Genomic DNA, 144,179 nt, shown 5'->3' with positions numbered 1-144,179 from the left:
TATTTAAAATAGTTAGAAATGTGTCACTGAAGTATGTTACAGCCTGGTTGACTTGGAGATGATGGAGTGGTGTCCAGTTACATTTAATGAGCATGTCTAAGAATGCTTCATTGGAGAAGTTTTTGGTATTTCGTACAACTTTGTAAACTATGGTTCTGGGTGGGTTGAGTTGATGACTGATTAAGTAGATAGGTTATATGGTCACTTAAATTATTTGGAAGGCTTCCTGAGAGGTAGTTGTGGGTAGTACTGTTAATAAGTGACCAGTCTAAGATAGATTCCCTTTTGCTATGTTTATCTGCTCGAGTGGGAAATTGGATAGTTTGGGAGAAACCATGTAGATTTATGAAGGTGGAGGGGTTATCATCAGTGCAAGTGTTCCAGTCTAAGTGGAAGTCTCCTGTGATAATGGTTTTGTGGATGTAGGTTGAGGCTGTCCAGGCTATGAGTATTGTTGGGAGGTATGTAAGTGGCAATTATGGTAATATTTTTCTTTGGGTTGATTCCGAGCTGCGTTACTAGGACTTCAAAGTTCCTATTATAAGGGTATTTGATGGCTAGGTAATCTATGCTTAGGTTATCTTTGTAGATGATTGCAACCCTGCCATCCTGTCTAATCTGTGTACGTAATAACCTTGTAGAGTATGTCTGGGTCGATTTATATGGGGTTTTAGCCAAGTTTCTGTTGCTATAAGAATGTCTGGTAAGTATTGTGCAATGACTGCATGAAAGACTGTGATTTTGTTAACTAAGATTCATGTTACAAATGATAAGGTCTGAAGTTCTAATATGAGGAAGGGGTGGAATGGTAGGGATGATGGTGTGTTGTGCAGTATGTGGCCCAAGATTGGGGTATATATAACCACTATAGAGAATCTGTGATAATATACATGCATGTTTGTGTGACAGTTTGGAGAGTACGTGAAGATGTTAGCTGAAGTGGCTAGTGGCACTGCTGACTACTATATGTTTGAAGTGGAAGTATGCAATAGGTGTGTGATTGTAGAGTTGGAAGGAGATGGCAGTGTAGGACAGTGAGGATTGGACAGTATTAGTATAATATAGTGTGGGGCTATGGGCATGTTGGATTTCTAGGTGAGTGTAGGATGTTAGTATGCAGATAGCAGTAGGGTATAGAGTGTGGGCAGGAGAAAGAGCATGGTGTGTATTCTTTGTTTTGGAATGTTAGGTTAGCTTGATGGTATGATAAAGAAGATGTAGGGACAGAGGGCTGTTGGTGTAGTGTGGTGGGAGTAGAGTGATTAAGGACAGTTGCATTGAGTTGTGGGTGGGAGGAGTGTTACAAATAGTGTGTTGGTTAATTGAGGTGTGACTGCTGGATGGAGGAGGATTGCTGATTGGGAGAAGTTAGGGGTAGTGGTTAGTGTTTGTACAAGTCTAGGTGATCCAGGGATGGGGGGAATGGGGGTAGGGTAGGGGAATAGAGAAGTAGGAGAAGTGGAAACCTTGGTGCTGTAAGGTAAGTGAAAGAGGAGAAAGCAAGGAAGAAGTAGAGGCAGAAAGGTAGGAATGTAACCAGATATTTGCAGGAACAGTACTTTTTATGGCCTTGGTGTGTGAGTAAATCAACAAAGGAAGGCAAGAAGGCAAATCTGTTTGGGGACAAAATACACCAAGTAAATGATACTAGCCTTACTTTGTCTGGTATAATGGATAGACACTTTCCTGTCATCTCTGTTTCTAGACTGGTGGATATGGGCATCCTGAGGCAGTGCAGTAAGTGCCTCATTTTCGCTGACAACCATTTAATTTTAGAACAGACAAATAGTGTGTGAGAGATGCAGATACACATTGTCATTGGAAGCAAAACTCACAGACACACACACACACACACACACACACACACACACACACACACACACACACACACACGAAAAATGCAAACCAGGCTGTCAGCATTACAAACCCATAGACCCACATATATGGAGGTACTCACTTGTAATCTACCCAAACCTCCAAGACCTCATAAAAGCATCTCTAAGTGGCCTCGTGTACACTCAGAAAAGACAGCACCTCACACAACACATAACTCTGAAAATCATAGTAGCCCTGGTTCCAAGCCCATAAGACAACACACCACAGAGACAAACATTCTAGTTATTGAGGATTCCAATGTGAGACATATCGATGCCCCCCTTACCAGACTAAACAAGGAGAAGATCACAGTGAGCTGTTTGTCTGAAACCAGGACCCACCAGGTCATGCATGCACTTAGGTCTTTAAACCACAAGTACCAGTATGATACTGTCATAGTCCATGTGGGCATAAATTATCTAAATAAACTATATGAAGAGAGATGGGATGGAGTTCTCTGAATGTGTCCCAGGTGGGTATGAACCTAGCCTTCAGTTGCATCCTACCTTCACTAATGATGATACCACAGTACCAGCAAAAAATGATTGATTTCAACAACTTACTTAGTTTCTGGTGTCAAAACAAGGAGATCCAATATCTGTCAGCTTGGGGAGACATGATTGACAAACCATGATGTTTTGCCAGAGATGATTTGCACTTGTCACCACTTGGCTTCTGGATACTGGCAAAAACTTTATCTACCCCCATAGTGCCTTTTTAGCTCATGCCAAGTTGTTAAACTCTCCAACATAACAAAAGTCACCCACGACTACCTAATGGTACTGCTGCTCAGTGCTAGGAGTTTAAATAAAAAAACTGCACTCCCTGGAAGCACTCCTCACCCTGGAGAATGCAGACATATGTGCAGTCACAGAAATATGGTTCAGAACCATGGAAAGCACTCCAGCTATCCCCCTCAACTCAGGATAAAACAAAAGAAGGAGATGTCTCAGTATTCATAAAGGACAAGTATGCTGCTAGACTGGTCCAGAAACATGACTGGCTTGAGCTGCTGCATACCCAACTAACCAGAGGTGCAACCCCCTATCATATCCTTGCTAGATACAGATCCCCTAACATGAGTCTGGAAAACCACACCTCCTACTTAAACCTACTGGAATCTCTTAACATTCAGCCTAACACCATACTTATGGGTGACTTCAGCAACCCCAACAGAGAAACACAAAAGGCACGCAAGTACGGCAAGGTGCATTGACTGAACCAATTGAAGCATAAACAAAAAAATTGTCCAGCACCAAAGGAGGTTAGAAGAATATTCAATCCTTTATTGTGGCAACTCCAAAGTAATAAGCAAACTGGTTTCTGCAATGGTAATACCTTCTTCAGTGCTATAACACACAAAAAATGATTATTCATTTAAATAGTAAAACACATAAGAGTCATCTTCCTATTGTTTCATACCAAATTTAACCAAGCTCATTAAGGCCAGGCTTAAACAAAGCACCCAGCCTAATAATCCAACTATATTCTTTTTTATTCAAAATGGTATGCCATCCTACTTTACACATCTTATTGCCCAGGACTTTATCTATTAGAGTAAATTTAAACCGGGCAGTGGTGTGGGTCATAGTATGCTTAAATAATAAATTGGACATTCTTTTATTTCTAATGCCACTGAGGTGTTCAGTTATACGGGACCTCAGTGGCCGAGATGTTTGTCCTACATAAAAAGTGGAACAAAAACAGGTTGCTAAATATATGACCCAGTCACTGCTACAATTCCCAAAGGACTGGATATAATATATCTTAGAGGTATTACTGCTGGTGAATTCTTTGTTCTTCAAAACATATGCACAGGCAGAACAGTGACCACAAGGAATACTACTACCAGTTTGTCACCAAATAGTGTGACCTGCTATGTACTGGAAGGGGGCATATGTTTGTAATGGATAAAATAAGAATTGAGTGTGGGACCTCTGCGATATGAAAATAACAAGATCGCAGAAGTCCCACACTCAATTCTTATTTTACCATTGTCGAAACTGGTTTGCTTATTACTTTGGATTTGCCACAATAAAGGATTGAATATTCTTCTAACCTCCTTTGGTGCTGGACAGTTTCTGTGTTTGACTTCAACTACTCCTCCATGAACTAGAAAATGTTTACGACTGATAATTGACTTGCTTAGATGTTTTTGGACTTCAACACAAACACCCTGGAGAAGCTAGTTAGCTCCCCTACCAGAGGTACAAATATCTTAGACCTAGTACTAACAAACAAGGGGAATGTTGTTCCTTCCTGTGCATTAACTCCTCCCTGGTAGGATGTGACCACAAAATGATCTCCTTTAGTATTAAAACTAACCTAGAAGCTCCATCAAACTTCAAACCTCTTAAGAACTTTGCTATGGCCAACTACCTCAAACTAAGTGACAGCGTATTAAACTTCTAAGCCCCTCTGAACCCAGATGACACTGAGGCCTACTCTGAGCTGTACACAAAAGCACTGTACCACATTCATAGATGCATAAGTGAGGCAATACCTGTCTGAATCAAACCTATGATTACTGGCAAAAATAAATCACCCTGGTGGACTCCTAGCATAAATAGGTTATTCAACAAAAGGAAAAATATCTTCTCCAAAGCCAAGAAGGAACAGACAAAACAGTGCCAAAAGACACTCGCCATGATAAACAAGCAAATTAGAGAGCTTGTCAAATCTGCTGATGCAAACTATGAGGCAAAGATAGCCTCCCAGGTGAAAGATTACCATAAGGCTTTTTTTAACTATGTTCGTAACCTCAGGGGAAACATTCAGCAATGTGTCGAGTTAATCATGAATGGCAGCACTTAAACTCAGCCTGAAACTACAGGACACCTGCAGGCTGACAAGTTCAGTTCAAATGTCTCCCTCTTATCACCTTCTGCCACACCCAAAGAAATACTTGCAACCATCCCCCTACCAGTCTTTGCGAGGGAACAGATCCTTATTGCGCTCACCAAAGCCAAAATCACAGACTCCATGGTTCCCAAAAATGTACCAGGATGCTTCTTCCATAGCTTAAAACAGAATTTATCAGGGCCACTAGAAACCCTCTTTTACCACAACCTCTGGATGGACTTTGCCCCAGAGGAATGGAGGACTGTAATAGTCATCCCTCTGCACAAGGGGGGGGATCCATCAACTGACCCAGGGAACTACAAACCCACAAGCTGTCCAGTCTTATCTGCAAGGCTATGGAGAGAATTATTATGGACCTGATCAATAATGACATAGGAATTCTCTAAACACTGGACAAGATGTAATTTGGCTTTGTCAAGGGGAGGTCTTGCCTGCTTAATCTGGTGGACTTCTTCGAGAAAATCACCATGGCCATGGCTGAGGGTAAAACACCACTTCTCTAGACATGGCCAAAGCTTTTGACACAATCCCCCACTCAGGGATCATAGATAAACTTACTGAGTTAGGCCTAGACCCCTACCTCCTCAGGTGGATAGCAAGCTGGCTCACTGACCAGACACTTGTTGTCTAGATAGGTGAATCCAAGTTCGATAAGAAATCTGTTAATAGCAGTGTCCCACAGGGCTCAGTTTTGGGACCCTCCTGTTTGGTAAATATTTCTCTGAATTTTGTCAAAGACTGTAAGCTGGGAGCAATCACTGAATCACCAAATGATGTTGACATCCTTCAAACAGACCGAAAATGACAAATGACTGGTGCCAAAACCATAGTCTGAGACTAAATGCTAAAAAATACATAATCATACCCTTCTATGAATCCGATATCCCTGCAAATTATAATATTGATAGCAAACCCCTAAAAGTAGGCCCAGTAGTGAGGGACCTTGGAACACAGATAGTAACCTAAACTTTGATTACCAGGTAGCTACGGTAGTGAATAAATCCTTCTGTGTGGCTCAACTTATAAGTAAAGGGATGGCATCAAAATCAAAGGAAGTCATAGTACCATTGTACTCCACCCTCATCAGGCCCATAATCAAGTGCAATACTCCCTTCTGCATGTATCTAACCAGGCACACCCAACTGGAGCAGCCCCAGAGGTTTCACATTAAAAAATACAAAGTATAAGACACATATCTTATGCAGACTGACTAAAGGCCCTATACCTTTACTCCATCTCTTATTGTTTATTGACAGGTGACTTATGCCTGACCTACAGGCATTCTCTGATCCAGCCTTGATGAAAATGTTACGTATTCACAAGAAAAATTATACAATGGTTACATGTTCCATGGACCTGAACCTTATTTGTGACTCAAACAGAGTTTGCTAGAGAGAGAGAAATTCATATCCCAAAGTCTACTTCATCTATGGAACACACTTGTCATCTTCGTAAAACATAGCCTGTCCCTCACTCTCTTCAAAAAGAATTTGGATAAATGGATGGGGAATCATAAATTCCCTCACAGGGTACTGCCCATGTCCCTTATGGACAGAGTCGGTCTGTAAAATGACTCAGGGCTCCAACACCCAAAGACCCCCTACCCTGATACTACCCCATCCCGTATCTGGGGAATTAAGATATAGTATTGTCATGTACTGGGTATTTTTGGCTAGGCTTGTAAAGGCCCTCGTGCCGTTAGCCCAGTAATCATCTCTGAACCTATGAATCCACGGATCTTTAAAAAGTAATCACTGAACTTCTGTGTTGCATCATCATCATCACAAGAATCTTAAAAAAATGTTTTCTTTCTCAGATACATCAGTTGTGATTTCTTGCTGCCCAGAAGTTTATCTATAGGGCTTCAATTTTATGTTGCATCTTTTTTAGCAATGTGCAAACAAATCTGATGTAAGGTATATAATGCTAGCATTTGTATAATGGCAGTACTGTGTAACTCACTTTTGTATTTCACTGTTTTCAGAATCTAGTTCATTTATTATTCTAACATATTTGCTTTTCAGTTTGCAAAATTGTATCACATTGTAAAATGATCCATATTCTCAAAACATATTTTATCTGAGGAATTTGTGGTTGCAATTTTGCATGCAAAGTTTTCCAGCACATTTAACACCACAGGGTATTTTTGGAGATCTTTTAAATTCACTGACTCGTGGAACAAGCATATTCTTAAGAAATAAAGTCTTCTTACGGTTTGGAGGTTTTGATAAAATACAGAAAAAATAGGGTACTTTTCATGTATTCATACTTACATCAGCAGCCATATTGAAGTGTTTTAAAGTCCATTTTAATACCTCCTTGTGAGAGACCACTCTGTTTTATTTTTCTGTCATACTTTATTAGTGTTGTGTTTTTTTTTATTCTGAACAAATTTTAATCACTACTTTGTCAAAATGGATACCAATATCCTTAGTGTCCCATTTCTTGAGGGGGAATGCTCAGTTCTGGACAAAAGACTGTCCTTTTCCATATTAGTAGAATTAAGAGCAGTCCCTTTGCACTTCATATATTTTCCAGTGCTTAGTCTGTATCCATCTCTGATCTCTTGATTGACTTTATGATCATATTCTAATGTGACCCTAAGATGCTTAAACGCCTACATGTAAGGTAGCTATAACCCCTTACCTTCAGACCATGATGCACTCTGTTTTCCAGGAGAAAACTATGATGTCTAATTTGGAGGTGCTGATTTTCATCCCAGTCACTTCAATCTGAAAAAAATGAATCACTCTAATGTAGAACACAAAGACTTGAGGTTAATATGACAATAATTATCTGAATGTTATTTGTTCCCTGTACTTGAGATTGACAGTTGTCTTCATGCTTGGTGTCAAGTCAGATGCATTAAAGATAGGTACAGGACTCTGTAAAGGGGTGTCTTTTCCACCCTTCTTGTTTGTGATTTATATGGATAAGATATAAAGGTACAGCCACTGAGTTTCAGAACTTCATCACATTTGCAAATGTTGGCATTTTATGAACAAACATAAGTTTCTATGCTTTTATAATCATTTTTTAAGAACCAACACAACCACGATACTGTTTCACATCACATAAAAACAAGACACTGATCTGTGCAATGCCATTACTTTATTTACAGAAAAAAATAGGCACTTTTGTTATGTCCATTATTCAGAACTTCATCAATAGTATCCCTTAGTTCCCCTATTTTTTTATAGGGGAGCGGCAGCAAAATCATACACTTATCAATCAATCATAAAGATATAAATAACATTCCATATCTCTGTCAAAGGAAAGAAAACACTATTAAAACCAGTATAATAATCATTTTAAGTTAATAATGAACCCTCAGAAATTGTGAATTACTAATGATATAACAAAAAAGAAGATTCTGTTGCTAAGTCCATGTAAACATTAACCCTTATAATACAAACAGTGAATATATAAAATTCACAAAAATAAGAAAAATACCTAAAAGCAAAAAAATTAAGTTTAGTGTATTCACAGTAACTACATTTGGTAATAAGTCAAATTAAACTATAAAGCACGCTGGATACATAGATAAAAACCTCAAGGTGTTAACATTGCACAATCTGTGTGCCGTCATATTCAGAATACTACTTATAGACATTATATCATTAATAGCCAGGCAACAGTTGCATTTAAGAGAATTTGCCAATACAATTCTCTTTGCCCTTAGTCTCCCATTATCCACCCCTTACTTTAGGGGTAACCTTTTCCAGCACAAAAAAGCAAACTTCCTAAAATCACTACGTTCTTTGGAATGTCTACATAATGCATTTGCCCTATTGCCCCTCTTGATTGCTTAGAAATGTTAGCAAATCCTTACCTCCAAAGGCCCCTCAATTTTACCCACACAGAAAAAAAGGGCATGAGGCACATAACACTATGTACACCACACCTTTTGTATTGCAATTATTATCAGTAGCAGAGATGAGCTTAGTATGCCCTGTGATGGTAATGTGGGAACCGACATAAATAAATAAATCTGCATTGCTTACAGGCCCCACATTTCCTCATTTCAATATTTCTTATACAATGTTCCCTTCTAGAAATGATCATCTCAAAAGTAGATTTCAAATTAATACTGTTCTTAAACATAAACTTTGGGTTCACACCCAATTTGCCTATAAAATTGAAGGCTCCAAATACATTGTTCCAATTATTAAAACATCAACTTTTTAGAACCTTGCCTTCTATGTTATACTGCAGAAGCATTACTTTAGTAAAATCATAGTTGTTGTTTTTGCTATTACAAACCTCAGTATCACCCTGCCAAAATAGTGGCTTATATTTTGTAACCCTTTCATCTTTAACCTGAGTAGATCAAGTAATCATTAGAGATGATCATACTTAGCCTTATTATTTTCCCCTTGACCAGGTTTCTTTTCTGCCAAGGAGGATGCTGGGTATCATAATGCAGATAACTGTTGGAATATGTCTCCTTTCTATAAATATTTGAATCATATTTCCCTTCAGCCATTGTCCAAATAATGAATAGATCAGTAGTATTCCTAATGTATTCAATAAAAGATACTAACACATCCTCACTGTCCTGCCATATAGTAAATATGTCATCCAAAAATCTCACATACATTTTATTGGAAGACCAAAACGATGAGGAAAAAACAAAATGTTTCTCCCAGTACCATAAAACTAAATTGGCAAAAAAGTGGTACCAATGATATCCCCATGGCAACACCCTTTGGTTGTTTGTAATATTCACCCTCATAAAACACAAAGTCATTTTTTAAAACTTTTTCCATATATTGTGTGATAATGTCAATATCTGCATTTATTTTTTATATTATATTATACTATGTTATATTATTAGTAATTTTTTAGATTTTATGTTTTAGTTTCTTCAGTCACAATGTAAATATTATTGTTCCTCATAAAATTATGGCTGATTATACAAAGCTGCAGATTTGTAACACAAAAGTGAGAAGCAGTAGTCAAGCAGCTGTGAGCTGAGGTAGGTGAATTCCAAATGAGAGAAAAATCACTTAATAAGGATATTAAAGGCAACTGAGTTTCTCTGTAATATTATTTTCCAGGTACTAGGAAATGCAAGGATGAAAGGAAAAGGAGAAAAGAAAAAAGGAGAGGAAGGGAAAGCAAAAGGAAAGAGGAGATTAAAAACAATTTAAGATGTTTGACAGAATGATACTATTTTAAAAATGCAAATAGGTTAATTTATTAAGGTTAGGTTAATGGGTCATATGGCAAAGATCAGATGGATATTTGGTATAGTTCATTTATAAATAAAGAAATCACAGCAAATAGCAAGCACATTGATTAAATATGTGTATATATAATGCAATGGCCAAAAGAGGATTAGAAAAAGTGACAACTAGAATAGAGTATGAAGATGAGAAAAATCCTTTACAATACTTACCTAAAACATTGTGTTCACAAAGATAAATCTAGAAGTAAATATTTTACAGACTATTTACAAACTCTTAATACATTTACAGGATACATGGGCAAAGATAAGGAAAAGATTAATTTATAAGTTATGCTAAATATATAGCACTAGCAAAAAATATAAATGATTTGGGAGAGCAAGAGTTGGATCTATAACACTGGTAAAAATAAAAGAAATAAAGTCAATGACTAAGGACAAAAAATATTTTGAGTTAAAGATCAGCAGAAAATTATCATATTAGTAAGTCTATATCTATCTATCTATCTATATATATATATATATATATATATATATATATATATATATATATATATATATATATATATATATATATATATATATATGTATGTCTAAGTAGGATAAACAGGCAAAGTAGAAATGGAAAATACACAGAATAATCATAGGAAATCTGAATGTGAGAAGTGAACAATGCCAAAATTGTTCAAATTACATAGAGAAAAGAAAAACAATTCTTCAGATAATAAAAAACATAAATAAAGTAGTTTTAGAATTGCTGAAAAAACAAATTCATGCCTAATGGTGATATGGGAAAGAGTTCAAAATATAAATATTTTGTACATATTTAATTGGATATGTTCAGTAGTGGACTGTTTTACTGCAGAGAAAAAAAGAAGGTAAAATAGGCCACATTAAATACAGATTTAGAACAGGGAGTGGCCACTATCTGACTGAAACAAAAATAAAGGGGAAGAAGAAGTAAACCTGAAAAATTAACATAGAGCAGAGAGTAAATGAGAGAGCAATAACAACTGGTTAAAACTGAACATGGTAGGTAATAAGGTAATCACAAAACTAGTATAATATAATATATTATTATATAATACTATGACTAATTAAGAAATAGAAAACAGAATAATAAAATTAATAAAATCAATTTTAAAAAGAATCATTGTAGAAAGGAGATGATCTTGAATCCATGATATGATAACAAATGTCTAAATAAGTGGAAAGATATGAGACAGAGATATAGACTTTGATTAAAATTAAGGCACAAAGGATATTGTAAGAAAGTTGCAAGATAATTAAGATTAGACACTTATGAAATAACTTAATAAAACAACAACAATATTTTGTGGTAAAGTACCAAGAAGTGTTAGTAGTGTTTAGAAAAATGAAGACTTGAATATTTTTTTGGAAATTAATAAAAAAGATTGGTATTTGGGTAGTTGAGAACAATGGTGCAAATTATTAAAGGTAAAAATATTACAATTATGGAGAAATAAGGAAATTTACATTCTGTGTATATTATGTTCAATGGATATGCCTGGGCTTAATATGCTCTAAATACATATAGAACAGTCAAAAATATAAGGGAGTAATGCATAGTACCTGTGACGCCCCTGCACTGCCCCAGTAATTAAATAGCCTCAATCCTCACCACTAACACCAGTGATGGATGTGCACATTGGGAGGATAACAAATACACACACACACACAGTAAAGTACAATTTCCCTTAAGAAGACACACAGATCACAGTCAGTCTCGGGCTGGTTTCTCTCTCTCTTTCCAGATCCCATATAAGAGTCCCCACTGGCACAGCTATAGGGTTAATATCTCAGCTGAGTGGTCAAGCCAAAACCTCCAGCACCCTCTCTGTCCAACCAGTGCTTCATGCCTCTGCCCAAGCTGATGACACACATACACTTTGAGATTTAATTTATATACAAACATACAGACACTCCTGGGGAAGGCTGGCACAGGTTTACTGGTTATGCCCCCTTCTTCCCAGACTATAAGGTAGTAAACACCACCACCAGCCAGCTCTTTATCAGCTACTATAAGGCCCTTCCCATTCTATTGTACAATCTTACTATTATCCAAATGGTGAGTGTGACCAAACTAAGGCTATTCAAGACTGGCCTGTACAGTATCACCGAATACATGCAAATACTTTAAGAGCTTAAATATCTCAAAACAAACCAGCCACAATTAAAATGTTTAAATATATTTAATAATAAAATAACAAGACAATACTCAATAACTCAATACAGTGACAGAGTTCTTAATCACATGAAATATTTTAAAACAACATTGCAAGACAGTCTCACATTAATTCAGGAAACATCTAGACTGATCTTACTATATTCCTATCTATCTCTAAGAGAAACTATGTTCTAAATAACTTAGTTAGAGAGCTAGGGAAATACAAGTGCTGAATGGATGTTTTCAGATCCAAGACAAAATACAAAATGACCTGACTCACTCTCTGAGATAGTTTTTAAATTACTATCAAACATTTCTGCTGGGTTTTCTCAGATTACATCATTCTTGTCGCCTCTGCCTTTAGTTTCCAGGCAAACAGAAACTTAAAAGTTAGCACCCCCTGTGTTAAAAATACTTGTATGTTAGAAGCTTGCCTGGAACTGGAAGTTGTAAAACAGTTACACACTTTTACCTTTGAAACCTGTAATTATTTCTGTTTCCAGACAATAGAAAGAATTTCTAGCTGGAGACATTTTGTCTTCTAGCTGTGGTAAACACAATCGTAAAACTCTTTACTTGTCAACTTATTTTCTTAGAGTTTTGCAAATTAACTCTGTTCTTTTCCAGTAGGGTACACTATGGTTACATTCTTGAAGCTCAGTACATAACATACAGTTTTCTTACATTTGTAGGACAATAAATCATATTATTATTCATAAATGACATAGAATTATTTACAAAGTTCTAGCTAGCTGGGCTGGCAGCCTTCACAACCCCCCCCCCGAGAACTCAAGCTAGGTTTTCAAATGCTTGAGAAGGTTGAGCCTATCTGGGAATATGTTACCCCATTCCCTGTCTTGAGAGCCAACTGCATTGGCATTGCTAAACCTACTGCAGTGCTGCACTGTCATATCATATGCTTGCAATCCTAGGCTCCACCTTAGTAACTTGTCATTTTGCTGGCTGGCTCGATGTAGCCATGTTAAGGGATTGTGGTCTGTAACTACAGTGAATTTCCTGCCATGCAGATAAGGCTGAAGTTTCTGCAGTGCCCACACTATGGTCAGACACTCCTTTTCTACAGCTGCATAGCATTCCTCCCTGGGTTTGAGCCTACAACTGAAATAAACCACTGGGTGCTCTTCTCCCTCTGAAGAAATCTGGCTAAGTACAGCTCCCATCCCATGGTTGGAAGCATCCACCTGCACAACAAATTTGTTGCTGTAATCTGGACTGGCTAACATAGGGGGTCCTCCTAAAGCTCCTTTAAGCTTCTGGAATTCCTTCTCACATGCTGGGATCAACACTACCTTATCTGGCTTGTTTTTGTTTGTCAGGTCTGTGAGGGGAACAGCTGTGGTACTATAACTGGGGACACACTTTCTGTAGTACCCTGCTGTCCATAAAATGCCCTCATCTGCTTTTTGGTAGCAGGTGCAGGCCATGCTTGAGTGGCTACCACTTTGGCCAGTTCTGGACTAATCTTATCACTCACCACTCTATGTCCCAGGTAAGGGACCTCTGCCATACCCACCTGACATTTGCTTGGCTTAATGGTCAACCCTGCCTTCTGTAGTCTGCTCAGCACCTTCATGACATGCTGAAGGTGCTCTTGCCAGGAATGGCTGTAGATGTCAATATCATCTAGGTAAGGATGAGCAAAATCTCCTGCTCCTGCTAGGATATGATTTACCAGCCTCTGGAAAGTTGCTGGGGCATTTTACATCCCAAAGGGCATCATTGTGAACTCATACAAGCCAAATGGAGTCACAAAGGCTGACTTCTCTCTGGCACTGGGAGTCAAGGAAACTTGCCAGTAACCCTTGGTAAGATCAGTACTGGTGAGATATTTAGTGCCACCCAGCTGCTTTAGGGCTTCATCTGTCCTAGGCATGGGGTAAGCATCTGACTCTGTGTAACTATTTAATTTCCTGTAATCCACACAGAACCTGGTGCTGCCATCCTTCTTTGGTACCAGCACCGCTGGGGAGGCCAAGGGATTGCTGGACTCCTGAATTACCCCTAGTTCCAATATTTCCTGTATCTCCTCCTTCAGAGTCTGTTTGACTCTCTCAGGCACCATATAAGAGGCCTGCCTAATAGGCCTTTGGGGTCCTGTATCCACATGTTGCTGCACCAGGTGGGTGCACCCTGGTTTCCCAGTGAACATGTCCCCAAACACCTGTAACACTGCTCGGATTTATTAAACTTTGGTAGGAAATAGATGCTGGGACTTTGCTTACCCCTTCCACTGAGGTGTCAGTTTGAGCCTCACTGAGAAGATCAGTCACCAGATCTCCCTCAGACTCCTCATGCAATCCACTGCAAATACTCAGCACAAGGGCCTCCATATCATGGTAAGGTTTCATCATATTAACATGGTACAATTTGTGCCCATGCCTCCTGCATGGCAGTTCTATCATGTAGTTAACATCATTGACCTTCCTAACCACCTTGTAGGGTCTCTCCCAAGCTGCCTGCAGCTTGTTGTGTCTGACAGGAATGAAAACTATTATCTGCTGCCCTACAGCATACTCTCTACCTTGAGCATTCCTATCATACTAGACCTTTTTCTGCTGTTGGGCTTCTACCAGGTTCTTCTGGGCCAAGCTCATGAGTTCCCTGAGCCTTGTCCTGAGGTTTAGGACATATGCCACAACAGACTCCTAGTGGGAATCACACTCACCCTCCCACTCATCTCGAATTAACTCTAGAGGTCCCCTCACCCTATACCCATACAGCAATGCAAAGGGTGAAAAACCTGTGGATTTCTGGGGTACCTCTCTATAAGCAAACAACAGATGGGACAAATATTTGTCCCAGTCCCTCTTAAACTGGTCTGCAAATGCTCATAGGATGGACCTGATTGTAGAGTTTAATCTGTCAACAATGCCACTAGTCTGGGGATGGTATTGGGTGGTCCTTAGGTGCTCACCCCACAGTACTTCCACAGACAAGTCATCAAGTCTGACATGAAATTGGCACCTCTGTCAGTCAGTATTTCTTTTGGGAAACCTACCCTGCTGAAAATCTCTGGCTAAGCATTTGCCATATTTTCTGCCTCAATGGAGGATAGAGCCATTGCCTCAGGGTATCTGGTAGCATAATCTACTACCACTAGGATATACTTTTTCCCTGTGGAATTGGGGTACTCAGAGGCCCCACAATATCCATAGCTTCCCCCGGAAATGGCTGCTCAGTCACAGGCAAAGGCATCAATGGAGCTTTCACCTTGTCTCCTGCCTTGCCTACCTTTTGGCACTGCTCACAGGTCCTGCAGCACCCTGTTACATCTCTGGAAATCCCAGGCCAATAGAAGTTCTGCATAATATGTCTCATTGTACGTTTTATGCTCATATGACCTGCAAAGGTAATATCATGGGCTATGGCTAGAAGTGCCAGATGTTAGACTCTAGGTACTACCAACTGTTGTATTCTCTCACCCTCTAGCCCTCCCTCAGGGGTCCACTCCCTATACAGTAACTCTTTGTCCCAGTATACAGAATTTCCCCTTCCCTTGAGAATAAGGTGCCTCACTAGCTTCCTGTCTCAGGCCTTGTAATGTAGGGTCTGAGAGATGAGCCTCTCTCAACTCTCTCTTTGTAACCCTTCCCAGCTCCCCTTCCACAGGAAGTCTGGCATTCTCTGACAGCAGTGCTTCTGTATCAGCCTGGGTACTACTACTCACCTCTGCCCTTGCAGTTACTTAGCCCAGGGGAACATCAGTACCCACAAACAGCTGTGGCTCACCTTCAGTCTTATTGCTACAGGGTAGCTCCCTCCCTCAAGTAACCACCTCACCAGTCCTGACTGCTAGTGTGCTACCAGACCTACTTACTTGTCTTCAAGCCTGACTGCATGAACACATGGTACTGCATTACCAAAATCATTCCCTATCAGGACATCTGCAGGGTGGTAGTTGGGTACCCTTGTTGTCTCAAGACAACCTACTGTTGGCATTTTGTCATTCCCACTTACTGGCTCTCCCACCTTTTGTTCCCCACCTTGCCTCTGTGGACATCTATATGCTACATGGCCCCACTGGTTGCATTTAAAACATTTTAGCCTAGGTCCTAGACGTGTACCTGACTACTGTCTTTCCCTGCTACTGGCATATTCTGTTGTAGCAGTCTGGGCTTCCCACCATGGGTTCCCTTAGACTCATGAGCAGCACTGGGGTCCCTTTCCTGTGCAGGGATGCCCTGCTTGCTAGGTATACATCACCCTTCTTCCCCAACCCATCTACTGAAAGGCATTATCTATCAGCTAACCAGATTCTCATGTCCTCAGGCAAAGTGCTAAGGGCTTGTTCCCTCACAAAAGGTCTGCCAGCCCTTCAAAAGTGGTGACCTGACATCCACTTACCCACCTATGAAAATAAGTGCTTAGTTCAGCAACATATTCACACAAACTTTCATCTGCCTTGTGTCTTTGCTCACAAAACTTTTTCCTATATGCTTCAGGTGTTAACTTTACCATGGAGTAGGGGGTGGCCATGAACTGTACCCAGAGTAATTGGTCAATGAAGCTATCAAAATTATCCCCCTCTGTAAATTGTGGAAGAAATTTACTGACCTTTGTTGCTTCTGGGGTTCAGTTACTCCCTTCCCCATTACCTCCATGACTCTGGTGAAGAGTCACCATCTCCTTTTCATGTTGCCTCTGCCCCTCCTCCTCAGCTTCCAGGCATAGCAGTTTCTCATTTTCCTCAGTCTCTAGACACCTCAGTCTCTCTGCTACATCTATTTCCAAATACTTGGCCTCTAGCTCAAGTGTTTTTAACTCCAGATTAATTTTAAGTCCTCTGTGGAAAGGTTAAGCTGTCCATTCTCTGAGAGTTGTACATCCCCACAGCCAGTCTGATTGTCCTCTTGGTTGTTATTCTCTGATGTAACTGTGACTAAAGAGGCAATTATGTCTGCCTTAGTCAGGTTGACATGCATCAGTCCTTTAGCCGGGCACATCTCAGCCAACTGGCTCGTTGTCAGTTTGCCATACTCCTCTGCTGACATGCTTGCCTGCTCTCCCTGACTAACTAAGCTAACAAAAACAAATAAAACAGCTGTGATATGAACTCTGACTGTTCACTGCATGGCTGATTAAGAGTACAAGCACCTTCAGTGATCACTGTACACAAGCTACAGGAATTCAATATCCACACCAGTATAAGCCAGTTAATATGTGATGTGGCAATCTCACCACTATTAACCAATTAATATTTGATGTGGATATCCCACCACTGCCACCAATTAATATGTGATGCCCCTGCACTTGCCCAGTAATCAAGGAGCCTCAGTCCTCACCACTAGCACCAGTGAGGGACGTGCACATTGGGAGGATGATAAGTACACACACACATAGTAAAATACAATTTCCCTTAAGAGCACACAGAGATCACAGTCAGTCTGGAATTGATTTCTCTCTCTCTTTATAGATCCCCAGTAAGACTTCCCACTGGCACAGCTGTAGGGATAAGATCTCAGCTGAGTGGTCAAGCCAAAACCTCCAACACCCTCTCTGTCCAACCAGTGCTTCGTGTCCCTGCCCAAGCAGCTGACACACACACACACACACACACACACACACACACACACACACACACACACACACACACACACACACACACACACACACACACACTCTCTCAATTTGAGATTTGATTTACATACAAACACACAGACGCTTCTGGGGAAGGCTGGCGCAGGTTTTGTAGCTATGCCCCCTTCCACCTAGACTATAAGGTAGAAATCAATGCCACCAACCAGCTCTGTATCAGCTACTATAAGGCCCTTCCCAAAGGGTGACCAATTCTGCTGTGCAATGTTACTATTATCTAAATGGTAAGTGTGATAAAACTAAGGCTATTCAAGAGTGGCCTGTACAGTATCACCAAATACATGCAAGTACTCTGAGAGCTTGAATATCTCTAAACAAACCAGCCATGATTAAAATGTTTAAATATGTTTAATAATAAATAATAGAAGAACAAGACAATACTCGGTAAATCAATACAGTGACAGAGTTCAGAATCACAGGAAATATTTTAAAAACCATCGCAGGACAGTCTCACATAAATGCAGAAAACATCTAGACTTTTTTTATTGTTGTGTCTTTCAGCTTTTCTTGGTTAGGGGTCGCCACAGCAGAACTCCGGTCCGCTAATGATTGACAGTAGATTTTTATGCGCCGAGATGCCAGCTCTGACGCACAACCTTCAACAAAGGTATGCCCATTCACACATGTCTCCACACAGAAGACGCTCTAGCTGAGAATCGAACAGGACAGCGTCGTACTGTGAGACAACAATGCTACCACAGCATCTTACTATATTCCTCTCTATCTCTAAGAGAAACTATGTTCTAAATAACTTACTTACATAGCCAGGCAAATACAAGTGCTGAATGGATGTTTTCAGACCCAAGACAAAATACAAAATGACTTGACTCACTCTCTGAGATGGTTCTTCAATTACTATCAAACATTCCTGCTGGGTTATCTCAGATTACATCATTCTTGTCACCTCTGCCTTTAATTTCCAGGCTAACAGAAACTTAAAGGTTAGCACCCCTGTGTCAAAAATACTCATCTGTTAGAAGCTTGCCTGGAACTCTGGAACTGGAAGTCGTAAAACAGTTACACACTTTTACATTTGAAACCTGTAATTATTTCTGTTTCCAGACAATAGAAAGAATGTCTAGCTGCAAACATTATGTCTTCTAGCTGTGGTAAACACAATTGTAAAACTCTTATCAACTTATTTTCTTAGAGTTTTGTAAGTTAACACTGTTCTTTTCCAGTAGGGTACACTGTGGTTACATTCTTGAAGCTCAGCACATAACATACAGTTTTCTTACATTTGTAGGCCAGGCATACAAATCATATTACTATTCACAAATGACATAGAAATATTTACAAAATTCTAGCTAGTTGGGCTGGCAGCCTTCACAGTACCTACCAGTCTCAATAAACCAAACAGCATCCTTGATGGTATAAGAAGACTGTTGTGCCTTCCTAGAACATTGCTAAGCAGCATCAGCATGCAGTCACTGTATAATGTGGTTGTTGTTCCAACAAATGCATAGTTGTGCACAAACTATCTGTCAAAGTGCTTTCCTAGTATAGCAACACATGGTGACAACCTCTTTGCCTACCTCATACAGAGGCACAAAAGAGCTACTGCCAATGGGGACTCCATCAACAATAGATCCCTGAATTTGCATACCATACAAATGATGTCTTGTCTGGTATCATGGCAAATGATTCAGAAGCATTGTGATTTACCCACTGCTGGTGCAGAAATGCTTCATGCTACTTCTCTGTCCTCACATGTCAGAACAGCTGTCAACATCAGAATAAAGCCATCTGGTAATGTAGAATTATATTATTCTACAGCTGACTGGCACCAGCACAGGAAAAGGTTTTAAAAAATCACTCCCCAAGCTTCCAAGAATCAAGACTAGAAAGCCATGCCAGCACTCCATTAACATAGCTTTACCATACTCACATAATTCAATGACTCGCTAGACTTCAGACTCCCACTGTTTCTATGTCTGAGCATCCAGGTATAAATATAATAATTGTTGACTCCATTTTCAGGCACACTAACTCACTAACATGTACTAGACTGTACCAATACAGGCTGACAAATGTCATTTTGATGTTAGGATCCATGATGTTACATAAGTTCCCTACAGTCCTTCATATAGGACAAATATGACTATGACCTGGTGGTGGTTCATGTAGGAGTGAATAATCTGACAGGATTGACACAGAAAGACATGCAAAGAGACATATTTGAGCTAGTTGTGCATCTGTCAAATGCAGTTATGACTCTGGCATTGAGTAGAATCACCCTTAGAATGATACCTAGATACACAGAGAAGATAATTGACTTTAACAATTGCATAAACACCTGGTGTCTCTGTATGGCTATCCAGTATAACCAACAGCCCTACTTACTCACCAAGGATGATTCTACATACTGGTCAAAATGCGTGCTGCCTTGCTATGCTATTTTTTTGGTAAAGTCCACCTGTTGAGCATTCCCACATGGCAAAAAGGCTTGCAGTAAATCTGAATCCAGAAAACATCAAGGCTGCTCTCCTCAGTGTCAATAGTCTTGATTAATTGCCAGATCTTGTGGCAGTCCTGGAATTCAAATATAGCCATATCTGGGTTGTAACAGAAACTTAGTTTAATTGTATATACAACACTCTCTCGTTACCAGTTTTCAGCACATAAAACACATTTATACTTACTGGAAACTATGTGGGGTATCAATATTTGTCAGAGACCCATTTGTCAATAGTCAGATTCTCCATGACACACAAATAGAACACACTGAACATCAGACTACCTTAAACATGAAAATTGTCAATTCATAGCTTGTTTTTTAATTTCTCCAAATATTTAGGATTTGTAATACTGAAATAGGAACAAACACCATTCTTAAGACAGGCTACAGTTAAAGTCCACAAAATCAGTGTTGCTTCAGTCTTCATTTTGTTTTCCAAGAGTGCTCTTCTCAGCACCCAAAAGGTACTCAGAATGGACTCCTTTTATTGATAGAGTTACCAGTACTGGTAACATATTTAAATATGCTTGGAAATTAATTTTATTAATATAATTTCTTAATTTTGATTTACTACTATTGAAAATATATGGGTGTTTTTATTCCACATTGCTCTACTTTCTGCTTGCATAGCCTGCTATTATTCTATAATGGTATGTCTCTCAATACACAGGACACTATAGTCACTAGATCTAAATATGTCTGTAATTAATATGTTGGGCCTCAAAACACCCCTGGGCGGATGCTATTTTAAATAAATATGCTGTAAGAGTAAGTGTTATCACAGTCCAAATGTTCCTGTTACTAATAAAATAAATAAATGATCCAAAATAGAAGTACAGGAGTAAACCAAAGCTGGCAACAAAAATCAGCATAAATCCAGCAGTCACTGAGGCATATTCAAGCAACAAAAAAAAATGCTAGTTCAAACAATGACTGAATCCATGCCAAAGACAAGTAAAATCCAAGCTGTTTTATTGGTAAGCACTTTCACCCTGCAAGAGCTTTGTCAAACCCTAAGAAACAAACACTAAATAAAATCAAGTCACATTTTATAAGGAAATAGGGCTGAACATCACTTCCTATTCCTTTTCAGTATGCAAAAATAATACATGTATATAAAAAATGTATATAAAAAACTATATATATAAACAATATATATATATATATATATATATATATATATATATATATATATAAAAATAAAAATACACATCTGTGTATAAAAGCAAATATAAAACATTTTGTTAACATTCTGAAATATGCATGTTTATCTCACGGTAAGTCTCCTATTCTTAAGAACAGGTTTCAACGGAATTTTGTCATTCAAACTTGGTCTCCGGTCTGCTCTAAGTCTGATAATCCGTTTTAATTCCAGTGTTTCAGTGTAATTGCATATATCCCCTCCCCTAATACTGGGTTCATTGATCTGTATAACTAAGAATACAAATGAATGTGTATTATCACTGTCTATAATGTGTTTAGAAAGTGCACTTCGTGGAGACAGTGTGCAGATGTGATAAAGGTGTTCCCTTACCCTATCTCGTAGGCGTCTGTCTGTCTTGCCTACGTAGAATGCTTGACAGGCAGTGCACTTGGCTAATTAAATGACATGTGATTGTGTATTGCAATTAGCACTGAGTTGAAACCTGAAACAATAGGAAGTAACTGGGTGAATAAACTGGGAACTGGTGTCTACAAATTTGCAAAAATTACAACAATTACATGGAACAGTACCCACAATATTGTTCAAACACTCAGGCTGTGTAGATAGGCGAGGGTAACAAAGTAATCTATGTAGGTTAGACTTGTTCCTATATCTAAAATAAGGCTCCTCACCAACAATGTATTTGAGTTGTGAATCAAGCAAAAGTAGATTCCAATTCTTGTTCAAAACCTCTCTTATACTGTTTATATCTTGTGTATAACTAACAGAAAGTCTAACTGGTGTATTTCTAACTTCAGGACATATATCAGGGACATTCTCCACTGGATATGGTTGTGAGAAACATGGTCTAGCAATACCATTCCTCAGCTCCAAAACACCTTCAAAGTGGGAGGTGATCTCATCTGGCCTATATGCTCTTTGTAAAAGCCTGTTGTTTAAGTTTGACAACTCTTGTAAGAAGCTATCATAGTTTGGATTCATCCTGGATGCTCTTATCACCTGTCCTCTTATCAAGTTCTTATAAACGTAATTGGGGTACATACTTTCCTGATGTAATAGGGAGTTCCTATAGCATGTTTTTCTAAAGACTCCAGTACTGAGCATCTCATTTGGCGGTCTGTCAACAAAAACATCCAAAAAAGTAATGCAACTAATCGAACTTTCAATAGAAAAGTTAAAAAAAAATGGTTAGACTGTTAATCTCTTTATGGAAGTCATCCAGGGCTTTGTCTGTACCAGTCCACAGGAGGAAAAGATCATCAACAAAACGTGCATAAAAAACAACATGTTTCTTGAAACTATCTAGGACAAACAGCTTATTACGTTCCCAGTCCAGCATGACAAGATTGGCGTAGCTATTGGCACATGAAGTGCCCATAGCCACGCCATCCTTCTGAATATAGGCTACCTCATTAAAAAGAAAGATGTTATTTTCCAGAACAATTTCCAACAAGGCATCAAATAAATCTTTCATAGCTGGACTATAGGCTTCGCAACTCTGTAAACATCTCATAACACTCTCAACACCTTCAGAGTTAGGTATCATAGTAAAAAGGGACTGTACATCCAGGGTAACCATTTTATATTACATGTCTAATGGTAGATCTACAGCCTTGGAGTATAAGTCCAGTAACAAATGTTTCATGTCTTTGAAAATATGTGTAGATTAATTCACCAAGGGTCTTAGGTGTTTCTCAAGGTAGATGGATAAGGGCTCCGTTGCCCAACCTCTTCCTGCCACTATTGGTCTCATTGGTGGGTCTCGGGGATTTTTATTTACTTTGGGGAGGCCTTGGATGACTGGAATCAAGGGATCGATCACATGTAAAAAATTAAACAGATTTTCATCTATAACTTCATTGAGTAATAAATCTTGCAACATATATGATATGTTACGGACTTTAATCCAGACTTCATTCAAACTAATTATTTCATAAAAATCGCAGTCACTTAACACGAGAGTCATTTTTTGTAAATAATCAACACTATTAAGCACCACTATGGGTCCACCCTTATCAGCTGGTCTGATAATAAGGTTCTTATAATCCCTTAGATTATTCAAAACTGTTTTCAATCTGGGGGTTAAATTCCCATAACACTTCTTCTTCCTGTTATTCTGATCTAGGGTGTGCAAATCATCCTCTACCATTTTAGTAAAGGCATCTAGTAGGGGATGTAATACTGGTACATAAGTAGTAGGTTTTTTTTAAAATCTTATTATGCAGAGTGTCCTTAGAGGAAATACCACAGTCCAGTTTAAGCTGGACATTCCGACTAAACAACCTCACATCTACAATAGTGTCTGTGATATGACTCCTAACTGAAGGTATAAAAGATAGACCCCTGTTAAGAATCTCTATTTCGTCCGCAGATAACACCCTGTCTGAAAGATTCCAAACTAATGTCTCGGGACTTTGTCCCACATCTTCTTCAGTGTTTGTCCCATAAATTCTCCTCCTGAGGCTTTCCTTTTCTGCCTGCCCCGACTCATGGATCTGTTCCTCCCTCCTCTGTGTTGTTGTTCTATGGGGAAAGGGGTAAACCCGTGTACAGCCACCAAAGAGGGCTCCTTCCTTCTAACCGAAGGAACTGGGAGTGGTTGTGAGGTGGCATTGGGTTGAAGTGTGGGTATCGTCTGTACTGAAGTGGTGGGTTATGTGTTTCCAAGTATATCACTAGTACAGTCAATGTGTTCTTGTAAATCATTATCTATATTCACACTACCTACTATCTGTGTGCTTTGGCACGGATTCAGTCATTGTTTGAACTAGCATTTTTTCTGCTGCTTGAATAAGCCTCAGTGACTGCTGGATTTATACTGATTTTTGTTGCCAGCCTTGGTTTGCTCCCGTACTTCTCTTTTGGATCATTTAAATAAATAACACATGCCTTGTTGGGCATTGCTTGCATATCAGCCATATAATACTCTGGGTCTTAAGTACTTTCTGTCTTAATATGTCTGTATATTTCTTTTAGATCAAACAGGTCTTCTGTTAGATTTCTGTTTCATGTGATTTCTACTACTTTATAATCTTAACTTGATTGTCAACCAATTGTTTTGATGAAGATTCTAAAATTTTACTTAGTGGTATATCTTTAGTAAAAGGTATCATGCTCTGACTGTTGTATAACTGCCTTAGGCTTTATTAAATGAGCATTTTGGGGCATTGCCTGTATCAGAGTCTCACTGCTAAATCATTGACTTCTCAGTTGGTCTATCACCACTGTTGAAGTTTATTGCCTTTCTGCCTCATTAGTTTTGTTTTTCAGTACTTTTCAGATTTGTGTTATTATCTTTTTCTTTGTAAAATTGACCATGCCCTGCTGTCTTTGTCAATGTCCCCGGGTATCTTTGAAAATGCAGGATGATATTAGTTCAGTACAGCTTTATTTTATGCATAAATAGTGCATCATAGTAGATCTCATTTTCTTTACTGATTCCATGTTGCTGCTTTATGAATTTTGAAAACCTTTGTTTTTTTGGTTCTTTATTTGGTAGCACTTCCTCCACTGCATCTTTTTTTAGATGGTCCAATGTTTCTTTATGTAGGTATCGTTTTGTTCTGATCCACTCTGTTAATGATCTTACTTTTTGTTTTTTTTTTTTTGCTTCTAACAGTTTTCTAGTGCAAGTGATTTTCATTCCTCTAACTTCTTTGTTCTTGCTACCTAGTCTCTGTGCAGAAATTATGGGCTTGTTGCATAAAAATAAACCATGCATAATCTCTTCCTCCTCAACTATCTATTATCTCCATGCCTGTTACTTAACATTCATCATTTTTTGCCCTGTTACTTTCATCTGTCATGGAGGGAATTACTCACAGCATGGCCTAACCCTACAGTAGGAGTGTTTCTGTTTTCAGAGGATTTTGTATTTTCTCATTTTCCAGTCCTGTCACCAGTGCCAATGCAAGGAATGGACCTTTTTTTATCCTGGGATATGTGCACCAGTCTTTTTTTTTTTCCTTAATATGTATTTTTCTATGCTGTATACTATACAAACAATTATGATAACATTGTCTGTGTGTGTATGTGTGTGAGTGTATGTATATGTGTGTATATATATATGTGTGTGTGTGTGTGTGTGTGTGTGTGTGTGTGTGTGTGTGTGTATATATATATATATATATATATATATGTGTGTGTGTGTGTGTGTGTATATAAATAAATAAATAAATATATATATATATATATATATATATATATACATAGGATCACTACATAATCTTTAACTTTTGAAATACTGAATTTCAAAAGCTCGTGACTATATAGCCAAAACCCAGAATACTGAAAGACCAGAAGCGCGAAATTCAAAATCCCGATATTCGGAGATATTGAATTAGCACTTCTGGTGTTGCGGTTCAGGTACGTATGTGTGTGTAAGTGTGTTTGTGAGGGGCTTTAGTGTGCGTCAGTGTGTGTTGTGACTGTGATGTGTGTGTTTGAGGGACTGTAACATGTGGGTGTGAGTTTGCCTTGTGTGTTTGTGCAATCTCAGAGTTAGAATATTAAAGTAGGGGGGGTGTGGGGGGGTGCAGCCCCCCTGCTTATTTGTAGTGTAGGATAATATGTTTGATTGTGGGAGGAAGCTGTGTGTATGTGTGTGCTGTATGTGTGTTCTACATTTGGGATTTACAAATTTGCACTTGTGTATTTTTGGTTTTTAGGGGTTTCGGCTATATAGTCTCAAGCTTTTGAAATTTGGTATTTCAAAAGTTCGAGATTATGTAGTGATCCCATATATATATATATATATATATATATATATATATATATGAAATCAGTATTGTCTTGGTGATGTTTTATAATAACAGAGGCTACCACATGAAGATACACCAAGGTTTAAAGATGAATTCAATTCTAACAATCTTTTTCTCCTTTTCTTGCTGATTTGATCTGTGCATTAGGACCATCATTTTTTCATAAGGGCACGTATCTCTCCATTTGGTCATCTTCCATGCCCCAGGATATTGCAAAATATTTCTAAATCTGCTTATAGGTTCATAGGTATACACTAGGCTAATGACCACTAGGGCCTTTATAAGTCTAACTGTGCAAACCCAACCAGTTTGTGTCCCTATGCATCATGGGCATTTATTAGGAGGGGGTATGTTAGAATATTTCTATATGTTATGTAGGGGGTACGTTCATTTGGATATTACTGTCTGGTATCTTTTTGATGAATAATTTCAACTGTCAATTAACTGGAGCACCTACACCGCAAAGGCTGGGTATGCCCAAAGATTCCTAGACTTAGTAAATGCTAACGTCCTTGTACAAATTTGCTAACCAACCAATAGGTGTCTAACTGTTCTTGCCCTCATCTTCACTACTGTTTGCATCTACGTGAACTTCTTTTATAGTATCCTCTTCTCTTGTCAAATTCATAGAGTCCTGTCTTTCAAAATATCTAAACCTACTACAATAAATGCCTCTGAATTCAAGAAATTTAAGAAAAACAAAGCTATTAAAACTATAAGATGAGTTCTCAAAATTGAACTGCAGTTCTTCCAGCCCCAAATGTAACTTCAGCTGTCAGTTACATCAATGACTTTACTCCCATCTAACAAACAGCATAAATCATGTGCTTCCAGTTAGAAACAAATACACTGGAGCACTTAAAAATAAATCATCCTGGTGGAATGGCAGCATTAATAAGCAGTGTAATGAAGGAAAATAAAAACTAATTGAGGCCTGAAATAAATCAAAATCTGCCTACACTAAAGCGTAATGAGAAAGATCAGCAAAACTCTGGAAGCTATCATAAGGAAGATCAAAGTTGAGCATGAATTAAAATTAGAATCCAAAGCCAAGGATAGTCATAGAACCTTCTTTAGTTACATCTGATAATTAAGAAATAGCACTCAGCAATTATCAGTATTAATTCTTAATGATATTGTCTACCTCATACCTAAAAGATATTGTTGATGTATTTACACATACAGTTAGCATAGACTTCACCAGAAACCAGGTATACCACCAAGGCCTTCAGATATGGTGATTTTAATTTTAGAGAGTACAACTAGGATATTTTCCATAATTATCTTGGGGTAGAAGAGACTCAGGAATTCATGGAAGTTCCATAAATTCCTAAGTCTCTTCTACCCCCAAGATAATTATGGAACATGTCCTAGCTGTACTCTGTAAAAGTAAAATCACCACTTCTGTACTGTACAGTGGTATGCCTGTTTGCGTAGTCAGCAATGCAAATTAGGTTTGCAAAGGGAAGGGGGAAACGGCTAGGTCAGAAGTTGAACACCCCCTGGATAGATGCATGCACAGATGTGCTGACCCTCCACATTCCTAGTTTTGTGACCATCCCCAGCACCACCAGATTAAGTCTTGAGGAAGGGGTAAGCAGCTGTTGGACCCAACTTGCATAGCTACAGGGGTGCTGGGCCAGTACAATGAAGAGACAGTGGTGGGGAGAAAAAAACAATGCTAATGCCACATACAAACCCTTCTTAAAATTATTCAGCTTAAGGGTAGTCATTGGGTATGTTCCTAAAGTCTGGATAACAAACTATCTGACAATTAAAGTTGAAAGTGTTGCCTCAAAAAGTAAAAAGTGATGAAAAAGGTGATGAATGGCATTCCTTGGGGCTCAGTAAAGATACACTTTATGTTAAGAATCCATTTCTTGGATCTCTAAATTGCTGACCCAGATATATGTCTAACTTAATGTACCAATGACTGCAAATTGGGTGTAGTCATTCACTCATCATCCAGTACCATGTTAGTACAGAAAGGCTAAGCCATATAGATCAGTGGTGTATTAGAAATGGGCTTAAATTAAATACAAAGAAATGCAGCACTGCCATTTGGTGTAAACCAATATCAGTATCTGCTTACAAGCATAAACAGAACCCCTCGTGAAACTAATATGGTTGCCAGAGATCATGGCACCTTCTGTCAGAGTTAATAACTAAGGATATCTCATCCACATCAAAAGAAGTTTTCATCCCTCTGTTTTTAGACCTGATAATGTAAATTACTGAAAATTAATATCACTTGTAGTATGTCTCTATCCAAACACATCACACAGCTAGGGAGACCCTAGAGGTTTCCAACTAAAAAGATCAGTAGACTAAACCCTTTAGCTACCAATACAGGATTGAAATGTTATACCTATACTCTGTTGCTTATAGATTTCTACACAGTGATTTATACCTAGCATTCAGTGATATGAAGTACCCAGCCCTCTCTGATCTCCTGGACCTCCTACAAACAAATGGATCCATAAACAACCAAGCCAAATGTTCAAATGAGCAATACTAAGTGTAGGGAATGCTCATTAAATATCCACAAAGAGGTGGTATCAGCCCACAAGTGTTGCTTTTTTATATTCTTTTACTGTACTGCTTTTTCTTCTCTTATTAACACTATAATATGCTGTGGATGATTGCATGTTATGTCTGTATTCAAACTGTAACAGCACGTGCATTTTTGTAAGCCATTTGCTCTAATATTCCTTTAAAGCATTGCAGTTTACTTATCTGTACTCTATATTTATGTTGCAGTACTCCACACTATATTACCTGTATAACTGCATATTAGTCACTTTTGTGCCTGGATTTATGCTCTAGGTTAGTTACCGCTGGTTGCATACTTTTCAGTGTTACATACTGCCTCTCTTTACCTGTAGATACTTGTTGCTTGTTGTTAGGCAAATTAAGGCATGTAATAGATTTTAAGCTGTTAACAAAGATGTTTAGTAGATTTTTAGCTTTTTAACCTAGCTACAGTTAGATTACTCATATCATCTTGCTTAGTTGATTTACCACTGTATTTGATTTTGTAAATTATTGTACATTTTCTCTTTTACTTCATTGCAATTGTCAGATATCTCTTCCTGTCTACTTTTATTCCCCTCTCTTCAACAAACTGTCTTCTTTTCTTTCCATAACAGTTCCTGTCATACTGCACCACGTGTCATCCCAGCTGCTTGGATTTTACCATAGAATAAATGAATGTCACATCTCTGGAACCATTTATTTAATAACTGCATGTAGTGTATGTCATAATAGATTCATCAGTCTCTTTAAATTTAATATGTTCACATTTTTAAACTAGTGGTGTGCACACTACTTGGACCCATTGAGTTAGGCTCCCCTTTTCCTGTTGCCATAATTTATTCCTCTTTCTTTTAATGTGGTTACTTTAATAAAGCAGTCCCCTGTAAAAGTTTAACCACCCCTACTTACTCCCATCATATTTAATTTATGTGAAAAAATGTTTAACAACTAAGGGCACTAATGCACTGACCTGGACATTCCATAGCAGCTGGTTGTTTTCTGGTGACACTGCCTGGTCTGCTTCATGACTCAATTTGCTCGGGCTCACTCCGCTTCCCTACCCTATCCTCAATCCCACCCACCCCCACTAGTCCTAAACGTATACCTCTTAGCCGCACCTTCAATTCCAAATCACCAGTCATCACCTCATTAGATTACCTGTCCTTCTAACCCCTCCCCGTACACCACCACCTTCCTGACCCCACCCTCTTAACAGTCTCTACACATTCCATGTTAACTTTTTTTCTAATAACTTACCCACAATACTCCCTCTTACTTTTTCTTATACAAAACTCAACAATCACTCTATCTACACTAGCTCTTATTACACCTTACTCCCACTAATTACACTTACACTACTTAATATACATATTTTCCTATTTCTCTTTGCATTAACACAATTCACAACTATTAACCCTATCTCTGTTCCCTCTAAACCCACAAAAGGTACCTCATCCCTCCCATACCACTCAAACTGCTACTCTCATATATCTTCCACCCTCTTTCCTAACACCAACTACTTTTCTCCAAATGAAAAATACTATCTGTAACATTACATGCATTCATCAACAGAATATACCATGGCAGACAACCCCAAAAAAGACCAACAGCCTCCCTTTTATACACCCAGACTTTCAAATATACTCCTCAGTGGTGATATTCAACCTAGGTCTGACTTTAGCTAATGTTCTCCATCAACCCAATGCAGGCCCCACTTCAGCTAATATTCTCTATCAACCCAACTGCCAAAAATCTCTCCATTTAGTCACACTTAACTTCCAAAGTATTCAAAACAAAATCACTGACTTCCAAGCATGGACATCCCACATCCAACCAGACATTATTACCAGCACTGAAATCTGGCTCAAACTAAACATAAAAGATTCTGAATTCCTTCCACCAGGTTTCAACGTTATATGGCTAGATAGGCAGCACAAGAAGGGAGGTGAGATTGCACTCCTGTTTCCAAAAGCTTACCATATAACTCTTTCACCAATAACATACTCCACTTTTCTTCTGCAGAAATTATAATCTCATTCCTAAAAATAGATAATACCAAAAAACTAAGTATTGTAGTGCTTTACATTACTCCTGGCAATAGTAGCAATAGTATACCCATTATGGAAGATATCCTGTTCTGGATCTCCAGCACAATCAATAATGAAACCATTATATTAGGAGATGTTAATATTAATTGGTCACATTTCTGTGCCAAATTCCCATCCTTTAACATTAACTTATTTAACTGTACTTAATTCATTTCATCCCCAACTAGGTTCAATAAAAGCAATGCTGATGGCTCTGTCCTAGACTGGATATTTGTCTGTGACCCAGATATAATCTCCTCGGCAGTAACTCTCCCAAATGCTCTAAGTGATCATCTCCCTGCTTATGTAGTCAGAATATCCCAGTCCCTTCAAAAAGATTTTCACTACAGACTAATACAGAATTTGACAAACTTTAATACACAAACATTCACCAACTTATTGAAACAGATGAACTGGAAAAGCCTGAAGACCATTCCCCTAGATGATGCAGTCAACTACTTTAACACCACCTTTCTAGAAATTCTTAACAAACTTGCACCCCTTCAGTCTAAAAGAATCAAATATAACTATGCCCCTTAGTTGTCCAAATCATTAAAACTATTAAAGCAAAATAGAGAGAAAATCTGGGAACATTGGCAAGAAACTAAAATCAATCTGACCTTCAGAATTTATGGTAACTCCACAATCTAGCTAAAAAAAAAACAGGTTGCCAAAGACAAAAAAGAATACTACCTGAAATTCTAATCCAACAATAAGTACAACCCCCAAAAATTCTGGACCATCATTAGCTCACTTCTAAACCCTGGATCTGAAAATAATCCTACTCTAATAAAAGACATCCCAATATAGCCAGTCTCTAATGCACACTTTATTAAAACCATATCTAACTTCTGACTCATTCTGCACCACCTTTCCGAAATCTACCCCAACCCATCTCACCCATCACTCCCCATGATGATGTCTATGCACACATCTCTATCCAAGGTGAGGGACATTTATACAACAGAGTGATGCGTGAGATGGGTTGGGGTAGATTTTGGAGCTGTGGTACAGAATGAGTCGGAGTGGAGTTGTCCTGATTCCTTTTTGTCTGCAAAAATAAAATAAAAAAGAACTTATTCAAAGCATTTTTGTGTGTGGGGGTGGGGGGGGTTGGCTCATCTCAAAGAAAAGGAAAATACACTTAGTCCACTCTCTTATGTAGTGAGATTTCAGAAGTAGTACATTTATGGGGAGGGGGATGGGCCAAACCTCCACAGTGGGGATAGAGGGGGGACATAGCCATAATGAAAAAAATAGGCATGTAACATTGTGGGTCTTTAACTATCCTATAACTGTGTAATGGGTGATAAAGTAATCAGTGATATTTCATAGTTGGCAGCAGGTAAGTCATGGGGTTCCTTTGGAGTGAAAAACACTCGATCAGTTAAGTTATAGTTAAACAAAATCATTAGCCCTTATTCTGCGTAAAACACTGCGTGGTTGTGGTATTCCTGAACAGTTCTAATCTATGGAAGTAATAATGTCAGGATGAACTAAACACAATTTTGACCATACTTAGCTTCATCACAATTGTTTAACCCCTCATATTCATAGATTAATTCTGAAAATACTGGGACATCATCATTTTTTGCATGCTTTGATTTTCCTGATTATTTTCAGCATTAAGATCTGGGGATGGACATTTTGCCTGCAGCGTGGGTTCTAACATATCAGTTTGATGTCAGAGAGCTGTAGCTTTCACAATGACACAACCTGCACAGAGAAAGTATGTACTCATGGGTCTATATCAGTTCATTGAAAACTAACTTAAACGAATGGCCATTCATTGAACATAAATCAGCGAATGGCCATTCATTAAACATTCACATCAGCGAACGTTTTGCCAGGGTGGTGAGTTATTTGGCCAGCGTTTGGAAATTTTTTTTCCCCCACTGTAGTGTGATCTTGGAGTTGGTATATATAAGTGGGGGGCATAACCCCCCAACTTGGTGGGTTAGATATACTGCAATGTGTGTGATGGTAGGTATGTTGGCTAAGTAACTCACTGCCCTGGGAAACACGTTCGCTGATGTGAACATTTGATCAACAGCCGTTCGCTGATTTATGTTTGATGAATGGCCATTTGATGAAGCTAGTTTTCGATAAAGTAATATAGACCCAGTATTCATAGTACACTGCTGCTTCTCTCGAAAATGAGGAAAGGTTGTGGGAATAGTCAAACTCACTTTACAGACCTGAATGCCACTGAGGAGAATAAATATGAGTGCTGGAGTATCATCACACACACTACTAATGCTTTCACTACCCTGCTGGCTCCCTGGAAAATGAGACAAGGTGCAGAGGGTATAATCATACATACCATGCATGCTCTGACAGGCCTGGTAATACTACAGAGAATGAGACAAGCTGCAGAGGGTATAATCACACATACCATGCATGCTCTGACAGGCCTGGTAATACTACAGAGAATGAGACAAGGTGCAGAGGGTATAATCCCACATACCATGCATGCTCTGACAGGCCTGCTAATACTACAGAGAATGAGACAAGGTGCAGAGGGTATAATCACACATACCATGCATGCTCTGACAGGCCTGCTAATACTACAGGGAATGAGAGAAGGTGCAGAGGGTATAATCCCACATACCATGCATGCTCTGACAGGCCTGCTAATACTACAGAGAATGAGACAAGGTGCAGAGGGTATAATCACACATACCATGCATGCTCTGACAGGCCTGGTAATACTACAGAGAATGAGACAAGGTGCAGAGGGTATAATCCCACATACCATGCATGCTCTGACAGGCCTGCTAATACTACAGAGAATGAGACAAGGTGCAGAGGGTATAATCCCACATACCATGCATGCTCTGACAGGCCTGGTAATACTACAGAGAATGAGACAAGGTGCAGAGGGTATAATCCCACATACCATGCATGCTCTGACAGGCCTGCTAATACTACAGAGAATGAGACAAGGTGCAGAGGGTATAATCCCACATACCATGCATGCTTTGACAGGCCTGCTAATACTACAGAGAATGAGACAAGGTGCAGAGGGTATAATCACACATACCATGCATGCTCTGACAGGCCTGCTAATACTACAGAGAATGAGACAAGGTGCAGAGGGTATAATCACACATACCATGCATGCTCTGACAGGCCTGCTAATACTACAGAGAATGAGACAAGGTGCAGAGGGTATAATCACACATACCATGCATGCTCTGACAGGCCTGGTAATACTACAGAGAATGAGACAAGGTGCAGAGGGTATAATCCCACATACCATGCATGCTCTGACAGGCCTGCTAATACTACAGAGAATGAGACAAGGTGCAGAGGGTATAATCCCACATACCATGCATGCTCTGACAGGCCTGGTAATACTACAGAGAATGAGACAAGGTGCAGAGGGTATAAGGAATATGAATATGAATGAATGAATGCATTTAATATACAGTCAGTATATTCTGATGTGCTGCTCAAAGACTAAAATAAAGGCAACAGTTCACAACATTTGCCTCACTGCATTGATGTTCTGTCTTCTAAAATGTAAGAAACTCTTCCTGACTGATGAATAAAAAGAATAATATTTAACATTTTACTTTAATTCTCTTAAAAGTTAATAGAAAAACAGGTTTTGCTTCAGTATGTGTTTTATGAACAATAAGTATGAAATTCTAATGTCTGGCATTATTGGCTGATGTAAGTTTACCATATAACAAAGAATGTTATGAGGGACAAAACCAAAATATTAAGTAAAATCAGGGAGTTTCTATAAAATCAGTGACAGCTGAGGGGGTGTGCATCATGCCAGTTTTACTGTTCCCAGGCATATTTAAATATTACAAATGCATATTTGAAAAATGCTGAAAAAATGACTGCTATGAACAACACTGTATTCACAAGTCTGTGATACTGACGGTTTAACTTTTTCACGCCTGTCTGATTCTGGAATAAAATAAAGTTTATGAGTCATTTTTAAACTATCCATTTTCTGTAATACACTGCACCATTTACCATGTAATCCCCCCACACACGCACTTTCATTGGACAACTAGAAATTTATGTCTTTACATAAGAATTTAAGAAAAAAATTGTAGCACGCTGGATATATGTAAGTAAGCAAATATACACAGTTCAACACATTGAGTCATTCTTTTCATTTGATGATTGAAATCACCACTACTGAAAATTAGGAAATGGAGCGTTAATGATCTATATTATATTTTAACACACTGGCTGTCCTAGAAAGGTGCTTGGTATGACATCTGGACAGAGGAAGGATGACAAGGAGACATGGTGGTGGAATGAGGAAGTACAGGAGAGTATACAGAGAAAGAGATTGGCAAAGAAGAAGTGGGATTGTCAGAGAGATGAAGAAAGTAGACAGGAGTATAAGGAGATGACGTGCATGGCAAAGAGAGAGGTGGTGAAGGCTAAGGATGAGGCATATGAAAAATTGTATGAAAGGTTGGACTCTAAGTAGGGAGAAAAGGACTTGTACCAATTGGCTAGACAGAGGGACCGAGCTAGTAAAGATGTGCAGCAGATAAAGATGATAAAGGATAATGAGGGAAACATACTCACAAGCGAGGAGAGTGTGTTGAGGAGATGGAAAGAGTACTTTGAGGGGTTGATGAATGAAGAGAATGAGAGGGAGAGAAGGTTGGATGATGTGGGGATAGTGAATCATGAAGTGCAGTGGATTAGCAAGGAGGAAGTAAAGTTAGCTATGAAGAAGATGAAGAATGGAAAGGCTGTTGGTCCAGATGACATACCTGTGGAAGCATGGAGGTGTTTAGGTGAAATGGCAGTGGAGTTTTTAACCAGATTATTTAATGACATTTTGGAAATTGAGAGGATGCCTGAGAAATGGAGAAAAAGTGTTGTGGTACTGATTTTTAAGAATAAGAGTGATGTGCAGAGCTATAGTAACTACAGAAGGATTAAATTGATCAGTCACAGCATGAAGTTATGGGAAAGAGTAGTGGAAGCTAGGTTAAGAAGGGATGTGATGATTAATGATCAGCAGTATGGTTTCATGCCAGGAAAGAGCACTACAGATGTGATGTTTGCTCTGAGAGTGTTGATGGAGAAGTACAGAGAAGGTCAGAAGGAGTTGCATTGTGATTTTGTAGACTTAGAGAAAGCATATGACAGGGTGCCTAGAGAGGAGTTGTGATATTGTATGAGGAAGTTGGGAGTGTCAGAGAAGTATATAAGAGTGGTACAGGATATGTACGAGGGTAGTGTGACAGTGGTGAGGTCTGCGGTGGGAGTGATGGATATGTTTAAGGTGGAGGTGGGATTACATCAAGGATTAGCTCTGAGCCCTTTCTTATTTGCAATGGTGATGGACAGGTTGACAGACGAGATCAGACAGGAGTCCCCATGGACTATGATGTTTGCAGATGACATTGTGATCTGTAGTGAGAGTAGGGAACAGGTGCAAGAGAGCCTGGAGAGATGGAGATATGCTCTAGAGAGAAGAGGAATGAAGATGAGCAGGACTAAGAATATATGTGTGGGAATGAGCGGGAGGATAGAGGAATGGTGAGGATGCAAGGAGTAGAGGTGGCAAAGGTGGATGAGTTTAAATACTTGGAATCAGTAGTTCACAGTAATGGTGAGTGTGGAAGAGAGATGAAGAAGAGAGTACAGGCAGGATGGAGTGGGGTGGAAAAGAGTGTCAGGAGTGATTTGTGACAGACTAGTACCAGTAAGAGTGAAAGTGAAGGTCTACAAGAGGGTAATGAGACCAGCTACGTTATATGGGTTGGAGACAGTGGCATTGACAAAAAGGCAGGAGTCAGAGCTGGATGTGGCAGAGTTAAAGATGTTAAGATTTACACTGTGTGTGACAAGGATGGACAGAATTAGGAATAAGTATATTAGAGGGTCAGCCCAGGTTGGAAGGTTTGGAGATAAAGCCAGAGAGGAAAGATTACATTGGTTTGGACATGTGCTGAGGAGGGATGCTGAGTATATTGGGAAAAAGATGCTAAGGATGAAGCTACCAGTTAAAAGGAAAAGAGGAAGGCCTAAGATAAGGTTTATTGATGTGGTGAGAGAGGACATGCAGGTAGTTGGTGTGACAGAGCATGATGCAGAGGACAGGAAGAAATGGAAACAGATGATCCACTGTGGCGACCCCTAACGGGAACAGCCGAAAGATGATGATGGTTGTCTTATTAATTTAAATTATAAAAGCAGCCATAGTATATAATAAATGCAGAAGGTGAAAGCATACCTGTTGCAGTAGGTTGGTACAGCGTCCAAGCAGAGTGCTCCTTTCCTGTTTGAAATAAGGATAAAATATGTTGGAGCTCATTATTGTGTGGCACAGACTGAAGAAAAAGATTATATAGTAATTAAATTATATAGTAAGTTAAATACTAAAATTCAATTGAATACAGCATGTAAGTATTATAAACAACTATGATAAAAGCTGCAAAGATCTTTCAGCCATGTTATATTTAATAATCAAACCCTCTTTTTATAACATAATACCCCCTGCCTTTCAATAATTTTTGGTTTCATTTAATAATAATAATAATAATAATAATAATAATAATAATAATAATAATAATATTTATAATAGCAGTTTAAAGGCAATAACATAACAGTTAACTGTTGCTGAAATCTGGCTGGCTGACTGGTTAAGGGTTTTGCCTGCCATAAAAAATAGCTATTTTGAAGTATAGTGCAAGGCAGAGGTTGGCTACAGTGTGTTATCAGTAGCAAATTTCCTTCTCAGAATTTCTGACATGGTAAAGACTGTTATGAAGAAATGTAATAGGTTCATAGATTAGTATTAAGCTAGCTGCCCTTGCGAGCTGTTTTAAGCTTAGCAGACTCAAACCTTGCACCTTGTGTTTGTAAGGCAAACACCTTAACCATTAGGCCACCCTCCCAACCCTCTAATACAGTTTCCCTCTCAGCCCTTCATATGTTAGACAAGGGTCCACGGTCAGAGGTGGATGATCATGTTATTGACTGTGAGTGACAGCCATCGGTGAAGCAGAATATCAACATGTAGTGTGCAGCTAGGAAATGCAAGGCATAGCAAGAGCTTACAAAATGAAGGAAACAGTCAAAGCTGCAGAAATACAGGCTGGCAAAATGTGAAGCATGCCTTCCATTTTACATCACCTTGTACCCCTTACATCCCTGAACATTCATTTTAGTTTGAGCAGTTTCCATGTCTTAGTTTTTGTAGCTGCATGCTGCATGTGTGACACTCCCCTTTTTGTGTTGCCTTCTTGACAACTGTCATTCTGTAGACTGTGTTCAAAGAGGTGATTGTTGGCAGTAGTCTGGAGGGAGTGTTTGCTTTATGATCCTGAATATGTACACTTAACATTAGTACGTATATTTTAAACAGTGTCCAACGAAACACAATTAATGGGATGGACATTCCGCTGGTAAAAATGGCAAAATATAAAACAAAGAAACCAACGGAATAAAACACAGTCCTGGTGCACCAGGACTGTATTTTATTCCGTTGGTTTCTTTGTTTTATATTTATATTTTATATTATAAGCAATATTTGCAACCAGATTTTTTGCTTCTTGTATTTTTCTTGATCCAAGAAAAGTAATGTAATTAACTATGATTTCTGCATTTTACATTTTATTTTCTTTCTCTGAAGACAGGTGTTTAGTATTGTTAGTGCAAATTGCAGTGTACATTTCTTTCATTGTACAAAGTACTACACATATCTTTAAATGCCATGGAAAAAAATTAACACCAGGAGATATACTTAAGCTGCGACCATCACATACAAAGTTTTAATTGCTAGTTGCATTATTGTGCCATGAACATGCCACATTCACTTTGCATCTCAGCAGCCTGATAAGGAGGAAACTTCATCTTTTTTGCTCATTTGTTTAGGATCCCATGCACAACTGCACAACATAAATTAGACAAATTGCACAGTCATGCCTAGACATGCTTTTTATAAGCTACAATAAAAATGGAGAGCTACATTCTCAAGCAAAAAAACATCATGCATAATTTATGTACTGTATGTGTGGATCTAGTCTGCATCTGTAGTCAAGTCTGAATAATCACTCCTGGAGGTGGTAGCCCCTTCAGGAACTGCGTATCATAGCAAATCACATCAGACTTTTTTTTATGAACTTTGAAGGCTTGCATCGGAGGAAGGCAAGTTGCACAAAGGTTAATAGAGTTGGGAGGTGGGAAATGGATATGTTATTAGTAAATACCACTTGCAGCTTTTGACAGTTAGATGTAATCTGCTTATGGGGCCAATATATCAGTAGTAGGCAAAAGCAAAGCTTCAAATGTTTAGTGCTAGACTAGTAACAAGTGTGCTTACAGAATGAAATCTGATAATGATGAAGCCTGGGATATAGCAGATTATGTGGTAAGTCAAGGCAGCAAACATCAGCTATGAAAGTTCAAATATTGATGACGTCAAGCTGATTAAACAATAATTATTATAGAAGTGCTTTATAATAGGCAAACCTCTCAATGTTTTATCTCCAGAATTAGTGAGAAAGCTATATTAGGGACACTTTTTTTTAAAATACTAGTACTTATAAATGTAATAGTAAGAAAGGATATGAATTCCCATGTATGTAGCACTAGTACTGATAACTGTGTGTGTGTGTGTGTGCATGCATACTAGGCTCCTATGTATGCAGCACCATACATCTGCTTACGTATACACACACACACACACACACACACACACACACACACACACACACACACACACACACACACACACACACACACACATTAAAAAGATGTTCAGCTGTCCAAAACAGAATACCTGACTTAATCTCTTCAGAATGCAGCATTATCTTATTTAAGATAACATTCATATTAGCTATTGGCTAATTCTTGGTTTGATTACAATTGGGATATTTTAGCTCTACATTACTCTGAAGTTATCAGCTGTACCTAGGCAGATATCAGGATAACATTTTGAGGAGGACTGGTACAGTACTACAGAATAAATCTACAAATTTTAGTGAATAGAAAAGCCAGATAAGCAAACACAGAGATACCAGCTAAGCAGAGATATGTGATCCAAGACAAGAGGTTATAGGTTACAAAATTAATAAATTATACAAGAGTTGCAAGTTTTATATTTATCGGGTGGACAAAACTGCACAGAATAACAATGTAGCGTACTATTAATAACAATGCAATGCAGAGACAGCATGCTAGCTCTTTTACTTGAGAAAGGGCCACAAAGGACAGTTTCCCAGGAAAAAAAAATAGTATGTTTTCTGAAGTAAAAGAATTCTACAAATGTATTGAATGTCAGTATTTACTGATTGTAATCCAACACCTTTTCTGAAAAAAGTTCAAATTTTTGAAGAGACAGAGGAGAATTTTGACCCAATATTAGGGGTGTCCTTCAAAATTAGGTACATTTGGTAAGTATGCCAATACAATATTGAGTAAAACTCAGTTTCTGAAGAGAAGCAGATTTAAAGAATAAGAACTTGTAAATAACAAATTTATAGAAAGAACAAATATTTTCAGCAGATGTCATTGAAAAGCTTATAGTATGTGTGGATGACCTCTGCTTCTAGCAACTGAGCTGTTTATAGGCCATGCAGGAAGAGTTTGTCAGTGCAGAAGACACAATGAAAACACATTTAATTTAGCATGTATTATTAACTTAACCAGTACAGTAGTATCACAAGTTCTCTTTCTAGTAGAGTCCCTTTGGAAAGGAGGGACCATAATGATAATGGATTCACACTAGACAAAAAAGTGGAAGGGTTTATGAACAGCAAATATCACTGCTCTTTAAGTTGCAAACACTTGAAAGGAATGTCTTCATCTTAATATCAGATGTCACTGCACTAGTCTCCAGTTGCCATTGTTTGCTGTTTCACAGGTGGTTGCCATGTGCTAACTCCATAGTGCCATGGACACACATAGCTTTTACAGTCGTCTTTATACCTCCATCTGAATTAGTCAAGACAGCTTGGGAGTTGTAGAAATATAGAAGGAAAAATTAAAAAAAAACAGTTCTCTTAAATAGCCTACAAAGGCTGAGTTGTAGTAGTGAAAATAAATAGCTGAATGCATATGTACATGCATACATACACAGAAACAATTCCCTTAAGTATTCTCTTACAAAATAGCAGAACATGTGGGTAATCAGTGAACTAAGAAATATCAGTACTATGCTTTGCACCTTTTGATCTGTGTATTAATGCTGTGCATGTTAAACACTCTCGCGTAGAAAACCAACGGCTTTGTGCTACTACTTCAAATGAAACCCGCTAACAGAGTAGCAAGGAGCGTCACAGGGACATGAAATAAAGTTGCCACAGTATTATGGCCAGGTGGTGTAAAACAAGATACCATAAATCATTCATCCATTGTCATGCTTTGCTAGAATTATTTTATTATTATAGCTGCAATAGTATTTATTTATTTTTCTTTATAGTGTTATGAAATCATGCCTTTGTAGTAGTTTCTTCCTGAGATTTGACCACAATGTGACATATTTTATTTTCTGTTTTGTATTGCATTTCCAAGACTGGGGATATAAACTAATAATGGGTATATCAGTACAGCATTAGCTTTGCCTTAGGTTGTCCTTCATTAACATCCATTTGCCTGAGAAGTTTACAAATGGTGATAAATGTAATTAAGCAGGCAGCACTGTAGATACACTGACATGAAGATAATTGACTAGTGCATTACGAGTCTCATCATGGTGAAGCCATCACATGTGGATTGGGGTATCATGTTCAGCTTGATCTTTACAAATTCCGATGACATCCTTCTTGCTCATCCTTTCCATAACTTTGACTTGGTTGAAATTCAGTTCTTCTCAGCATAAAGATCTTTTTGTTCCATTGCAGTTATTTAGCTACAAAAAGCCTTCAGTCACACTGCAGATAAGTTTTTCCCCATAAAACAGACCCCTACTCTTTGATGAATAAAGACCATATGTGTCTAGCACAATTTCACCTCTGCACTGAGGTCACCTAAAAGGCACTGAATAAGAACTTGGAGCTCATCAGTGAAACACTTCCCTTCATAACACACCACTGTTTATAGAATGCTACACCATCCTCATTTTGTTCTCTTTGTGTCATATAAATCGACTTTACACTGCTCAGACAAATTACAATGGCAGGATTTTCTGTCAGCACCATTATCCTTCCTTAACCCGCGGTAGTGTGCTGCGGTAGCATTGTCGCCTCACAGCAAGATGTTGTCGCGTTCGATTCTCAGCTAGAGTGTCTTCTGTGTGGAGGCATGCATGAATGGGCGTGTCTTCATTGAAGGTTGTGCGTCATGGCTGGTAACTCGGCACATAAAAATCCACGACCAAACATTAGCGGACCGGAGTTCCACTGTGGCGACCCCTAACCCGGGATAAGCCGAAAGACACAACAACAACTATTATCCTTCCTTAAACTGTTTTTCCTTTGAACACGGACTACATTACCAGACTCTACTACCGGAAAAAGATTGTCTTACTACACCTACCTAATCCCATTCCTCTCAGACCAGCCCTTTGATAAGCAATCTTATTTTTAAGTCTTTTTCCAATCTATCGCTTATTACTGAGTTTTTGACTGAAAAGATAACCTTCCAAGCCCACACTACTACGTTTTGTAATGACATCCTTGTACCTTTCTTTTGCACCTTAATCTTGATTACAGGATTGATATTTACTCAGCAAACAGTTTTCAAGCTTTGGTCTATGCAATGCCTCTCTGTTTTGCAGGGTGATGTATGTGGTGATTTTTTTTCAAATTATAAATGTTCTGCTTTATCCATCTAGTTCAGCATGAGCTATCTGTACTATGAGTGTGTTTAAAATAATGTCCCTTTTATCTGTTGTTTGTTCTCCAGCCTTTGTTAGACCATAGTACTCCTCTTCTGAATAAAACAAAACCATCTATACATACACACACACGCACACACACATATATATATATATATATATATATATATATATATGTGTGCGTGTGTGTGTTGATATTTCAGTATAAAATCCATGACAGAAGTCCAAGATTTCTACACAAATTGATTCACAAAAATAGGACCAACAAAAAATTACAGTGAACATCAAAACTTGTTTTTATACCATTAAATTATTTTTGCAAGTGGTCAGTTGCTGGTTACATTTTCCATAGCAAGCAAGGGAACATGATTTTCTTCTACTATCATGAAAAAAAAATTACAACCCTGCAGAAAATGTCAAAAACTAAATCTGTACTAGAATAGTATAAATTAACATGGTAACCATCTTAAGAGAATTGATAAGCCAGATATCTTATCAAGTCTTAAACGAATTAACAAGACAAACCCTTTGATACATTTAAGATGACTGATAACTAAGAGTTATGAATGCTTTAGAAGAAAGAATTAGGTGGATGGTACAATATGAGTGTTAGGATGAGCTTTGTTATGTGAAGGATGGTGTAACCCTTGGATAGCCAATCAGTTAAGATGCGAGTATAAACAGTACTGAAATTCTAAGAACAGTCAAAGAGGTGAGTAAAAGGCATAACTATAACTAAAGGCATTGAGATCATGAAATAACATTTGCCTGGAACATGGAATACTAGGACCCCCAGAGAGCACTGCATCATGGAAATTAGGCTGACTATAGAATATTTGTGTTGTTGTCTGCCCTTTGCCAGCTGTCTTGCCATGTCTTTTATGCAGTGCAGTTTAGGAAACTTCTCTTTTGAACATTTCATAATTCTATTGAGTATAGTTTGCCTTTGCGAGTATAAATAATATAAAAAGATGAATTCATTTGGACACGCAGTTAATTATCTACTTTGTTAATGTGTTATACTGGTTTGTCATTTATTATAACCACTGGCTGGAAGAAATGTTTGCATGTCTTTGCTGTGGGTTGTGTATCTGCAAAGAAGGTACAGCTGGTTCACACCTACTAATGTGAAGTCCTATCTCATACAGCTATTTTACACCCATTAAGGTGAAGTCATGTCTCATCTGCAAGTTGGGATATTTCTCTCACACTTGTTGTTTTGCAGCAAACAAGGTAAATGTCAAATTCACTTCTGCTCTTAACACATCAACCTCGCTTAGCATTTACCAATGTTAAGGTGAGAAAAGTTAGCCATTACTGGGGGCTGTAAGATGATGCAAATCAAGCAAACCATTCTTGTTATGCTGTATTTTGCTGGGTCTTAGTCAGTTTTAAATTTTGTTTCCACCTTACATTATCCATCTTAATGTTTCTTTCAGTATTTTTCCTTCTTACTTACTTACAGTAATTTTCAATGCACATGTCCTTATTGAATGCCAATCTAATTTTTACTACATTTAAATAATGTCTGTAATGAAATTACTCATGCAGTGAAAATGGGTCTATATTACATATCTGAACATTTAAATGTTCGAAACGCTAAAGATCGACCTTTAGCAATCGAACATTTAAATGTTTGAATATGTAATAAAACAATAAAAAAAAAGAAAAAGGAAAGGGTTTAAGCAGGGGGCAAGCCCCCCAGCACCCCCACACCCCCTGCTACTTAAATATACCAACTCCGAGATCGGACTTCAGTGCACTACAGTGCGGACATGGGAAATTTCCCATTCCCTACACTGTAGCGTGATCTTGGAGTTGGTATATTTAAGTAGCGAGGTGTGTGTGTGTGTGTGTGTGTGTGTGGGGGGGTGCAGAGTCGCTTGCCCCCCTGTTTACACCCTTTAGTTTTTTGTTTCCTTTTTTTTTTAATTTTTATTCATATTCGAACATTTAAATGTTCAATCGCTAAAGGTTGATCTTTAGCGATTTGAACATTTAAATGTTCGGATATGTAATATAGACCCGTGAAAACATATTAAATTTTGTACTTTATCTAGATATGGGGTGCATTTACACATCAAGTTTTGTATGTTTTATGTATCTAACATCCTCTATATCTAAGCTAAGCCAATTTGTTCTGGTCCAGGTTCTGGTGGAAAAGGGTTCTTTGGCCAGCTCACCTACCCTGATAATATATGACCAATTAAAAAATAAAAATACTAAAAATAAAATAAATGCAACAGACATCATGACTGGTAGATGTTTATAGAGAGCTATCTTGTGTGCTTCTGTGTTTATGCATCTGTATACCACCCCCTGTAATGGAATGAATTATTTAAGGTCATTGTATCACAGCATTTAATGCAGTTGCATGTATTCAGCACATCCTTCTTGCCTGATGTTGCCTATAAGATGGTTATAATGAATTAGCTGGTGGTGCAGCTGATGCAGCAAAATAGGGGAAAATCCAAGAAGATCTGTTGAGGTGTACAGCTCAGTGTAATTTTATTTAAGGAACGAGTAGCATTACACTTTCCAGTATTATCAAAATCAGTTTTGCTTAGATAACTGATTGACATTTGTGGACTAGATATAGTTCATAAAGACTCATACACTCTTTATTAGGAGTAACCTGAGAGAAGGTGGTAGCAACTTTAGTATCTCAAATATAGAGCAAACGCATTCAAAGGTGCTATAACTGTATCTCCTATGAAATGAAACAGCTCAGTTATTAGCTAAAGACAGTAATATGGCAGTGCTGTGTGATAACTGTTATTACTGCTTGTTATTCTGATGTATGGCGGCAGGTGGAATAAAAACTCATTTAAATTTCTGTGAGTGATGTTTATTGCAAGAAGACAACATCTCACAGCCATCTGGTGATCACATGACAGGAACATGGATACTCAATTCAAAAACTGACTACCCATGAGATTTGTATTTAAGCAGGAAGCTACAAATAGGGTACTGGAGTGATAATGATCTTTCACAGACCTAAGCATATGGTATGTTATCTGCCAGCTGATTGTGAAAGGTCACCATTAGTTAATTACAATAGGGCAGAATCTGAAAGAGGACCAAGGACTTTTGCTGACGTCATCTGCAATGCTGACAAATTTAGGAAATTCTGTATATATATGCTGAGCTAATCCAAAAAGGCTAAACTGTAGGCTGGGAAGAAATGTTGACTATCTTGCTTTAGTGAATGAAGTTGTTTTTCTGTGTAATTAGATGAATAACAGATGCATTTGTGCAGTGCAGGTATGTTACATATGTGGTGTATCAGGCGTACTACCCAGATTGGAGTGCCCATGCATAAGCTATGCAGATTTGGTATACTGCTTAACTTTCTCAACCATTTACTTCAGAAAGTAACTGAAAATATATTAAAATATATGTGGTGTTGTGCTAGTTGGGTGATTTTGCTGGACAAACTTAAAACAAAATAGGTGAGATACGGGTAACTTGGTTGTGCCATTCAGAGGTGTGTGCACCACAAATTTTGAACATTGCTTGCACAGCTGGGTAATGGTCAAATGGGACCCTAGGAAAGGGTAATGGATCAGGACCCCCCCACACACACACATGCAGCCATTCCAGTGTCCAATTACTTGGCTATTTCTCCCTAGTAACCATAAACACTGTGCAAACCCGTTAGTGTGTTTACTATTTTCCTCTTTATTTCCACAATGATTACATATATTTGGATTTAATTTAAAAAATTTATTTCAAATGTTATAGCATAACAACTGATAGACATTTGCTAAACAAAATAATATAGTCTCACAATGAAAATAGTTCACATGAACAGTAAACCTCTCTGCCCATATTCACTGAAATGGCATTGAAACCCACATTCAAACAAAATACATTTTGCCCAGTGACAGTTTGTTTACCTTTGGACTCTTTTCAAACCATAGACCCCTTGCACACATTTGTAGGACCATACATACATGAATGTATTCTTTAATTCACCTTCCTGACTGTATTAAATTATATTCCTTGTATAATACAGCACCACTTTTTAAAGTGTGTTTTAAATTTGTAGTTTTGAACATTTTCCCAGTGTGCAATTAAACAAAATGTATGATCCCATAATAACAAAACTGCCCATTTCAGAACATTTCAACCATAAAGGCAGGCCACTCAAACTTTTGTCATTACCAGTATAAGTCAATATGCACAATCACTGTGGAAGTAAAAGTCACCTGAATAATTCCACGTTACAGAGATCTGTAACTAACGAATAGGCTGCTGCTGGCAAACAACTTTATATTTCAGTGCTTCATCTCCACATTCAGTGCCTTAAATAATAAATTGCCTATGTAATATTAAAAAATGATAAGCTGATAACATTGCAATAGGGAATGGTTGGCAAACAAACAGCAAGTTCATAGATACTAGGTATCTCATCCAAAGAACACACTCAGGACTGCAGCACCCTCACCCCCTTAAAGTACAACACAGTATCAGCAATCCATCTACATGGTCTGGGAGTAAAACCCACAGCCTTTTGCATCAAGAGAAAGTATGTAACCTATTGCACTACTAACACTGCTTCCAAGTTCTCTAGTACAAACAGTGATGACCATTTGCTAAACAAAACAGTTCCACATTGAAAATAGACTTAGCATGAGCAGCAGTAAACTCCTCTTTCCTTGAAGCAAAGAATTCAGTGAAAACGCACCGAAGCTCACAATTCCTTAAATATGCACTGAATCTCACAATTGCTTGAAAATGCACTAAAACTCATAATTACTTGAAAGTATACTGAAACTCATAATCTGGTAGTTTGTGCAGAGGATTCAGGCTCATCTCCTATGACCAAGGAAAAGGGTTTGAGCCTGAGTAAATTAACTAACCTGCCATCCCTAACTAGGACATCACACACACACACACACACACACACACACACACACACACACACACACACACACACACACACACACACACACACCTTTCTGTACACTTAGCCTATCAGAGTTGAATTCTGCACAAGCAAGACAGAAGGGGCTGTTCCTCAGGGAAGGAAAAGTTAAACTCTGCATTTGTGATGCAGAGTATGTCCTTAAAGAAGAAATGTAAGTTTTTTTTTTCAAATTAAAATAAAATGTTATAGCACCCAGTGGTCGACTGGGGTGCCTTCTGTGTGGAGTCTGCATGTCCTCCCTGTGGTCACATGGGTTTCCTCCGGGTGCTCCGGTTTCCTCCCACATCCCAAAGACATGCTGTAGGTGGATTGGACACTCTAAATTGGCCCTAGGCATGAGTGCGTGCGTGTGTGTGTGCCTTCCGTGGAAGGTTGGGTTGCCGGGCTGGCAACTCGACACTGTAAAACTCTACTACCAATCATGCGCAGACAGGTGATCCACTGTGGTGACCCCTAACTGGTAAAAGCTGAAAGAAGAAGAAGAAGTTATAGCACCCAGTGGCCAGCCAGCAGGCCCTAGGCATCTGCCTAGGTTGCCTAGAGCTGGATCCAGCTCTGTTTGCTTGTGTTGCATTGCTTGTCTGAGCCTGCTGCCAGTTAAGGTTTTCCTCCTACTGTTGGGTGAAGCCTTTGTGGGAACTAATACACCATGGGTTGGACTGCAATGGCAAAGCATTGCTTGAGTCAGTAGGAAAATGAATTTCTTCTTCCTTGGAATGCAACTTCATCTCCTTTTGAAAGTGTGTGTGTGTATCTATCTGTGGATATATATATATATATATATGCATGGGTGTACTGAAATTAAACAAAGCACCCAAATATTGATGTTCAGAGTCAACACCAAAACATCGACTTACCATTGACACACTACTACGAATGTGCTGACCAGCAATCTCTGTGCATGCAAAACTTCAGTTAAAAATTGTTTAATAAAACATTGTTTCTTGCAGGGGGTCAACTTCTTTGCACTCCCCCCACTGCACCACCCACTCTCCCTGCTAATTATATATATTAAATCCAAGACTGCACACTGTCAGGGAAAGGGCATATTTCCTATCCAGGGAATTGTGCAATCTCACACAGCTGTTGACCATGTGTAGTCAACTAATTTTTGTCTGCTAAACAGACGTCAAACAATGAAAGGGTTGACAAATTTCAGTGTCCCCCATAAATATATATATATATATATATATGTATGTATAGTGTGTGTGTCACATTATATATCATATCATATCTCTCAAATGTCCAGGGTTTTGTCTCATATTTTTTGTCCATTCTTCTTAAAATTTATGGATTGAGGACTGAAGTCACTAAATAATGATAGACATATACATTTCAGACTTCATACTCTTCAGAAAATGCATGCTAATACAAAACCTGTTGTTCTATCATCTTTCTATGTTTATAAGAGCAATATTTAAAAATTGTCCCTATTTTTGGGCTTTGCCTACAGTTGTTTTTTGGCTTTGTTCATATTTCTTCTGCTAAGAGGTTGTATGTGTGTGTGCGTGCATGTGTGTCTATGTATAGATACAGAGAGTAAAATAAAAAAAAAAAAGATTTGCAGCTAGGGTTATGGACAAGTGGGATTTTTGGTAACAAGGAAACTGAGAACTAACAGGCCTGCACAGGGTATTAGAACTCTGGACTGGTGTCTCTTTTCCCTCTTTACCATTATTCATATTCTGAAGTAAGAAGCTAGTTAAACTAATATAGCTTGCACATTAAATACATTCTTAGGCTGGTCCATTGGGGCAGCATTATGATGCCTGCCTATGACACTGAGAACTTAGCTGTATAAACAAGCTTGAAAAAACTTGGCTTTGGATCAGAAGGTTATAGGTTCTATTCCAACAACCAATTGGACTCATTTTCCAGTAATGACACCGCAGTACAGCATAAGTGGGAAGCTACACTCCTGAGTGTGCTGTCCAGCAATTGAGAATTAAACTGAGGTTCCATCTGGTTGAGCTGGTGGTAGCTCAGGTGGATGTAAAAGATTCCTTGGTACCCATTGAAGAGTGTAGGGGTCCTTTATTTAACACAACATAAAAAATATTAGTCACACATTTATAACATGTACACATTTACAGGCATAATTTTACTATTTTCTTTGTTCTTATAACATCTTCATTGTTATTCTTCTTTAATTGACCCCGACTCTTTCTCCTACAACCATTATTTCACTGTTTGCAAAATATCTCCCAAAATTCATTCCCACTAAACCAAATTTCATTCAGTCTTTCATTACAAATAACACATATTACATAAAATAAATTATCTACCCTTCTCACATATTAGCAGTAGTACAAGAAAATAGAGGGCACCACAGCATAGAAAAAGTGCACAAACATTTTATTATAAAAAGATTAGCACTTTCATGTCTTACTGACACTTCTTCAGATCATATAAAATACAATATTAAAACACGCATTTAAATGTCATACGATAAATACAAAATAACCAGTAGGAACTTCAGAAAACATCAAGCAACTAATCAAAACACTTGGAGAGTGCACTTGCTTTAAGGTACAATACAACCCATATCCCCTATCTAGTGACAATAGAACCAATAGAAACACTTTAGAAAATATATGATAACCAATCAAATGACTTAAAAAAAACAACTAATAGAGGCTTTAGAAAATATCAGATAACCAACTAAATCACTTTAAAAGTGCTGGGGATTTAAGATACAGTTTTAAAGAAACCACCTCATACAATTCATGTCCCCTGTCTGCTTTCAATAAAAGCAATAAGGACACTTAAAGAACTCAGATGTCCCATTAAATCACTTAAAAAAAAAATAGTGTGCTTTAAGGTATGGTTTCAGGAAAACTGCTTCATTCAATCCAAACCACCTGTCTGCTTGCAATAAAATGATCCATCATAACTCTGTAAGTTTAGTGTGGTTAATTAAATACCCTGGTCTCATACCTTCAGTAAGTTGTTGCAAGACTAAAAAATAAATGTGTGTTGCACCAAATGTTTTAACATGTTTAGCAAGGGCATTCCTGTCATCTAATCTCATGATATTGTAGCAGGAGCGGCCTTAGGTCAACTGGTGCCCTAGAAAAAAGGGCTCCATCGTACCCCCCCACCACTCCACCTGTTGCCCCCCATCCTGGTCTACCTACACCAAATAAATACTGGAAAAGCACCCCTGCTAGAGTGGCACCCTAGGCGGCCACCTAGTTGGCCTATGCCTAAGGCCGGCTATGTATTGTAGCTATGTTCACAGGTCTGCTCTAAAAAAGAGTGGTTCATTTTACCTACGTAGAATGACATACATATTTTACAGAAAGCTAAATACACCAAGTTATGACTAGAGCAATCAGCAAACAAACTGAGCCTATACTCTCTACCTGTATCTGGATGTGTAAATGAATTATTTTTGGCCACGTTTACAAAAATTGTAGGACCTACATGCAAAAGTACCAATTTGTTGGTTTACACTTGTGTTTCCATTATTAAAATCCTTATAGCACAACATCCATTTCAACAACTTTTTATTTTAAAGCAAAATCTCGGTTTTGGTCCAACTACATCAAGTATCTTATCATCTAAAGTTAATATTCATGACACAAGTATGAGACTAATAATTTATCTTTTAATTACAATTTTAGATGTATTTAAGATGCAACAGTTTCAACTGTAACACAGTCATCAAGGGGTTAATTAATGTTCTGTCTCGGTGTTGCTTAGCTAGCTGCCTCTCTTTGCTTACCCAATCAGAGTGTTTTTTATATGTATATAAATGGCTGTCTTACATTTTAATGGCGTCTAATGAAGTTAACACTTGTTTAACGAAAGTGCTCACATTTTATTTGTTTTTCTTGTGGATTTTTATCATTAAATACACCTTTGGTTTATCATCACCTGAGTGATTTGTGCCTGTGAAACTCTGCCTGCCAGCATTTTTATTTATTTAGTTTGTTTTGCTGCTTCTGTTTTTTTGTTTGTTCATGGCTTCTGGCACACCAACAGCTAACAAAGAGCATGAAGGAAACAACACGGAGATTGGACAGCTTACTGCTCTTATTCTAGAACTAACCCAGAGGATGGCTCAGCTGTATGAACATGTGGGACTGAATAGTGCCACCTCTGCTCTTGCACACTCGAAAAAGCATGGGGAGGCTAGCGGGCATGCTACTAACTTTCATAATACACCTTTATGCCTCATTTCCAATTCACAGCAAAGTGAATTGAGGCAGGAAGGCACAACGCATCTGCGCATGGCAGGAATGAGTTTTTCTGACAACAGGAGCTCTCAGAATGCTGCAGAAAGAAATGGACTAACAGAAACTCTTAAGGACATTCCTCAGTTGGAGGAGTGGTTGTGGAATGGAGTTTCATTTAACAGAAGCATCAAACACAATAGCCCTTCCTTTGAAGGTAAGCTGACAGATTTTTATGTTAAATGATCATGATGCAAGAAACTCCAACTGGAAAACACCTACCTAAGGGAATGCACTAGACTTAAAGTGGTTCTCAAAGGTTTAAGGGTCTGGCACTTTCCTACTGATTTACAGCATGACTCTGTTTTGTACACTGAATTAGTTAACTTATTTGATAAATGTGGGCTCGACCTTTGAGAACAGTGAAATGGAACTGTTATTCAAAGACCTTGCAATTCTAGACTCTGCCATCCATGAGGTTCATGAGTATAGCAACATGAAATTTGAACATTACAGGATTTACACTAGCACTGACCAGCACATAACGAAACTGAAAGCTGGTAAACTGAACAAGCTGGACAGGGATGTTCAGGGTTATGCTAATGGTATGGCCTTCTCTAAACCTCCTGGTTCATACAAAAAATTTAAAGCCCCACGAGGGGAAAGTAATAAGCAATTACCACACCCTCCTGAAGTAACTGGCAATGATGAATGTAGGTTTGAAGAGACTGACAATGTGATTTTAAACTATGATGCTGAATTCCCAGAACTCAGGAGAAGTGAAAGAATTAGGAACAAAAGCCATTACAACAATAGGCAGCAACCACAGGGCGGCTACCAACCACAGGTTTTTCAGGGGGCCAGGCCAAAGAACAGGAACTGGAGAGCTTAGCATCTCCACCAGTGCTTTCTGGTCATCATGTTAATGTTAGTGACTCCTTCATTAATGTAAGCACCCCAACACCAATGGACTCTGTTCAAAAAGCAGATATCTATACAGTGGTTTTTAACCACCAAAAAGACTTTTCAGTACACAATTATTCTACTTTATGTTTAAATGAAACTTCAGCTGACTTATTGTCTAAGGGAATGTCTTTTGTACCTGGTAAGAGATTTAATGTTGTAGACACTATGTTAAATCTGAAACTTTATTTAAGAAAGTTGAATTTGACCTTACTACATGGTACTAGATCCCAAACTAATGTCAGTGAAGGCAGCATTTTTAAGATCAGTTCTACCTACAACCCCCCTTTGCATCTGAAACTAGCAATGTATGAAAAAGTTTGTGAACTAGATCTATATAATTTAAATAAGAACAAATACAGGCCACCTCAAACACTTCACAACATGAACCAAAGTGAACATGATTGTTTATTGGAACTGCAAGAACATGACGTCAGGGTTATTAAACCTGACAAAGGGGGAGGGGTTGTAATCATGGACTCTCCCACATACAGTGACAAAATGTTGGCTATGTTAGACACAGGAAATTACATGGAAGTGTCCCTTGATGAATTAAATGCAGCATATAGGAAAATCTACAGCCAACTGACTGACATATTTCTAGAAAGAAGAATCAACCTTTCCTTGCATAACTATCTTAACATCATTACGCCAAGGATACCAGTGTTCTTTGGTATTCCCAAGATCCACAAGAACCTATCAAATCCACCTATGAGGCCCTTAGTGGATGGAAGACCCTCCATTACCACTGCTTGCATCCAATTTTTAGACCATGAGCTGAAGAAAATATTGCGTAATGAAAGCCAAATTTGTAAAGACTCCTGGACTTTTTTAGAATAAGTGAACAAAACCAGGTATGATGCAAGTGACATCATGGTCACTATAGATGTAAAAGACCTGTACATGGTCATCCCACAAGAAATTGGTATCGAGTGGGTGGGTGACCTACTGTTGTTATACAAAGTTAACCAGGAGAAAATTAATCTAATTTTGGAATTATTAGAAATTGTTTTAAGAAACAACTATTTCTCCTTTAATGGCAGGTACTTTTTGCAGACCATAGGAGTGGCAATGGGTTCAATTTGTGGTGGGGCATTCGCGAATATGGTAATGGCATATTGGGAAAGAAATTACGTATTTCAGTCTCAGTACTACTCTAAGGTCAAACTGTATTATAGATACCAAGATGATATCAGCTTGATATGGAATAGGTCGCTGGTTGTTTTGGAAGAGATTTTGAGATACCTTACCACCACCACTACATTCCTGCAGTTCACTTGGGTGATTAACCTGGATTATATGAATTACCTTGATGTCCACTTATACAAAGACATACATAATGAAAAGTATGCTACTAGGATCCAAAGGAAAGAGACCTAATCAAACTCGTTCCTGCATTACACTAGCTCCCACCCCAAGCATCAAAAAAGGTCGGTAGTTAAAGGTCAATTAGTTCGAGCAGCCCGTATGATCTCCAGAGAAGAAGATTTTCTTATTGAATTGCGACAACTTAAAATCTATGTTCTTGAGGAGGGAGTACCCAGCAGACTTGCTCAATGAGCTTATGCAGGAAGTGATAGGTAAAAGAAGAGTAGGGTATTTTAAGCCCATAGTTGGGGAAAACACATTAGACAACAGCCCCTCTGAAGTTGAAGCGGGGAGACCTGAGTTGGAAAAAAGTTCTTTTTGTAGATCTATGGTGCTTACATTCAACTCTGACTCATACCACTTGATTTTTTATAAGAACTGGGACATTTTAATGGATGACTTGTACATCAGGACACAAATAGGAGAAAGACCTATAGTTACATACAGAAGGGGCTCAAACTTAAAAGACCTTCTTAGGAAAGGTTCTAACTACACTAGAACAGGACGTGTAGGGATGTACAAATGTGAGTCTTGTAACTGGTGCCACAAGGTGAAATCAGGCAGCAAATTTACAGTAAATGGTATAGACCATTATGTAAAAGGTAAATATAACTGTCACTCCAAGGCAGTGGTCTACATGGCTACATGTGACCAATGCCTAGCATTTTATGTAGGCAAAACAGAAAGGAAATTTAATGCCAGAATTTATGAACACAACTATGCCATAAGAAAGAATAATATTAATAATGCTTTAGCGAGGCATATTCAGGACAATACTGGCCACAATTTCACATTTAAGGCAATAGACCATGTAGACATCAGTGACAAAAAGCCTTGGGGACATCAGTTAGAGTTAAAGGAGTTAAGATGGCAAATCTTACTACAGGCAGATAGATGGCCAGGGATAAATGACAGGACATCCATCTCTCCTGTATTGAAATTAAAAGCCCTAGAAAGGAGCAAAATATCTCAAAACATTGTTAAGCACAAGCACTTTTGTATGTATTTGGCTTTGGTAAACATTTTAGCATTATGTGACTATTTAACATGAGATTTTAAAAATGACTTTGGTTTTAGTTTTATCCTATTTAGAATCATTCATGACACAAGTATGAGACTAATAATTTATCTTTTAATTACACGTTTTAGTTGTATTTAAGATGCAACAGTTTCAACTGTAACACAGTCATCAAGGGGTTAATTAATGTTCTGTCTCAGTGTTGCTTATCTAGCTGCCTCTCTTTGCTTACCCAGTCAGAGTGTTTTTCATATGTATATAAATGGCTGTCTTACATTTTAATGGTGTCTGATGAAGTTAACACTTGTTTAACGAAAGCGCCTACGTTTTATTTGTTTTTCTTGTGGATTTTTATCATTAAATACACCTTTGGTTTATCATCACCTGAGTGATTTGTGCCTGTGAAACTCTGCCTGCCAGCATTTTCATTTATTTAGTTTGTTTTGCTGCTTCTGTTTTTTCCAGTTTGGATTTGTTAAAACTAGATCATGCCTGTTAAACATGGTTGACCTTTTTGAAAAAGTCACCAAAGTCCTGGATGATGAGGGAAGGATGCTGCATACTATCTGTCTTGACCTAGCCAAGGCTTTTGACACAATCCCCCACTCAGGTATTATAGATAAACTCTCCCATTTGGAAATTAACCCCTACATTACTGGATGGGTAGCCAACTGGCTGACCGACAGGACACATGCTGTCAAAGTGGGTGCTCTAGCAAAAGAGCAGCCACCAGTGGATACCACAGGGTTCTGTGCTGGGCCCATACTGTTCAGAATTTGTTTCTCAGAAGTCCAGGCAAACTTGGAGGGCCTGTGGCTGACCAAGTTCGCTGATGAGTGCAAATTGGGAGCAATCATTGAGTCCCCCAATGATATTAATATACTGATGTTAATGCAGACAACTGATTGGTGCCAAAACCATGGATTAAAGCTAAATGTAAAAAAAAAAGCATTATTATTCCCTTTGGTAAATCTGACATCCCTGCTAATTACATTATAGACAGCAACCCCCTAAGAGTAGACCCAGTGGTACGTGATCTGGGTACTCTTGTTGATAGCAATCTGAACTTTGGCCATCATGTATACAGAATAGTAAGGAAATCCTTCTATGCGGCACATCTTATAAGTAAAGGTATCACATCTAGATCTAAGGATGTTATGATTCCATATAATTCCATTATACTTGGCCCTCATCAGACCAGTAATTGAGTACAGTGCTCCCTTTTGCATGTACCTCACCAGACACCTGCAACAATTGGAGAGACCACAGAGGTTTCTCACCAAGAAATTGCATGGTATGCAAAACAAGTCTTACGCAGAAAGACTGAATGCCTTGACACTGTATTCTGTCTCCTACAGGTTGCTAAGGGGGTGACCTGTGCCTGGATTACAGGGCAGTCTCTGATTTGGCCCTGACGGAAATGCTACACATTCATAAACCAAACTGGATGAGTGTCACTCGCTCCAGGGATCTTAACCTTGCTCTGACATGAACAGGTCATGCTGGAGAGATAGACTTGTCTCCCAGAGACTGCCAGTTCCCTGGAGCAAGCTTCCAACTCATGGGAAACAGAGCCCCTCCCTGACCTTCTTCAAATGCATAGGTTCATAGGATGATACTAGGCTATTGGCCTGGAGGCCCTTACAAGCCTAGCCAAGAATTTCACCCATGTTCCCTCAAAGTCAGCACCTGTTTCCCCTGTCCAGCACAGATGCAGGTGAGATCCCAGGGGTATATTTTTTGTTTACTATCCAGTCATCCAGGTTTTTCTTAAAGAGGGCTAGAGAGGTACTCTGCTTGACATAGAGAGGGAGTCTATTCCCCAGATGGACTCTTTGTGACACCAAATCTATCCCACCAACAAGTTCTATTAAAGTCACAGACCAGGTTAAGGCCTTGCATGTGGGTTGCCCGAGTGGAATTTGTCTTATGGATATGCAGCAACTCTATCAAGACTAGGTCTGAAATGGCCTTGTATGCCAGACACAGGTCACCTTTGAGCAGTCTGTATGAGACTGAGTAGAGGAACAGGGCTTTTAGTCTATCTGTATAGGATAGGTGGTTGAGACCCTGGATTTACCTGGTTGGGAACCTCTGTGGTCTCTCCAACTGCTGCATGTGCTTGGCAAGGTACATGCTGAAGGGGACACTGTACTCGATAATAGGTCTGATAAGGGAGGAGTACAAGGATGTTATGACCTCTTTGTTCCTGGATGAAATACCCTTATTTATGAGGTGGGCCATGTAGAAAGCCTTCTGTACAATGGAGGCAACATGGTGGACAAAAGTCAGGTTGCTATCAACCTGGGTGCCCAAGTCCCTAACAGCTGATTGCATGCTTAGTATGTTGTTATTAATGTGATAATTAGCGGGGATGACATTTTCCCCAAAGGGAATAATGATGCATTTCTTGGCATTAAGTTTAAGGCCATGCTTCTGGCACCAGTCATTAGTTTGGGTAAGGCCCTCTTGGAGGATGTTCACATCACTAGCGTAATTTAACACAGCACCCAGCTTGCAGTCATCTGCAAACTTGGTCAGCCACAGACCACTGGTTTTGGCTTCATTTCAGAAAAGTATATCCCAAACAGCAGAGGCCTCAAGACCAATCCTTGGGGTGCAACCTAAATCAATGGATGGGTGACCACAAATTCAATCCTGCGGTGGCACCCATGTCCCACCTGGACAGAGGAAGTCAGTATTAACTACCATAGACCCTTACCTCTGCGAACTTCACTCACCTAACCACTGACAATTGGGGCAATGTGAGATAAATATGGCTAGGCTTATAAGGGTGCTAGGGCCATTTGTCTAGTAACCGTCTATGAACCTGTGAACCTATGTAATAGGAAATAAACATAGAAAGAGCATATCAAGTTAATTTGGTGCAAATATTAAGTATTAGATTCCCTATACCTACACTGGTGATATTGGAGACATTTGTGCTCTGAAAAAAACATGAATTGCTAGCTTCCAGTCCCCTAAAAACAAAATAACTTTTGGGAACAGTAATAAGCATTAGGCGTGATGGCATTCTTCTTCCCTCCTGAACAAGATTTTCAGAAGTTGAAGCAGGCAACAGCTACCTTATCTGATGAGGGCATCTAATAACTGTGAGTGCAAATGCAAACTCAGTGGTAGTAGAAGGAAGAGAGAACAACTCCAGACCCAATCCCTCTATTTAAAGGGGACAGATTTATCAATCTGCAGTGGGGATGTATGTCCAGATGACTGCATTGGTAGGTACAAACAAGAGGACAATGTAAGGATTCTGATGGGGGGGTGAAAAATAATGCTGCATTATTCCATATTTAAAAGGATAAGTCAAATGGAACTCGGTTTTGTGATTGTTCTTTTTGTAAGAAAACAGTATGATATTTGCCATCTGGACTGTACCTAGAAATGGACTGTTGTGGTAAGTGCACTACCCCAGTAAACAGACTAAATCAATAAAATATTAAAAAGATAAGCAAGTGAAAAGCCAGATAAAATATATTTATTTTGCTTGCCTGATAGAAAGACTACAGCTGCTTAACAGCAACTGAATAGAGCTGTGTTGAAGATATGTGTAATGTATGGGTCCTGAACTAAAATCTCTGGCTTAGTTGTATAGGTTGGACAATGCCTTCTGAAGAGGTTAGGTCATAAAGAGGCAATGCTCTTCTGAATGAAACTATTTGTAAAATGCAAGAGTCTATATTTAGATTTTGTACAATGTCGGCATAGGTAATTTTGTTGATGGCCTTGGCTGAGTCAAGATACACCACATGCAATGCATGGTCACCATCTGCAGCATCTGTAACTCTTTCATAGATGTTTACCAGATTAAATAGACTAGAATCTACTCTTCACATAATTTAGGGAATCATTTCAATATTGTCAAAGATAAGTTAAAGCCACATAACGTAATTTCAAGGAATGCAAATAGATTAACATCCCCTGTTAAAAGATCAAGATTATTTCCATGATTGAATGTGTTTAATTCCATGCTGATACTACAAGAGCATGAAAAATTGTTGAAAGTAGGCTTTTGATTTATCAAGAAGGCACAAAAGAGGAACGGTGACTCTGGTAAATAGTTTTTTTCTTCATGAACACCACCTCTGTTGATTTGATTTCTAACAACACAAAGATTTCCCTGTAGGAACTGTCTCAGGACAACAAATTCATGTTGAGATTGGGGTTGAAATGAGAGCCAATAAAAAATATTAGCTAATATAACAGCTGTTGAAGCTGATGGTTTCACTCTCCCAATTATTTAGCACCATGCTGGAGAGACTGGGAGCCATGTCTGTCCCCATTGCTATTCATTTGCTTTGTTTGCATATTCTTATACTAATCATACAATAGTTATTGAGCAGGCTTTCCAGCAGAATGGATGTGAAAGTTTTTTTCACTGGGGATGGTAGTGGTGTTCCCTTCATGGCATCAACACAGTATTTATGGGATGTTTACATTGCTAGAAGAGTTTCTTTGAAGACTTGCATTTTTGATCTTCTTCTGGAAGTTGAGTGTGTCTAGTACAATGTTGCTTCTATGGCCAATGCTTTATTTTTGTACTCCAGGTTTATGGCAAGGAGTGCAGTGGCAGATGCTTCTCCTGCTACTATAAGTGTTAAGGTGGGTTGTTGATGTATTTCTGTGGTATCTCGGGATGAGGCTAGTAAAGAACTTGAAGAGCCTGTTGCTGATTAGTTCATCTTCTTGTTGACTGGAGAACTGATTGTGAATGGTCACATAAACTTTTAGAACTATGTTAAGGTCCACCCTTTCAAAGATATTTTTATTCTCTAGCATTTTTTCAGTCTTGATGTTGTAGGTTTCAGCTTGCATGATGACGATGCCCTGTGCTTATTGGCTTTTATAATTCTTCTGATCGTGCCCTTACTAAGTTTCTTCAGGGCACTCATTTTCTCATTATTTAGGTTGTATAATTTTTTTTCCAGCTTGGTTTTAGCTTTTGGATGTAGTCTTCATATTTGTTTTCATAGGGATTTTGGGTGAGATGAACAGTTGGAAAGAATTAATGTTTTTTTTTTTTTTGCATACCAGTGGTGCTGGTACCTGGATTTAGGTCCAGGTTATTTTTAGCCATTCTGTCTTGTCTTTCTTTGTCCTGAAAGCATACATTTAAATTGAGCTTTCTTTTATAGATTTTAAACTCGCTAATGATATCAATAATTATGCTGTGATTGTGGGGTATTAAGGTTAGATTTTTTTTCAAGAACCTTGGATTCGGACTCAGTGAGGGGCATCCCAGAGTAGTTTTAGATCTTAATCTGTTTTTTGGGGGCGTATTTGTCTCTCTCCCCCTGCCATTTTCTGACTCTTTCTGGGGGCGGGCATGTCTGCAATCCTTTAGTGTTCACTCTCTTTCTGTATCTCTCTCTGCATTTTTGAGGTACAGCCTGCTTGAAATCTTGGCTCCCTGAAATTTCTCTGAGGTGTGCCTGGTCTTTGTGGTGTTACTGCCCTCCAAAAATCCCACTAGTCTTCCTCTATTGTGTTAGGTTGTCCTAGTTCTAGTGATAGATGGCTTTCTCTTTTTCCTTTGTTGTTCTGCTGTTTCATCTTTTGTATGTTTAACTTTTTTTTAATATTCAGGTTCCCATCTCAGTGAGACAACAGCCAGGTTTTCCTCTTCAGTGCAGTTGTTTCTAACAGAGTTGGGGTTTATCATGGGTTTTCTGTAGTCATTCTTATCACTTTTGAGTTTTTTTTTCATTTTCTTTATTTTTTCATTTTGCTCATACTCAGATATTTTCTTGTAGAACATCTAGTTTTGTTTCCTCCTTGCCAAGAACATTAATTTTGACTTTGAAGTCAATTATGTTCTCTGTGTACGAGTTTTGAAACTTTCTGATGTGTCATATTAAAACGTTAAATAACTGCAGTACTATTTCTTCAAGGTCTGGCTCTGCATTAGGCTCCTTGGGACTTTTAACTTTCATTCCAGTTGTTAAGTAAATGTCTTCTCATTGTAAGCTTTTCATTTTTTAAACATTTCTCTAATTAAAATAAGGCATTTTCGATGCTGCTGGTTCACTCTAGGTCCATTTCTGTGAGATCTAGTTCTCTGCTTTGGTCTTCTTGTGGCAAGTTCAGTTTGGGTGCCTTGATAAGTTCTCTGATGCCTGTAGTACTGGCTGGTGTGATACTGTTCTCTATGTTTCTTTAGTGACTTGTCTTCAGCCTCTTACTGTTTTCAGTTGTTATCATATTCCAGTGGGACAATCAAAATTGACTAGTCATGGACAAACAATATTTTTTCTTTAAGGTTAGCACCTCTGTGAATTCGATTCTCAACAACCTGAAGCTTCTCCTGTAGGAAATGGTTGTGGACAAATGTAAGCAGAGGTTGCGGATGAATTGAGAGCAATACTATTGTATTAGCTGTTATAACAGCAACTGGAGCCTTGCTCCAGATCTTTTTTTTCTAGTCTGCTGTAAAAACAGCTGCTAGAGCCTAAAGCGTGATCCTTTTAAGCAGATTATTTCCTTAAAAGTATTTCAGTAGTTTTGATTTCAACAAATGATTCTTACTCCGTAAGTCTTCATTCAACCAGCTTTATTTGAAAGATAAGCTTTTCAGTGATTGACTTCTTCAGATGTAACATTTAATTGCCATTGCTACATTATATATACATTTGGTATCTTAGAGAACAGGTTGAGAAAATTAGAGTAAGGCAATAAGAGATGAATAACAGCCAGGGAATACCAACCAATCAGGAAGTTTGGACTTCATCCTAATTAATATAAAGGAATGCTAGAATGCTATTGATCGAGGCTTCCATCTCCTTCCATCCATGCTATCAGCTCTGCCCTGTATTACTGGTATGATGCCCGTTTTCATTATTTTATGTGCCATTCAACCAATTCTTTATTATTAGAGAGACATCCACTTTTATAGGATGACAAAAGTACTGCAAGGTAGTAAAATTTAGAAATATTTTTCAGTAAAGGGCATATTTTTTTGTTCGCTATTACAGGACTTGGGTTTAATAGACTGCCCATGTAAACAAAGGGAGGATGTAAACAGTAATAGTGGTAATTCCACTATTATGGGACTGTGAGTTCTACCTTATGAGATTATGAGTTTTTCCCCTTTATTATATTATTCACTGAATCAATGTTCGTTTACAGTCTGATTACTTTCAGATATAACAGTATAATTTTGCATATTACAACTTTAATCTCTACATACCACATGCAGTCATAAACTCAGCATGCTCCAGATCTGTATTGTTGTATTTCTGCCCAAATATGTCATTGGATGACAGTCTTGTATTCCACATTTAGAGACAGAGCTGGTCAAGATGTAAATTAGTTGTTAGAACTGGGGGAGGAGACTGTTACATCTTAATGAATTATATTTTAAAACTGGTGCGTGTGAAATCTTTATTGTGGTGTCTTTGCTGCAAATAGTGTTTATTTTTAATGTAAAAATAAATCTGTTAATACGCACTTTTACTAGTGAGAGCTTCTTTGGGTCACAATAAGCTGTAAGATAAAATAGAAGGATTTTTTTTTTTTGTTAAATGTCAGGAGGGGAAAACAGCAATATTAAGCCTATACCCTAAGACAGATGAAAAAAATTAACATGACAGGCAAGTATGGGACTATTCATTCTAGATATCTATCCTTCCACAGTATTTCTGCATGTATGCTAATTGTGTAACTTCTTAGTATATTGAGTTGTATAGTGCAAGTGAGGCTATGATTAACAGGGAAAGATGGAGGAGAAACAGATACTTAGTTTGCAGATATCAAGTAGTGTGAATTATTTCACATCCTGAGCAAGTAGGATTCCATTCAACACATTACGAGTACTGAAACTATATAGCATGGCTCCCTCTATATCACATACATTGGGCACATACTCATAGTACTGTAAAATAGCAGAAGCCTTGTTATACTGGGATTGCAAGTTTATGTAGATGAAATAGTGTTACTTATCAAAGTTGTCAGACCACTATTGTAAATATATCTTAAAGGATATTCTAGGAGCACTGCTATAACACACAGAACAAGGAGGTAGCTAAGTACGAGGCCCTTGGAATAAAGCAAGATTATCTGAGTGACAGAGTCTAAAGTAAAACCCCATCTCACATGGGATATAGTTAGACTTTTTGCTATAGAATCTACCATTCAGGTAATGTTTTATTCCAAGGTCCTCTCCAGTTTTTTTTCAAGCAATGTCTTACTGTTTTCTTCTAGTGGTTCTACTAGGATGAAATCAACTACATGAAGCCTGAATACAGAGTAACTGTTGTTTTCAATATAATGCATTGTGAGTATACTCGTTTGCTTCCACTTGGCATTAAATAAATACTGTATTTTTTATTTTTTTTTTGAGTTTATTGATGGTGTTGCTTACATTGAAAACCTCACATTTGGCACATTGTGTTCTGTAAATGATCAGCTCATTGCTGCAATGACATTTCTAAGAGTGCGGGCCTGAAGGTCTGAAAAATAAATGCCAAATAGGACAGTATCCAAAACTGAGCCCTGTGGTACAAAAAAGGTAATGTTTTGCTTTCAGAAGCAGCACATGTGACTCTAAGCACATCTGTCAGGCACACCAGTTAGCTATCCACCTCATGATATAAGGATGTATATTTAGATTTACAAGTTTGGTAATAATGCCTGCATGAAGAATATCGCCTTGGTCAGGTTTAGATATGCTGCATGAAGTGCATAACCACTATTCACGGCTTAGGTTACTTTTTCTAAGAAACTAATAAGATTAAAGAGACAACTCAAGCATAACTCCCACTTTCTTCCTCCTAATGTTAGTTTTCTTACAGATTTTCTTGCTGACTTAAATATTTTAAGGAGGGGGATTCATAAAGGTTGCCACAAAATGCAGATTAAGTGTACACTTAGTATAATCTTTCTGAGTGAACCGACACAACCAATTTGGTAAGAATATTCTTGAATATAGACCATGTACACTTAGTGTAGGTGTTCATAAATCTGGGTGAGCGTTTTTTTTTAAATTTGTGTATATAATCTGTAATAGATATTAATAGTTCGAGATGAGAGGAAGGATGGATTTCTTAGACCTTCAAGAAACTGAGTTTATTCAAATAGGAGATTATAGAACACATGGCTATGGAGAAGAGAAGTTTAACTGACCTCATGGTTATTTATAATTGCATTAGTAGATGAAAGAGAAGGATAAATATTGTGCAAACCTGTATTAAGCTTACTAATATAGTATGTAAAAAAGGCTACAAGAAATGAAAGACTAAAAAGATTCCAGAAGGAGACAACGTTGTGAAAATTATGAAAGAATTATATAGTTTGCAATTAGGAGTGTTGGATGATATAAGTAGATTGAAAATCATGAATGAGGGGATCTTTTGGGTTCTAGCAATGGGAGCATTTGATAATGCAGCAGAGAAAACATGGAGAGATAGTGACATGGGAAGTATAAATACAGACAGGTTATTGATCACTTTTCCTATTATATTGCTTAGGATGTTTATGATTAGTACTGGACCTATTTCAGTCAGAATACCATCATATTGTGGTACTTTGTATCAAATGTTGCAGGTGTGTTATATGTTTAATTTCATATTTGAAAAACTTGTTTGGTTAATTTAATCTGTTCTATTATGAACTTCACTTGAAAAAGCTCTTTAGCCCTACAGCTTACTACAAATATCTTCTTACACAACAATATATTTAGACCTTCCCAAGACTTTATTTGGATCATGCCTTGCTAAAGTACAGGCTGAGTGAGATGAGTTGTACTCCTCAGATTCTCTACTAGTTCAAGAGTTACCTCTCGAAGGATGAGCCTTGAGTAGCAGTACTTTTTCTCAGCTCTGCCTTATCATATCTTTTATGACAAAATTTTAAAAATAACTATCTAAATTGGAACTATTTTTGCTTATTTTTGACTCTCCTAACAGCCTATTTAGATAGTATCTTAATATTTTTTTAAGTTTTGTTATTTTTCCTGTCAAAATTCATAAAAAAATTTCTGGCACCAGACTTCAGTATGAGCTTCACAAAATCTTCTCACCAGGACACATCATTAAAGAAAGAGCTACAATCTCTACTATCCACCATCCAAGAATTATCTACAAAAATAGACAAAATGGACCTGAAACTGGATAATTTCAAAGAAAAATGTTCCCAACAAATGGAGACTTTACATCAAGATTTAAAACAACAAAAAGAACAAACTACTAGCATAGAAACTTCACTGAATGATATGGACTGTCAAATTCAATAAAATTAACACAACTTAGAATTCCTTTTAAAACAGAACTCTCTACTTCAAAGACTGATGATCTAGAGAACAGGTCTCAAAGAAACGACATAAGGATTTTTGGGCTGCCAGATAACATTGAGGAAAATAATATGGAGAAATTTCTAACTATATGGATACCTGAGATTCTACAACTTCCTGAAGCCCTTTAATTTGGTATTGAAAGGGCTCACATCTCCCTGGTCCAGTCTAAGAACAATAAAAGTAAATCTACAAGATCTGTAATAGTTGAGCTTTTATCTTCCCATGATAAAGATATTGTATTAAAGACAGCATGGTCCAGCTCACTTATAAAATTCCAAGATAATATCATGCGCTTTGATAATGATTACTCTTCCTCAGTGATTTCCAAAAGAAAACTGTTTTTGCCATTACTCAAAGAACTAAAAAAAGCCCAAATAATAACATACCTGCTTTTTCCAGCAAAGCTAAAAATCTTTCTCCAGGATGGTCCTAAAATATTTGAAGAACTAAAACCAGCTATCACGTTAATCAAAACAAAACATATATTGGAAAAGATAGATGAGATGGATTGGGCTACCTCCAGCCTTAAAAGATTAGCAGAAAATGGATCCTGGAAAACAATTGACCATAAAAAATGTTTAAAAAATGACTTCAGTCTGATCATATTACCCTTGCTGTTGTTGTTCTATATTTATATATAAATAATTTCCTTTTATGACCCAGAAGTCTAGAGGGATGAAAAAGGTTCAACAGCTGAGTGTTGAAATTTTCTTGGTCTAATTTTGTTATAAATTAATTTTTACTTTCTTATTCTCATAAATGTCTTGCTCTATTTAACAAATATACTGATAATAACCAGCCAATGATCTTCTTATGTTTGCCTGTGTGTGCAATATAAATAACCCATTTACTTTTATGTGTCTTGCAAATATATAGTTCAGTTATTAATAGTTTAATATGATTTATACATTTTATTTGGCTTTAAGAATTGACATTAACTTTTAAATCTAATAAGCTTATAGCTTGCATATATATATATATATATATATATATATATATATATATATATATATATATATATATATGTATATATATATATATTATAGTAGTTGGGTGATATAGTTGCTTGTTGTGACCGTTGCGATGTATAGACTGATTAGTGATTTAAAGCTTAGTGTTGCATTGGTTGTCCTGTTCTCTCTTTTGGGGCTGGTGGTATTATTGTTCTGTCTTGAAATACATGTTTAATGGTAGATAATTAATGGTGGTTTGACGGCTGGTGTAGGCTACTGCTGGTTAGAGGATTTGTTTTGTTGCTGGTGCTTGTTGCAGACTTTGTGTTATGGGGTTTTCTTTTGTTTGAACTGCTGCATGTCTGGTCTTGAAGGTTGCACTCATTGTTGGGGTTGTGTTTGCTGCTGTGGAGGTTTGCTAGGCATGGGAGACTCAGTTTTCATGAAGCATTTCTAGTTTCACATATTGTGGGGTTGTCTTGAGCAGCTCGCAAGCTAGTTAAAAAAGAATTTAATTTGTTGTCAAACCTGTCCATTTCCCGCTGCAACATCTAGCGACTTGATTTGAGTCATAGACTCACCAAACTCCTTCCAGCATTGCTTGACTTTTTCCTGTTGCTATGCTGTTGCTAGGCGACGTCATTAGTGACTCGTTGTAGCTACTGAAGGTTTTACCCCTCGGATATTACCTTAACCAGCTGGAAATTAATGTGACTTAAGTGGAGATTTGTTTTTCAGTAGTTTAGCTCATAGATTCCATTCACTTGTTAAGCTAGCAAAATCTGAACCTTGGCACCGGAATTATGTTCAGAGTGCTAGAGATGTACCTTCCCAAAGATAAGACATTAAATGCATTGAGTTGTTTCTTGACCCACTCTTTTCATACACAATTGAATAATAAAATAGTCTTAAGAAATAATGGATATTATAACAACATATTAGACATGGTGCTAACTATCTAACTGTCTGTCTATCTATCTATCTATCTATCTATCTATCTATCTATCTATCTATTCATGTGTTAATAGGATAGGTGGACTAGTTCCATTGTACTTTTCTAAGACATGTCCATATCCAATGGCACAAAACATTTAAATGCATATTGAACCTCATATTTTATTAATTTTATTTTTGTCATTAGGTACCATAAATCCAGAAAAAAAAGACTTAAAGGAAAACAGGATATTCAAGTATTGTGTGGAATTAATGACATACAAGGCTGTTTAGTTACAATGAAGGGGAAATATCACAGTCATGAATTTATGTATTACTACTGTCAGGAGAAGTAAAGCAAGTGCTTGAGTATTGTCGTGGCCACATTGCTGCACTTGCATAATTTGTTATGTGTGTGCAGAAGCAGTTCTAACATAAAAAGGGGATTGCAAAGAAGTGACCCTTACTTTGTCACAGTGGGTGTGACCTAGGAAGAGGAGTATGGGTAAAACTTTGTACTTGGGGTTGACGCGCCTCATTGCTCCTGTAACTCCCCAGTGGCGCATCACTTGACAATAGCTGCTTTTCTCAATAAGATGTTATCAAGGGGAAGGGAACTCATGAAGGTACACCCTGTTACTCTAGGAAACTTTCACTCTTTCATGGACAAATTTTGCATGCTTTGGCAGGGATGACTGCATTAAGCAATGTAAACTGTTATTCAAAGTATTCTGGATGGTCCAGTTAAAATGTAATGGACTGCTGTACATTTGTAATTCAGAAGTTCTAATGCAACAGAGTTAATAATTGAGATAAGCTATGATCAGAAGTGTGCATAGCATTTCTAATAAAATAAACTGCTTCTTTTTTCTTCCCTGCTGTTAGCTGGAATACAGCAGTGATTCACATATAACTTTTTACATCAGTTTGGAAGTAGTCGCTGTCTGTTTAACATACTTGCTCACAGTCATGATGCTTAAGAATAATATTGTTGTTGGTGATGTCAGAGGGGCTATAGAAATGCTAATGGTGCTTTAAATGCATACATCCAAAGTAAAGCAAACCTGTGTTTTCCACACAATGGTATAGCTACTTAGATAATACGTAATTCCTGAATTCTTGACACCGGTTTTGTGCAGTCTTTTCTGCTGAACTATGAGAAATTCGCAACTGTGAAGGTGTCGTTGCGATAATGCGTAAGTACCGCAAAGCCAGCACACTGATATTCACTTCACCAGAATTTTATTGTTAAAAATGTTGATAAACAGTCAAGTTGTTGTTGTATCTTTTGGCTTTTCCTGGTTAGGGGTTGCCATAGCGGAACTCCGGTCCGCTAATGATTGGCAGTAGATTTTTACATACCAAGTTGACAGCCCTGACGCACAACCTTCAATGAAGGTACGCCCATTCACGCATGTCTCCACACAGAAGACGCTTTAGCTGAGAATCAAACAGGACATCTTACTGTGAGGTGACAACACTACCGCAGCACCACCACTGCAGTCTGTTGATAACCAGTCAAGTGTTCATAGCCGGCCTTAGGCATAGGCCAACTAGGCAGCCGCCTAGGGCACCACTCTAGCAGGGGCACTTTTCCAGTATTTATTTGGTGCAGTTAGACCAGGATGGGGGCACCGAGTAGTGTGGTGGGGGGTGCTGTGGAGCCCTTTTGCCTAGGGCACCAGTTGACCTAAGGCCGCTCCTACAAGTGTTACTAGTAAATCTGATTTGCACGTGCTCCATTTGATTGAAGAATTGTAAGGTCTGGAATAATATATGCAGAGATTAAGACAAATTAATATAGAGACATATGAACATAGCCATGTACCTGTTGTAACATTGAGTTAAATCTACATGGAAATCATAAACCCGAAGCAGTAGAGCTAGACCTTGAGTAGAGCTAGATTTGTATACTGGCCAACAAACCACATTCTATGGGAGTAGCACATTTGTCCAAATGTGATCTTGGTGAATTTTGGAAACAGAAAACCCTTTGAAATTATGGAGGGAAGGTGGCAGTCACCATTGTTTCTGGGGCTGTGGAGTCACTTTCCCCAGAGTATGAGTCCTAGGGATGATTATTAAAGCTACTTTACCATTTTGTGTTACATAGGGCTAAAAATCTTATTCTTGTAATTTGCAAATTCACTAGCAGCCAAAGTGCTGCATGTAAAATACACTTCTATGTGTAACATAAAAGATGGTGTATAAAAAAGGTATTTCACATTAATTCTACTCATTGCAGTGACCTCCAAGCCCCCAATGAAATACATATTAAATTCAGCAGCTTACAGAAGTACATTTCTAAACTGGAAGACAGACATTATGTAGGATGCCATTTACATGTGGGAGCTTCACTACAATACCTAGGATATCCACATAATGACTCCTTCTGCTTTACCATTATATAGTTACAGTAAGAAAAGTGTAATGATACTTTTGTTTGGAGCACAGTATGCTAAAAGCTTTCACTTATATTAAATGTGGATTAATGGACTGTCGAACTGGAATATCACAGAGTGCTAATACTGCATCTCAATGTGTGATGGTAAATTACAGATATATACAGTAATATTTTTTGATCTCTCCCCTCTGACCTATCTGTCAATACAGTTCATCACCAGTATGAATAACAGTGGGCTCAAAACCTCACCCTGATACACACCTACTCCCACTGTGAATCCCTCTGAGAGTACAAACACTGTACATATTGGAGTGAGTGGGTCTTTGTACCTAGTCTACACTAATTCTATTAATGTTTCTCAGACTCAGATCAGATTGCTGAGTGAAGTAAATAGTTAAAGTGACCCTTATGGAAAGGTTTGATACATGGGTGCTGGGGGGACCGGGGAGGTGACGGTAAGGGGCTGTTATTAAGGAAGTGCAGGACAGCTGTTCAAAAGTAATAAGAAGTAACACTATCACCAGAATATGATATATCACCAGAATATGATATATCAGCTTCATCAATACCTGTAACATTACAGAAAACTATCAATATAATCACACATGGTTTCATTTTTATTTTATTGTATTACAATACTGTTGAACTTGGTAAGACACTACTTCTGTCTTGTGTATCTATTTGGTTTTGAAAATATCACAAACTCATATTTATTATTTGTTTTTATTGACAGCATATAATGTAATTATTAGTCATTAGAACATCTCAGTTGATTTTATCCATTTTGGTTATGCAAAATAGTCCTATTTTAATGTATGGTTAAAAATTAACTCAATGATTTATAGTATTCTGCATAGCAATATCTCATGTTATTATTCATACTTAATACTACTGAATATTTTAATGATTTTATCATTATTCCTTTTCGGATGTGCTTATTTCTGTATATAAGAAAGAGAAGTTCACTTAAAGCCATACTTTTAAATGTATTCAGATTGCAAATAGGCAGTTCCTGATTGAAACTTGCTGCTAGTTAGATAGATAAATGCTAGTTAGATAAGCATTTTAATTGATTTATTTGTGTTGCATTGAATATTAACTGAACTGGAAATTTTGACTCTGTTTTTTTCAGTTAGTGCTTGCTAGATTTTTATTGCCTGTTAGTAGTTACAGGCGGGGGTAGTCTCATTCATTGATATCCTATCACTGCCTATTTAAGTGGTACATTTTGGAATATTTTCTGCTTAAAACCTCAGCTTTGACCGGCTGAGATCTAACTGTATTCAACTGGATGTATAAGAGAATTTAAGTACCTTTTATCTGCACTTTTTTCAAATAATACAGCATTTTAATTGATATATTTGTGTTGCACTGAATATTAACTGAATTGGAAGTTTTGACTCTGTTTTTTCAGTCAGTTCCCCATTCACCCTCCCTGTTTTTGTTTTGGTGTTAATCTTGGTGGCTTTGAAACTGCCCGCCCAGCTGGGCCCATCTCATTTGCTCACTCAACTGACTGCAGTGAGATCATATTGTGATTTCAGGCACTCCTACTGTGTACAAAGAGAGCATCTGGGAAAGAAAAAAAAATTAAGCTTGTTTCCTGCCTTTCCTGTAAGTGGTCTAGACTGTTTGTAGACTTCTGAGCCCCCAAGCCTTTCTGTGTTGGAAGGAAGCCTTCTAGTTTAATTTTCTTTCTTAGAACTAGCCAGTTTTCTAGTTTCAGCACTCAAAATCTGTTTCTTTAAACTCAGCACTTATTCAGAACTCATTGTAAGCACTAAATAAGCTGCAAATTACAACAGCACTGAACTTTCCTCACCTGTCTAGAGGAAAGCAGTTTTTAGTACTTAATAAATAAGCACCTATCCAGGCATGTCTAAGGGTCAGCTCCCAGTGATTTCTCCTGTCTACCTGATGAATCTGGGCATCTTGGGGCAGTACAGCAATTGCCTCATGTACACAGACAACCCTCTTCTCCTACCACCCAACACTACAACCTGTGAGAGATGCACTTATATAGCCAAACTGGAAGCAAAGCTCTCTTCACCCAAGACTGGACTAGACAGTCAAGAGGAGAAGGTAGACACTTGCACCACACCACACTCATCACATAGTCCCTCAAAACCTACACCACCAAAACACACACATAGAAACACAAAACACACACCTACATTCGTGGAAGCTCTCCATAAAAACCTGCCCAAGTACCAGGGATCTCAAAAGCAGAAACTCAAGCAAACTCCACCCCCCCAACACAACCCAAATGACACATAGCCCACAAACGCAGTGTGCCACTCAACCACAGCCCATAAGGCATAACAACATACCCAGCACTCTAATCATGGGTGACTGTATAGTCAAGCACACTGATGTTCCACTCACCAAGCTAAATAAGGAGAAAGTTACTGTCAGCTTCCTGTCAGGTGCCAGGATCTGCCACATAACGCATGCACTCAGGTCACTCCACAACAAGTACAAATATGACACTGTCATTGTCCATGTTGGTGTGAATGACCTGAGACGTACCTCCCTGGACTACATGAAAAGAGACATGGAGTAGCTCTCCAATCTTGTAGCCCAGGCAGGTATGACCCTAGCTCTGAGTAGCATCCTGCCATCACCCAGAATGATACCACAGTACAAGGACAAAATGATTGACTTCAACAATTGGCTAAGCTTCTGGTGTCATTCTAAGGGGATCCAGTATTTGTTTGCCTGGGATGACATGATCGACAGACCACGATGTTTTGCCAGAGATGACCTGCACCTGTCGCCCTTGGAATTCCGGATACAGGCTAATGCTCTTGCCACCCTATAATGTATTTTTTAGGCAAAGTTCAAATGACAAATTCACCACCGTAACAGGCACAAGCAAGCAAAATCTGAGGGTAATGCTACTCATTGCTAGAAGTCTAAACCTCAAAATGCACTCACTTGAGGCACTCCTTAAAATGGAGAACATCGACATCTGTGCAGTGACAGAGATCTTGTTCAAAGCTCCAGAGAGCACCCCTGCATTACCAGGCTATAATTCATACCACACCTTTCGGCCACCTAACTCGGAACGAAGCACTAAAGGTGGAGGCGTGTCCATATTCATTGAGGATATCCACACCTCCAGGCTAGTTGCACAGCATAATGCATCCGAGATTTTCCAAGTACAACTAACTCTGGGCAAGACCGCAATCCAAATTGTAGCTTGCTACAGACCCCCCACCATGCCCCAGGATTCCCACTCCTCATTTCTTGATACACTGGAAAGTATTAGGGTACAGCCCAACACCCTAATAATGGGTGATTTCAACTACCCCACCATTAACTGGGAAAACTACTCATGTACCAACTCTTTTGCTCAACGTTTTCTGGAATTCATAAATTCCAACACCTTGGATCAACTTATTCACACCCCCACCAGGGGCAGCAATATCCTAGACCTGGTCATTACCAACATGGGCAACCGGTGTTGCACACCAGAAGTTAATTCCTCGTTGGTCAGATCCAACCACAAGCTAATCACCCTAGACATCCACATCCCACCCCCCATCCCCAATTAGGGAAACCACCGTAAAAAACTTCTCCAAAGCCAACTTTACACTTCTTAAGACAAAAGTGGCAAATTTCATGACACCCATGCAGACAGACAATAGAGGTACGACTGCTGCATCCTACACAAATGCACTTTATAAGCACTTACACAAGTGCATGGATCATGCTATCCCTAATAGAACCAAGATGCTATCCTCCAAATAAAGGAAGCCAATCTGGTGGTCCTCTGCCATAAACCAACTCTACAACAGAAGAAAGAAACTGTTGCAAAAAAGAGTAAAATCTCATGACTGGAGGAACTCCCTGGTCAACCTCAATAAGAAGCTGAGATCCCTCATAAAATCCTCCAAAGCTAGTTACGAAAACAAAATTGCCACTAACTCTAAAGAGAACCACAAAGCATTCTATAGCTATGTCAAGAATCTCAATGGCAACACTCACTCTGAGTTACAGCACAATGGCACTAAATATACAGAACCAACTGTTATTGCCAACATCCTGGCAGATAGGTTCAGTGCTAACTTTACCCCCCCCCCCCCAGAGGGCGCATCTCTATACCGGAAGAATGCAAAGTTCCTGTAATCATGGCTGCGCAGGTAAAAAAATACACTCTCCAAAGCCAAGAACACAGCATCCATGGGACCTGACAATATCACAGACTGCATTCTACACGAACTACAGAATGACCTGGCACCCTACCTAAGTACCATGTTCAGTCATAGCCTCACCTCAGGCTTTGTGCCCACTGAATGTTGCACCGCGACGGTTATCCCAATCCACAAAGGGGGAGCCACGACAGACCCCGGGAACTACCGCCCCATTAGTCTGACAAGTCTGGTCTGCAAGGCTTTGTGCCCACTGAATGTTGCACCGCGACGGTTATCCCAATCCACAAAGGGGGAGCCACGACAGACCCCGGGAACTACCGCCCCATTAGTCTGACAAGCCTGGTCTGCAAGGCCATGGAATGTATCATCATGGAACTCATAAACAAAGACATTGGTAATCTTCATACTCTGGACCCTATCCAGTTTGGATTTGTAAAAGGCGGATCATGTCTCCTAAACCTGATTGACTTCTTTGAAGCAGTCACCAAAGCCATAGATGAGGGTAAGGTGGTTCACACAGCTTATCTAGATCTCGCCAATGCTTTCAACACCATCCCCCACTCTGGAATTATAGATAAGCTCACTAAACTAGGTATAAATCCCTATGCCACAAGATGGGTTGCTAACTGGCTCATGGACAGAACCCACACTGTGAAAGTAGTAGACTCCAAATCCGACTTCAGACCAGTGACAAGGGAAGTACAATAGGGTTCAGTCCTGGGTCCTCACCTGTTTGGTATCTACTTCTCTGAAGTACAGGCTAACATAGAAGGTTTTTGGCTAACAAAGTTTGCAGATGACTGCAAACTAGGAGCCATAATCAAAACTCCTAATGATGTGGACATACTACAAAAGGGCCTCACTGAGAGAGATGCCTAGTGTCAATGCCATGGCCTGAAGCTCAATGCCAAAAAGTGTATTGTCATCCCCTTTGGTAAAAACTCTGTACCCATGAACTACCACATAACTGGTAGTCTGCTTAATGCCGAAAATGTGATGAGACCTTGGGACACAGGTGGACAGTAGTCTCTCCTTTGATAATCACATCACCACAGTGGTCAGGAAATCCTTCTACGCAGCTCACCTCATCACAAAAGGTTTCTCATCCAGAAAAAAGAGGTCATTGTTCCCCTCTACTCATCACTCATTAGACCCATTATAGAGTACAACACCCCTTTTGGTATGTATGTCACAAGACATCGACAACAACTGGAAAGGCCACAGAAATACCTCACAAAGAGGATTACTGGCCTCAAACAGATGACCTATGCAGACCATCTCAAAAAAACTCCAGCTTTACTCTGTCACATATTGCCTACTCAGAGGTGATCTCTGGATAACATACAAAGCTATGTCAAACCCAGAGCTGTTGGACATTGTCCACTTAAAGAAATCCCAATCCCTCTGAACTTACATGGTCTAGGGACCTAAACCGTCACCCCAATAAACAGAACATGCTGGAGGGATAGATTCCTGTCCCAGAGACTTCCCATACTCTGGAGCAGACTACCTATCTATGTCAAACATTGCTCCTCATTAGCACTCTTCAAGAAAAATCTTGATGACTGGGTGGGAAATAGGAAATTCACCCCAGGGATCACTTCTGTGGCTCTGCTCGACAGGGGCACAGGAAAATAATTTTCTTGGGTGGTGAAAGCCCGGGTACATTTTTGGCTAGGCTTATATAGGCCCTAAGGCCAATAGCCTAGTACCTACCTATGAACCTATAATTTGAGTGATTGATGTCACTCGAGTTAGGAGTTTATAACTCCACAAAGGTTTTGGCTGTTTTTTTTTTTTGTTAAACATTTTTGCTACAAATTTTTGTTAACATTGTTTATGATGTTCACAACAACTTACATAGATGAAAGTTATTTGAGTATAGTTCCTCTTCATATTTTAAGTCTAAACAGTTATATTCCTTATATTTATCCTTCATACACTAATAGACAAAAAATATATAAAATATAGACACCAGGTATTATTAGACAAAGTAACTACCTTATGACTTCTCTACATTGTCTTGTCACTTAATGTCAATGGTCTGAATAATCCTAATAAGAGAAGATCTTTAAATAAGTACCTGAAATTACAAAACTCCCAAATAATAGTTTTACAAGACACCCATTTGATAGCAAAAGATATCTCTAAATTAGACTCTAAATCCTTTTCTATTCTAGTTAGTTCAGAACACTCTAAAAAAAAAGGGAGTTGCAATATTATGGAATAATAAACTACCTAGACCAAAAATGTAGAATACATACCAAGATAATAAAGGTATGATAGCTTCAGTTATTATAGAATTTAATAATAAAACATTCACATTATTTAATATTTACTGGATTCCTGGCTTTGGATTTAAATCAGCACAGCAACACACAGATCACATTTTACACTTTTCTATGGGTAATATCATACCAGCTGGTGATTTTAATTGCATTTTTTATAGCAAACACTCTACATGTATAGGTAAAAGAAAAATTTTGTCAATGGCTAGACTATTGAAAGAATTTTCTGATTCTCTTCTGCTGAAAGATGTAAATAATTATGCAGATGCCAAATCACTTTTTATACATTCTACTCACATATTCATAATTCATATTCAAGGATAGACAGGGTTTTTATTTCTAATAACTTAGTGGACTCTTTAATTAGTACAAAGGTGATCACATGCCCCCTATCTCACCATAACTCCATATATTACCAAACTGAATGATTTTACAGCCTTAATTTCTGAAGAAGTACAGAACTTCATAGAACTTAACACAACTAATGATACATCTGAAATTTTCATCTGGGATGCAATGAAATCCTACTTATATGGTAGGATAACTAATTAGTACAAAAAGAAAAGATTTATGTGGGATAGAGAATTAAAAGAAATACAATCTAACCTTGACAAACTAAATCTTGACCTTTTAAAAAACAGAGAAGACAAAGATAAAAAAAAAATAAATAGATTCCTTAAAAAAAGTATCTTGAAATATTAAATCATAAAACTATGATTAGCTTAGAGAAATTCAAATGTATTACTTTTTCATCTAACTCTAGATCCATGAGTATTCTTGCCAATAAAACTAAATGATTAAAGAAATTTAATCATATTAATGAACTTTTTTCACCACAGAAGAAGAAAATGGTCTCAGGTTTACATAATATATTAAACAAATTTAGATATTTTTTTCTTAACCTGAACAAGTCTACTGAATTAACAAATTCTAAAAAAGACATACATTCATTAATAAAAATTTAAGGAAAAAATTAACAGAAGAGCAAGCTAACTTACTCGACAGGCAAATTACTTTTAAAGACATTCAACTGAAAATTATAATAAAATACCACCAAGACCACCGATTCAAGAAGTAAGTGAATTTAATGAAACACTTAAGCACCTCAGCTTACACAGCCTTCCAAGAGTAAAAACACAAAAATACTGTTTACTTATATACAGCATATTGCACAAAACAATTAATCAATTACGTATACAATTCAAATCACATACTTCCAATTACATTCTTTGTTGAGTCCCTGAGGCTCCAAAGTACCATACTTTAAAATCAACAGGTTTTTTTTTAAGAGTTTGTTTTTTAAAGACACACATTCACCTTTGCCAACTTGCAATTTTTCCAAAACACAACCCTTAAGAGAATCAGGGTTAGAGTTGTGTGCTGTCAAAAAAATTACTCCCAAGGAGACTTTCTATTTTTTATGTCCCTAATATGTTCCTGCAACTGGACCCTAAAACTCCTGTAAGTTTCCCCTATGTAAAACTTCTTACATACACTAACCCCTCCGTATTACAACTGTATTCATGCCTAGCTGTAAACTTGATACCATTAATATAGGGAAAAGAGCTTACTACATATTGACAGGTGGAACAACCATCACATGGAACAGTGCCTTTATTTATGCTTGAGCTCTGACTGACATTAACATCTGGTAAACAAAAGTGGTTATGTACCAGAATGTCAGACACATTCCTAGCTCTTGTATACCCAGTACTCACAAAAATCAGGTAGTATAGAGTTCCAAATATTATCCCTTAAGAGCATAGGCCACAAGCTACATGCTTTTTTAACTATTTCCTCAGTTATAACTTATAAGTTGTCACTAACAAAACTTTCTTCTGCTCTCCATTATTCACAGCTGCAGTGGTAGATTGATTTCTACCAATACAAACATTATATTTTCCACTAGCACGGACATAATGAGAATCTCTCTGAGAGTTAACAGAATACCTCATGTCCATATTTTTTGTTTGCCTTCCCTGACCAGCTGGACATCATAACCTCTTCTAATAAACATTTTTCTGCTTCAGCTATCTATAAATCAAAGCTCATATCGAGGCCACATAGCCTATGAATTCATAAGAATTCATTATAGGGCAGTACCTTGACCCAATGTTTGGGGTGACAACTATTCCCATATAAAAATACATTTCTATGTTCAAATTTCCTATGGAGACTAGTAGTAAATCCATCTAGGCTTCTATACAAAAAATTCACTTGTGGGCCAAGCTGCATACCTATTATTATTTTATTTTATTTATTTTTTTATTTATTTTTATTTATTTATTTATTTTTTAAGTTGTATTTGCTATTCAACTGCAAATTAACCAGCTTAAACAAAACAAGGCTCCGGGCAATTATGGCATTATCCCAGAAATTTATAAAATTTTACCTAATAAAGCCCTCACAATTTTACATGCCGTCTTTAACATAGCGCAAACTAAAAACTCCACCCCCCACCATCATGGAAATATACTTTTATATCCCCCATTCTAAAACAAGATAAAGACCCTACCAAATGTAGCTCATATAGACATATTTCCCTATTAAATACAGATTTTAAAATGTTTATGTCTATATATGCTAATAGACTCAAAAATATTCTTCCTAATCTGGTAGAGGCGGACTAAACAGGCTTCATAATAAATAGAACAACTTATGACAACAGTAAGAGAATACTAACCTTAATTGAATCAGTAAAAATCTTAAAAAACAATTTAACTGCAATCAGCTTAGACATAAATTGCACCATTGATACAATTAATTGGGATTATTTATTCATTCTTTTGGGGGAACTTAATTTTTCAAAACATTTTATAAACCTTATTACTCAATTATACAATGGTTGTCAAGCATACATCAAAATAAGCCCTAACATCTCTCAATTTATACCAATAGTTAAAAGTACTAAACAAGGTTGCCCACTGTCTCCCCTTTTATTCACTTTAATCATGGAACCTTGGGCAAACATGATAAGGGATAATATTAATATTACAGGATATGAATTGGGTTTTAATGAACATCAAAAATACAAATGTTTGAGGATGACATATTGGTCACATTGGGTGGTAAAAACCTGTCTAATTATTTAACAACATGGAGATTTTCCAAAAAATCCAGGCCTTAAATTCAATCATAATAAAACACAAATTCTTTTAGTAGGTCAAAAAAATTTAATATACATGACAACTTCAAGAAATATAACCACAATCTCAACAAATAGCATATTTAGGTTTAATTCTTACTAACAACATAAAATACATTAGAAATCTGAACTTTAATAAAAGTATAATAACCATAGATAACTTAATAAACAGATGGTCAAAAATAAAATTCTCTATGGATGAGAAATTGTCAGTTATAAAGATGCTATTACTCTCTAAAGTTTTGTATATCATTCAGTGCATTTCTATATCCCCACCATATCTAGTAACCAAAAAGTTTAATACAATGATTAAAAAAATTCCTTTGGCATCCAATTAAATCTAGAATTGCCCTTTCAACCCACATGTATAGATGGGATAATGGAGGTATAGCCCTCCCCAACTTAGAACTTTATTCAATTTCTTCAGTAATGAAATCAATTACTTATTTAGTGGACCGTAAGTATTCAGCAAAATGGAAAGATTATATACTATCTTTATCTCAATCTTCAAGAAATACCAATGATACTCATATGTTATACATAATGAATAATACATTTATTTGGAGATTGAAAGAATATTTTCTTATCACCACACCCAAACATTTAAATCCAACTACATATCTCTAAATGTAAGGTCTTTTAAGAATTTCACACTTAAGCATAAAGAATATGGAAGTTGGATGTTTCTTGTTTTCCTCATTGCCTATACTCATGGGATCATGTTTACTACACATTATCAAAAAATGTCACTATTCAAACAAAAGCATCTGATAGCATGGCACCAATTGATGGGCAAACATGAATTAAAAGCACTGAATATTTTTATAGAAGAAAATAATATTGACTCATTACTATGGCTAGATCTACAAGAAGCTAGGAAATACATCAAAGATAAACTAGATCTAATCCCCCCTACAACTAAATTCTTTATCCCCAGATTGACAGTTTTTATCTCTTTTTACTCAGCAGAACAATTCACCAAAAATTTGTATTTCACATATATATATAACATTAAAATCAGAGTTAGATACTTATACAGATAATTATTGGAAATTGTTCGCCATCACTAACAACACTTATCCTTCAGACATAGACAAATTAAATATTCTTCAATCTGCTGGTAAAACTACATCTTCACATAAATGGAGAATATTCACTTGGAGATTTTTAAAAAGATCATTTCTCACACCACATAATATTAATAAGATAACTAAAGAAATTGTTTTATGCTGGAGATGTATGAAATAAATCAATGCAGACTGGACACATATACTTTATAAATGCTCATTATTAAAGACATTTTGGGAAGACATTTTTTACAAGCAATTTTTACAGATAACTTTATTATTACTAAATCACTAGCTTTATTTAACACCCCAATTCCAAACTGTGTAAAACCAAGCAAATATTCAATCTTATGGCCTGTTTTATCCATTGCCAGGAAAGAAATCACAAAAAAAATTGGAAATCCTCACATATTCCATCTTTTCAGAATTTTAAAGATCTTCTCAAGGATGTTTCTAAACTTGAAATGTTGACAATCAAAGCTAGATATTCAAGGAATACAACAGCTTATAATTGCTGGAAGAGTATAAATGAATTACTAGTAAATCAATAACTTGAATGTATAATCAAATGTTTCCTTTTTTTTCTTTTTTCTTTTTCTTTCAGCCTTACAGTAATATTTGATTCTTATACAGTGAACATCTTTTAAAAAGTGTATATTTCAGTTTTCATTTCAATAAAATTTTATTGAAAAAGTTACCTCTCAGAGAAAACACAGGGTAGAGGCTGACAATCTAATTTGTTAGTGAAATACATACTTGGAATATGACTGCCCTCTGGATCAGCTCTAATGACTTCTACTGTTTTCTGTTTTTTATCAACAAAATGATTAGTAATTGTTTTCCTGTTTTCTTTGTTACAGCAAGTCAATCTTTTTGTAAGAGTGATTTATTTTGATTCAATATTTGGCTTAGTATGGCTTTCACTTTGCAGAAACTTAAGAAGTATGTTTGGGCTGTATCAATTCTGCCACACAAATGCACTTGTAGAGAAATAAATATTCATTCATACATTCATTTCATGAATGTGTTGGTCTACTGGTTTGAAGACACTTTTCTGATACAAACTATACAGAAAGGCATTATATGTGACTTTAAGTTCTGTTTCTTCAGTTTACAGTGTTTGGCATGCAGTGCTTAATACAATGCAATAGTGTGATATACAGTGTTGAGTTGCATGCATTGTTTGGCATTCATTGTAACACAATGAAGTAATAAAACAAAGCACTCAGTGGAACAAATGCCTCTCACCAACTAATAAATATGAAGAGAGTATCAGTAAAGAACTTTTGGTGGAGACAACCATGCAATATTGTAAAAAGTTCGAATAACGTTCAAAAACAGCAGTAAAAATAAAACACTTTTAATGGTGTACACGGGTGAGCGCTTTCACATATGCTTCGTCAGACCAAAAAACACCACATTATTAGCCACTCCTTATATAGTCGGTAATAAATGATGACGTGATGACTGAATTAAAGTTACAAATAAACTACATGCCATATACAATGAAGTATAAACAAACCTAAAACTAAATAAAACATGGCGGATGAATTTCATGTATGCACAAATCAAACATAGATCAACACTTCCTCATAAATTAATTATATTTGATATATTCAAAATTAATTTGAGATAAACTATTTGATAAAAACCTAAATAGTACTATATGTTTTATGTAAATATCTCTTAATTATTGCACATAATTATTTTACTATGAAAGAGTATATGAATGGTGCAATGGAAGATATTTTATATATAGTGTACTGTATAATAAAAACCTAAGAGGTGCTATTTTCTATGTGTCTTGAAAATCTCTCAGATGTTACATTCAGTTAATCTTCTATGAATAAATGTATAAATAATACTACTAACAGAGATACCTAACTGTAAAATGAAAATTATTTCTCCATATAATATATAATATATAATGGACAATTGCACATAAAACAACTTCATCTAACACATAAAAAACATAAAAAAACATCATTCTGTGAACCCACATAGACAGACATAAACAAAAATAGGGAGGCGAACTTGAATATCATAGCATGTCAGTAAATATATAATCATTACAGAGTGCATTAATAATACAGTGGCAAACTACTTTAGATATGGAACCTCATGCATATATGGTTCAAAACATGAAAGAATACAAGACTATCAAATCTACTAAATAAATAAACTAAAATGTAAAAAAATGTAGTAAAACCTATTATTTAAATGTGGTTAATATATACATCAAGAAACTCTATCTGCGAGATTTTAATATGGGCTTGAGGGAAGCCCTTTCATTGAGCCCCCTACCCCTTTCAGCTCTAAATTTTAATATCCAAGTGACTTCTCTTCTCTCAGTACCATTCTTAATATCTCCTTGCCTTATAATGGGTATCACTATGTCTATAACCATGAAAGTAAATGTATGTTGTTCTCCTAACATCATAACATGTTTAGCTAAATCATCGTTAGCATAGTGCACTCTAATAGCATATAGATGTTCCCTTATTCTAGTGCGCAACATTCTATTAGTTGTCCTGATGTAAAAGGAAGGACATAAATTGCATTCAGCTAGATAGACAATGTATGCAGTATTGCAATTCGCATTTGCTCTGAATTTATAAAATTTCCCAGTGTCAGGATGAGTAAAGCATCCACTGGTATTAATGAATCTACAGTAGTTACAACGTTCACATGGGGTAGTTTTCACAGTACTATTAAAGGCATTTGTACATGTAGTCTGACAATATTCTCTTAAGATTAGGTTTATTTTTATATCTAAAAGAAGGTTTATCACCAACAATATTCCATAAATCTACATTAGTAGTAAGGATCTTCCAGTGATTATTAATAATGTCAAAAATTGCTCCGTTATCAATAGTATAGTACATGGGTATTTTAACATCCTGGGATCCCTGCCTTATTACTTTATTAGATGCACTTTTATTAGAGAAATATGGTGCAGCTCTATCTTCTCTAAGTCTAGATCTACTAAACCTCTTTCTATTTCTGTTTCACTATAACCTCTAATAGTCTATTTTTGAAATCAATTATTTCATGCTGATAACCTGCATCTGTGGCATTCAGATGTGAAATTCTCATTCATTGTCCCCTTATAACGTTTTTAAAAATATAAGGGGGGTGCATGCTGCGTCTACTGTGACAAGCCTTCCTATAGACTCCAGTGTTAATAAAAGTGTCCATAACTTTTTCTATATATACATCTAAATATTCTATATATGTATTAGAATAGTTGTGTGTAAACTTCAAGTAACCTGTCAATCTATTTATATTAGACACAAATGACTCCAGGTCATCTACTGCACCATTCCAAACAAGAAAAACGTCATCAACAAAACGACGATAGAATAACACGTGTTTCTTTAACTGACTAATATTAAATAGACAATCTTCCTTCCATAAAGTGAGGACCATGTTGGCATAGCTATTGGCACAAGGAGTGCCCATAGCTACGCCATCACACTGGATATAAAATTCCTGTTTAAAAATAAAAATATTATTTTCAAGGATGACTTCCAAGAAAAAACACAGTAAATCTATGTGCCTACCATCATAACTACTGTATTTAATTAAATATTTTTAACTGAGTCTATACCTATGTCATTTGGTATGACAGTAAACAGTGATTGCACATCAAGGGTAACAAGTAATATATCTGAATTCAATATGTGCATATTAGTAAAACTATACAAGTCTACTAAAAACTGTTTGGTGTCTTTAAGGACAGTAATATTTCTGTCTAATACTGGTCTCAAAGCCTTCTCAACATATATGGAGAAGGGTTCGGTACACCATCCCCTGCCAGAAACACGATAGGTCTCATCGGTGGATTTGCACTGTTTTTATGAATCTTAGGCAGCCCCTGTATGATGGAAATCATGGGATATTCCACTGTTAAGAAGTTGCCTAGTTCTTTTGTAATATCAAAGCTCCTAACCAGATCTTCTATTAAAATGGATATTTTATATTTAATTATTTCCACTGTCATTATTAATCATTTTATAACGTTGATCATCACTTAACATTCTTAACATAACGTTATGGTAATCCTCATGATCCATAACAATGACGGGACCACCTTTATCTGCTGGTCTGATAATTATAGTGGAATCATTTTGTAACCTATGCATAGCATTCCTGTCTTTAATAGTAAAGTTGTTCCTTTTAACTTTCTTTTGACACTTCATAGGTTTACTTTCTCCATAAAAAACATACAAATCATCTTCAACCAGTCTATAAAAGGCCTCAATTAAAGGGTGGTTATTAGGTATATGGATACTTGGTTTCTTAAACTGAAATTTTTGTTCACCAGTACAACATCCAAATTCATATTGTAACATAACATTTCTTAAAAACATCTTAATATCAATTAATACATCTGTTAAACGTTTGTTACTAGTTGGAATAAAATTTAAACATTTATTTAACACATTAATTTCATCAGCATCTAATATCCTCTTAGAAATGTTCAGAACTAGGCTGTCCCTATTTGTTGCCACATCTTTTTGAGAGACTGATTTGGTTGTCTCTCTTCTTAGAGTTTCCGCTTCGTTCTCCCATGGCTGACGGAGCGGTCTCTGTTGACCACTTCTCCATAGATATGGGAAGGGGGAACTGATGAAAACCCATAGTACTAGATGGAACATAGTCATTACTATTCCTAGTACTTGAAAATGTTTTAGGTCTGACTACTCGTTGATTATTGCATGATACATCAATAGTATTGTCATTATTATTTAAAGACCATTCATTATACTGAACAGTTGATAATGGGATACTGGGGTGCAGACCTTCCATTGCTTTATCTGTAGGAGGAACAGTTAAGGGAGATGCCGTTCCTGTTTGACTAGGCATTGGATGACTAGTATTGCTATTAGAAGTCACTGCCGAAGGTGTAGGTGCATCAACTTTGTGTTTGTTAATAGCCTTACTGTTATGAGCTTCATTGTTACTGCCTCATTGATTGTCTCTAGATGTACTAACCATATTAGCTCTCCCATCATTAATCTGTCCAGATCCTCGATTTATCCTAGGCCAAGTGAAGACATGGCCTTCCCTAAAATCTTTAGTGTCCCTGTCAATTTTACTGTGCTTCTGTTGTAACAAGTGCCTTTCATAAACTAAAATGCCATCTAACACTGTGCTTAAGGCACAGTCTACGATGGCAGGTGGAAAACGTTCATATAAGGCATCCTACTGCTGTAAAATAGATGCTTTTAACTTTTCTTCTGGTTTGAAGAAGTCAATTAACAACTTAATGTAATTAAGGCTCACCTCCAAATTTAGCTTTTGCCACTTCGCCAGAAGTTCCAGATATAAATCTCCATATGTAGGCATCTTTAATACTCGCAGACCCCACGGTACGATGCCTCTGCTAATACAAACTTTGAAGTGTTGCTGTTGCACTAAAACGTGTTTAAATTTTAGTGAGTCTCCCTCTAGTTTGTCAATTGCTGAGAGTAGCTCTTTCAGCTCAGCTGTATTGTCAGTAGCTGCCAAACCTTCACAATTAGCCTCATACAGGAACAACAGATTACCATCATTCTTTAAACAGGCCGTGAACTTTTGTAGTAAGCTTTCACCTTCTCTGGATGATGCTATTGGTGGATATTCCATTTGGATGGACCCGATTGGTCTATTCCCTTCACCGGCTGTCTCAATGCTTTTAGCTGACTCAGGAGGTCTGTAGTCTAGTTCAAGATTAACGTTGTTAACGGATTTGTCAGCCATGTCCCCAGTGAGTGTAGATGATACAATAACGCAATGAAGTAATAAAACAAAGCACTCAGTGGAGCAAATGCCTCTCACCAACTAATAAATATGAAGAGAGTATCAGTAAAGAACTTTTGGTGGAGGCAACCATGCAATAATGTAAAAAGTTCGAATAACGTTCCAAAACAGCAGTAAAAATAAAACACTTTTAATGGTGTACACGGGTGAGTGCTTTCACATATGCTTCGTCAGACCAAAAAACACTACATTATCAGCCACTCCTTATATACTCAGTAATAAATAATGATGTGATGACTGAATTAAAGTTACAAATGAACTACATGCCATATACAATGAAGTAAAAACAAACCTAAAACTAAATAAAACATGACGGATGAATTTCATGTATGCACAAATCAAACATAGATCAACACTTCCTCATAAAATAATTATATTTGATATATTCAAAATTAATTTGAGATAAACTGTTTGATAAAAACGTAGATAAAAACCTAAATAGTACAATATGTTCTATGTAAATATCTCTTAATTATTGCGCATAATTATTTTACTATGAAAGAGTATATGAATGGTGCAATGGAAGATATTTTATGTACGTGTACTGTATAATGAAAAGCTAAGAGGTGCTATGTTTCTATGCGTCTTGAAAATCTCTCAAGTGTTACATTCAGTTAATCTTCTATGACTAAATGTATAAATATATTCATATACTCTTTCATAGTAAAATAATTATTTGCAATAATTAAGAGATATTTACATAGAACATATAGTGCTATTTAGGTTTTTATCAGTTTATCTCAAATTAATTTTGAATATATCAAATATAATTATTTTATGAGAAAGTGTTGATCTATGTTTGATTTGTGCATACATGAAATTCATCTGTCATGTTTTATTTAGTTTTAGGTTTGTTTATACTTCATTGTATATGGCATGTTGTTCATTTGTAACTTTAATTGAGTCACCACGTCATCATTTATTATTGACTATATAAGGAGTGGCTGATAATGTGGTGTTTCTTTGGTCTGACGAAGCATATGTGAAAGCGCTCCCCCGTGTACACCATTAAAAGTGTTTTATTTTTACTGCTGACTGTTTTTGAACGTTATTCGAACTTTTTACATTATTGCATGGTTGCCTCCACCAAAAGTTCTTTACTGATATTCATTGTAACACAGTTTAATACATGTGGTTGACATAACAGCAGCATGTTTGATACTATGTATACAAGCTTAGATATTAGTATTGCATTTAGATTATAAATGTTTTGTTTAGACTATAAATATCATCAAAATATGTGTGAGGTACAGCTAATAAAAGTAAGTTAGTATATATTAACAGTGTACTGTGTTTTATGTCAATTCATTAATAATATAATCAGGGGTATAAGTAGCATGAAGGAAAAGAAAATGGGTGTTGGGGTAAGAATAATTGTACGTAAGCTAGACAAGTATGGTTTTGTTTAAACTCTGAATTAGACAAACACAATGGTATCTCTGAGTATGGTTGTGGAACTCTGTCTTATGTGCCTACCATCATTGCTGGTTAGTGTCTTACAGTTTTTGATAATAAACTTGAAATGTAATGTGGTTTCAGAACACTTAGGGGGTCATTCATAAAGGTACTGCAACATGTACACCTTCAGGTACACATTGCAGTAACCCTTTTGAATTCAGAGATAGTGCTACCACAGTGCATCATGGTGCTCTAGCATGAAGATGTGCAACACTGTGCAGGGCTGAATCCATGTCCATGTAGTATGCTAATTGTGCAGTCTGGGGGAAAGGCGTATACTAATTAGACATGTGCTTACCACCCCGGAAGTACCTCCAAGAAGACATCTACACAGCTGGCAGTTCAGAAAATTGCTCAGACATGTAGATCAGCATAGCCAGCCCAGCCGTGTCACAGAAGTGAACACTGCCAAAAAACATCTTCATCGACAAGAATTAAATGTAGTATAGGGATCAGGAGGGACCACTAGACACCACAGGAATAACAACTGTGCCATCATGACACTCACAGCAGTATGTGGATTGGGAGTGGTATAGAGACGAGCACTAACCACTAAGGATGTTACACCAGTTCCATAATAGCACTTACACCAGTACAGGGTTTGGAGGATAGAGAGAAATACTAGTCTCCACGGATATTACACATATGACTTAATGGCACTTACACTGGCATAAGGACTGGGTACTGGGGGATAACACTAGCCACCAGGGGATACTCAAAACTCTTGTGCCTTAATGGCACTTAAAGTAGCACAAGGTTTGGGGGGCAACTTAGCAACAGGTACAGGAACTATGGTTTGTGAGTAAGTGTGTGTGTGTTTGTGTGCATGCTTGAATACACAGTACAATCATTATATGGTGGTTATGGCACTATAATTCATTATGCTCCTATTGGGATGGTTGACTAGCCTGAGAGTGGCAAAGGAAATGATCTGGGAAAATTGTATTTATATCCAAGGCAGCATTTACAGCTGTGGCTTTTCCTTTTTATACATTTCCTTTCTGTATTTATATAGGTGCCAAAATCATCTCATCAGTGGAGGAATATGTAGGTTATATGTGCTTTGTTGTGGCATTTGGAAATATACATTCTCTTTGTGGAAACATAGCTGTTACAAGCTGTCCAGCCATCATTTCACTGTCCTCTGTAACAAAAACTTCTAGAAAGTGCAACATTTTGTTTTGATGTAGCATGAATTTCTGGCATCCTTTGCCATTTTTTTTTTCAGTTTTTACCTTTGTATTGTAAGACTCCATATCCAAGCTTAGTGTTTCAGAAATACATATTTTATGTTGCTATTAAAGAAAAGTTTGTCTTGATTTTTAACTGATTTTGTGGGCTAAAAGGAAATTCAGCAAGGTGGTGGTGATAGTTATATGGACAGAACTGACAGTTTTGATAGATAAGATACTCAAGAATGCAGCACAATTGACTGGCTTGCAATTATTTTGGAATTAATAAGGCAATTGATAGAACTTTTTGTTATATGTAAGAATACAGTGTGCCCAAAAAAGGTAATTCTCATTAAACTAAATCTGAGGCAAAATATAGTTCGATTATGTGTTTCATCATATTCAAAGAATGGTAATAAACTGGTTACTAAACCAGCAATTTATAACATTATATGAAATTTAGTTTTTGGCAGTCCTGAGATTATGGACACAAATTTAGTTCTGTCCATACAAATGGAAAGAGTGATGACTGTACTATTTCTGTTGTTGTCGTATGGATGAAAACACAAGTTAACATCATCAGTAGGAGGATATAGTTAGAAGGGTGATGAACCATTTTAAAAATATGTAAAAACACATGTTAACATTATCAGTAGGAGGATTTAGTTAGAAGGGTAGTGAACCATGGTAAAATATGTAAAACCATCTCACATATAGTAAGAATATTTTACTATATATATATTTCACATATAGTAAGAATGTTAAGAACAAACCAAAAATGTAGTGCAGTTACTTTGTGGAAAACATTAACAGCAATATTAAAGACTTTAAAAAGCCAGTGAGCATTCAGAAGATTCAGAGGTGGAACACTTAAAAGTCCTTAAAGGGTCATTTGCATATATTTCTTTGGCCTCCTTCAAAGGAGGTTTAAAAAAAAATGGCTCCACAAATAGCGTTCTCATCTTTGTTGCTTTAAAATCGGTAGGTCATTGGTTCTATTGCCTCGCAATTAGCACCGAGGATTAAGGGTATGAGCTGTTAATTAGCTGCTTCTGCAGTACAGGTTTGATTGTCTCAGCCTTCATTTGCTCCAACCTCCATCATGGTGTATGTCTACTGCTGCTGTTGTTGGGCAGGTGCCACCAGGCTCAGGAGCAGCTCCTCCACTCTGGTGAGGGGGGGATGGATATTAACATCACTTCCTGTTTGAAGCTGTTGTCTCCACACATCAGCAGCACGCTGACGGACATGTCTGAGAAGATCACTGCAGTGGTGGCGTACCTGCTCATATGTCCGGTTAGGCAGGCCTACTTCATTTACCCTGTGGACAACATCTTGCTACATTGCAGTACGCTCCTGCTGGTCCTGGCTGGTTCGTGAGAACATGAGACGGTAGTGCTGAATCATACTGGTAGTAATTATGTCATCTTCAGCACTACTGGAAGTAGGGTTCCTGCAATGTGCCATGATCCCTGGAAGACATAAATACGAAAATATGTCTGAGCAAGTCATATGGCACATTTAACATTATACAGTACAGATATCACTGAACTGACATATATAGCAACCTATTAGCTAACCGAGAGTGAAACACTTTAACTGTCACTTATCACTGCTCACCCCACTCACCCCACAACTGCTTGGAAGTGCCTGGCTCACTCTCATTCTAATGAACCATGTTCTGCACAGCAACAAATTAAAATCACTATATAAGACTATACAAGAGTACTTGGCACACTGTATGCAACACAATGCACCACCTAGCCACAGCAGATATACATCAAGCTGATGTGTAAAGAAATATATCATCCATCACAATGAGTGTAAGGTCCAGTAAATGTATTACTGTTATACCACACAACTTATTAATGGCAAATCCATGTCCAAAATATGTGCACAATTGGGAATATAGGTTGCATACTGCTGTAGTACACTATGAACGTTGCTAGATACACAGTTATATGTTTTACCACACATATGTCAAAGGACATGTTACAGACATACCCACACACACATCAGACATAATTATAGGACACAAAGGTATGACAACCTAGACAAGCTTTCAGTGTGTACTATACAGTGCTGTGTGTCAGTACTTACACAACCTTAATCTTGAGAAATGTAATCTGTGATGAATACAGGGACCACACAAAACAGTGAATGCAAGCAATGTGGACATACACCATACTTTGCTGTACAGGCCCACATCTTCAAGTAGTACTACAGTACACACAGGATTTGTATTCAACATCACTACCAATCAATAATCATAGATGTAGTGCTTTAGCCTCCAATGACACACCCTAGTTAAAACCAAGGGACTTAATCACACTGTATGCAATAGTACTTTTTCTGCCTAGCAACAGAATACACAGCTTTTGCTAAGATCAAAGCAAGGACCCATAATACCATGACATAAACAGTTTCCCACTAAGCTATCCCACAGATACATATCTTTGACGTATTCACAAACACATTGACCATCACAGTCATTTAACAGATGAGAGAATATATTGCAACAATTAGATGTAGGTGTGTATGAGTATATATAACAATATATTTATATATATATATATATATATATATATATATATATATATATATATACACATATACACATTCATTGGTGTACATATACATATATATGTATGCACATATACATTTCACCTTTCATAGTGAGAATATCAATTATACAAAGGATGTGAGGTGTACAGTAATGTAATAAAATCGCACAGTCTTGGGATAAATGCATTGAAGGTGTTCACAGCCCAGGTAGCTTTAGCAGGCCTCACTGGCTTCAACATTGTAAACTGAATAAACCACCCACAGTGTTTAACCACCACATGTCATATACCAGCACTGTATGCTGTCTTGTTTGTCACACACTAAAACCTACATACAAATATGCGCATACTAACCTTCACCAACATATATATCTCCACCCTTCACAAACAGTTGCAGTATGTCCCCTTCTCTATGCACATATACAGATGTGAATATATATGACACATATATATTTCTCCGTATGTGTGTGGCATACACACACAAGGTCCACACTGTTGTAAGTCCCTCGACCTCGCAGCTGAACTGTTGGGCCTTGCTGCAACACAAACAGGTGTCACATATGAACACACACTAACATTAGGGGGGTATATATGGCTACAAATGCTAGATAAGCATACTAGACTGCTACAGCAGTTGCCAATGCTAAGCTATACTTTAATATGACTATCATGCATGTGTTGTTCTGCCACACCCATGTTTATATAATGGCAGCGCTAATCCCCCCAACAGCCATTGGCCACACTACTGTACAGAACACAGATAACATGGATTAGATCTTTGATATTTAATGCTGAGCTACACATTTCACAGGTATGTCCCACTGCCCACAGGTACACACTGTATTGTCCATAGCAGTAGTTAAGTAGAACATCTGTGCATAAAGAAGTACTGCTGCCACATATGAATGGTTCACATTATGTAGACTATTCTTTAATAACATCTACTACATGCCAGTAAATACATACGTGTCACATACCTTTCCTTTGTATGATTTGGTAATCTTTCTTTTTCTTTTTCCTTTTCTCTGTCTCTCTCTTCAATAGAGTGATTGAGTTTGTTGCCAGAGATTACAGCCTGCTTTTGAAACCCAGTACTATAAATTGCTAACTCAGGTAGGCGTGGCCCTTTCAGCTTTCCAAGATGGAGATCATTCTTGTTTGCTGTGGACATCACTGTTTAAGACAGAAGGTTGGTATAGTTCTTATATCAGAAGCCAGGGGTGTAGCCAGAGATTTGCATTTTGTACTCAGGCCTAATGTTGCTGCTTCCAGCACCCACCTGTCAGTGTAGAAATGTACTCACCACTCAAAATGCTACCCCAAGATACATGGAAAGATGTACTTTCTTTTCAACTTTTACATTTAACTGCCATACAAAGCTAGTTATTGAGATGTATTACTTTGGCACAAAAATTGTTTGTGAACTGCTATACTGTGAATATTCATTTACTCAGTTCTAAACAGTTTGTGCTTTTTTAGTGTTGTCATTAGCACAAGCTGCTCAGAAAAACTGGACACATGTTAGTACTGTGAATATGCTTACCTACATCCTTGGTAGACCCTGCACACACAGGTATACTCTACATTTGGGTAGGGGTGCAGAAGTACAGAGCGCGTAAGTATTATTGTGTGGATTTTATCTTGCTGGACTTACAAGGTTGCTGTGTACATGTTAGTTTATCAAGGCAAGTAGTCTGTCTGCATAACTCCCAACTGTGGACCTATTCACATGGTATCCAGGGAATAGCCTGTTATTTTTTGTCTGTGCACCACACAGGTCTTTTCAGCAATAGAGCAATGGCATTGTTACAATTGGTTGCTACCAGTACATGGCTACATCCATTTGTATTTCAGTGTTGTATTCCTACATAAGGATATGCTTCCAAAACTCCTTCCAAAGCTATTTGCACAGTGTGTAACAGCAGAAAGGCTGATATGCCTCTGTGTTTCTGCCTCTGCCAGTCCTCTCAAACACTCAGGTACATATTTGAACAGACTCAGGGAAAAGTAAAGAAAAAGTCAGGGACACCTTTAAAATGTTGCTGCCATTAAGTTGAAACATTGAGAGAATCAGAGCATATGAATTAATACACCTTTTCTGAAGTAAAATAAGTGTCTAACTCTTAATTATTGTCATTATTCATTAAGTGTAATTCACCACCTTTCTGGCCAAAGTCAGTAGTTTTAGGAGGGATTCAGAGGGACAGAGGCAAAATTTGTGTCAAAATCAGGGACATCCCTGAAAATTATGAACAGTTGGGAGGTATGTCCTCTGCCCTAAACAGATATGCCAGTGTTTGTCCTGCTGTGATACTGTGTGGGGTTGTAAAGTGATGGTGTAATATTATTTCCTGCTATAATGGCTGCTTCTCTTATCACAGTCATGTAATGTAATCCCACAACAACTGTGGGCAAAGATCCACAGAGCAAGTTGTGTGGTATGGCATTCCTATTTTTCCTTTACATTCAGTCATTCTGATGCATGATATAATTATTTCAGCACCAACTTGTACATCTACCGTGGCTTCATGTTGTGTAGTGTGTACAAGGTCCGGGGTTCGAGACTGACAGAGGTGTTTAATTTTGCTCCTGAGCAGGACAAGGGCCCTCACATACAGAGTGACTAAAGCACTTTTAAGTGGGTTTGTGCAGGTTTGTGCGATGCTTAGCAATGCTTAGCTAAGCGCAAACAACTGCACACTCGTGCAAACCCGCTAACTACTGCTTAATAGTGCTTACTCTCGCTAACCCCGCGCTCATTTCTTTGAAAGAAAAGAAAAATGGGGAGATAGGAAAGTGGTGAAAAAGGGACACAAAGAGGGAAAGACAGTATGGAAAGTAGCTTGGGATGTGCAGGACAGGTGTAGGGAAGGTTCATAGCTGCCCATTTCTGTAACAGCAACATCTGTGCATATGGAATAAATTTGGAGGTAGATATGAAACCTTCAACCCCTGAGAGAGGGGTGAGGACAACAAAGTTTGTTGTAATGCCAATTAAATTACATTTTATGTGTCCAGCGGCCATGTGTGCAAAATGGGTAGCTATGTATGGGGCGTAATTTTTTTTTTGGTAGCAGATTGCCCTTTTTTTCAGGTGAGAGTGGAATGTGGGGTAGGGGAAGTAGGTATATTTGGGGAGGTAGGTTGGGGAGGTAAATAGACAAGACAAACAAGATGCATACAGGGGTGGTATATGACACATGTGGTGGGTGAACACCTTTGACGGGGAGGGATGTTTGGAAATCGCAAGCCCATGAGCCCACAGATGGAAACAGTGGGACTGAAGTCCCCACCCAAGGGCAGTCACCACTGCACCTTCACAGCCCAGAGGGTGGCTGTGTTGGGGGCTGTGTAGGAGGTGTAGGCTGACCCGGCAGTTGCACCACTTGTGCCTCAAGCTGGCGTAGAGGTTCTGCAACAGAACATTCAATCTCTCTACGCACAACAGCCCAGACTGTTCAAAGGGTTATAGGTGGCCCTCTTCCGCCCACGCTTGCATGGGGGAGCCGAGCCCCATCCCCTGCAGTGCTACCACCCAAAGGTGGCACAGGGCCAGCAGAGGAGGAGGTTCCAGGCTGGGCACCGGATCTGCTGGTGCCAGGTGCCATGGCCAGCTGAGGTGGGACAGGTGGGTCTGCTAAGACCAGCTTTCCCATACAAACTATGTTTTGGAGGGTTTAATAAAGATATGGGTTAGTAACAGTCAACAGCATTCCCAATTAGTTTTAACAGCATGCAGAAGTATTCCCATTAACCCAACACACCAGATTTTTTTCAGCAGTTGAAAAACAAGCATAACACATGCATATATAGAACAATAGTGGACATTACAACAGCATGCAGGTTGAATTGATGGCAACAGGCCACCAATATTATGGTATTTTAACAGGGCACATGCATAGAAATAAATACAAATATTTATAAACCAATAGGACATATGCCCCAACAAATGTTTTGAGATTAGACATACCGATTGAGGTGTGGAATTGCATTTTTTATGCGCATACAGTAGGGTGGAAAAGGATAGCTCAACAACTTATATATCCTTCTACTTTTCAGTACATTCCTATTAACTGCAGTTATATGTCTCTTACATGTATTATTACACTACCCAATGTCCTTATATTGTGAAACTGGATTTTGCTAGATCATTATATACATGAGCTGTATCTTACATACAAACTGTCCAAGATGCAGATGTTACTGCTACATATTTTGAGAGCTGCTCACACACACTACTGCTAAGATGGTACACTGACAGCTCTACTTTCATATAGTTATCTAGATATGTTCAGGTGAAAGTATCAGTTATATGTTAACAGCTCCCTACATTTCTGGCAGCACACTGACATTTCTGGGGAACACAGTACCAAGCTACTCATGTGCCATATTAACCTGTACACGCTGGGCATGAACCAACAGTTGAGGGCTGTAAATATGCATAAAAGCTACTGGCACTCTCTTCATCCATGTTATATGGGCCTACCCAAGTGTGGGTTAACACTGCTTAATACAACAGTACTATTTGTAAAATGCAACAGTACAACAACATATCAAAGAAAATGACACAGATGCACTCCAGGAATTATACATTTATTAAAGGATTATTACACCTTTATTTATTGGGTTAAAACACTTTTTGAAGGCTCTGTCATTTATTTTATATAACAGTACATGCAGAATAATTACTAACCTGCCTGATGCAGCCTTTGCAACCTATCTTCATGGGCTTGCTGATTCATAGCCCGGACACCTGCAGCTGTGAAGTAAATGCCGTAATATTGAGACATACCTATCCATAGTACAGACAAACATAGCAATTCTTAACTACTTAATACAATGGCTACTTACTCAGTACTGGGGCATTAGGCATTGCATGGGACTCCTGGATCCACTGGTCCAGCTGATCCTCCTTACATCACTTCAGGTCAGAATAATGGTGCCTGACCTGCTCACCATTCCGAGGAATGCCAGTGGCACTGGTGAGATCATGAGCTGGACTGTTCCAGGCCTCCATTTTATATTGGGTGTCCTGGTACTGGCCCCACAGGAGTTTTTCCTCATGATTGTGGACAAGGAGCCAAACCATTACTTTGGTCTCCTCAATGCCTCAGCATTGCGCTCGAAATCGAGTGCCTTCTCCAAGACCGGCCATGCTAACTTCAGAAGGAGCTACAACCAGTTATGGCAAGTATTCCCGCCTGTGGAGCTCAAATATGCCTCATTTCCCACACTTATTTGTGATTGGCCAGTTTTGAAAAAACTCAGCTGTAGGCATACTTGCATAGCTGATGTTGGCAATATTTAATATTCCTTTGATAGATATGTGTCTGTTGAAAGTGCATGGTTATGAAATGCTGTCATGGCTTAGTGGTTATGTACTGTGACTATAGTGCACAGTATCCTGAGTTTGAGCCCTGTCACTGCTTTTTATTTTCCTACTGGCCAGACCTGAATGGTTAAGGTACAGTAAAGGAGGTGTGGCAGTGTTTAGCCGACTTTGCTCGACGTTGTCCGATGTTACGCTGGTTAGCGCGGTGCGCAGCTATGCGCAAATACATTGTAGTTGCGCTGGTTAGCACGGTGCACAGCTACTCGCAAATACATTGTACTTGTTAATGCGGTGCTCATCTGTGAGCAATTGGTTTTAAATATGCTAAATACTGCTAAAATGTGCTTAGCAGTGCTTTATATTGCTTAAAATAAGTTACTCATGCCTCAGAATGCATAACCATTTCACCTTCATATATATATATATATATATATATATATATATATATATATATATAATTTGTTCACTACTACGTATAACATTTGAATGCTTTTTACAAAACTTATACATGATAAATGTCAGGAAATATTTTTGTATACAGATTTCCAACACAAAATGGAACGTGCAGTAGTGGGACTTGAACCGGGAATGCCTCCTCTTTGTGCGAAGGCTCTAACCACTACACTGTCACTATTTTGCTTAATTTGCATATTTTTTTCTTATTATCCTCTTCGGTGTCTAAGCTGCTAACTGTAGCTAAGCAATGGGCAATCCTGCACAAACACGGGCAGCTATATCGGAAATAAAACAAAAAAAAAATTTCTTTTAATTTTTAAATTTGTACGAGGTTTAACATATGGGAGAGTGTAGTGTTACAATGTACACGTGAGTGGACTCGCTCATGTAACTCAACATTTCTTGGGTTTTGACAGTGCAGGGGCGTGGATTTTTGGACTGCTCGGCAGTCCGACACACCCCCTACACTCGTCCACACTCGGTGAAAGCTTTAGAGTTGAGGCAGCACCCCCTCATTAATATGCATGGTGCGCTGCCGTCATACTCTTAGACTGGCGTTTCCATGTAAGACTAATCTAGTCTTACACGGAAGATTAGTAAATCCTGGGGAATGACAGTTAACCAGATGATAAGGGGCTAGCTGTGCCACGAGTGAAAGTGACTTAACCTCTGCATTTCCTCACTTTAAATTCTGAAATCAAGTACTGGTATGGATTTGTGTGAAATAAACTGGAATATGTACTCCTGCTTTTTGTACTGTGAATGAAATCAAATTGTTGGCTTCATTTTTGACATTAAGGGCTGGTGTGTGTTTTTTTGTGAAATAAACTGGAATATTTATTCTCTTTTTAAATATGAACAAAAATATGTGTAACCAGTATCCACTCAAACAAACTGTAAAAAATATACAGGTTCCCAATGGATTGCCATTGGGAACCTGTATATTTTTCACTCTTTTTAAATATGCTGACAGGCAACCAAATTGTTGGGCTAGTTGTGCTGTCAATGAAAGTTCTTTTTATTTGCAGAGTTAAAGTCTGACATTAAGGACTGGTGTGCAACTGTATGTAGTAAACCAGATATTTATTCTTTGGTCACTACTTGTATGAAACAAATTTAGAATTGTCTCTGATTTCACAGCATGTTCTTGTCTTTGCCCATTATGTTTAGCCTGCAATTTCTCCTCCTTCCCTTCTTGTTGTTTGCCCAGCTAACAATCTGACTTTACAAGACTAGTGTGCATCTGTATGAAATATGTTAGGATATTTACTCTCTGGGTACTCTCTATGCGAAACCAAATTGAAAGAGTTTCTGACTGCAGAATGTCCATGAAGTTGCCTCTTACAGTTTATGTTTTCTGGCATATCACTCACCTTGCAGTCACTAAACTGGGGGGGGGGGGGGGGCTGGCTGTGCATGAAGGTAACTTACTCTTTTGCCATTTGCATAGTTCACATTCTGGCTTTAGTGAACTAGTATGCACTTGTATGAAACACTTTTTGGGTACCATTTGTGTGAAACAAGTTGAAACTGCCCCTGATTTCACAGAATATCCCCAGTTTTGACTCATTTGTTCTGTTCCTTGAAAGTTTGTGGTTTTCTATCAAATCACCGGTGATTGCATTCACTAAATAATGAAAATAATGACAAACATTTGCGTTTCAAACTTGTCCTTCAGAAAACCCATGCCAGTGTAAAAACAATTGTTATTGTTGCAGCTTTCTAAGTATATAACAGCAATATTTAAAATCTGTATATGATTTTGGGTCTTTGTCCCTCATATTTTGGTATTGTCCTTAATTCTTGCTCAATATTATTTTTTCTCAGAGTCAGATAAGGTGTGCACAACAAAATAGCATGAAATTCTGAGTGATGTTGGATGCTGTTTGTGGATGAAAGTGATTTACTATCTTGTTATATACTCATTTAACCATCTGGCTTTGTAGGACTAATGTACATTTATGTGAAATAAGCTGGAATACCTGTGAGCTGTCTAGTGCTTATTTGAAATAAAATTGAAATGATGTAGCTGTCAAATGTCCCAAGTCTTCTGAATACAATTAATTTTGCCTAATGTTTTTGGATTGTTCTTCATAAATTTTGTGGTTTTCTAGCAGACTGTTGAGGATTTCAGTCAGAATTTTCAATGTTATGTTCCTCACAAAATGCATAATTATGGAAAACCTTTTATTTTAGCGACTTTCTAACTATATAACCACAGTAGTCAAAATCTGCCCCTGATTCTGGGCCTTTTGGACCTCATTATTTCTTTGGGTTTGCCTTTATTCTTGCTTTAACAGATTGACAGGTGAAATTGCTTCACCATACTCAGATAAGGTACACATGGCAAAATTGCTATAACTGCTGGGCAAGTGTTAGTGTTATCTATGGATGGAAGTAACTTTACCTTCTTTTATCATCAGTTTAAACAGATTGGCTTGGCAGGACTAATGTGCATTTATGTGATATAAGCTGGAATGCTTGAGCTGCTGTGTGTTTGATTATATGTAAAGAATGGTAATAAGCTTCACACCACATGCTAAAAGCTGGAAATAAATCATTGATGATACATCAAAGATGGCAGTTAATTTATCTACAGTGTGGACCAGTTACATGTTTTATAAATTGTTATGAAACGTCAGCCCAGATAATCTCATCCCACTTTTCATAAACCTGAAATATATTATTGTGTCCATAATTATTATTTTTACCACAATCAGACATCGGAGGTATAAGCAGTCAACAATGGTGTATGATTACTAAGTATGGGGGCTGTATGTGGATGAATATGGCTTACCATATTGTCATGGCAAGTTAAACATCATTAGCCTTTTTTGTAGGACTAGTGTGCATGTTTAAATCAAGTTTGAATACTTTACTGCAGCCAGTTTATTTATTAATAAGCACAATAGTATGAATTTGGTTGTGGTAATTTCATATTATTGTCTTTCTTGCTACTTTGTTTTGGATTGCCCATTGAGGTCTATGCTTTGGGTTTTAATGTGGCCATTTTATTAATTACATTTGGGCATTTGAGTAGAACAATGGCGGATTATTTTGATAGTGGTTTGAATGGTCTTAAATAAAGAAGAGGAATCCAAAAGAACATGTACATTTACACATGTCCTCCCCTCAAAAAAAGTATGTGTGGGAAGGGGCCTGTGGTGTGAAAAACATCCAGGACCCAAGGCACACTTAATCTGCCACTTGGCAGCATACTTGCTTTTGATGCCTGGAAGATCAGACATCTGTGGGCTGAATTCTTATACATGACTGGTGATTGATGATTGGATTAATGTTTTTTTGTTCAGTAAAAGGGGCAGCTGCACTGCTGAGGTGCAGTCTTTGATACGAGATATTAAACAAATGCCCCAACTGTCTGATTTGGTGATATCTTGGATGGATGTAAAAGGTATCAAAAAGAGAAGTGGAATTTCCCATTGCATTCTGGCCAAATTATCTCTAGTAATTTAAAATACCACCTTGCATCTCTGTTAAAAATAGGCAACTCCTAAAGGGACTAGTCATTCAATAAAACCATCTAAGGTAGCAAATAAATAAAATAGCACTATATCTGACACTATACCTACATTAAAGTGAATCTATATCCAAAACGCATTCAAAATCTTGAACACACAACACACTGATTATACTTGTTTGCCTTACTCAGCACCCTCAAATTTCTCTGTCTGCTGCTTAAGAACTGCTTCTTATTTCTTTTGTCTGTATTAGATATTTTTATTCTGCCACAGGGAAACTTTTCTATACCTATTTTTTAGACATCAAAAAGAATATCCTATAAACACACACACACACCAGAAATATCCAGGATGTAGCCTGACTCATTGCTTTCCTATTAATCTGCAACTGAGTATACATATTTACTTTCATTTGTTTTGCATACATAACAGGTAATTAATATTTTAAGAGAATAACATTTAAGACCTGGTTGAGCCTTCCCCATTTAAAAATATTACCTCAAAACGTTTATCTGAAACATTTAAAAAAGAAGTTATGACTACAAAGTACACAAAAATGTAGGTTTACTTACAAATGGGAACATTTGTTTCTTGTAATACAAGAATGGTGAAACAAGATTTAACTACTGAGAAATTGCTAACTTTACAGCATTCTTGTTTGCTTGGAAGTAGTTCTGCAAGGACATATCTCCCAAATTTACTAGGAAAACCTCATGGTATATTTCTGTACTCTGTTTAAAGTCAGATTCTACATTTGTGGGGCATTTGCCTATTATAGAAAATTCTAATATTATGAATTGGCAGAGTTTTCTCTAAGATAAAGTATTGGAAAGATACCATAGTACAGAGGACACCATGTTAATCACCAGTCCATTTTAACAATGTGTCCTTACTGTAAGACCCCTGTAGATAATGTTTGGCTATTTTGCTAAGAAATGTGAATTTTAAGAAGTCATGAATCGGCCAAGATGTGATCTCAATGCACTGATTAATTGCAATACATACCTTAACCATCCTTACAAGAGATATATTTTTTTCTGTTTGTTAAGAAGCTAAAATTTCTATTGTCTTGTGTTATCTCAAGAGAAGCATTTCTACATAATCATTTGGAAATTTACATATTAACGTTTTGATTATTGTTGCAATGCTTATGGTAAAATGACATCTAAAAATCTTGATGAGTGGATGGGAAATAGGAAATACACCCCGGGAATCACTTCGGTGGCTCTGCTCGACAGGGGCACAGGAATTTAACCTTCTTGGGTGGCATAAGCCAGGGAACCTTGTTTGCTAGGCTTACTTAGGCCCTTGGGCCGATAGCCTAGTACCTACCTATGAAAAATTTCTCAGCTGCCTTAAAATTACTTAATTCTTTGGTGTCTATTAAAACATGTCTCTGGAAACACAAATTATACGCGAATCTGCTCTTTAACTTATGTTATTTGAAGGGTAAAAATTATATCATTGGTTAATACCCTACTACCTACATCTTTCTTACAGAAGCAGACACCCCTCAGGCATGTTCTACTTCTAAACTCCCAAGCCTAATCAAACTACACATAAAGTCAGTGGACAGAGCAAATCATCCACTATAAAACTGATTTCTGTCTTTCCTTTCAGCAAAATAAATAAATAAAGTCAGGTGGACCTTACATTTAAAACATAATGAATAATAACTAAAATGAAGTAATTATTTATTGCATCTGAATTTATTATACTCTTGTTTATGCACATAAATTATTTAATAATATAACTAGTACTCCCAGTTTTGATTACAGATGCATCTCAACAGCAGAAAAGCCTCCCTGTAACATTTTTTCACCTTCTAATTCCACCAGAATTGTGCTGTTTTTAATATAATTTAATATACTCATTTATAAGTGATTTTAGTATGGCGGTAGCATTGTTACCTCACAGCAAGAGGTTCTCCCATTCGATTCTCGGCTGGGCTTGGGTGTGCCTTCTGTGTGGAGTCTGCATGTCCTCTCCGTGGTTGGGTAGCATTCGAAAGACATGCATGCGTAAATGGGCGTACCTTCATTGAAGGTTGGGCATCCAGCTGGCACTTCAGCATTTTGTAAAAAAAATCTACTGCCAATCATTAGTGGACCGGAGTTCCGCTGTGGCGACCCCTTACTGGGAAAAGCTGAAAGACAAACAACATAAGTGATTTTAGTGCAGCAAATCAAACAACATGTTTTGGAGATGGTGGAGGAAACCAGAGTACAGAAAGAAAATGCATGCAGGCACAAGGAAAATAGGCAAGCTTCACACGGATGACAGGGACTGAGGGTCAGGATTGAAGCAAGGACAATGGAAGTATGAGTTAGGGGTGCTAACCTATGTGCTACCATGATGCCATAAGACTTTGAACAGATCAGAAATTTGGGATTTCCAGGCATTCATGCTAACTCTTTCCCTGTATGTGACAGTGATCTTTGGTGCAGTGAGAATGCAGAATGCTGGGATACCCGCATTCTAAATTAGAACTGGAATTAGAGCTGGAAAGGCCACAGAAGTCAGCTGGAAAGGCTACAGAAGTACCTCACAAAGAGGATTACTGGCCTCAAACAAATGCCCTACACTGACCGCCTCAAAAAACTCCAGCTTTACTGCGTAGCATATTGCCTACTCCGAGGTGATCTCTGCCTAACATATAAAGCTATGTCAAACCCAGAGCTGTTGGACATGCTACACCTAAAGAAATCCCAATCCCTCAGAGCTATATGCTCTAGGGACCTAAACCTTGTCACCACAATAAACAGGACATGCTGGAGGGATAGATTCCTGTCCCAGAGACTTCCTATACTCTGGAACAAACTACCCATCCGTGTCAAGCAAAGTTCTTCATTAGCACTCTTCAAGAAAAATCTTGATGAGTGGATAGGAAATACACCCTGGGGATCACTTCTGTGTCTCTGCTCGACAGTGGCACAGGAAAATAACTTTCTTGGGTGGCGTAAACCATGGAATCTTGTTGGCTAGGCTTACGTAGGCCCTTGGGCTGATAGCCTAGTACCTACCTATGAACTCACTAGGGGACACTAACTGTTTGGGAAGGCAAACAATGTAAGATTAACTGTCTGTGCTTTTTATGTGGGGAAAGTAGAATGGGGAAAACAGAAGCAGACCTTGTTGAATTACTGACCTGTAATAAATTTTAGCCTTAATAAATATGTAGGGATGTGCCAGGTCACTGAAGTATGTTTGCTGAAATTACTTTTGCCAACAGTGGAGTTTACTCTTTCTCCACTGTTGTTGTGTGATGTAGGCATTGGTATATGTAAGCCTGGGGTTGTCCCCCACATTGGATTGCAGGGTAGGGCTTGCCCACCTGCAAAAGCAAGGTTTCCTTAGATGTTTGCTGAAGGTAGTAAAGACCAGGGTTTCATTGATGTGCTGTCTGTAAGGAGACAGGCATTTAGTTGGGTCCCACATGGCATGGGCAATTATATCAAAAATCCCAGTGCATGCTTCCCTTTGAATGCTATGACCATGGTTGGGTTGGAGTGGGGAAATGTGGATAGAGCATAACAAAAGAAAAACCCTAAGGACACCTGGATGATAACCTCAAGACTGGAACTTATCCTAAAGGAATTAATGCATAGAAAACAGGTATTGCCCAGTGTGGGAGCAGATAGGCCACAAAGATCAAAGGGACAGATACCTGGCAGGTATTTGAAGCCCCCAAATCCACAAACACACACACACACACACACACACACACACACACACACACACACACACACACACACACACACACACACACACACACACACACACCAGGAGACATTGTCTACTTAAACCAACTGCCTATAAATGAAATTCATTAATATTCCAATTAAGAACATTAAAGAATACATAATAACAGAATAAAAATTCCTAATCATTGCTAGTAAAATCTGAAAACTTCATTATCAGCAAAAAAACACCTATTATATCTAAACAAACCTAAACTTTCTAAAACATAATTAACTATAAAACAAATTGTAACCAAAATACAACAAAAATGATTAATTGAAAGTACCAAAAGTATCTCAGAACAAGAGCAAGAAAATCATCCACAAAGTAATCTAATTATAAAAACTTATGGAGACCACCTACATTTCAGTTAAACAAACAACATACACAATTACTGCACATTATTTGGAAATAATAATTCAAATCTTATAAAACAAACAGGGGATTGTATATGAAGGCTAGTTCAAGTAATAAATTAAATATCTTGTACTGTCAGTTTGTGAATCTCAGGCCAGGATGTGTGACTTCACCACTGACTGTAAAACTCATTCTTTAAAAACAGTCCAAGGTATTTCCTGTATTGTATAGCAGAACCTCACATACTCCATATTTGTCCTAAGAACAGACTTCAGATAAAATGTATGATGTGATATACTGAAATATTGCCAGCACAGCTATCTGGAATGTTGTAAATTCTGTGTCATTTTGAATATTGATATGAATTATGCAGAACTGTGTGTTATGTACGGAGCTAAGATGTATCCACAGTGTACCCTGCTGGAACATAGGAGATCAACCTGCATAACTTAAGAATAGTTGAGGTTAAGTTACTTTATAGCTGGGCCATAAGCAAAGGATGTTATCTCTTAGTTTCAGTTCAATAGCAGACACAATGTCTAGAGCTAGCAGTTTTTGTATTGTCTTGAAAGAGAAATAATTACTATGTTTCAAATGTAAAACCATTTTTTGTTTTACAACTTCCAGGTTCTGAGCAAACATCTGAGAGATATTTATTTTTAACACAGAGATGATAATTATGTTAGTTTCTGTTTTAGCCTGGGAATTGAAGTCAGATGACAAAAAGTTAGGTCATCCAAGCTATTATTAAATATATTTAAACCTATCTTTGTGGCTGATATTTGTGAGACATATTTAAGCTCTTAGAGTGCTTGCATAGGTATTTGGTGACACTGTACAGGCCTCTCCTAAATAGCCTTGCATGTCTTGGTCAAACTACCATTTGGATTAATAGTAACATTACACTGTAGGATTGGGCATCCTTTGTAAGGACCTTATAGTAGCTGATAAGCAGGGGTTGGTGGCAGTGGAAACTACCTTATAGTCTGGGCAGAATGGGGCATAGCTAGTAAACCTGTGCCAGCCTTCCCCAGGTGTGTGTGTGTGTGTGTTTGTATATAAATAAAATCTCAAAGTGTATGTGTGTGTGTGTTAGCTACTTGGCCAGGGACATGAAGCACTTGTTGGACAGAGAGGCTGCTGGAGGTCTTTGCACTGCCCCTCAACTGAGATCTTAACACTATAGCTGTGCCAGTGGGGAGTCTTAGTGGGGATCTGGAGAAAGAGGGAGAAACCAGCCCTAGACTGACTGTGATCTCTGTGTGCTCTTAAGGGAAATTGAACTTTACTGTGTGTGTACTTCTCATCCTCCCATTGTGTATATCCCCTAGCTGCTGCCAGTGGTGAGGATTGAGGCTCTTGATTTCTGGGCCAGTGCAGGGGCATCACATAGTAATTGGTGGCAGTGGTGGGATAGCCACATCACATATTAATTGGCTTGTAGTGGTATGGATATTGAATTCCTGTAGCTTGTGTACAGTGGTCACTAAATGTGTTTGTACTCTCAATCAGCCATGCAGTAAACATTCAGATTTTCACATCGCAATTGTTTTATTTTTTTTGTAGCTTAGTTAGTCGGGGAGAGCAGGCAAGCATGTCAGCAGAGGAGTATGACAAACTGACATAGAGACAGTTGCCTGAGATGTGCCAGGCTAAACAACTGGTGCATGCCAACTTGACTAAGGCAGAAATGATTGTAGCTTTGGGCACAGCTGCATCACAGACTATCAATTAGCTGGACAACCAGACTGGCCTTGGAGATGTACAACTCTCAGAAAATGGGCAGCTCAACCTTTCTATTGAGTACTTACATCCGTCTGGAGTTAGAGACTTGAGCTGGAGGCCAAGCATTTGTAAGTAGAAGCAACAGAGAGACTGGGATGTCTAGAGGCTGAGGAAAATGAGAAACTGCAATGTCTAGAGGCAGAGACGAAGGACAGGCAGAGGCAACATGTAAAGGAGGTGCTGACTCTTAACCAGACTCATGGATGTAATGGGGAAGGGAGTAACCAAACCTGAGAAGCAACAAAGGTCAGTAAATTGTTTCCACAATTTACAGAGGGGGATACTTTTGATAGTTTCTTTCATATGTTTGAGAGGGTATTTAAACAGTATAATGTTGACCAAGGGCTCTGGGTACGGTTCCTGACCCCCTTACACCATGGTAAAGCTGTAACTGCTATTTCTAAATTGTCTGATACTGATTGCTTAAATTACAATATTGTAATGAACTGTCTTTTAGAATGCTTTAAGTTAACACCTGAAGCTTATAGGAAAACATTTCATGAGCATAACACAAGGCAGATGAAAGTGTGTGTGAATACGTTGCTGAACTAAGCACTTATTTTCATAGTGGGTGAGTGGATGTCAGGCCAACACTTCTGAAGGGCTGGCAGGCCTTTTGGTGAGGGAACAAGCCCTCTGCCCCAACAGACTCTGCCAATAGCAGGGGAAGCCAATAGTCCAGATACACATCCATGACCAAGGGTTACATGTTTTAAATTACAACCAGTGGGGCCATGTAACATATAGATGTCCACAGAGGCCAGGTGAGGAACAAAAGGTGAGAGAGCCAGTAAGTGGAATGACAAAATACCAGAAGTAAGTTGTTTGGAGACAAAAAGGACATCAAACTACCACAAGAGGTTATATCCTATCTTAGTGGATGGGAAAGAGACCACTGCTGAGAGAGATACAGCCTCTGACCTAACCATTGTGAAGCCTGCAATGGTTACAGAGGAGCACTACTTGCATGGGCAGTCTACTCCAGTCAGAGCTTTAGGAGGGACCCCATTCCAAATACCTTTGGCTTGGGTTCACCTTGACTGGGGGGGTGGAAAATTAAGCCAGCAAGTAGGTACGTTTGAGGATATCCCTGCAGATGTCCTGATAGGGAATGATTTTGATAATTTAGTACCATGTGTGCATGCAGTTGCATGTAGTCAGGCTTGGAAGCAAGCATGTGGGTCTGATAGCCTGGGGAGACCCAGACAGACTACACACTTGCAGCCAGGACTGGTGAAGTGGTTACTTCAGGGAGGGAGCTACCATTTAGCATTGAGACTGAGGGTGAGCCACAGCTGCTTGTGGGTACTGATGTTCCCTTGGACAGAGTGACTGCAAAGGCAGAGGTGAGTAGTAGTAGTACCCAGGTTGACAGTGAGGCACCGCTGTCAGAGGTGCCAGACGTCCTGTGGAAGGGAAGCTGGGAAAGGTTACAAAACAGTCTCAGCTCTCAGACCCTACATTAGAAGACCTGAGGGAGGTAGCTAGTGAGGCACATGATTCTCAAGGGAAGGGGGAATCTTTATACTGGGACAAAGGGTTACTGTATAGAAAGTTGGACTCCTGAGGGAGGGCTAGAGGGTGAGAGAATACAGCAGTTGGTAGTGTCCATAGCCTACTGTCTGCCACTTCTAGCTATAGCCCATGATGTTCCCTTTGTAGGTCATATGGGCATAAAACATACAAAGAGACTTATTTTGCAGAACTGTTATTGGCCTTGGTCTGGGATTTCCAGAGGTGTAACAGGGTACTGCAGGACCTGTGAGCAGTACCCAAAAGGTAGGCAAGGCAGGAGACAAGGTGAAAGCTGCTTTGATGCCTTTGCCTGTGATTGTGGAGCCATTTCAGAGGGTAGCTATGGATATTGTGGGGCCTATGAGTACTCAAGTTCCACAAGGAAAAATTATATCCTAGTGGTAGCAGATTATGGTACCAGATACCCTGAGGCGGTGGCTCTGTCCTCCATTGAGGAGGAAATGGAGGCAAATGCTTTGTTAGAGATTTTCATCAGAGTAGGTTAGAGAAAAGAAATACTGACTGACAGAGGTGCCAATTTCATGTCAGACCTGCTGGCTTGTCTGTGGAAGTACTGTGGGGTGAAGCACTTAAAGACCACCCCCTACCATCGCCAGACTAATGGTCTTGTTGAGATGTTAAACTCTACATTCAAGATGATGCTACAGGCATTTGCAGACCAGTTTAAGAGGGAGTGGGACAAATATTTGCCCCATCTGTTGTTTGCTTGCAAAGAGGTTCACCAGAAATAGAAAGGTTTTTCACCCTTTGAGTTGCTGTATGGACACAGGGTGAGGGGACCTCTAGATTTGATTTGTGATGAGTGGGAGGGTGATTGTGAATCTCACAAGGAGTCTGTTGTGTTGTATGTCCTAAACCTCAGGACAAGGCTTGGGGAACTCATGGGCTTGGCCCAGGAGAACCTGGCAGAAACCCAACAGCAGAAAAAGGTCTGATGTGACAGGAATGCTCAAGCTAGAGAGTATGCTGTAGGGCAGCAAGTAATGATTCTCATTCCTGCTAGACATAGCAAGCTAAAGGCAGCCTGGGAGGGACCCTACAAGGTAGTAAAGAAGGTCAGTGATATTAACTACATGGTAGAACTACAAGGCAGAAGGCAGGGGCACAAATTGGGTCATGTTAACATGATGAAACCTTGCCATGATAGGGAGGCCCTTGTGCTGAGTATCTATCTGCAGTACAAGGCAGGAGGAGTCTAAGGGGGATCTGGTGACTGATCTCCTCAGTGAGGTTCAAATTGACACCTCAGTGGAAGGGGTAGCAGTGTCCCAGCAGCTATCCCATATCCAGGTTTGGGAAATCCATGCAGTATTACAGGAGTTTGGGGACATGTTCACTGGGAAACCAGGGTGCATACGCCTGGTGTAGCACCATGTGGATACAGGGCCCCAAAGGCCTATTAAGCAGGCCCCTTATAGGGTGCCTGAGAGAGTTAAACAGACTCTGAGGGAAGAGATACAGGAAATGTTGGAACTAGAGGTTATCCAGGAGTCCAGCAGTTCCTGGGCCTCCCCATTTGTGCTAGTACCAAAGAAGGATGGCAGTACCAGGTTATGTGTGAACTACAGGAAATTAAATAGTCACACAGAATCAGATGCGTACACCATGCCTAGGACAGATGAAGCCATAGAGCAGCTGGGTGGGGCTAAGTATCTTACCACTACTGCTCTTACCAATGGTTACTGTCAGGTGCCCTTGACTCCCAGTGCTAGAGAGAGGTCAGCCTTTGTGACTCCTTTTGGCTTGTATGAGTTCACGAAGATGCCCTTTGGTATGAAAAATGCCCAAGTGAATTTCCAGAGGCTGGCAGATCATATCCTAGCAGGAGCAGGAGATTTTGCCCTTGGTTACATAGATGATATTGCCATCTACAGCCATTCCTACCAAGAGCACCTTCAGCATGTCAGGGAGGTGCTGGGCAGGGTTGACCATTAAGCCCAGCAAATGTCAGGTGGGTATGGCAGAGGTCTCCTACCTGGGATATAGACTGAAGAGTGGTAAGATCAGGCCAAAACCTGCCAAAGTGGAAGCCATTCAGGCATGACCTTCCCCTGTTATTAAAAAGTAAGTGAGGGCATTCTTATGAACAGTGGAGTACTACAGAAAGTTTGTTCCCAACTATAGTACCATAGCTGCTCCCCTCACTGACCTGAGAAGGAAAAACAAACCAGATAAGGTAGTGTGGACCCCAGCATGTGAGCAGGCATTCCAGAAGCTTAAAGGAGCTTTCGGAGGATCCCCTGTATTAGTCAGTCCAGATTACAGCAAAGAATTTGTTGTGCAGGTGGATGCTTCAAATCATGGGGTGGGTGCTGTACTTAGCCAGGTTTCCTCAGAGGGAGAACAGCACCCAGTGGTATATCTTAGTTGTAGGCTCCAGCCTAGGGAGGAATGTTATGCAGCTGTAGAAAAGGAATGCCTAGCTATAGTGTAGGCACTGCAGAAACTTCAACCTTATCTGTATGGAAGGAAATTCACTGTAGTTACAGACCACAATCCCTTAACATGGCTACATTGAGCCAGCCAGCAAAATACCAAGTTACTAAGGTGGAGCCTAGGGTTGCAAGCATATGATATGACAGTGCAGTACCGCAGTGGGGTTAGCAATGCCAATGCAGATGGGCTGTAAAGCTCAACCCTCTCAAGCAATGTTTCTCTAAGAGATAACTATTTTTCATAGAGACATGTTCAATTCTGTTGGTATCCATTTATCCTGGGAACTAGAAGCAGGTGTCAAATAGTGATATCATCTAGCTAACCCAGGAGTAATGTGCATTAGTAATTTAAGAACTATCTCAGAGAGAAGGTTTGTGCATTTTGTATCTTGTCTTGGACCTGAAAACATCCATTCAGCCCTTGTATTTGCCTTACTCTGTAAGTAAGACTTAGATCATATTATTTCTCTTAGAGAGACAGGAATGTAGTAAGATTAGACAAGATATTTTCTGTATCTATGTGAGACTGTCCTGCAATGTTGTTTTAAAAGTATTTCCTGTGATTCTGAACTATGTTGTCACTGTATTGGGTTATTGAGTATTGTCTTGTTCTGTTATTATTTATTATTAAATATATTTAAACCTTTTAATCATGGCTGGTTTATTAGAGATATTTAAGCTCTTAGAGTACTTGCATATGTATTTGGTAACACTGTACAGGCCACTCCTAAATAGCCTTCAAGTCTTGGCCGCACTTACCATTTGGATAATAGTAACATTACACAGTAGAATTGGTCAGCCTTTGGGAAGGGCCTTATGGTAGCTGATGAGTGGTTGGTGGCAGCTGGTACTACCTTATAGTCTGGGTAGAAGGGGGCATATCTAGTGAACCTGAGCCAGCCTTCCCCAGGAGTCTCTGTGTGTTTGTATATAAATCAATTCGCAGAAGTGTGTGTGTGTGTGTGTGTGTGTGTGTGTGTGTGTGTGTGTGTGTGTGCCAGCTACTTGGGCAGGGACACAAAGCACTGGTTGGACAGATGCTGGAGGTTTTGGCTTGACCACTTGGCTGGGATCTTAACCTTATAGCTGTGCCAGTGTGGAGTCCTATTGGGGATCTGGATAGAGAGAGAGAGAGAAACCAGCCCCAGACTGACTCTGATCTCTGTGTGCTCTTAAGGGAAATTGTACTTTACTGTGTGTGTGTGTACTTGTTATCCTCCCAATGTGCACATCCCTGACTGGTGCTAGTGGTGAGGATTGAGGCTCCTTGACTACTGAGCCAGTGCAGGGGTATCACAATCTCCTAAAACCCTCCTAAAACACTTAAAAGCTGCTGATTGCCAGTGAGGATGGCCAAGTTCTCCTTAATAATGGTTTTAATTGTAGTGAAATCCCAGGTGTAAGTTAGAATTACTTTTCTCTTCGTTTGGCTTAGGGTGTCCTCGTTGCACAATTCTACTAAAAGGTCTGTTCCACATAGGGTCATTATTAGTTTTAGAATCTCTAATGGGATCCAGGATCGTATGTAAAATGCTTGATTCATATCCTCTGGTTAAGAAATTATTTTCAAGATCATTCATATTTTTGAGAAAAGGGGACTAATCTGTGGTGATGTGTGTTAATCTGTAGCCTTATGATTTTATTACATTGTGCTTAGTTTTTACCTGCTGTATACTATCTCTGTGAGGTACATAGTTCACTCATCTTTATCAATGACAGTCATATCAAGAACTGCACCAACTCTGAGCTGATGCAAGTGGTAAATTTCAGGAAGAAGGTGGAGTTATTGATGTAATGGATAAACTCCGCGAGTTTAGATTTCTCACCTTGCCAGACTATGAATACATTGTATTTATTATTTATTTATTTATTTTTCCTCAAAACTCATGATGGTGAGGTTGGAACTGGGCAGATTCCTGTGTTTGTTCATTTTTGTATGTTTGTGACAATTGCATGATACTTATTTCTCATGTTGCTTTACATCAAATTTAAATATAAGTTGGTTGAAAGATTACAGAGATTTGGTACATTAAATATGTAGATGTATTTTTTTCTCCAGTTTGTATCACATATTGTAATAACTTGCAATTACAGTCCATTCAGTACCACAGTAAGATGCTGTGACCATAGCTAAATCTGCATGAGTGCATAATACAGTAGTGTTTTATTATAGATGGGCTAATAGGTACAGTAAGCACATGCAGACTGGGACTTCTGTAAGAATGTATATTATAAGAATATACAAAAGTAACTGCAAAATTATATATTATTCTCTGCTAAAAAGAATACTATCCAAAATTAACATTACTATTGATGCATAAAGATGCTGAATGAAGATGGATGCAAACTGACTTTTTAAGTCTGCATAAAGATATATATATTTTTGCATGAATATTGAAATAACTGTGAAATGTGACACAGCACACTGAATAATGTAAAGTTTGCTAAATATGGTATCTTAATTTCATATTTTAAAAAGACAATCGGGGATTCAGTAAAGCTTCCATGATAACTTTTACTGCGATGTGCACATGGCCGCAAAACGTTTTACATTCAGTAAACTCTACACAGTGGCACACAGTGGCGTGCACTCAAATGCAAATATGGAAACTTTTGTGGCATGCAGATTGCAGCATAAGTAGCTGAATTTTATGCTAATGAAGCAAATCAACATGGTAGAGCAATTCACAATCTCTAAAGCAGCCATGTAGACTGCGTGTTCGTGTTGGCAGTGTATTCCAACACTTTCAGAATACAGCCACCGAAAGGAGTCTACACGGAAACAAGAGCAATTAAAAGCTCTTACATTTTTACAGAACAGCCTTTAACATGTGACACCACACATATTCTGACCTAATCACATGGGTGGATGCTAGAAAATCAGTGGAATAATCATAATAATGTCATTTTATGTGCCATGACATAAATGCAGCTTTGCTCCCCACCCACAAATGAAAAATATACTTGTAAGTAATGCAGGCTGCTAAAATGTGGAAACCTCCATGAAACAGAGTATTATACTGTAATGTATGCATATGCAGGATGTAGCTGATGGATTACAGTATTTATCTATTACAACTTTGGGCTCCTGTACAGTTTCCCCTGCCTACACAGTTACTAACCATATAGTTTGCAGGCTGTCAGCACAGTGAAGATGCAAATGAGGTCAAAACTCATTAGAATTGATGAATCTCAAAAAGGAGTTACCATGTAGGGATGTTCACTTCATGTAGGCACTTCCACGGTGTTCGTGTTGAATGCATGGCAACAGTGAATGCTGACATCAGGGGGTATGTCAGATTTTTTTTTTTACTATTGGCATTGTTTGTGTTATACAGCACTTACACAACCATGAAAAAGAGAGGCATGAATGGCAGATTTTGCTGTGTTGTTATGCAACTATTCCTGTGGCAGCAGAAATATATGTTGGGCTGGAATATAGATGGTGCTGGGTTTGACTACAGGGTGTGCAATCTTTCCTTCACTTTTTATGGTCCATGTTTGTATGATATCACGAGAGCAGAAGAAATATCAATTTTGCCTATGCTTACTTTATTTATGTGAAGGTGTGTGGTGGTGTGCATAGCTGTGTATAGCACACAAATGAGCAAGCAACATGTGTATTTAATAGATGCTAGTTATATCATAAGCAGGAGAATTGCATGTTAATCAACCAATCCAACATGGTGGAGCTATTCAATAAGGTATAAAGGATCCATAAAGCCTTCATCCTGTTTTTTCCTTTATCCTTCAATACCACTGGAGTAGAGACAAGTAAATTTAACTGACACAATGTTAAGGGCTGCTGCAGCTATTTTACATCTGCATGTGCTAGAGGCTGAAACCAATGCTGCTGGTCCTGTCATCCTGCTGACAATAGGCCTAGGCTGAGAAGAAGAGTGTTCAGGCCCAGGGTAACTTTAAAGGTGCTACATGAGCTAGAGATTATAGAGTGCTACAGGGTAGACAGGGACACATTACAACAACTCTGTGAACTCTGCTGCCCTCAACACATAGCCAGAGCCAACCAAGGAGAACCCATCCCAGTGGAAACTAAGGTATGTTTAGCCCTTAGAAAATTAGCTACTAGTACCTTCCAAAAAAACAACTGAGGGGTGTGTCAAAGGGATCAGCCTCCAGGATCCTCCACCAATTTCTGGATGCTATGCTCATACATGCCAGTGAGCACATATTTTACCATGTACTTTTAAAGAGAGGGCCAGCAATTTGGAACTGTTTTACCATGCAGCCCACTACTCCTAAGTACTGGTGACATAGATTGCACTCGTACACATTAAGGCACCACCTGTTGAGCAGGGTAGAATCTACATTAACCACAAAGGATACCACTCCATCAAATACCAGGTTGTTTGTAATGCCCAGGGAGTTATCTTGAATGTGTGCACTGGCAACCCTGGCAGTTATCATGACTCCCATATCTGGCACACGTCACAGTTGTACCAGATATTTGCTAGGAGTGACATCCCACAGGGCCATTTACTGGGGGAAGCTGGCTATGCTCTGTAACCATGGCTGATGACATCCATCAGAAGTGCACACACACCCATGGAACAACACAATAATGAGTCACATGCTCAAACTAGAATTATCATGGAGCATGTGTTTGGGATTCTGAAGTCATGGTTCCACTGCCTAGATATATCCAGTGGAGCCCTGCATTACAATCCATGGACATGTACACAGATATTTACAGTATGTGCTATGCTCCACAATCTAATCCTGTGAAAGCAGCTGCAGTAAAATCGGGAAGGGGAAGGGAACACACATCCCTCCACCAGCGTCTAGGTCACCACAGCCATAGTCAGTGAAAGACTCAGAGTAGGAACCCCCAGCTGCTGTCCCTGTAGGCAGACATAGGCATGCTCAGTATGCCCTTGCTTTGGATAAGAGACAACACACAGCACATTCACTGACCACCTAGGGACCTAATACCTTTCTCCTACTGACATACATATAGTAAAATTGATGCCAGGCAACTTACATAACCTTTACCTCCCCATGTGTTGGCTGTGTACTGCTTACACCAAACACAGTCAGCCCTAAACTAAAGGTGTGTCAACTGCTGCATTTGCAATGTAAGTCCTGAACCTAGACTGTTTTCTTTAATAATATTATGGCATAACCTTGTAGTTCATAACTTGGTACAGTAAGCAAGTAAACAGTGGTAGATGTGTACAGAAATAACCTTAAAATTTGAAATCAGGCACTTATTTTGCTTATATTTGTCCATTAGTAATTAGTAGGCCTCGGTTATGAAAGATTCACATGGTCATACCTCTGAATAATTCTAATGTTCCCTGCATGCCCTCTGTTTAGCACCATACCTTTGTACTGGTAAATCAATAAAGACAGAAGTTAAAAAGTGATGATACATACTGCAGTTTCAAATTTCAGACTTGTTTGTGTCAAAACAGTAACTGAGCTTTTCTCTCCCCCAAAAGAGGAGTGTACCCCTGTTCCTGCCATAACAGTAACTCAGCTATGCTCCCACAAAAAAAAAATCAGTATATGCGTGGTTGTGCCATCCAACCTGGACTTCATTTGTTGGCAGCTGCATATTATATTATTCCCAGTTAATATCCTCTCACATGTTAAGGCCAATGATATAGAATGGCTTGCCTACTGCATGTGTTAGATAACTGATGAATGATCAAGAAACTTAGAAAGGTAACTCATTTGTAATACATTTGTAAGCATAATTATGACAGGTTGTGATAACTAATTGCTCTATGTCCAAATATGGTAAAGAGAATTAACTGTACACATCTCAGCTGATGGTTTGATAGCAGTGTTCATTCTGATGCAGTTGGTTGTGTGAAGAATGACTTAATTTCCTTGATGCAGTGCAAACTAATCGATCTCCCCTGTTTTCTGAAGCTGTATTGGGCTGACGGTTCAAATCCTGACATATGTAGAAATTTGTGATGTGTACTATCAAGTTTTACTGTACTTTTATAGATTTTATTTGTACGTGTTTATTAGTTTTAGTATGTTTTGCTCTTTGTCTTCTTTTAATTCTATTTTTGTGTGATGCACCGCGTCCCAAAAAAAGTTTGGCTAAGCTTATCTTGTTTGTGTGAAGCAAAACATTGCAAAATCAAGGGAAAACCAGATTACCTAGAAAGCAGGCACCCCAAAATAGAAAATGGATACATTAAATTAATGTTCTTAGCCATTGCGAAAAGCCATCCTGGAATACAGATGGGACTGAGGTAAAGTAGCAAACATTACCAATACACCTTGCATTTGCACACTGCTTCCCTGCGTGCAAACTGACATATCTTGCATGCACGTACACTTTGTTAACCAGCAAGTAAATCCAGTGCTTGTTGCACTATGGAATTGTATATATGATATTTTATTATTGGTGTTTATTGTCCAGTTCCTTTGTATGATATAAAACTACATGTGGAAACATTGCAAACTAAGAGCACAATATAACTATATGTCATATATTTACAATACATCCATTTGTTTACCCCCCCAAACAAGCAGTACAACCCAGAGATATCATTACATTTTCCATACATATCAACCACAATACAAAGTGTTATACATAATGTTCTGTGCTCACTGATGGACAAGGCCACTTGGTGATGCTCACACAGCATTGCTCTGCAAAACTCAAACAGCCAAGTATGCTCAGTAAGGGTACTTGTGGTGTTAGACATCTAGTCTTCTATTAGCCTCAGATGACAGTAAGAAGCAATGTACCTATGCAGGCCTCCAAACCTCTTGTCTCTCACAGTCAATGTCATCTACTATAAGTTCACCTGCAGTCCTGTTAAAATCAGCCTTGTGCTGTGGTGCATGCGATAAGTACTGTGTTCTGTAGTGTGTGTCCTTAGGTAGGAGTTCTATTCTCACTGCGGGCAACTTTGTGTGTGTGTGTGTGTGTGTGTGTGTGTGTGTGTGTGTGTGTGTGTGTGTGTGTGTGTGTGTGTGTGTGTGTGTGTGTGTGTTTGTATGTATGTGTCTACACAGAAGAGCAGCAATGTGTATACCACAGTTTATTTATTTTTATATATTTATTTATTTGCAGTTGGTTTACCAGGATAGTCCATTGGGCCAAGATGAAACCATTTTCAATGGAGTCCTGGGGAGAAAAGCTCCAGAAACAAGGTTACATAGTTTTAGATATATAATACAATATTAACAAACAAATTACACAGTTAGAGCATCATACTGGTGATGACTGTTACAGTTAGTACATACTATAGAAGTGATTCAGATTGCATTATTTACAGATTTCAAATTGCAGTATTTACAGAATTGTACAGATTGCTGTTTGTAGATGGTACATAGTATAAAAGTGATTCATATTGCAGCATTTATAGAATTATACAGATTACTGTTTGAACACACATAATCAATGGAACATTGCAGGTGGTACCTACTATAAAAGTAATTCATGTTTCAGTATTTACACATTAAGAGTATATCTTTCAAGTGACATTACTGATGAAATCGTCTAGGTATTTAGAGTTAAGTTGCTAGGTAAGGGATACAAAAATGATTTTGATTTGAGATTAGGCAGCTAGTTAAAGGATGCAAGTTACTACAATAGGAGAGGCAAATACAAGGAAGCTTATTAGCAGGAGGAAGTAAGTAAGGTGGTCTTGAATTATGAAGGGTGGGTGCAAGAGCATTGAATTATGAAGGGTGGGTGCAAGAGCATTCCCACTAGGTTAGTAGATGAGAGTAAAGAGATTTTTTGAATGTAAAATGGTTAAAGGTGGTACGAATAGCTGGAGGTAGGGAGTTCCAGAGACGTGCTAAACTATAGGATAGGAGATTTTTACCTGGGGGACGTAATGGTATGTATAGTTCAAGTAGGTTCTGGTTATTGGTTTTGAGTTCTCTGTTGGGGAGGTGCATTTTAAAAGCAGGGGAAAGAGATAACAAAGGAAGGGTTTAAAGATGAGCTTGTGGGCAAGAGTGAGTTGGGAATAGATGAGTTGGTTGGGTAGTTCTAACCATACTAGTTTGTGGAGAGAAGAACAATGGTGAGTAGATGCTTTGTGGCCATTAGCAAATTTAGCTATTTTATTGTAGCATGAGGAAAGTTGTGTTTTGAGGGAAGATTGTAGGTTAGTCAGGAGTGGGGCTCCATATAAAAGAGAAGGAATAAGGAATGTGGAAGAGAGAGTGATTTTAGTAGAGGGTGTAAGGAAACAATTTTGTCGGTATAGCATGCCTAGTTTTTGATGAGTTTTTTTGATATTTAGTTGTATGTGGGAGTTGAATTTAAACTGACTATCGATTTGAACCCCAAGTAACTTAGTCTCTGGCACCAGTTCCAAGGATGTGCTATTGTTACAGCTGATTAAGAAAGAGTTTGGGTTGACAGAGATGTGTTTAGAGGGAGTAAATACCATTAATTTGTTTTAGAGGCATTTAATGCTAGGTGTTTTTTTTCATCCATTGTTCAGTGATAGAGAATGCATCTTGTGTAAGTTTTTGGAATACTGGGATGGATGTGGCAGAGAATCGTCTGCATATTGAATAATATTAGAGAATGGGATAGAATTACGGAAATCATTTATGAAGATGTTAAATAGTAGATGACCCAATATGGAGCCTTGGGGGACCCCAGTTGGAGTGCTTAGGAATGAGGAAGTGGCTTTTTTTCCATTTAACAGCTTGAGATCTATTAGATAAGTAACTAGAGAACCAGTTTAATGAGGAAGGGCATAAATTAAGTTGGGAGAGTTTATCAAGGAGTAGTTTATGAGAGATAGTGTCAAAGGCTTTTGAGAGGTCCAGTAGTAGGGTAGAAACAATCTGTCCAGAGTCCCTGGCCTTGTTTACGGTTTCTAAGAAGGAGAAGAGGGCTGTCATAGTACTATGGCCGGGTCTGAAGCCATGCTGGGTTGGAGTCAGCAGGTGATTGTCTAAGAGATAAGGAAGGAGCTGCAAATGGATACACTTTTCAAGGAGTTTAGAAATGGGAGACAGAATAGCTATGGGACGGAAGTTTGTAGTATCATTATTATTGCCACCTTTATGCAAAGGTATGATAAAAGCCTTTTTCCAGATTTGGGGTACTTTGCTTTCTTGGATCGAGCGGTTAATTAGTATATTAATAGGGTAGGCAATGGTTTCAGCTGCTATGCTAAGGAAGTATGAAGGAATATTGTCTGGGGCATTAGAGCAAGGCTTTAGTTTCTGGATCAGTTTTTTTCTGGTAGATGTGGGGATAGGTTTGAGTGAGAAAGTAGGAGAAAGGGGGGTGAGGTATTAGATGGTGGTGGTCTTGGGGAGGGAAAGAGAGAGGTAGTCAGAGTGGAGGGAGGGGTATGGGAGGATTGGGGTGAGGTCGGGGATGTGGCGGTGTCAGTGAATGATGAGGTTAGCTTGGAAATAGAGTTTATGAAAAAAGAGTTGAATTGTGTAGCCAAGTCAATGTCAGAAGCATTGGGGTCTGGGCTGGAGTTGGCTGTTTTGCCAGGATTGATAAGGGTAGAGATTACTTTCCAGAATTTTTGAGGATTTGTTTTATTAGTATTTTGGAGTATGGAAAAGTAGTTTTGTCGATCTTTAATAACAAGCCTTTTTACTTTGTTTCTGAGTGTTTTAAATTCATTATGGGTGAGTGGGGATTTATTTTTATGGTTAAGTGTCCAGGCCTTATCTCTATGTCGCATGGCTGTTAGTGTGTCTTTGGTTAACCAGGGGGTAGCTTTTAGTTTTATTCTTTTAGTCCTTATGGGAGCATGGTAGTCTAGAAGGTTCAGGAAGGTTGTGTTGAAATGGGCCACAGCATTGTCTAGGGGTAAAGCTTTTAGGATGTTCTAGTCAACTAGTTTGAGAGAGTCAGAGAAAGCTATTGGGTTGAAGTTTTTATGTTTGTGGGTAGTAATGTAGTTATGAGTTCTCTGTAAAGGCGCTTGTAGTCGATATGTGAAGATAGGTAGGTGGTCACTAAGGCAGTCTGGAAGGGTACCACTGTCAGAGAAGTAATGAGGGTGAGAAACTAGAATCCAGTCTAGAATGCTACCCATGGAGAGAGCTTTTGAGGGGCAAGTTATGTCGTTAATTAGTTGTGAGAAGCTGTAAAGGTTGATATTGAGTGGGTTTAGGGGAGAATGAATGCCTGACCAATTGATATTGGTGTCACCCAAAATTATGATTTCATTGTTAATGTTGGTGGAGAGCCAGTAAAGAATATTCTCTAGTGTGGTAATATTGTCACCAGGGGGAATGTAAAGGGAGGCTATACATATATGCTTGTATTTATTGACTTGGAGAAGTGATAGGAGTAGTTCAGCATTATTAAAAATGGGGATGTGTTTGTTATAAGGGGTGACTGACAAGGAGGATGAGTATAGTAAGGCAACCCCGCCTCCTTTTCTTTTGGGTCTGTCTTTTCTGATGATTGGGTAATTTGGTGGTATAATTTCATGATCCTTTATGTGGGGTTTTAACCAAGTTTCAGAGATAGATAGGATATCGGATTTATTATGTGTGAGTCAAGCATGAAGGTTTGGTACTTTGTTGACTGTACTTTGGGAGTTTAGAGAGGTGAATAGTATGGATTTTTCTGTATTGATGGAGATGGAGAGGCCTGGGTTGGGGTGGATATCTCCTGATAGTAGTGAGGTAATTAGATAAAGGGTTAGGTTGGAGAGATATTTGGACTGCTTAAAGTTTAGGTTGGTCTTTATTATGTGAGTAAGGGGTTTGTTAGCAACTATGGTATTAAGGTTAATTTGAGTGTCGATAAGTTTATAAGTAAAGAAAAGATGGTTTTGTATAGGATAAATATGTGGAGATATTGTGGTGTGTGCTTTTAAAGGAGGTGAGTTGAGATGTATTGTTATGTGGAAGGCCTGTGAGTGGTTAAAGTATTTGGGCTGGGTGAGGTAGTGAATGTAGACTATACTGAGGAGAAGTAGTAGTAGAGTATAGGAGGATATAGGTATTGGGAGCATTGTGAAGATGGGTCTGAAAGGTAGAGGATGTAGATGGTAGTAAGCAGTTGGTAGGTTATAGCAAGTACGTTTAGGAGAGTTCTGTGTACTGGAGGTAGTTATGTGTCTGAGTACTTGTGGGAGGAGGTTAGGTTATAGAAAGTAAGTTTAGGAGGGTCCTGTGTACTGGAGGTAGTTATGTGTCTGAGTAATTGTGGGAGGAGGAATATAGTAAGGTTTATATGGGTGGAGTAAGGGGGGTGTAGGCTTGAGTAGAGGAGACTAATTGGTGGGATAGGGTTTTCTAGGGGGAGGAGTGCTGGTTAGAGTGGGTGTGGGAGGGAGTGGCTATGGAGAGAGTAATGGAGTATAATTGGATAGGTGATATCGTAGGTGTGGTTGTGGAGGTATAAATATAGATGTAGGGGGGGGCAGGTGGGAGTTGGGGGCAGGGTAGGGGAGTGGAGTGAGCCCGTAGGGTGAACGGAGTGGGAAGAGCCAAGCAAGACAGAAGAGGGCGAGAAACTAACAGTAGAACTGCTAAGCGGAAAAGGTGAGAACAAGGGACCGGTGATTAGTGGGATGGAATAGCAATGAGCTTTAGAGGAGGGAGAGAGAGAGAGAAAGTTAGAGAGTTAAAGCATGTAGAGATACCGGGGAGAAGAGTAAAAGAAATGGAAGTCAGGAAATAGTGGGGAGAGTAAGTCACCTAATGGACCTATGCTGAATGCACATATGGTTTCACCAGGGAATAATTGCAATGCTGGGTTATATTATGGGAAGAGAGTCTGGTAGAGCAGAAAGTGGCATGGAGGGGGGGCTAATATTGGAGATACAGGGCAAGTTAGTGTTTGGCTGCTGGGTTTCCTGGCAAGGGAGCATGCTGTGTACCAAGCAGGGCTTTAGGATTCTTAATAATACAGGTTTAGCAGCTGTTGCACATACTTTATTAAATCCTTCTATGATGAGCTTAATCCAATTCCCATATGGGGTAGAGGCAATACAGTTTGTTTTAGTTTGGATTAGATGTAGGCATCCAAGCTAGGTGCGGTCACGGTGTTTCAGGGTAGGAAAGTTTATTAAATCCTTCTATGAGGAGCTTAATCCAATTCCCATATGGGGTAGAGGCAATACAGTTTGTTTTAGTTTGGATTAGATGTAGGCATCTAAGCCAGGCACGGTTGGGGTGATTCAGGGTAGGAAAGTTTATTAAATCCTTCTATGAGGAGCTTAATCCAATTCCCATACGGGGTAGAGGCAATACAGTTTGTTTTAGTTTGGATTAGATGTAGGCATCCAAGCCAGGCACGGTTGGGGTTTTTCTGGGTAGGAAAGTTTATTAAATCCTTCTATGAGGAGCTTAATCCAATTCCCATATGGGGTAGAGGCAATACAGTTTGTTTTAGTTTGGATTAGATGTAGACATCCAAGCCAGGCGTGGTCGGGGTGTTTCAGGGTAGGAAAGCTTACTATGGCTACAGACGCTCTTTCCCAGGAGACGCAGCAGCCGAGGGCTAAATTCTTGCCAGTTTTTTGATACTTGCACAAGCCTACACATCAATTTCATACAGGCCTCCCAAACTCTTGTCCCCTACATGGCCTGTCGATGTCATCTACTATAAGTTCACCTGCATTCCTGACAAAATCAGACTTGTGCCATGCTATGTGTATTAAGCATTGTGTTCTATATTCTGTGTACTTAAGATAGGCAGGGGTTCTATTCTCACTGCAGTCAAATGGGTGTGTATGTATATGTGTGTGTGTGAAAGAGCTGTTGCTGGACTTTACAGTGAGCCTTTTACAACAGCTTGTGGGACACTGTTATCCTGTCCTGGACAGACACACGTCTGTCATTGCTAGGTTATACAGTAAGCAAAAGAAGCTGCCGCCTACAAATATAAAAGTGCGAACCCAGAATTAGAAGACCACCCTCCTCAGCCTAAGCAAGCAAATTAGACAACTTATGCAGTCACTAACCTCAAACCTTTATTTTCTCTTTTTTGTTTTTTCTTTCCCCCACAGCACAGTGGGGTATGCCTGGCCTATGGGATCCACCTGCCTGCACCCACTCCACTGGCTAAGGCACCAAAGCCCAGAACATCTGAGCCACAACCTGGTAGCACCCCTTGTGCTGCCCCTGCACTACCTGGACCCTAAGGTACCTCTGCCCCAGAGGATAGGCATGTGGTTCCCTCTGGAAGCAATGGCAGAGGGGGTGAGTTTATCATCCAAGAAGAACTGCTGGGAATGGTGTGTAGGATTGTGTGCTGCATTGTGGTCACACACACCTATGCCAGATGGAGACACTGCTCTCCATCATTGTACTGAATAATACAAGGAGATGTAGACATCAGACACTGCAGCCATTGGTGCAGTGAAGTGACAGTGATGAGAATCCAGTGGATAAGGACTTCATTATCACTTTCACTCAGTTTGACATTCATGGGTTTGCGAGATCCAGACCCTTAACCCAACCATAGTGCTCACTCTACTCTTGTGTTCTTCACCATCCCAGTATCTTGTCTTGTATGTTCTGTCTGTCAGCAATTGCTTCCTTACCTTGCCAACTTACCTGGCTGAGACATACCTGTGTTCCTTCCCCAACATTCCTCTCTCTCTTCAAAAAAAAGGGCACCTGCCCCCCTCAAAAAAATGCCCCGTACATAGCTCTCTATGTTGCAAACAAGGGTGCCTACAGGCAGGTGCAATGGGGTGCACTTGCACCCCCCTGGAACCGGCTGATCGGGAGATTAATTTTCTTTTAATTAAAAAATAAATAAATAAAAATAATAATAATACATTTTTTTAAAGGGTGTTTTTCTTTAAAAACAGTCCTGGTCCCATAGTGCATCACGTCTGTTTGTGCATTGTCATCCCCCACAATTTTAAATAGAACAAGACATTTGCTTTTTGGGAGAGTAAGTCATTTTGCTACTTCACCTGTTCTGGGAGAATGAATGTTCACATTTGCTTTTGCTGCCAGTTCCAGGTTCTACTTCAATCATTTAAGATTTTGGTGTGTGTGTGTGTGTGTGTGTGTGTGTGTGTGTGTGTGTGTGTGTGTGTGTGTGTGTGTGTGTGTGTGTAATGCCCCAGTTAGATATACCTGGTGGTTAGTGTTACAAAGGTTCAAATTCTGTACCTTAGGTACAAGAAACAAGAGCCTAAATTCTCAACCTGTACCACTACTTGTGAGTCAAGAAGTTGAGTCCATAGCTCTCAACTGTCCATATTTTCACAGAATATCTGGCTCTTACTTTTGGTCTGTTCCACTTAAAATTAGTGGTTTCTGACAAATTAGTGAGAACTGATTACACTAAGTAATGATAGGCATTTAAGTTTCAGTCTTCTTATCTTTCAGGAAACACGTGGTAACACAAAACATTTTATGCTAGCAACTTTCTAAGATTATACAAGCAATGTTTAAAATGTGTCCCTGGCTTTAGGCCTTTGTCACCCCCCCCCCAATACATTTTGGCTTTTTCCAGATTTATTGTGCTGCAGATCTAAGATATATAGTTGCGTGTGAAGTGTATTTTACAAGAAGCTGAGAGCTTTGGGGAAGAGAAGTTTAGTGCTGCTTATGCTAAGTCTGTTTGCATTGTTAGTAGCACAACAGGGATAGTGCTTGCTTGTTTTTCATGCAGAAAACTGTGGGTTCTACTCCCACAATATGTAGATGGATTGCTGATACTGTACTGTGTTGTACTTTAAAGGGGGTGGAGGTTGCAGTCCTGAAATTGCCCTCCTTTGGAGGAGATACCTAGTAACTACGAACCTGTTATCAGTTTGCCATCCATTCCCTATTGCAATATAACTAGCTTACCATTTCTTAATGTAACATAGGCAAATTATTCTTCAAGGGCAAAAGGCACTTTATTTGTAGATGAAACAATGAAATATAAAGGTGTTTGCTAGCAGCAATTTCTTCATTAGTTACAGATCTCTTTAACGTGGAATTATTTAGATGGCTTCTGCAGAGATTGTGCATATTTACTGATATTGGTGGATTGTAATGACAGAAGTTTGATAAAACTTTTATGATAGAAATGTTCTGAATTCTACAGTTTTGTCATTATTGGTTCACACATTTTGTTTCATTGCTTACTGGAAAAATGTTCAAAACACTAAATTTAAAACATGCTGTAACAAATATGCTGCATTATGCAAGGAATATGATTTAATACAAACAGGAAGGTGAATCAACGAAAATATGTATGCTTGTATGGTCCTACATATGTGTCCAAGGGGCCTATGATTTGAAAACATCCCAAAGGTAAACTTTATCTGCCATTGACCAGATGCATTTTCTTTGAATGTGGGTTTAAATGCTGTTTCAAAGGCAGAGAGGTTTTAATGCTTAGTCTGTTTTCATTGTGAGACTGTATTGCTTTTGTTTAGCAGATGTCTATCAGTGTTTGTGCTATAACATTTAAAATAAAAGTGTTAAATGGAATACAAATCATTGTAGAAATAAAGCATCAAGCAGTATGCACATTACAATGTTTATTGTAAATGGGGAGAAATAGCCAAGTAATGGGACACTGGAATGGCTGCAGGGGTGAGAGCTTTGTATAGGGCAGCCACATTTAACCATGATTTTGTGAGGGGAGAGGGGGCAACAAAATCAAAGACAGCCCTGGGTGGCACAAAGTGTAGCTACACCACTGTTTGGACTGCAGACAAAGGTAAAAATGAGAGGTAGGTGTGTGTGTGTGTGTGTGTGTGTGTGTGTGTGTGTGTGTGTGTGTGTGTGTGTGTAAGAGGTGGGTCGGAGTGTGTGAAGGGGGGGGGGGTCATACTTTGCAATTATCCAGATTTTTGCCTCATATTTTTGGTTTGTTTCTCATAAAATTGTGTTTTTCTGGCAAATCACTGAGGACTGAGGTCAGAAAATATTGGCAGGCATTTGACTGCATTTGACTGCAAACTGGGCGCCATAGTGGAAAGTGCATCAGACACGGATATCCTTCAGAAGGGACTCACGGAAACAGATAGCTGGTGCCAGAGCCATGGCCTGAAGTTAAACGCCAAAAAATGTATAGTCATACCCTTCGGGAAAAACAAGGTAACCCCAAGCTACCATATAGGTGGCAATCCACTAAGCACAGAAGAGGTTATCAGGGACCTGGGGACCCAGGTTGACAGTGGCCTTTCTTTTGACACTCACATTGCTAAAGTGGTTAGAAAGACCTTCTACATTGCCCACCTGATCATGAAGGATTCACATCCAGATCTAGTGAGGTTATTGTTCCCTGTACTCTTCACTTATCAGACCAATGATTGAGTACAATGCCCCATTCGGGATGTATCTCACCCGACATCTGCAGCAATTGGAGAGACCCCAAAGTTCCTCACCAAAAGGATAAGGACTCCAAAATCTGTCATATGCTGCCAGATTGAAGAAACTCAAGCTCTATTCAGTCGCATACCGTCTGCTCAGAGGTGACATGTGCCTGACATACAAGGCCATGTCCAACCCGGAATTAATGGACATGCTCCACCTCAAAAAATCCAAATCCACCAAAACCACTAGAGCAAGCGACTTAAACCTTAGCATGGATATAAATAGGACGTGCTGGAGGGATAGATTTATCACTCAGAGACTCCCTATGCTGTGGAATAAAATCCCGGTCCATGTGAGGCAGAGCACCTCGCTGACTCTGTTCAATAGAAATCTAGACCTGTAGATGGGAGATCGTAGGTTTACCCCGGGAATCATCTCTGTGTCACTGCTGGACAGAGGCACAACAAACTAATGGGCACAGTATTTTTTCATATAAGGGGTGGCGTAAGCCACAAAAATTTGGGCTAGGCTTATAAATGCCTTAGGGCAGATAGCCTAGTATAAACCTATGAACCTATGAGTTTTAGACTTCATATCCTCAGAAAATACATACTAATGCAAACCTTGTTATTCTATCCACTTTCTTAGGAGGTAGGGGTATGTATGTGTGTGTCATATGTCTCAAGTGTACAGATTTTCACAGAATGTCCAGATTTTTGCCTTATTTTTTTGGTCTGTTCCTCATAAAAATTCTTTTTCTTTACTAGGATGAGCTAAGGATTAAAGTTACTAAATAATGACATGTATTTGTGTTTCAGACTTTATATCCTTTAGAAAATGCATTCTAACACAAATTCTATTATTCTAGCAACTTTCTAAAGGTGTTCCTTGTTTTGGGCCTTTGTCCCCAACATTATAACAGGCTTTGTCCAGATTTCTTGTGCTAAGAGATTGGGAGATTTTGTGTGTGTGTGTGTGTGTGTGTGTGTGTGTGTGTATGTGTGTGTGTGTGTGTGTGTGTGTGTGTAAGAGGGAGGTAGCATACCTCTCAGCTATCCAAGTGTTTGCAGAATGTCCAGATTTTGCCCTATATTCCTCCTAAAAGGATTGAAGTTGCTAAATAACAGGCATTTGAGTTTTAGATGTCATATCCATTAGAAAAATGCATACCAACACAAATACTGTTATTCTTGCAATTGTCTAAATTCATGAGAGCAATATTTATAATATGTCCCTATTTATTGTAGGCTTTGTCCAGATTTCATGCACAAAGAGGTTGAGGTGTGTGTGTGTGTGTGTGAGAGAGAGAGAGAGTGAAATGTTCTAGTTAGATTTAGCAGGTGGAATTTATTTTCAAGTGCATTTTCAAGGAATTGTGAGCTTCAGGGGAAGAGAAGTTTACTGCTGCTCATGTTAAGTCTGCTTAAAATATGCAACTGTTTTGTTTAGCAAATGGTATAACTATTGTCATATAGAATGTTAAAGCAGTGTCAGTAGCACAGCAGGTAGCAGTTGACTATACAACATGAATCCACAAAAATACTGGATAGAGCAACCAATGAATACAAAGTCTCAAAATGTATTTCCAGTAATCTAAGTAAAACAAATTCAGTCCAAATTAAATCCCAAAAATATTTTTTGTGGTAGGTAAGCACTTTCATGACAAACAATGTCACTTCATCAGACCATGTAAAAGCATATGAAAAACATCACCATTTTTAAAATACATTCATCCAATCAAATTTTAAAATCAATTAAGTGAGTAAGATCAAACGAGTAACTAATTAACTCATCACTTAAGTAGGCATAGAAGCTTTTATAAAGCTAATTTCTAAAGCCTTGTTAAAAAACAATGATATAGACAGTAGTTACTAAACTAAAACAAAGATAGATCTTGTATGAGTGCAAAATGCATCTATGCAACATGAAGCTGTGTATTTAATATCTGTAAAAAATATCTAATAGGTCTATCTCATTTAAATAGTTTCCTATTTTTTAACACTGGTCTTAAAGGTACTCTTTCATTAAGGACCTTTCCTTTATTCGCCTTTAGTCTTATGATCCATCTGGTTTCAGAAGTTTCAGTGTAGTTCTGTATATCACCACCTCTATTATTGAAGTTAACTCTCTCTACAACCATAAAGGTAAAACAGTGTTCAATTCCTTGTAAACTTGTATGTCTAGCTAATGCATTTGTAGTAGTACCATTCCTGATATGGAGAAGATGTTCTCTGATCCTATATCTAAATTTCCTATTGGTTTTGCCTATATAGAATGCTGAACATAGGCTGTAGATTGCCAGATATACAACATTTTTAGTGTTGCAGTCTGCTGTTACATCAAATCTATAGGTACGCTGCGTGTCTGGATGGATGAACTCATTGCTCTTATTTATATATGTACACATTGATTGCAATTGCTACAAGATGTTGTACCCTTTGCTCCCTCTATTCTATATCTCTGACTTTATTTGGGATAACATAACATTATTTTTAGTGACTTCCTGTTTCTAAACAAAAAGTTAGGACTTTCTCCTATTGCCTCTTTAATCTCAGGATTTTGAGTTAAGATACACCAATTTTTCTTAATCACATTCGAGAGGCTAAGGCTGAAATCACCGGAGAGGAAACAGCAACAAGTGGAGAATAAAGTGAACGCTATTTGTCTGTAATGAAGATACGTACACTTCTGCCTTTGGTTTTTTCACACTTATTTTGATGGGTGAATGTATGGAAGTCATTGTACCCCCTGCATGGCCAGGGTGCTATCTGTGGCCTTGAACCATGTATGTGTGACTGCACAGACACTGGTAAGGAGATATTCCAGTGAGTGCAGTTTCTGATTTACACTCCTTGCATTAAGCAGCATAACCTTCAGGTTGTCTGTGGTGGATTCTTTTACTTTGGGAATTTACTTGTTCTGACATTGCCTAAAAAAGCCACTATGAGAGAGATAAACACCTTTGTATAGTACAGTGGGGTACATCTCCAGGCATTCACTGCAACGTGGACTATGACAGAATCATAATAGTACTTATTGTTGAGAGACTTGAGTGCATGCATGATCTGATGGACCTTGACACCTGAGAGGCAGCTGACTGTGACATTCTTCTTGTCATTGTGGCAAGGAGGCATCTGTGTGCCTCACTAAGGAGTCACTTACGAGCAAGACATTTGGTTTTGAGGTGTTTTGCCTGAAGGCCTTATTGGCTGAGACAATGGTTTGTGTCTTATTATGTGTAGTGGATTCTGTTGGGTCTGCAGTGTGTGCAGTAGGCTTGAGCTTGTGAGGTGTCCAATCTTTAGTTAGGTTTCTAGATAGTACCCCTAGTATGTGGGTTTATGTGTTGTGAGCTTATGTGCAAGAGGTGAATTGTGTGTGCTGACAACATTTTTGATATCTGGTTTATTGTTATTTGAGAGAACGGATTCCAAATTCATTGTATAGGTACAGCTCTCACATGTATTAGTTTGTTTTAGCAGTAACTGGTTGTCAGTATACATGAGGCAATTGCTCTTTTGCTCAGGATGCCTATGTAAATCAAGCTGCCTGGAGACATGGTGGGAAACTGTCTGTCCATTATGGAAGGTATGTACTGTAGTAACTAGTGGGGAGTGGTCTAGATGGACCAGGTTTTGGTGTAAAGACTAAGAAAATGCGTCTATTCAAGGGAGGGCTACGGTTACAAAAATGTGTCAATGTTTCACAATGTACAAATGAGTTGCTCACAGGGCAGCAGTGCAAGCTTTGAGCAGCTTTGGTAAACTGAGTGCAAACACCCAAAACACAACGCTGGATTACAAGTGAAGTTAAACTATTTTAAACAAGTAAGAAAATGGAAAGGCCAGCAGTGAGCATTATTCCAGCAATCCCCAAGTCAGATGGGTTCTTGGCTGCACTGTTCTGTCACAAGGGTACAGAGGGGCCTTCTTAACATAAGGGTGATGGTTTTAGTGCTCCAGTGATATCGAACAGTCTAGGTTCAGCAAGCTTGAATCAAGCCTATGCTATAAAATGCAGAAGTACTGGAAATCCAAAGTGCAGAAAATCGCAACAGAAGAACAAACATTTTAAATAAAGCAGCAATCCAGTAGAATACTCCAAGAAGAGTGCAGACAACAAACCTTCCTATAATGAAATAAGTAGTCTGAAACAGAAGTGCTTAAACCAGAACTAAGACACTTTGAGTAACAGACACAATAAGCCTTCAACCAGCAATTCCCTGCCTAGAAGGGTGTAGGCTATCCTCCCATGCCATAACAGTCTACACCACAAACCTTCCTAATGTAAAATAACAAGTTTGGAGGCCACGTTTTTAAACCATAACCAAGAGACTTAGAACAACAGCCGCAGAAAGCATTCAACTAGCAAGTCCCAGCTCAGAAGAGCAGAGGCTGTCCTCTCCTCCCACCAGAGTGTAGACTACAAACCTCCACCTTAAGCTCAAGTGCCTAAACTGATATGAATAGGCTTAGAATAACAGTTACAATGTAATGGGATACCAGACAAATGACAGTGACATATTTTTTAATCTATCCACATACATCATGTCATGGTCAGTAGGCTATGCGTTATCTTGATGAGAAAGCCTTGTGTTTCATCCAGCTGCTGCATGTGTCTGGTGAGATTCCTGCAAAAGAGAGCATTATACTGTATTACTGTTCTGAAGAGTATGACTACAGTGCTCTCGTACAATTCTGAGATCTGCATGTAATGGTGTTTCTTTTTATGTGCACTATATGTATGTACTGGAAATCATTAAAGAGAAAGGTTATAAAGTAATGACACACATTGCAGTCCCTGACTTCACAACCCTTAGAAGAGAATACACTAGAAAGTACTGTCATGATGATGCTATCCACTGTATTATTTGGCAAGGCAAATATAACTGATAGGTACAATTATCAGCTCACCATCACAAATGCAGATGTATTAGGCAGTAATGTAGCAATGCACCCTGTGCATCAGACACAAAGCTTTTGTATACCTGAATCCAAAATAGAGAGAACAGGGATATAGCACAATTATCATCACTTGAACAGGGTGCTGGGGGGGGGGGCAGAAGGCCTAGGCTGACACAAAAGGTCAGAGTGTGTGTGTGTGTGTGTGTGTGTGTGTGTGTGTGTGTGTGTGTGTGTGTGTGTGTGTGTGTGTAGGGGTCCTCAATGTGAAAGTGGTGTTTGAAAGGCTGCATGAACACAGGCCAGGCTCAGTACTAGCTCTGCATCTTGGTTTGTTGCACAGGTGTCAGCCGTGCATGGTAAAGGTGGCAGTTCATTGTTGTTTCTGCGACCATGGGAACTGGCTCATCCAGCACTTGCACCTCCATGCCCAAGGTCCGATGAAGTGCTGCTACCTGAGGATGAATGATGCCTGCTGGACATGCTCTCTTCATGGAATGCCAAGGACAATGACCCCATGGTCTGCCACGTCTGGGTATGGAGAGCACACTCATTGATGGACCAGCAGAAGTGCTGCCACTAATGGATTGTGATTGGAAATGGCCACGTTGGCTCTCTGCAGGTGTTGTGGCTGACCTACACTCATGAGGATGCCGTTTCCCTCCCAGCAGATGTTCCATGTCAGACACCCCTCATTCCAATGTGTCATTCATCTGATCCAGGGAATCAGTGACACAGTGGAGGCAGTCACGCATGTCAGATTTTGCCACATCCACAATGTTGAGCATTTGTCTGGAGCACCTTTCTGAATGTGGCTGTGCCTCCATGATGGCCCTAAACATATGTTGATTGACACAGGAAGAGACACCTGCAAGCAGGTAGAGGAGGGAGAGCAGACCCTCTCCAAGCACCTCTATCAGCCCTCCTGCATGGCACTTTGGCCAGACTCAACAGACACTGAAGCCACAGTAGCCATACTTCCCTGCTGAATGTCATCACCTTCCACCTGTCCTCTAGCTTTTTGCTCAGTAGACTGGGTAGGTGTAGGCCTACTGGCTGTGTCTGGGTAAAAAGAAAAGGGTGGCTGGATGTCAACTTGTGCACCTCTGGCAGTGTCTCAATTTCACCAACATCATTATCAGTGTCTGATGAGAAAATGGCATTAGGTGGTACAGAGCCCACACTCCCATTGTATGGTAACCTATGATAAAAAGGGAGAAACACAGACATACATTAATACCTGCACTACTATGATACAATATATGCTAAACAACTATCAGTGCTAGCACTATTATAGACAGTACAGCAATACACACAACATGCCTAGAATGACAAATTAGATTTCTAGAAATTGATCTGCAGTACTGAAATTTGATTTGATTTACCACCTGCAGGAGGCCTACGTTGCTGGATTCCTGATGGTCCTGAAAGACGTTAAGCAAGAGGTAAGGCCAACATCAACACATTTAAAAGTAAGATGAGGGTACTACATGTACTCCTCTGAATCAGCATGACATGTTACTTTAACAAGAACATGGCTGACAAATCCAAACTGAGCTTATCAGTGTACTAATATTCAGTCCCTACTCCCCCAGAAAAACACAAATGACACAGAAGTAACTTTTATTTCAGTTATTTTACTCTACAGCAGTATTGAACTGGTCATATAACAACACCTTGAGTTTCACCCACATCGGACATATTATGGGCCATTCTACTGTGAGTTGTCCTTTGTCAGAAGATTTGCCAGGAATCCCTTATTAGGGGATGAGAGTTACTCTGTAGTAGGCCCACCCCTGGTTACCCTCTGGTCTTGTGCAACAGCAGCTGCATGCCTCTGTGCAGATGTGAGCATATTAGTGGCCCTGCGGTGCACCTGCTCATAAGTTAGCAATGATTTCCTGCCATATCCTCAGCCTCTCTGGCATATTGGGATGACCCCTTGCAAGAAGAAAAGCACCATGTTGATATAGAGTGTCCACTACTATTGTATTTTGTGCCTCACTGAAGGGGATTCTGCACCTGAATGACAGTTTTGGCCCTAAAACACAACAGAATGATAATACACAAAACTGTCATATAACTACAAAATAACTGTTACCAGACTAAACAGCTAAGGTAGGCAGTCAGTAGTACTCAGTGGACAAACATAACATATGCAACATATGTGAAATATGAACAACAGGCAGGTTGCAAAGCAAGGAGAGTAACAAGGGCAACCTAACCTTGTATGTGCCATAGCAGTAACTCAACTGTGCCACCTCCCAAAAGAACAGTCCATTTTAGTTTGTGACATAACAGTAACTTCTCTTTGCTTCCCTCACCCACTAAAGAACAGGCACATGAATCATTTTGCTAATGGAAATGCTAAATGTGCAGTCAAAGGACCTGTCCCTGTAACATTTGTACATATGTATCACACAGCCTACTATTTTCATGTATTGTCAATCATTTATACCTCTGAAATAGCTTGACAAATGTGGCCATGCCACCAGTACACTTCTAACTAATGCACACACATAATGTAAAAGGCTTTGCTTCACATTATTCATTAATATATTCCAGCCTATGCATTTTTTAAGTAAAAAAATGACAACATACCTGCTGGAATTCAATACTCTGCTGTAAAAATAGCTTGGGAAATATTTTGCTTTGATGAACATGCAGTAAGTATCCTCACCGTCAGTTTGGCTAGCTGCACATTTGCCTTTTTGTAATGGAGTAGATTATTAATGGACTGCATCTGTCTAGGCTGTGTTTCAAAGATGCTAATTACAACATAAGCAGGTGAATTGCATGCTAGTCAACTAATCTGGTGGAGCTAGTTAAGAAGTTATAAAGCAATCATTTAGACTCCATGCTGTTTTTTCCTGTGGATTTTGAAGGTAGTGGAGTACAGACACAGAAAGTCTATACAGACAGAATGTTAGCAGCTGCTGCTGCTTAACTCCATTTGTTTGTGCTACACACTGCAAGCAATGCTGCTGCTGCTGCTTCCAATAGGCCTAGGCCGAGACAGAGAAGAGTTTTTAGGCCACAGTTAACTTATCACAACATATATGATGTGGACAGGAACACAATACAGGAACCCTGCAACCTCTGCTGGCCTCAATTCAGAACCACAGCTTTTACCTCCCCATGTATTGACTGTGTACTGCATGCATCACAGTCATCCCTGAACTAACACTGTGTCAACTGCTGTATTTACAAGGTAAGTCCTGAATATGTACTGTATTGTATAATAATATTATGACATGTCATTGTATTTCATCACAGGGTTCAGTAAGCAACTACAAGGTGGGAGATTTGTACAGAAATTAACGTCACATTTGACAGCAGAAACTTAATTGACTTGTATGTGTCCATTAGCAAGTAACAGGCCTCAAAGATTTACACATTGATACCTCCCGAATGAAATGATGATCACTGCATGCCCTCAGTTTAGCAATATACATTTGAAATGGGAAATCATAACAGAGAAGTTTGAAAGTAATGAGACACATAGCAGTTTCCAGCTTCCCCACCCTCACAAAATCAAACCAGCCTTGTTTATGCATTAACAGTAGCTCAGCCTGGCTCCATCCTCTTGAGACAACATTATACCCCTGCATGTTCCATGAAAGGAATGAAAGGAACACACCTTTGCTTCTCACCCCAAAAACAACAGTCTATGCTTGTTTCTGGCATCCAACCTTCCATTAATTTGATGATAACTGCACATCATATTATCCCCATGCCCAGTGAATATCCTCACACATTTTAAGGGAAATGATATAGACTGGCGTACACACTGCATGCCTTTGAGTACTGGTCAGATAATTGATGAATGACCAAGAAACACAGAAAGGTAGGACACAGCTGTATATTTGCAAGAAATAATCATAGCAGGTTCTGAGATCAGTAAATGCACTACATCCAAATATATTATGTAGAATACATTTACAAATAACAAGTCATGCCTTGATACCAGTGTACATTCAATTACAATTGGTCATGTGAGGAATTATGTCATGTATTTGCTGCAAAGGTCTTTGTAGGGCAAAGATGGATAAGTCTCCCCCTTCTGTTTTGTGACAGTGCATTGCATTGAATGTTGGATCCAGACCTATGTAGTTATATCTCATGTGTACTGACAGTTTCTACTCTGTAAGTCATAGATTGATTTTTCCACATTTGAACTAATTCCCCATGCTTTGTACTTTTTTTTGTTTTTATTTTTTTTTTTGGGGGGGCGGCACAGTTTGCACGATGCACCACTTAGCACAAACGTCTTTGGCTTTGTGCATTTTGTTTGTGCGTAGAGTGGCATTGCACAAACCAGATGAATGAGCCACTTAGGTAGCAGACAGGACACAGATAGCCAGAAACATACACCAGATATATTCAATTAATACTTTTGACCATTGCAGAAACAGATTTCCCGGCAGCTTGTACTCCCCCACAATGTGTTTGCATGATGGTAAGCAATGACCAGCACTCTTATATGTTGCAAATCCAGAAAATGTGCACACCCAGTAAGCACAATACCTGAAATTGGTGGCAAAACATCATTCTGCATTGGTCTTGATCTGTGATAGACATGACTGGCTTTCCTGGAGAGTGTTTGAGATTCCGTGCTCAAAGATGGGGTGTCCAGGAGTCCTAAGTGTTTATTGAGCTCTTAGTCAATGAACATCGGCCCAAGCTGTTGCAGAAGGACTACTGTGGTTCAGATTAGAAGGTGGCATTTTTAACATTAAAAGCTATGACACACATTACTTATATAGTTGTATTAAATTGAGCATTAATTTTTTAACTGTAATTGGGAGGTATGCATGCATTACTCTGGAGGGCAAAACAACAGCTCATTATTACAAAGTAGTCATAGGTTGCGCCTTCAAAATCCACACTTCCCAAATATGTAACATTATTAATGTTTCATTGGTATTGCAATGTAAAATCAGAGCTGTAAAGCAGTGTCACCACTGGCTTGCTGTAAACTGTAATCAGCATATTTGGACCACGCATATGTGCAATGTATGCACACAGCAAGAATTGCTTGCTGCAATATGTAGTATATTGTGCATCTGTTAGAAGCTGGGTAGTCTTAACTGTAAACAAAGGTATTTGTTAGGAGTTTGTAGTTTTTAAAGTAAAGGTAACAGAATAGAGTAAAATAATTGCATTAATGCTTTGTATGTCACTTATGAAGTTACTAATGTTCTCCCTTTTTTTTATATATCACCCCAACTCTTTTCTCACTTTTTTTTGTTTTGATTTATTATTTTCTTTTTTCTTTTTTGTGTGCTTACTGTTTTATTTTTTTCTCCAGAGCACAACAGGGTTTGACTGTCCAACGAGATCCACCTGCCTCCACTCCATTGGCACCGCTGCCCAGTATGTCTGGTGCAGAACCTGATAGCACACCCTTGGCCACCCCTGCACTATCTGGCTCCTCAGGTAGTTCTGCCCCGGAGGATATGCCTGTGGTCTGTGGCCCATGGATGTAAAGTTGGGTGACACTGAGAATCGAGTCCTCACCCAGTGGACTGTCATCACTGTCACTTCACTGCACAGATGACTACAGTGTCTGATGTATGCATCTCCTTATGTTATTTAATACAATGATGGAGAGCAGTGTCTCTAGCCAGCATAGGCATGCACCAAAAGTGTGAAGCACAATCCTTTACACCATCCCTGGCAGTTCATCACAAGTGATAAACTCACCCCCTCTGCAAGTGTTCCTGGAGGGAGCCACAGGTGCACTGGGTGTGACGAGGATGGACAGGATTAGGAATAAGTATATTAGAGGGTCAGCCCAGGTTGGAAGGTTTGGAGACAAAGCCAGAGAGGCAAGATTACATTGGTTTGGACATGTGCTGAGGAGGGATGCAGAGTATATTGGGAAAAAGATGCTAAGGATGAAGCTGCCAGGTAACAGGAAAAGAGGAAGGCCTAAGATAAGGTTTATGGATGTGGTGAGAAAGGGCATGAAGGTGGTTGGTGTGACAGAGCAAGATGCAGAAGACATGAAGAAATGGAAACAGTTGATCTTCTGTGCCAACCCCTAATGGGAGCAGCCGAAAGAAGAAGAAGAAGAAGACTGTAAAATGGGTGGTTTATTATGAAATCACTGAAGATTGCAGTCAATTTATAATGACATACATTTCTGTTCCATACTTAATATCCTTCAGAAAATGCATGCTTGCCCTTTGCCCTCTCATTAGTTTAGTGTTTGAGTGGACTGATCCACATTCAGTATAGGTTCTTTGGCCACTAACACAGAGGTGAACTGCAAAACCTTGCCTACACATGCCGAACATCATTAATATTCATGGCGCAAGGCTGCTCAATGTGCAGTGTTGCGTATGCAAATACACGCTTTGTAGGCTCTGTGCAGAACCCACATGGAGTTTATTGAATCTTGGGGAATGTCTTAAACCTCAGGGACTAATTTGGTTTAATAATCAAAATGTTAGATAAAAACTGGAAATGTAATGGATAATATACTTTTTTTTTATAATTTAAAGTTAACCGTTCCATTTGGACAGGATTTAAATAGTGCTGAACAAGTAGCAGCACTGTAAATACCCTACTACAATTGTTTAGTTGGTAGTTTATCATTAAAGTACCAAGGAAGATAAGCAGATAGAAAATATTAATGTGTATGTAGTCATTTATGTCATAGTTTGGAATATTTTACAGGAAGATGATGGAGGAATAGTTGTCATTGTAATATGGGGTATTTAGTTTAGTGAGGACTAAATCTAATGTTTTGATTTATCTGTTATATGTAAGTTTTCCTCAGATTAACTAGGATAGCATCATAGATCACTGAATTAAATGCAGCAACAGGAATGGATTAATATATCACTGTGTTGTTAAAAATATACATATGCAGTTGTATACACACAGTTTAGATTACATAAAATAGATATAACTAATCATACATCTTAAATTAAAATTCACATTTTTATTTCTTTACCTTACTATGATTTTGTTCCATCAATGTTTGACATTTAGAACATTTAGAAGTTAACTGAATGATAACATACCTTAAAAGTTTAGCTTCTGATATTAATAATATAGATAAGAAAACAGAGATGAAAGTTTATTGAAATGTGTTTGATGGATATGTAAGATCCATTTTATCTAAAATAATATTGGTTACAAATTCTCTTTAGGATAGAGCATATAAATAGCCTCCTTTAAAAGGATGAATCTAAACTGAATTGGTAAATAGTTTTGGAAATAATAAACTCATGCTGGCTTACCAAAATATTGTAAAACAACCAGTAATCAGTGTTGCTTCTATAAAAGAACAGGGAAGGTTATTCTAACCTGCATGATGAAGATGAGAGATATTCGCTTGTCTAAAAAGAATAAAGATAAATAATATAAAATAAAAAGGCTATAAATATCTAAAAAGGCAGAAGATGAAGAAGATAGGAAGAGACAGTGGAAGGGGATGAATAGAGCATTATCTTTTGAGAAGGAAGGAAGGAAAGGAAAATAACTAGTTTTGTAACATTGATTTTTTTTAACAGTGGTGTTAAAAATCTTGACTTTATTTTTTTATTAGAAAATGGACTAAGAGATGACAAAATATAAAACACATAAACTGAAGTAGGCAAGATGGAATATGTGAAAGATATTAGATGGCAAGAAAGAAGAACCATTTGGCTTTGTAAATAAAAAGGATGATTGATTTGATACAATAATCTCAAATTTTAAACTAATATAATACAATTTAAAAGCATTTTTTGCATGTCTATGTATGCATGTGTGTATGGGTCTATGTCATAAGACTGAAAGTTATCTAAAACTCAAAATATAGAAACATGTTTTATGCAAGAGGTCAAGCCCCTGCACCCCACACTTCCTGCTAATTATATATACCAACTCCAAGATCGTACAACAGTGGAGAAGAAGCGAATTCCAACTTTCGACATTTTAGTTTTCAGTCTTTTGAACTTTAATACTTATGACACAGACTCATGTGTACATATATTGGTATCTATCTGTCTAGCTATCTATGGGTCCCTATCAGTTGATCGAGTTTTAAGAAACCTGAACTCTGTATGGTCGAGATTATATGATCGAGTTTTTGAAAACTCTAAGCTTTTGAATGGAAATCGCAGTGCAGCGAAGATTGGGAAAATTACCCTTTTCCTCACTGTAGTGCGACCTTGGAATTGTAATATATAATTTGCGGGGGGATGTGGGGGTGCAGGGGGCTTTCTCCCCCAATAAAAATGTAAAAAAACGTAGATTTTGTGGGTTTTTTTTTTGATGTTCGAGTTTTCGGAAACTCTGTCTTATGGTCTATTCGATATTTTTTTTTGTTTTCAAAAAGTCGATCATCAACATAGATCATGTGTGTGTATATATATATATATGTATATACATACACACACACACACACACACAAAAGAAATGAAACAAATGCCCCCACACCCTCGCTACTTATATACACTAACTTTGAGATTGCGCTACAGTGGGGAAAAGGGTATATTCCCTTATTCTTACTGTACTGTGATCTATAACAACTACTCAGTGTACTGAGTTTCACAAAAGTGCATTTTCATTTAAATGCACTTTCGCTGAAGTGGGGTTGCTTATTTTAGTTTCGGTGTGTGTATATGTTTATATATATATTTATATATATATATATATATATATATATATATATATATATATATATAAAATGTGTGTGTGTGTGTAAATATTGTATATATATATATATATATATATATATATATATATATATATATGTATGAACCACATACACACACACACACACACACACACACACACACACACACACACACATATATATATATATATATATATATATATATATGTATGTATAAGTGTACAGCTTTTAATTGAATACTACTTATTCGAAAAAGAGCAGTAGACCATTCAGTTATCCACTTATTTCGCGAAACTCATTTCAATGAACCGTAAAAAATATAAAAAAAAAAAAAAACACTTGATAACATTACATTGAGTGGGGGGCTTCACCCCCCACCCCTCTACTTAAATATACCAACTCCGAGATCGCACTACAGTGGGGAACAGGTAAATTCCCTATTCCCCACTGTAGTGTGCCTCGGCGCTTCAGTGTCCCTGAACGGTTCATTGAACCGTGCTTCGTGGAAGTGCACTTTCACGTAACCGAGGGTCTACTGTTGGTGTTTGCACAAGTTTATTTTTGATCTTATACAGTAGACCCATATATATATAAAACACGCACACACACACACGCACACACATGCACACACATATATCCATCCACAACCCGTTTTCTCATTTTTGCACATGGCGTCAGGGTGTCACTTCAACACTGACAGTCTTCTAGAGCCAAGGTTTACACTGCCTTATATATAGTTGATACTGGGGGCACTGGCATTTCATAAGTTGTGTGAAGTTTGTTTACATGTGAGCAAGTGAATTTTGTTCACTAATGCTGAAACTTTCACATATAGTGATAGTTTTAGCATTAGGGTAGGAGTGAGTATGTGGGTTTTAGGGTAAGAGTAATAGCCAGGTAAGCGGGTCAATTTAGTGTTGTGTGCATGCGTGGATATGTGAGCTGTTTGAAATAGTCTTGTGTAGTGTTATTGTTGGGGAATGAGTTTTTGTAAAGTCATTTGTTTAGTTTGGGTTAGAGGCAATGGTATAGTTAGGTTTAACATACATAGGTAAGGTGGTATGTGGGGGGCTTAATTCAGTACAACACAATAGTAAGAACTTTACAAAATTGCTGATTTAAATCTAAAACAATCAATTGAGTGGAGTTTTGACCTTGCTATATTGACCTTTTTGAGGGCATGTACCACTGATACTAATGGTCTTTCTCTGGTTTGCCATTTCCACTCCATTTCTGCCACTTTCCCAGCTCTTGCATTATTTTAAATGTATTCTTGGCTATAGTGGGACAGTCAGTAAATATTTTTATGGGAAATATGTCAACAAAAGTTTGTCTAATACAAAAAACTCCCATTAAACAAAGAAACTGCATAACCTCAGGTTAAATGGAACCCTAGTACACAGCATAGATTTTCCATAAAAGTCAATTGAGCACATTATGCATGTTCAGATCTGGATAAAGGGTACCCAGTATTACATCATCTGTTATTATGTGTATAGTTCATTACCTCACAAATTCTCTGCTCAGGAATCAGTGTTGAAACCAGCCATAATGAAGGACAAAAGTTCAAAACTGGGGATACTTTTTAAATATTACCCTAATTCACTTAGAAAGTTAATAAAACAGCAGGTTTTGCACCAAGATCTTTCCTTTGGAGAATAAAATGAAACATTAATTTCTGCAAAATCAAGGAAATTTGAGAGCTAAGTTTCTATGGCCCTTCTAATCCTTTTACATTTTCAAACATAACCCTGAGTATGTCCACAATAACCTGGTTAGGTCTTGAATCAGCAAGTGCACCTGGTCAAAATTAAAATTCTGGAGCTAGTCTCAGTCATTTAGAGTAATGTTTTGGCAAAAGTAACAATTTTGTTTTCGTTCCACTCTGTTTCACCTTTATAGCTACTGTTTCCAGACTAAATGTTCTTCCTACTAGAATGTCTACTCTGCTTTACAATTGCAACGTTTTTTATTCTTGTCAGTGTTACAGATAGTTTGGGCGGCCGCGGTGGTGCAGCGGTTAACATCGCCACCTCACAGTAGGAAGCTCTCTGGTTCGATTCTCGACTGGGGTGCCTTCAATGCAGAGTCTGCATGTCCTCCCTGTGGTCATGTGGGTTTCCTCCAGGTGCTCCAGCTTTCTCCCACATCCCAAAGACATGCTGTAGGTGGATTGGACACTCCAAAATGGCCCTAGGCGTGAGTCCGTGCATGTGTGTGCCTTCTGTAGAAGGTTGGGTGCTGGGCTGGCAACTCAACACCATAAAACTCCACTGCCTATCATGAGCGGACAGACGATCCACTGTGGTGACCCCTAACCGGGAAAAGCCGAAAGAAGAAGAAGTGTTACAGATAGTTTGAAGCTGATTCTGTGGAAGTTAAAGGTATTTCTAGGCACATTAGATTAGGCAAAGGGAATTGCGCAACCCGAGGTTTGATTTATATTGCAATTTGTGATAAATGTGGTATGTACTATTTGGGGAAGACTGAAAGATTGTTTAGAAAAAGAATATATGAACACTTACATGCCATTTCCAAGGCAAATATGAACAATTCATTGTATAAACACTCTTTAATATGTCAAGGGTTTAACAAATTTCAGTTTGGGATCTTGGAGGTAGTGCCTATTAATATCATTGGTGGTTGATGGGAATTAGACATTGAAGTAAAAGAATTCCAATGAATTGTTAAGTTAAACTCCCTTTTTCTTGCAGCGTTATATGAATATCTTTCTTTATTACCTGTTTTGAAGAAAATAACTTTGAATTTATAAGCATTACATTTATTGAGTAATAAGATTGTGTTTGAGATGTTTTTAACTGTTTTTTTTAGGAAGAGTTGTAAAAAGTTTATTTTAGCATTGTTAAGCATCAATTAACAAAGGAAATTGATTTGTGGTAGTTCCTGTATATAAAGGTTGTGTTTTAATAGTTAACTGTTCTGATTAAGTCCCATATATATCTAAAAGGGACGACAGCTCATAACGTTTATTATTTTAATAAAGATTCTTTTTATTTTCCATCTCTGGAGCTTATTATGTATTATAAACCTAGTGTATCATTATTATTTTGAAGTCATTTTGTTTTTGGTACTCTCTAAAGTGTAATTTTATTAGTGTGACAGATGCTGGTTATCCTCATTTATGGCACGTTTTGTAAACTGAAAATCCCGTTTTTGGATGTTGTGTAGTCAGTGCGGTTTCTTTTTTTAAAGAAGAAGCTTTCCAAAGCATAAAATGATAATGCATTTAGTTTGGTGGCATTTAGTGGCATATAAAATCAAAATAAAATCTCCTAGCATGGTTTACCCCCTTGACTTCTTTATAAGCCCCTACCACATAATTCTATTCATTGCTGATCATAAATGGAGAAAAGGCTGAGTATTTCCCTTCAATAAGTGAATAGACGTGCACATATTCTGTTACTTCTTCTCATAGAAACAAACTTTTATACTGATCCAAAATATTTTCTTACAGTTTTAGCACATTTGATATATACATATACCTGCATATATTTTGACAGACACACACACACACACACACACACACACACACACACACACACACACACACACACACACACACATACACACATACATTTTGTTTTCGGATTTGTCTATGATCAAGTTTGCTTATAGAGTGGACCAAATTATATTGACGTTGTTCCATACATGTCAAAAAATTACTTGAAAATATTTTTGAAAAAAAATTTAAACTTATTATGATAAAATTCATTGTATGGCCACTTGTCTGATGACAGTATACAAACTGCTAACTTTTATACTTGAAGTATCTGCATTAAAGTTTTATAGTCTCTAATGTGAGTAATGTTTCTTAACAATTGATTTCAGCTTAGAATCTAATTATTTCTCCATGTTTTATAAGTTAGATAGCTAGATATTTTTGACCTTTGTAGGAGGGAATGAAATACCATAATTACTGGCCCTACTTTGTAGACTACTATGACTCATACCTCTCAACTGCACAGATTTTCACAGAATGTCCAGATTTTTGCCTTATATTGTTGGTCCATTATTCAGAAAATTATGTTTGTCTGGCAAATTAGTGGGAAATCTTTAAAGAC

Source organism: Protopterus annectens, chromosome 13.part0 (assembly GCF_019279795.1).
Source record: "Protopterus annectens isolate FY-2018-M chromosome 13.part0, PAN1.0, whole genome shotgun sequence".
NCBI lineage: Eukaryota > Metazoa > Chordata > Ceratodontiformes > Protopteridae > Protopterus > Protopterus annectens.
This window is presented reverse-complemented; position numbering follows the sequence as displayed.